General features: G+C 39.2%; 3 protein-coding genes across 4 annotated transcripts; 2 read left to right on the top strand and 1 right to left on the bottom strand.

Annotated features, from left to right (window-relative positions):
- Positions 1 to 25,247: 25,247 nt before the first annotated feature.
- FAM240B (family with sequence similarity 240 member B) lies at positions 25,248 to 97,199 on the bottom strand. Its single transcript, XM_028122233.2, has 3 exons — positions 97,068 to 97,199; positions 36,606 to 36,751; positions 25,248 to 25,341 (listed from the first exon to the last, which is right to left on the bottom strand). Exons 1-3 carry the CDS (start codon positions 97,107 to 97,109, stop codon positions 25,248 to 25,250), a joined length of 282 nt encoding a protein of 93 aa, XP_027978034.2. The 5' UTR covers positions 97,110 to 97,199.
- On the top strand, positions 38,563 to 38,829 carry LOC114223320 (ATP synthase F(0) complex subunit f, mitochondrial-like). 2 transcript variants are annotated; one of them, XM_028122217.1, is made up of 2 exons: positions 38,566 to 38,686; positions 38,801 to 38,829. In XM_028122217.1, the coding sequence occupies exons 1-2, from the start codon at positions 38,566 to 38,568 to the stop codon at positions 38,827 to 38,829; spliced, it is 150 nt and encodes a 49-aa protein (XP_027978018.1). The 2 variants fall into 2 exon arrangements, with proteins under 2 accessions (XP_027978017.1, XP_027978018.1); XM_028122216.2 differs by having other exon boundaries at positions 38,563 to 38,829.
- LOC114223378 (spermatogenesis-associated protein 31A3-like) lies at positions 97,030 to 102,766 on the top strand. Its single transcript, XM_088018935.1, has 5 exons — positions 97,030 to 97,212; positions 97,936 to 97,993; positions 98,575 to 98,635; positions 98,902 to 101,613; positions 101,698 to 102,766. The coding sequence occupies exons 1-5, from the start codon at positions 97,030 to 97,032 to the stop codon at positions 102,764 to 102,766; spliced, it is 4,083 nt and encodes a 1,360-aa protein (XP_087875061.1).
- The last annotated feature ends 41,413 nt before the right edge of the window (positions 102,767 to 144,179 follow it).

Below are 144,179 nucleotides of genomic sequence, written 5' to 3' on the forward strand. Positions count from 1 at the left end.
TAACCCATCCCCCCACCCCCTCCCCTCTAGAAACCTCAGTTTGTTTTTCAGAGTCCATTGTCTCTCATGGTTCATCTCCCCCTCCGACTTACTCCCCTTCATTCTTCCCCTCCTGCTATCTTCTTCTTTTTCTTTTTTCTTAACATATACTGCATTATTTGTTTCAGAGGTACAGATCTGTGATTCAACATTCTTGCACAATTCACAGCACTCACCATAGCACATACCCTCCCCAGTGTCTATCACCCAGCCACCCCATCCCTCCCACCCCCCCCACTCCAGCAACACTCAGTTTGTTTCCTGAGATTAAGAATTTCTCATATCAGTGAGGTCATATGATACATGTCTTTCTCTGATTGACTTATTTCACTCAACATAACACCTTCCAGTTCCATCCACGTCGTTGCAAATGGCGAGATTTCATTCCTTTTGATGGCTGCATAATATTCCATTGTGTATATATACCACATCTTCTTTATCCATTCATGTGTTGATGGACATCTTGGCTCTTTCCACAGTTTGGCTATTGTGGACATTGCTGCTATAAACATTGGGGTGCACGTACCCCTTTGGATCCCTACCTTTGTATCTTTGTGGTAAATACCCAGTAGTGCAATTGCTGGATCGTATGGTAGCTCTATTTTGATAATAATTTCTGATAATTGTTTCTATTTCCTTGGTGTCAGTCGTGATCTCTCCCCTTTCACTCATAATTTTACTAATTTGGGTCCTTTCTCTTTTCTTTTGGATAAATCTGGGCAGTGGTTTATCATCTTATTAATTCTTTCCATGAACCAGCTTCTAGTTTCATTGATCTGATCTACTGTGTTTCTGGTTTCTAATTCATTGGTCACTGCTCTAATCTTATTTCTTTTCTAATGTGTGGCTTAGGCATCATTTGTTGCTTTTTCTCTAGTTCTTTAAGGTGTAGAGTTAGTTGGTGAATTCGGGGTTTTTCTATTTCTTTGAGCGAGTCTTGGATGGCTATGTATTTCCCCCTTAGGACCGCCTTTGCAGTATCCCATAGGTTTTGGACCGATGTGTTTGTCATTGGTTTCCATGAATTGTTTAAGTTCTTCTTTGATTTCCTGGGTGACCCAAACATTCTTGAGGAGAGCAATCTTTAGCTTCCAAGTATTTGAATTTCTTCCAAAGTTTTCTTGTGATTGAGTTCCAGTTTTAAAGCTTTATGGTTTGAGAATATGGAGGGAATTATCTCAATCTTTTGGTATCAGTTGAGACCTGATTTGTGACCTAGTATGTGGAATATTCTGGAAAGTTCCATGTGTGCTCGAGAAGAATGAGTATTCTGTTGTTTTAGGGTGGAATCTTCTGTATATCTATGAGGTCCATCTAGTCCAGTGTGTCAATCAAAGCTCTTGTTTCTTTGTTGATTTTCTGCTTAGATGATCTGTCTATTGCTGAGAGTGGAGTTTTGAGGTCTTCTACAATTAACGTATTATTATCAATATGACTCTTTATTTTGGTTAACAGTTGGCTTATGTAGTTGGCTGCTCCCATGTTGGGGGCATTGATATTTACAATTGTTAGATCTTGTTGGACAGACACTTTAAGAATGATATAGTGTCCTTCTGTGTCTCTAACTACAGTCTTTAGCTTAAAATCTAATTTGTTTGATATAAGAATTGCTACCCCAGCTTTCTTTTGAGGTCTGTTGTCATGGAAGATTGATCTCCATCTCTTCACTTTCAGTCTGGATGTAACTTTAGGTTCAAAATGGGTCTCTAGTAGACAGCATATGGATGGGTACTGTCTTTTTATCCAATATGCAACCCTGTGCTATTTTATGGGAGCATTTAGGCCATTCACGTTAAGAGTGATTATTGAAAGATATGAATTTATTGTTATCATGTTGCCTGTGAAGTCCTTGTTTTTATAGATTGTCTCTGTAAATTTCGTTGTATATCACTCTTGGAGTCTTTTCTTTTTGTAGAACCCCCCTTAATATTTCTTGCAGGGCCAGCTTAGTGGTCTCATATTCTTTCAGTTTCTGCCAGTCTTGGAAGCTCTGCATCTCTCCATCCATTCTAAATGACAGCCTTGCCGGATAAAGTATTCTTGGCTGCATGTTCTTCTCATTTAGTACCCTGAATATGTCTTGCCAGGCCTTTCTGGCTTGCCAGGTCTCTGTGGATCAGTCTGACGTTATTCCGATGTTCCTCCCTCTGTACGTAGGGAATCTCTTCCCCCTAACTGCCCTTAAGATGGTTTCCTTGGTTCTAAGATTTGCGAGTTTTACTATTACATGCTGGGCCTTGGTCTGTTTTCCTTGATCTTGGGAGGGGTCCTCTCTGCCTCTAGGACACAAATGTTTGTTTCATTCCCCAGATTAGGGAAGTTCTCAGCTACGATTTGCTCAAATATGTCTCCTAGTCCTCTCTGTCTCTCCACCCCCTCAGGGATTCCAATAATTCTGACATTGGAACTTTTCATGGCATTACTTATTTCTCTGATTCTGTTTTCATGGATTTTTAAAAAAGTTTTTATTTATTTATTTGACAGAGAGAGACACAGCGAAAGAGGGAACATAAGCAGGGGGAGTGGAAGAGGGAGAAGCAGAATTCCTGCCAAGCAGGGAGCCCAGTGTGGGGCTCAATACCAGGACCCCGGGACCATGACCCAAGCTGAAGGCAGATGCTTAATAACTCAGCCATACAGGAGCCCCCTGTGTTCATGGATTTTAAGCTGTTTTTCCCAGGCCTCCTCTTTTTCCTTCTTTTCTATCAATTTGTCTTCTAGATGACTAATTCATTCTTTTGCCTCATTTACCCTAGCTGTTAGAGTATCTAGATTATATTGGATCTCATTTATAGCATTTTTAAGTTCTGCCAGTTCAGCTTTCATTTCTGCCCTTGGAGACTTTATGTTGCCATTAATCGATTTCTCTTCTAGCTATCATCTTCATAACAGTTACCCTGAAGACCATTTCCAACATCTTGGTTATATCTGTAATCATTTATAAATTTGTGGCAGAAGTCACAGTCTCTGAGTCTTTCCTATTTTGGGGGTTCCTCCTCCTAGTCATTCTGTTGAGGTGTGGTTGAAAGAATGTACAGATTCCTAGTTATTGACTACAACCCAAGCAAGATGCACCTGTTTTGTAGGGACCTTAGGGTTGTTGGCCTCTTGTTCTTTCAGCCTGTCTTTGCGGGAAGGGGCCTACCACGCTGTTACTCAGGCAACCCCTGTGGCAGGGGATGGTCTCAGTGAAAACCGGTTTTGGGGGGCTTTTGTTCTCTGGCAGCTTTCCCTGGAGGCTTTCCACCTCTCTTGCCTCTTCCGTCTCTTGTCTCTTCCAAGAATCAGAGCAGAAGAGACCATTTTCAACCCTCTGCCTCAGAACAGAGAGATAACAGTCTGTTCTTCAGTGAGCTCTCCAGGCCACACTATCTCCGTTTCTGTCTGTGCTGCTAAAAATTGCAGCATCTTGGGTTGTGCCCCCCTCAGCAGTGCTCCCAGTCCTCGCCTCCCGGTCAGGGCACGTCTCTGCCTTTTGTGCTTCCAAAACCACCAGCCACCCCCAGTTCGCACGGGCGGCCCTGCCACTCCAGGTTTCAGCCCAGGGGGCTTCCCTAAAGTCCTTTCCCCACCAGTAGCAGTCTGTGAGTCTGTGTCCAGTCCCCAGTGAGGGAGGCTTTTGTGCACTGGCGGTGCAGGATCACCAAGTATCCCTCCCCCTTCCATTTATCTTCCAATATGTGCCCCCAGAATCACGGCTCCCTGCTTCATACCTCAAAACAAACCGCCTGTGATATTCTGTTTGTAGAGATCCAGATATATCTTCTTACATCTCAGGCTGATTTCATGAGTGTTCAGAGTGGTCTGGTAGATATCCAGCTCAATTCAGGGGACTGGTTAGAATAGGGTCCCCTACTCCTCTGCCATCTTTTTTTGTGTGTATGTGTGCCTGAACAGGGTTTTTAAGGAGCCAGTCCATATTTAGTGCACTGGGCTTCAAGGAGGTATCTGAAGAGATGAGAAATTTCTCCTTGGGAGGAACTGTAACATATTTTGGGACCAGTCAAAAACAAAACAATGTTTAAAATACTGACTCCTTGGCAGAAGTTCACCGGCAGGGGTATCTGATCGGTTAAGCTTACCACTTCAAGAAATACCCTTCTGAAATGCAATGCAGTTATAAACAGCCCACCCTCTTGCCTACCTGCCTCTTCCTCTCTCAGCCCCAAGAAAGCAGGATGTATGGGATCTAGAAAGTTCCATATCTCCATTTACCCCAATTACTCCAGTGTGAACAATTCTAATAAAAAACTTCGTCTTGAATGGCAACTTTTCTAAAAAGACTGTAAATTCCAAAAGCACAAAAAGAGAAAAGAGAAAAATATCCTGAATCAAAGTCCTGAACAAACCTCAATTGAGAAGAGCAGCCCCACTCTGGCAGATGCACTGTGACCACAGTTTACACAGTAAGAACCTCAACAGGCACTAAAGCCAGTGTGGAGGTCAGAAGTCAAGGTGACCTTGGCTCCCAGCTGACTCCTTTGATTTAATGGCTTAAATCATACCCTTCCATGGTCACCTCCTGTCAACAAGCCTCCTGTCTTAGCAGCAAGCAGTAGAGCATGATTTGCTCTCTGCCCTGCTGGGGTTGTACTTGGGGTATAAACACAAGTACAAATAGAATCGGGGGGACTGTACATTTGGTCAAGAAGAGAAGAGTTTTTCATAAAGCAACAATGGGAAAAGTTCATTGTGGACTTTAATGCTAAAATGTTAATAGCTAACATTTATTGTAGACTTTTGATGCTTCAGATGCTGTTCAAACATTTTGCTGTTGTAATCTTCACAGCAGCCCTAAGGAGTAGGTACTTTAGAGATGAGGGAATTGAGGCCCAGAAAGGTTAAATGACTAGCCTAAACTCTTCAGTTTGTAAGATGCAGCCTAGGACTCTCACCTAGCAGCTTCTGGGCTGGCTGGCATCTGCAAGCCAAGACCACATGGAACGATTATAGAGTCTTGATGAATATTAGCATACTAATGAGTCTGAGAAGTTCAGCAGTAAACACTTAAAAACAAAGTTGTTTATAGTCCTTCAGCCCAGATTTTCTCATACTTAGCTGACAATAAGTCCTCTGCCCCTACATTTTAAAATGAGATTATTATTCTGCAGAACAATAAGGAAATAAGCAAAGCCTCTGTGGGCATTTCTGTGCAGGTGTAGGAGGAATGCCTCTTCCCAGGTGAGCTGCTGACCTGCCTGTCTCCAAGTACTCACTCCTGTCTTTGGCCAAGCCAAGCTCCTGGCAATTGTCAGGCGTGGGATTAGCCATGGAGGCCAGACAGCTGGCCAGGATCACTAAGTGCCACCTAGTCAGGGCCCTGGGGCCAGTGCCTGTATACTGGGGGCCAGGCCCAGAGAAGGACTTTTTTGCTTACTCAAGACTTTTTTTAGTTATGAGAGAGAGAGAGACAGACAGAGACAGAGACTGCAGTGATTTAAGGGGAGGAGGGGGAAAGGGATGCATATATATCAGCTTAAGAAGTCAAAGGATCCAGGGAATAAAGTTGGCTCCAGATCCATCAGAGTCCAGGGACCAAAATAAAGTCTCTGTCTCTCTCCACCTTCTCTCAGCTTTGCCTTCCTTTGTATTGACTTCATTCTTGGACAATACTCTCCCTGTGGTGACTGACAGGAGCTCCAGGCTTTATCAGCTTTACTGCTGGCAGACCCTATAGTTCCAGCCCAAGCCCTGACCCTGCCTCTCCCTGGACCCCTCAGGGTCATGGTCCATCCCAGAGCCAATCTCTGGCACTTCTTTGATCAGCCACGCTTGTGTTATGGGCCTAGGTGTGGTGTTAGCCCTCTCTTTGCCACGTGAAAGGTGATTTGGAGATCTGCATCATCCCTGCTCCCATACAGACTGTTTTCTAAGGGAAAGGGGGAATCAACACTAGTCAAGTAAAACCAACAACTCCACTATTGGAGGTGGGGTGGGGTGTTGCTATGAGCCAGGAGTTGTCTATTCTAAAATAGGCTTATCCTCTGTCCAAGCAGTTCCACTTTTTAGAGTTTATCCTAAGCAGATATTTGGACAGACATGCAAAAGCAAATTAAAGAAACAACAACAAAACCCCAAGAAAACCAAAAAACTGCCAAGCTATCTATCTAGATAGATAGATTATACTTATTGAAATGTTGATTATTGTAGTGAAAAAGTAGAAAGTCTATCAGAATAAAATTATATAAATAAATTATTTACATCTGTTGGGGAGAATGCATTTATTATACCCTTTAAGATCCTTCTAAGAATCAAATTGACATGAACCAGATTAACAGGAGAAAATTAAAATAGTATACATGCAGGGATTCCACATAGCAATGGAAATTCCAAAGACAGTCAGGCAACATGATGTTTGTAGGAACTAAGGAGAAAGACAGGGTCTAAGGGTATAAAGGGGAGGAAGACCATTAGCAGGAAGGTGAAAGAAGATATCTGGAAAATGAAGCCTAATTACATACTTAAGTTTCTTAGGTAAAGAAGAATCTCTCTTAATAGCTCTCATCCTGATATAGACAGGCAGCTGAGGGGGGAGGTAAAGAGGTTTTCCCAAATCTGCTGCATTTGATTGCTTTTATTTAATTAATATTTATTTATTTAATTTATTTATTTTAGTTTCAAAGGTAGAATTTAATGATTCATCAGTTGTACAACACCCAGTGCTCATTATATAAAGTGCCCTCCTTAATGCCCATCACCCAATTGTTCCTTGCCCTCACCCACCTCCCCTCCAGCAACCCTCAATTTGTTCCCTAGTTAAGAGTCTCTTATGGTTTGCCTCCCTCTCTGTTTTTATCTTTTATTTTTCCTTCCCTTCTCCTATGTTCATCTGTTTTGTTTCTTAAATTCCACATGTGAGTTAAATCATATGGTATTTGTCTTTCTCTGACTGACTTATTTTGCTTAGCATAATACCCTTTAGTTCCATCCACATTGTTGCAAATGGCAAGGCTTCATTCTTTTTGATGGCTGAGTAATATTCCATTATATGTATATGTGTATGTGTGTATATATATATATAACCTCTTCTTTATCCATTCATCTGTGGATGGACACTTGGACTTTTTCCATATTTTGGTTATTGTGTACATTGCTGCTATAAACATTGGGGTGCAGGTGCCCCTTCAAATCACTATGTTTGTATCCTTTGGATAAATACCTAGTAGTACAGTTTGCTGTGTTGTAAGGTAGTTATATTTTTAACTTTTTGAGGAAACTCCATACTGTTTTCCAGAGTGGCTGCACCAGTTTGCATTACCACAACAGTGTAAGACATTTCCCCTCTGCATCCTTGCCAAGAGCTGTTGTTTCCTGAGTAGTTCATTTTAGCTATTTGGAAGAGTGTGAGGTAGTAACTGATTGTGGTTTTGATTGGTATTTCCCTGATGCTTCGTGATGTTGAGATTTTTTTCATGTGTCTGTTTGCCATTTGTATGTATTCTCTGGAAAAAATGTCTGTTCGTGTCTTCTGCCCATTTCTTGACAAGATTTTTTGGGTTTGGGTGTTGACTTAGATAATTTCTTTATAGATTTTGGATACTAGCCCTTTATCTGATAAGACATTTGCAAATATCTTCTCCCATTCTGTATGTTGCCTATAGTTTTGTTGACTGTTTCCTCTGTTGTGCAAAAGCTTTTTATCCTGATGAAGTCCCAATAGTTAATTTTTGCTTTTGTTTCCCTTGCCTTTGGAGACGTGTCTAGCAAGAAGTTGCTGCAGCTAAGACTAAAGAGGTTTCTGCCTGTGTTCTCCTCTAGGATTTCGATGGATTCCCGTCTCACATTTAGGTCTTTCATCCACTTTGAATTTATTTTTGTGTATGGGGTAAGAAAGTGGTCCAGTATCATTCTTCTACATGTGACTGTCCAGTTTTCCCAACACCATTTGTTGATGACTGTCTTTTTTCCATTGGATATTCTTTCCTGATTTATTGAAAATTAGTTGACCATAGAGCTGAGGGTTCATTTCTGGGCTCTCGATTCTGTTCCATTCATCTATGTGTCTGTTTTTGTGCCAATACAATGCTGCCTTGATGTTCACAGCTTTGTAATATAGCTTAAAGTCAGGCATTGTGATGCCCCCAGCTTTGGTTTTCTTTTTCAACATTCCTTTGGCTATTCAGGGTCTTTTGAGGTTCCATACAAATTTAGGATTGTTTGTTCTAGCTTTATGAAAAATGTCGATGATATTTTGATAGGGATTGTATTGAATGTGTAGATTGCTTTGGGTAACATAGACATTTTAACAATAATTATTTTTCCACCCATAAGCATGGAATGCTTTTCCATTTTTTTGTGTGTGTCATCCTAAATTTCTTTTATAAGTGTTCTATAGTTTTCAGAGTATAGATCTCTTAACTCTTTGGTTAGGATCATTCCTAGGTATCTTATGGTTTTGGGTACAATTCTAAATGGGATCAATTCCTTGATTTCTCTTTCTTCTGGCTCAGTGTATACAAATGCAACTGACTTCTGTGTGTTGATTTTGTATCCTGCCACTTTGCTGAATTCCTGTATCACTTCTGTCAATTTTGGGGTGGAATCTTGTGGATTTTTTACCTAGAGTATCATGTCGTCTGTGAAGAGTGAAAGTTTCACTTCTTTGCCAATTTGAATGACTTTATTTCTTTTTGTTGTCTGACTGCTGAGGCTAGGACTTCTAGTACTAGGTTGAACAATGGTGGTGAGAGTGGACATCTCTGTCATGTTCCTGACCTTAGGGGAAAAGCTCTCAGTTTTTCCCCATTGAGGATGATATTCACTGTGGTTTTTTCATAGATGGCTTTTATGATATTGAGGTATGTTCCCTGTATCCCTACTTTGTTGAGGGTTCTTATCAAGAAAGGATGCTCTATTTTGTCAGATGCTTTTTCTGCATCTATTGAGAGGATCGTATGGTTCTTGTCCTTTCTTTTATTAATGTGGTGTATCACAGTGATTGATTTGTGGATGTTGAACCACAGTTGCAGCCCAGAAATAAATCCCACTAGGTCATGGTAAATAATGAACTTTTGGATCCTATTGGCTAGTATCTGAGTATTTTGGCATCCATGTTCATCAGAGATATTCATCTGTAATTCTCCTTTTTAATGGGGTATTTGTCTGGTTTTGGGATCAAGGTAATATAGGCCCCATAGAATAAGTTTTGAAGTTTTCCTTCCATTTCCATTTTTTGAAACAGTTTCAGAACAGGTATTAGTTCTTCTTTAAATGTTTGGTAGAATTCTGCTTGGAAGCCATCCAGCCCTGGACTCTTGCTTATTGGGAGATTTTTTATTATTGATTCAATTTCTTTGCTGGTTATGGGTCTGTTCAGCTTTTTTTTTTTTCCTATTTCAGTTTTGGTAGTTTATATGTTTCTAGGAATGCATCCATTTCTTCCAGATTGCCTAATTTGTTGGCATATAATTGTTCATAATATTCTCTTATAGTTGTTTGTATTTCTTTGGTGTTGGTTGTGATCTCTCCTCTCTCATTCATGATTTTATTTATTTGGGTTCTTTCTCTTTTCTTTTTGATAAGTCTGGCTAAGGGCTTATTGATCTTATTAATTCTTTCAAAGAACCAACTCCTAGTTTTGTTGATCTGTTCTACTGGTATTTTTGATTTCCATATCATTGATTTCTGCTCTAATCTTTATTATTTCTTTCCTTCTGCTTGGCTTAGACTTTATTTGCTGTTCTTTTTCAGGTCCTTTAGGTGTAAGATTAGGTTGTGTATTTGAGACTTTTCTTGTTTCTTGAGAAAGGCCTGTATTGCTATATATTTCCATTTAGAACCACCTTTGATGCATCCCAAAGGTTATGAACTGTCATGTTTTCATTTTCATTTTCTTCTGTGTATTTTTTAATTCTTCTTTAATTTCCTGGTTGACCCTTTCATTCTTTAGTACTTTTTTTTTAAAGATTTTATTTATTTATTTATTTATTTGACAGAGAGAGACACAGTGAGAGAGGGAACACAAGCAGGGGAGTGGGAGAGGGAGAAGCAGGCTTCCCTCTGAGCAGGGAGCCTGATGCAGGGATTGATCCCAGGACCCTGGGATCATGACCTGAGCCAAAGGCAGACGCTTAATGACTGAGCCACCCAGGCGCCCCAGTAGAGTACTCTTTAACTTCCATGTATTTGTGGTCCTTCCAAATTTCTTCTTGCTGTTGACTTCAAATTTAATGCACTGTGGTCTAAAAATATGCAGGAAATAATATCAATTTTTGGTACCAGTTGAAACCTGATTTTGGACCCAGTGTGATCTATTCTGGAGAATCTGCACTCGAGAAGAATGTGTTTTCTGTTGCTTTAGGATGAAATGCTGTGAATAGATATCTGAAGTCCATTTGGTCCAGTGTGTCATTCAAAGCCCTTGTTGCCCTGTTGATCTTCTGCTTATATGATCTGTTCATTTCTGTGAGTGGGGAGTTAAAGTCCCGTAGTATTATTCTTTCTTTTTTTTTTTTTTACTTTTTTTTATTATGTTATGTTAATCACCATACATTACATCATTAGTTTTTGATGTAGTGTTCCATGATTCATTGTTTGCGTATAACACCCAGTACTCCATTCAATACATGCCCTCTTTGATACCCATCACCAGGCTAACCCATCCCCCACTCCCTCCCCTCTAGAATCCTCAGTTTGTTTCTCAGAGTCCATAGTCTCTCATGGTTCATCTCCCCCTCCGATTTCTCCCTTCATTATTCCTTTCCTACTATCTTTTTTTTTTAAACATATAATGTATTATTTGTTTCAGAGTTACAGGTCTGTGATTCAACAGACTTACACAATTCAGAGCAGTGATCATAGCACATACTCTCTCCAATGTCTATCACCAAGCCACCCCATCCCTCCCACCCCCCACCACTCAAGCAACCCTCAGTTTATTTCCTGAGATTAAGAATTCCTCATACCAGTGACATTATATGATACCTGTCATTCTCTGATTGACTTATTTCACTTAGCATAATACCCTCCAGTTCCATCCATGTCATTGCAAATGGCAAGATTTCATGGCTTTTGATGGCTGCATAATATTCCATTGTATATATATGCCACATCTTCTTTATCCATTCATCTGTCGATGGACATCTTGGCTCTTTCCATAGTTTGGCTCTTGTGGACATTGCTGCTATAAAAATCAGGGTGCAGGTACCCCTTCGGATCACTACATTTGTATCTTTGGGGTAAAATACCCAATAGTGCAATTGCTGGGTCATAGGGTAGCTCTATTTTCAACTTTTTGAGGAACCTCCATACTGTTTTCCAGAGCGGCTGCACCAGCTTGCATTCCCACCAACAGTGTAAGAGGGTTCCCCTTTCTCCACATCCCCGCCAACATCTGTTGTTTCCTGACTTGTTAATGTTAACCATTCTGACTGATGTGAGGTGGTATCTCATTGAGGTTTTGATTTGATTTCCCTGAGACCAAGCATTGCTGAGCACTTTTTCATGTGTCTGTTGGCCATTTGGATGTCTTCTTTGGAAAAATATGTGTTCGTCTCTTCTGCCCATTTCTTGATTGGATTCTTTGTTCTTTGGGTGTTGAGTTTGATAAGTTCTGTATAGATTTTGGATACTAGACCTTTATCTGATATGTCATTTGCAAATATCTTCTCCCATTCTGTCGGTTGTCTTTTGGTTTTGTTGACTGTTTCCTTTGCTGTGCAAAAGCTTTTTATCTTGATGAAGTCTCAATAGTTCATTTTTTCCCTTGCTTCACTTACATTTGGTGATGTTTCTAAGAAGAAGTTGCTGCAGCTGAGGTCAAAGAGGTTGCTGCCTGCAAAAGAAACATACTACACAATCCAGCAATTGCACTACTGGGTATTTACCACAAAGATACAAATGTAGGGATCCAAAGGGGTACGTGCACCCCAATGTTTATAGCAGCAATGTCCACAATAGCCAAACTGTGGAAAGAGCCAAGATGTCCATCGACACATGAATGGATAAAGAAGATGTAGTATATATACACAATGGAATATTATGCAGCCATCAAAAGGAATGAGATCTTGCCATTTGCAATGATGTGGCTAGAACTGGAGAGTATTATGCTGAGTGAAATAAGTCAATCAGAGAAAAACATGTATCATATGTCCTCACTGATATGAGGAATTCTTTAATCTCAGGAAACTGAGTGTTGCTGGAGTGGTGGGGGGTGGGAGGGATGGGATGGCTGGGTGATAGACATTGGGGAGGGTATGTACTATGGTGAGTGCTGTGAATTGTGCAAGACTGTTGAATCACAGATCTGTACCTATGAAACAAATAATGCAATATATGTTAAGAAAAAAAAAGAAGAAGAAGATAGCAGGAGGGGAAGAATGAAGGGGAGTAAATCAGAGGGGGAGATGAACCATGGGAGACGATGGACTCTGAAAAACAAACTGAGGGTTCTAGAGAGGAGGGAGGTGGGGGGATGGGTTAGCCTGGTGATGGGTATTAAAGAGGGCACGTTCTGCGTGGAGCACTGAGTGTTATGCACAAACAATGACTCATGGAACACTACATCAAAAACGAATGATGTAATGTATGGTGATTAACATAACAATAAAAGATTTTAAAGAAAAAAAAAGAATTCCAATGATGATGTTCAAAAAAAAAAAAAGGTTGCTGTCTGTGTTCTCCTTTAGGATTTTGATGCACTCCTGTCTCACTTTTAGGTCTTTCAACCATTTTGAGTCTATTTTTTCTGTGTGGTGTAAGGAAGTGGTCCAGTTTCATTCTTCTGCATGTGGCTGTCCAATTTTCCCAAAAGCATTTGTTGAAGAGACTGTCTTTTTTCCATTGGATATTCTTTCCTGCTTTGTCAAAGATGAGTTGACCATAGAGTTGAGGGTCCATTTCTGGGCTCTCTATTCTGTTCCATTGATCTATGTGTCTGTTTTTGTGCCAGTACCATACTGTCTTGATGATGACAGCTTTGTAATAGAGCTGGAAGTCCGGAATTGTGATGCCGCCGGCTTTGCTTTTCTTTTTCAACATTCTTCTGGCTATTCGGGGTCTTTTCTGGTTCCATACAGATTTTAGGATTATTTGTTCCATTTCTTTGAAAAAAGGTTGATGGTATTTTGATGGAGATTGCATTGAATGTGTAGATTGCTCTAGGTAGCATAGACATTTTCACAATGTTTGTTCTTCCAATCCATGAGCATGGAACCTTTTTTGCATTTCTTTGTGTCTTCCTCAATTTCTTTCATGAGTATTTTATAGTTTTCTGGGTACAGATCCTTTGCCTCTTTGGTTGGATTTATTCCTAGGTATCTTATTGTAAATGGGATCAACTCCTTAATTTCTCTCTCTTCTGTCTTGTTGTTGGTGTATAGGATGATTGCCACTGATTTCTGTGCATTGATTTTATATCCTGCCACTTTACTGAATTCCTATATGAGTTCTAGCAGTTTTGGGGTGCAGTCTTTTGGGTTTTCCACATAAAGTATCATATCATCTGCAAGCAGTGAGAGTTTAACTTCTTCTTTGCTGATTTGGATGCCTTTGATTTCTTTTTGTTGTCTGATTGCTGTGGCTAGGACTTCTAATACTATGTTGAATAGCAGTGGTGATAGTGAACATCCCTGCCACGTTCCTGACCTCAGGGAGAAGATTCTCAGCTATTCCCCATTGAGAATGATATTCACTGTAGGTTTTTCGTAGATGGCTTTTATGATAATGAGGTATGTACCCTCTATCCCTATACTCTGAAGAGCTTTGATCAAGAAACGATGCTGTACTTTGTCAAATGCTTTTTCTGCATCTATTGAGAGGATCATACGATTCTTGTTATTTCTTTTGTTAATGTATTGTATCACGTTGATTTATTTGTGAATGTTGAACCAACCTTGCAGCCCAGGGATAAATCCCTCTTGGTCATGGTGAATAATCTTTTTAATGTACTGTTGAATCCTATTGTCTAGTATTTTGGTGAGAGTTTTTGCATCCATATTCATCAAGGATATTGGTCTGTAATTCTCCTTTTGGATGGGGTCTTTGTCTAGTTTGGGATCAAGGTAATGGTGGCCTCATAAAATGAGTTTGGAAGTTTTCCTTCCGTTTCTATTTTTTGGAACAGTTTCAGGAGAATAGGTATTAATTCTTCTTGAAATGTCTGATAGAATTCCCCTGGGAAGCCATCTGGCCCTGGGCTTTTGGTTGTTGGGAGATTTTTGATTACTGCTTCCATTTCCTTAGTGGTTATAGGTCTGTTCAGGTTTTCTATTTCTTCCTGTTTCAATTTTGGTAGTTGATACATCTCTAGGAATGCTTCCATTTCTTCCAGATTATCTAATTTGCTGGCATAGAGTTGCTCATAATATGTTCTTATAATTGTTTGTATTTCTTTGGTGTTGGTTATGATCTCTCCTCTTTCATTCATGATTTTGTTGATTTGGGTCATTTCTCTTTTCTTTTTGATAAGTCTGGCCAGGGCTTTATCAATCTTCTTAATTCTTTCAAAGAACCAGCTCCTAGTTTCGTTGATCTGTTCTACTGTTCTTTTGGTTTCTATTTCATTGATTTCTGCTCCGAGCTTTATTATTTCTCTTCTCCTGCTGGGTTTAGGCTTTATTTGCTGTTTTTTCTCTAGCTCCTTTCGGTGTAGGGTTAGGTTGTGTATTTGAGACCTTTCTTGTTTCTTGAGAAAGGCTTGTATTGCTATATACTTTCCTCTCAGGACTGCCTTTGCTGCATCCCAAAGATTTTGAACAATTGTGTTTTCATTTTCATTGGTTTCCATGAATTTTTTTAATTCTTCTTTAATTTCCTGTTTTACCCATTCATTCTTTAGTAGGATGCCCTTTAGCCTCCATGTATTTGAGTTCTTTCCAACTTTCCTCTTGTGTTTGAGTTCTAGTTCCAAAGCATTGTGGTCTGAAAATATGCAGGGAATAACCCGTCTTTGGGTACTGGTTGAGACCTGATTTGTGACCTAGGATGTGATCTATTCTGGAGAATGTTCCATGGGCACTAGAGAAGAATGTGTATTCCATTGCTTTGGGATGGAATGTTCTGAATATGTCTGTGGAGTCCATTTGGTCCAGTGTGTCATTTAAAGTCTTCATTTCCTTGTTGATCTTTTGCTTAGATGATCTGTCCATTTCAGTCAGGGGGGTGTTAAAGTCCCCCACTATTATTGTATTGTTGTCAATGTGTTTCTTTGTTTTTGTTATTAATTGCCTTATATGATTGGCTGCTCCCATATTAGGGGCATAGATATTTACAATTGTTAGATCTTGTTGGATAGACCCTTTAGGTAGGATATAGTGTCCTTCCTCATCTCTTATTACAGTCTTTGGTTTAAAATCTAATTTGTCTGATATAAGGATTGCCACCCCAGCTTTCTTTTGGTGTCCATTAGCATGGTAAATTGTTTTCCACCCCCTCACTTTCAATCTGCGGGTGTCTTTGGCTCTAAAATGAGTCTCTTGCAGACAGCATATCAATGGATCTTGTTTTTTAATCCAATCTGATAGTCTGTGTCTTTTGATTGGGGCATTTAGCCCATTTACATTCAGGGTAACTATTGAAAGATATGAATTTAGTGCCTTGGATTGCCCCTAAGGTGACTCTTACCGTATATTGTCTGTGTTCCTTTCTGGTCTATGCTGCTTTTAGGCTCTGTCTTTGCTTAGAGGACCCCTTTCAATTTTTCTTTTTCTTTTAAAGATTTTATTTATTTATTTGACAGAGAGAGATAGTGAGAGCAGGAACCCAAGCAGGGGGAGTGGGAGAGGGAGAAGCAGGCTTCCCGCTGAACAGGGAGCCTGATGTGGGACTCGATCCCAGGACCCTGGGATCATGACCTGAGCCGAAGGCAGATGCTTAATGACTGAGCCACCCAGGTGCCCCCTTTCAAGGTTTCTTGTAGGGCTGGTTTCGTGTTTGCAAATTCCTAATTTTTTGTTTGTCCTGGAAGCTTTTTATCTCTCCTATTTTCAGTGACAGCCTAGCTGGATATAGTATTCTTGGCTGCATATTTTTCTCATACAGTGCTCTGAATATATCATGCCAGTCCTTTCTGTCCTGCCAGGTCTCTGTGGATAGGTCTGTTGCCAATCTAATGTTTCTACCATTATAGATTACATATCTCTTCTCCCAAGCTGCTTTCGGGATATTCTCTTTGTCTCTGAGACTCATAAGTTTTACTATTAGATGTTGGGGTGTTGACCTATTTTTATTGATTTTGAGAGGTGTTCTCTCTCCCTCCTGGAGTTTGATGCCTGTTTCCTTCCCCACATTAGAGAAGTCCTCTGTTATTATTTGCTCCAATATACCTTCTGCCCCTCTCTCTCTTTCTTGTACTTCTGGGATCCCAATTATTCTAATGTTGTTTCATCTTATGGTATCGCTTATCTCTCAAATTCTGCCCTCGTGATCCAGTGGTTGTTTATCTCTCTTTTTCTCAGCTTCTTTATTTTCCATCATTTGGTCTTCTATATCGCTGATTCTCTCTTCTGCCTTATTTATCCTAGCAGTTTGTGCCCCTATTTTTTATTGCACCCCATTAATAGCCTTTTTGATTTTGACTTGGTTAGATTTTATTTCTTTTATTCCTCCAGAAAGGGTTTCTCTAATAACTTCCATGCTTTTTTCAAGCCCTCCTAGTATCTTTTAAAATCATGATTCTGAACTCTAGTTTCGACATTGTACTAATATCCATTTTGTGTAGGTCCCTGGCAGATGGTACTACCTCTTGTTCTTTTTGTTGAGGTGATTTTTTCCATCTTGTCATTTTGTCCAGAGGAGAATAGATGAATGAGAGAACAAAATGTAACAGGGTAGCAATGTCTCCAGAAAATATACATTAAACAAATCAGAAAAGACCTGAAACTGGGGGGAAAGAAAGGGAAAGAAAGAAAAAAAAAAGAAAAAGATAAAAACAAACAAGCAAAAACAAAACAAAACAAAACAAAAACAGAAAATGATCAAATATGATCATGCTGGTGCATAGATCAGTGCCACACACTAGATTTTGGGTGTATTTTGGTCTGTTAGAAGAACGTGCCTCCCAAAATTTTAAAGAAAGAAAAACTTACATATACAACAATAAGGGTTAATACGATGAAGGGATGTAATATGAATGTAAAGATGAAAATTATAAAAGATTTTATAAAAGGAATGGATAAGATAAGAAGTTTGTTGAGAAAAGAAAGAAGAGGAATTAAAAAAAAAAGGGAGAGAATGTGATCAGGCAGGAGACTAGAACAAAGCCATACACTAGAGATTTAGGGTATATTTTGACCTGTTAGAAGAAACTGTATCCCAAAATTCTGAAGAGAGAACAACTTATATATATATATATATATATATATAAAATAAGCATAACTACTATGGAGGGATAGAATATGACCCTAAAAATGAAAAATAAAAAAAGATTTTTTAAAAAGGGATTGATAAGATATTGGTTGAAAAAAGGGAAAAGAAAAATTAAAAAAAAAAATAACAGTTAAAAAAAATTAACTTTGAAAGAGTAAAGGGTCATGGGAAAAAAGCCATGAATTCTATGTGCAGTATTCCCCTAGTGCTGGAGTTCGCCATTCTCATTGGTAAACTAGGTCTTGCAGGGCTGTTCTTGCTGATCTTCTGGGGGAGGGGCCTGTTGCCCTGGTTCTCAAATGTCTTTGCCGGAGGCGGAATTGCCCCGCCCTTGCCTGTCGGGGCTAAGTAATCTGCTCAGGTTTGCTCTCGGGTGCTTTTGTTCCCTGCAAGCTTTCCGTGCAGCTTTGGAGGATGAGAGTGAAAATGGTGGCCTCCCAATCTCTGCCCCGGAGGAGCTGAGAACTCGGGGCCCCACTCCTCAGTGCACCCCCAGAGAAAAGCAGTCAGTAACTCCCGTGTCCCTGGTCTCTGGCCGCACTCCGGGCTCACCCGGCCTGTGACCTAGCGTTTCTATCTCTGGCACCCGACCCTGTGTGGAGTCTCCAAACCCAGCAGATCCCTGCAGTGTGCTCCCATGCCCCTCCTCCTGGGGGAGAAAGGGGAGTCTCCCCAGATCTGCCGCTTGTTGGGTCCCTGCTGAAGGAGCAGGGACTGTGACCCCGCACTGTGACCCCTGCGGATCACAGTTTATGGCAACCCCGAGCTGAGAGCCCACTCCTCAGCTCCGTCTCTGCAGCGAGCTTTCCCACTCCGATACCTGGGAGCTCTGCTGCACTCAGCCACCCCCGGTCCTTCTGTGACCCCAAGGGTCCTGAGACCGCACTGTCCCAGGGAGGATTCCACCCCCGCTTAGCCACTGGAGCGACGTCCCTCAGGGGAACAGACTTCTAAAAAGTTCCGATTTTGTGCTCCGCTGCTCTATCACTTGCCAGCAGCGGCGACGAGGTCCCCTGCCATCCATCCTCCCGAATATCACCTCAGATTCGCTTCTCCGCACGTCCTACCTTCCAGAAAGTGGTCGCTTTTCTCTTCAGAGAGTTGTTGCTATTCTTTTCTTCTATCTCCTGTTGAGTTCGTAGGTGTTCAGAATGGTTTGATCCCTATCCAGCTGAATTCCTGAGACCAGAGGAAATCCAGGTCTCCTACTCCTCTGCCATCATGTTCTTCCCGCCTGTGACCAAGCATTTTTATCTCAGGCATGTACTGAGTTTCAAGTCTTCAAATTTTATGGACTCCTGTTTTGCAGACCAGTGCTGTTCCTTCCTGGGGGGAGGAGGGGTGTCTCTCGTAGCATTTCTGACTTTTGGTGGGCCCCTGCCCAGAGAGTGATCATGGGATTGTTTAGTGGTTTGAAGTTTATGACAACACTGAGCAGAAAGCCAGTGCCTAGACTTGCTGTTTTCAGCTGGCTTCCCTGTTCTGATGCCTGGGAACTCTGCCATACTCAGGCACCCCTGTTTTCTTGAACCTGGGGATCCTGAGACCATGCTGTCCCGTTTGGGATTCTGACCTCCTCTACCACCTGAGCATCTTTAAGCCAGGGACATCCCCCACTGTAGCAGACTTCTAAAGGTTTTGATTTTGTGCTCTGCTGCTTATAATACTTTGTGGTAACCTCCTTAAGCAGGCTCCCTCTCCATAGGGTATCCTTTGATATACTGATATATTGCCTCTGATTCAAGTCTCTGCACCTCCTACCTTCCAAAAAGTGGTTGCTTTTCTATTTATAGAATTGCAGCATTTCTTTTCTCAAATCTCTGATTGATTTCACAGGTGTTTGGAATGATTTGATAGTTATTTAGCTGAATTCCAGGACCAGTTGAATTTAGGGTCCCCTACTCCTCCATCTTAACTCCTCCTGGGTTTGTTTTTAACTCAAAATAATGTTCATGCCAAAGTGGCCCATCTTGGGGCAGCCTGCCTTTGTCCCCTACACATCCAAATACTATGCAACTGAAAAGAAATGATGTAGGTCTGTAATTATTAATTTTTGGATGTCCAAAACATATTGTTGAATGGAAAAACAACTTAACGAAAATTATTTGTGACAAAAGCCTACTTTTGAAAAAAAATTTATCTTTTTTAGTTTACATGAATAGGGAGATGTTTGATAGTTTTCAAAATATTAGCAGTGTTTATTGTAGAGTGGTGGTGGACTTTGGGTAATTTTTATAACCTTTTTGCTTTCCTGAATTTTTACCATAAGCATGTATATTTTTGTAATTGGAGAAATTGCAATTATCCATTATTTTCAAAGAAAACGCATTAGTTTCTAAGCTAATATAAGATTCCTGGTGTGAGAAAATCTTACTGTTTCCCTTCGAATCTGTATGTTCTCAAGGAGCATGTTGGCAAGCAGATGCTGAGGGGATTGGCTGAAGCTCCTCCTTGTTCTTCCGCTCTTGCCTACAGTCATCTGGGGAGGCCTGACTCTGTGCCTCCTTTGCACTTTAGCTGTGTTTCAGTGTTCATGGTGCTGGGGGCAGTGGCCCAGCACTGAAAGTAATCCTCCAATTTACCCAGCAGTCTTTGGGTGTTGCTCATCTCATCTGATGATTAGCACAGTAAATCTTTCTAACCAGTGTCTCTCTCCCTCTCCCTCCTCCTCCCCCATTTAAGATGTTTCTGGCAGCAAAGCCTCCAAGTGCCATTGTGTCTCCTGGCTGGGCACACCCATTTCAGCTTGTCTGTACCATAAAGGGTGCAAGGGCTTGGGCACTGGGCTAGAAGTCAAGAACTTTTCACAATTTCACTTTTGAATTGCTTTGTGAAAAGGAAAACTTCCTGTTCTAATTTCTTCCTTCACTAATACCGAATCATTTGTCCAATAGACAAAACGACTTTTTATTGCTACTTATTGTCAAACAAATAAAGCTGTGGTTTAAAATCAGTAAAGCCTTTTGAGCAGCTGAGCTCACCTCTAAATTGGTACAATTCAATATTTTGCTATTTTTCAGTCTATAACTCAAGCAAGGTAATTAAAGGAAAAGTGCTAAATAATTTTAAAATAAAAGGCTGGAACTTTAAAGGTATTGACCTTAAGACAGGGCATAAGACAAATTTGCTGTGTTTTTCCTAATATTTCCTCACTTAGACCACACTGTTATTTGTATTTCCACTTACCTTGAACAGAGTGGAAGATCACATTGGTATATTTTCCAAATCAGGCTGTTTGGATAATCATAGTTCTAACAAAGACAATCCCTAGCATCTGTAGAGTGCATTCTCCACACAGCTGCCAGGGTTGTTTTATTCAGTTACTAAGACAAATTCTTAGCAAGTTACTTTCCTGCTTAAAAACGTTTGATGAGTCGGGATGCCTGGGTGGCTCAGTCGTTAAGCGTCTGCCTTCGGCTCAGGTCATGATCCCAGGGTCCTGGGATCGAGCCCTGCATTGGGCTCCCTGCTCCGTGGGAAGCGTAATTCTCCCTCTCCCTCTCCCTCTCCCCCTGTTTGTGATCCTGCTCTCACTGTGTCTCTCTCTGTCAAATAAATAAATAAATAAAATCTTTAAAAAAAAGCCCAAACATTTGATGATTCTCCATTGCCTTTGTGCTAAAGTCCAAATTCCCTAGCTAACATTTCAAGAGCTTCCCATTTAACCTCAACCTACCTCTCCTTTCCCTCCCTTGACTCCTCCTGCTTCACAGTACAGTTTATTCCCTCCTTCTAGGCCTGCTCTCACCCCTCTGTGAGACCTTCACACCTCCCTGAAGTCAGACCATTCATAGCACCTCACATGCCCTTAATGGCCTTACCACCTTGATTCAGTTTCTCCCCTCTTTACTGAAGTATAATTGACAAATAAAAATTATATATATTTAAGGTATAACATGATGTTTTGATACATACATACTTTGTGAAATGGTTACTACAGTCAAGCTAATTAACATTTCCATCACCTCACATAAACCTTGTGCGTGTGTGTGTGTGTGTGTGTGTGTGTGTGTGTGAACACTCAAAGTCTACTCTCTTAGCAAATTTCAAGTATATGATACAGTATTACTAACTACAGTGGTTGCTAGGGGCTGGGAGGTGGGCAAAACAGGGAGATGTTGGTCAAAGGGCATAAAATTTCAGTTGTGCAGGATGACTAAATTCTGGAGATTTAATGTACAGCTGGTGACTGGCTCAGTTTAATTGTCTTTTCCACTAGATCCTGTGTCTTTTGGGAAAGCTCTTCCTAAGTCTAGCTAAGTATCAGGATCTCCTGGGCAGCTTGATAAAAATACAAAAATTCCCGAGCCCCACACCAGACCAACAGAATTAGAATCTCTGGGAGTGGAGTCCAGGGATCCATAAATTTAAAAAGTTTTCCAGCTGATTCTGACCAGCAAACAGACTTAGTGACTACTGCCCCATACAAGTCATTCATTTTCTGTGAGCCCAGCCCAGTGAGAGCAAGGGATAGGATGAGGCAGAAAGTTGAGGTACATGATGTCTTGCTTTGTGCCAGGTCCTGATGTACTGGCTTTTACATCTGATCATTTAATCCCAACCACCTTGAGAAACAGAGAATAGTATTCCCATTACTATAGATGAGGAAACCATAGCTTGGGCATTTGGCCCTGTTCCGAGGTTGCCAGTAGTAACAGATCCAGCTTTGCTGTCTCTTTAGGCTCATGTTAATTAAATGTTAGTTAAAATAAATTAACATTTAGGGACACCTGGGTGCCTCAGTGGGCTCAGGTCATGATTTCAGGGTCCTAGGATCGAGCCCCACACTGGGCTCCCTGCTTAGTGGGGAGTCTGCTTCTCCCTCTCCCTCAGTCCCTCCTCCCCACTCCTGCTCTCTCTCTCTGTCTCAAATAAATAAGCAAAATCTTAAACATTTATATATGTTACATTTATATATGTGTGTGTGTATATATAAATACATAACATTTAATATTAACGTTTATATTTTTAGAATCTCCATGCCTTGCTACCTGCATGTATGCTGCATGACCTACCCACTCTATCTGCTCAACCCTGTTCTTTGCCATGTAGACATTGGAAACAACCTCTTAATTCACTTCCTGCCATCGCTTGTTTTCCCAATTGCAGACGAGTGACCATTTAAACTTGCAAATCTGCCAAAGCCACTGCTTATGGTAACTTTCACCACATATAAGCTTTTTATTTTTACATATTTACATATTTTACAAATATGTCTACTTTTTCCTTGATAGCTTCGAGGTTTTCGGACTTGATAATATGTATTTAAGCAAGCCAACTCTGCCCTCCAGACTTCTAATGCAAAGGATAATCGAGGGGTTAGGTTTTGCAATGTATAAATAGTTTATACACATTGATGTAGAAAGGCAAACCTTAGAAAAATGGGTGTCCATTTTGACTAAGTAATTCACAGACAAGAAAATTAAACTAATAAACAAACAAATGAAAAGAAAACCCTAATCGCTAGGGGTCAGAGAAACCATGGGATGTTGTCCCTCAGATTAGAAAAAAGGAAGAGCAGCTATGATGATATGATGCTTATTCCTGGCAGTGATATGGGGAGAAGGGTGAACTCTTATTAACTGCTTGTTCAAATGGGAATTTTGCCAGCCTTTCTGGAAAGCATTCTGGTAGCATTTAAAAAGTAGGAACTGCAATACTGTTTGTTCTCATTTCCAGTTCTTGGGAATCTGTTTTCTAGCACAGAACCAGTAGAATAAATAAATAAGTAAATAAATACTCTTTGAATAAGAGTATTTGCTGCTACATTGTTGAATGACAAAAACCTGAAAATTATGTGGCTGTCCATCTTTAAAAGAATTGTTGGCTTTATTATGTAACAACCACATCAGGGTATAATATGATCCCATTAAAAACAGGAATTGGAGTTAAATTGCCCTGGCATTTATATGAGGAATGGTTGAGTGAGGAAAGCAAGATGTAGAAAAGTGTCATATGATCTTACTTTGTAAAATGTTACCACACAAACATATTCACACAAAGCCCTTTAGATGTAGAATGTGTGTGAGTATGCATGTGTATTTGTGTATGTTTGTGTCAATGTGTAAGTGTGGGAGTGAATGTGTGTGTCCGTACACAGCTATGTGAACACTGGGAAAATACAGGAGGACTCACCCCAGGTTATTAACATGGGTTATGGGATACAGGGATTGCTGATGGTTGGGAATGCCGAAAAAAAGGGGGGGGGAAGCAAGTTAAGACAGGGAAAACAAGGAGAAACCGTTAATAAAAAATGTAATAAAAGCACACCAACCTGTATGATATAATGATTTATGCACTTATATGAAATTGTATGTGTGTATGTGTATCACAAAATTTGAAAAAAATTAAAAATGAACGTCTAATCAGTTCATTCTTCCACCTTAAAACATGTCAATGGCTCCCTGCTCCCCTGTGGATCAGTCCAGAATCTTTAGCCCGGGCCTCTATCTACCCTCCTATAAAACAGTTACCTCCTCATTCCGTGTCACAAACACAGTTTTTCACCTCTTTGTGGATCCCTAGTCCACCTCTGCTCTGAAGTTGACATGCTCCTCTTTGGCTCTTTACACGTGCTATTCCCCTGTGTCCAGGATATTCAACCCCTCTTCTTTTCTTGGATGGACCCTTACTCATTTTTAGGGTCTCAGCTTAAACATCAGTTTCCCAGGGGGCTTTCCCTGACTGCTCTATATTGTTAGGTAACCTGATATGTATTCCCATGGTTCTCTGTCCTTACTAAAATTGTATTTTATTACTAGCCTCTTTTTCCAAACTTTGTTCAGATTTTCCCAGCTGTAGATTACTGTTTATATGTTGTATCCAAATTGGATAAGAACCTACAGCTGTGGGGATGTGGGATCACCTCTCCAACCCTCTGGCCACCTCATGGTTCTCTTAGCTGTGAGAAGCCCTGTTAGTTTTCCAAGGGAAGCAGTTTATGCTACCAAGGGTATTGGTGAGGGACAGATGCCTTCCCAGCACTGTCTCAGGTTACCTTCCCTGGGTCCCGCTGGCCATCTGCATTCTTTGGTGCTCAGGGCTCCCCCCTCTGTCCCTGTCCCCCAGAGAGGATTCTGTGGACAGAGGAACCCTAGTTACTGTGACTGACAGAACCTGCCCAGCCCTGTGGTCATGCTCTGGGACTGAGAAGAGACGACTGTGAGGGGGACTGTAAATTCCAGAATGTGTCTGGGGGCAGCTGCAAGCTGACAATTGCACTAGCACCAGAGAGCTAACCGAGACAGGTGTGAAGGAGTTAACACAGGGCACACTCCAGTGAGGGCACAACAAGTTTATTAAGCATTATCTTGTTTTATGTTTCTAATTAAAGATGCTTATGAGAAAAAAATTCATATGAAGAGACGAGAAAGATACTTAGTTCAGTTCATTTTCAAACTGTATTGTTAATAAATTATTCTTTTTATAATAATAGTCTTATTTTTTTAAAGCAGTTGCATTTCTGTATTCACAAAAAGCAGGACAGGAAGAAAAGATTGACTCTGTTTTTCCAGAAGATCCAGGGAAGCCAAATTCCCATCCAGGTCATTGCCTTTGGTAAGCTTAGATAAAACATTCAGATTTGAAAATGAAAAGAAAATGTGGACATAAATTACACTACATGGATCTTAGAAACCTGGGGACTGTTAATTCTAACAGCTTTTTATATTAAATAACCCAAGCTTCCCTGTCACACAGGCAGTCACTCTGTCCTGTGCAGAGAGGATTGAGTTGGATAATGACTCCCATTAGCACTGGGGGAGGTTTCACATGTAAATCCCTTACAAATGGGAAATCGAATAGTGTCTTGCTTAGTAAATCAACATAGCTTGGTGTTAGATTTTTCTCCTAGAAGAGTGCCCTTGGTGGCTTGTTATCTTTGAAATGGATGAAGCAGGCAGCTCTCAGCCCACTGTGCTTGCCTGCTTTTTCTTCTCATCAGGATTGTCCAGCATCTGCAGCCTTTTCTTCAGTCTCTGTTTCCATTCTTCTCTGAGCCTGAGGAGAGAAAAATGCAAATGGTTAGTGCTTTTGTGTCCATATCTGCTGGTCCAGTTGAGGTTTGTTTGTTTTTTTCCCTTCTAACAAATATTTTTAAGAGAAACAAATGGCTTTTACAAATTAGTGAAGAAAAAAAATCAATAGATAAATGAGCAAAGTCTATGAATATATAGTTTTATAAATTTGTTCCTTCCTAAACTGATGTGTGGATTCAATGTAACATCAAAGAAAATCCCAGCAAGACCTTTTGGTAGATACCGACAAGCTGACTCTAAATTTTATATGGCAAGGCAAAAGAACTAGATTAGGAACAACTTTGAAGAAGAAAGTTGGAAGACTCACATTATTTGATTCTGTGACTTAATATAAAGCTATCATAATCAAGACAGCATGGCACTGGTGAAGGAACTGACAAATAGGCCAATGGAACAGAACAGAGTCCAGAGGGGTGCCTGGGTGGCTCAGTCGTTAAGCGTCTGCCTTCAGCTCAGATCATGATCCCAGGATCCTGGGATCGAGCCCCTCATCAGGGTCCCTGCTCTGCTGGAAACCTGCTTCTCCCTCACCCACTCTCCCTGCTTATGTTCCCTCTCTCTCTGGGTCTCTCTCTGTCAAATAAATAAATAAAATCTTTAAAAATAATAATAATAAAAGAACAGAGTCCAGAAATATATATACCCAAATACAGCTAATTGATTGTTGGCAAGAGACAAAGGCAACTCAATGGAGGAAAGATTTTTTTTTTTTTAAACAAATGGTGCTGGAGCATCATACACTCATATTTAAAAAAATGGACTTTAGGGGCTCCTGGGTGGCTCAGTCGATTAAGTGTCTGCCTTCAACTTGGGTCATAATCTCGGGGTCCTGGGATCGAACCCCACATGGGGCTCTCTGCTCAGTGGGAAGTCTGCTTCTCCCTCTCCCTCTGCCCCTCTCCTCACCTCTCCCCACTTGTGCTCTCTGCTCTCTCTTTCTCAAATAAATGGATGAAGTCTTTAAAAAGGAATGGACTTCAATCCATACTCTACATCTTACACAAAATTAACTCAAAATGGATCATAGACCTAAATATAAAATGTAAGACTAAGACTTCTAGGGAAAAAAAAACACAAAATAATATCTTCATTATTTCCCTTGGGTTAAGGAAAAAAATTCTTAGATTCAACACAAAAAGCATGATTCATAGAAAAAAAATTTCAGTCTTTATCAGATAAAAATTAAAAATTTGTTCTGTGAGACACTGTAAAAGAGAATAAAAGTCAAGCCATAAATGGAGCACATATTTGCAAATCATTTACCTGTTAAGGGACTTGTTTCTAGAATATATAAAGTTCAAACTAAATGTTAAGAAAATAAACAATGTAATGGGCAAAAAATTTGAACATTTTACCAAGGAAGTTGTATGGATGGCAAATAAACACATAAAAGTAATGCTTGACATAACTAGGAAAATGAAAATTAAAACTGCAATGAGGTAACACTAAGCTCATAGAATGACCCAAATAAAAAAAAAAAACAAGAAAAAAAGTCCCCTCTTAATCCCCTCCTCCCCAAAAAAAACCCAACAAAATTTTAAAAACACAACAAAAGTCAAATCAAGTGTTGGTCAGAATTCTGAGTAACTAGAACTCTTTTACATTGTGGTGGAAATACAAAATGGTATAGTCATTTGGGAAAATAGTTTGGCATTTACCATATGGCCCAGCAATCTTAATCCTGGATATTGACTCAAGAGAAATGGAGACTTATGTTCCACAGAAATCTGTATGCAAATGTTTACAGCAGTTTTATTCTTAATCATCAAAAACTAGAAATGACCTAAATGTCCTTCAAGTGAGGAGTGGATCACCAAACTATGATACGTCCACACAACAGAATAATACTCAGCAAATATAAGGAATGGACAACTGATATACACAACAATAATTAATCCCAAATACATTTTGCTGAGTGAAAAAAGCTAAACTCAAAAGACTACATACTATATACTTCATTCATGGAATTCTGGAAAAAGCAGAAGTATAGGGATAAAGAACAGATCAGTGGTTGTCAGGGATTAGAAATTGGTGGAGGAATTGACCACAAAGGAGCAGCATAAGGGGATTTTTCAGAGTGATGGAACTATACTATATCTTGATTGTGGTAATTACATGACTCTAAGCATCTGTCAAAATTCATAGAACTGTATATACACATGAAAAGAAATGCATGGTACTTATAAATCAATTGAGAAAAAGAAAATGTATAGTAAAATGGGCAGAGGTTATAAAATGGCTGTACCAGAAGAAAAAATCCAGCTGTTTCCTGTGCATATAAAAAGGTCTCAACCAATCTTATAATTAATTAAATTCAGTTTAAAACAGTGAGATGCCATTTTTCACCTGTCAGATTAACAATGATTAAGAGTTGGACAACACACAGTGTGAGCAACTATGGAAATAGTCACTCCGGGTGGGAGTTTAAATTAATACAATATCTTTCTTTGCAAGACAAGAAGTCAAGAAGTCAAAATTAAACAACAACAACAAGGAACTCATGTTTTGACTTAACATTTTCATTTTTATGAACTTATTCCATAATTCTTATCCATGTATGCAAAAATGTATGTGTAAGTATTCTTATTACAACATTGTTTGTGAAGCCAGAAAATGAAAAACAACCTAAAGTGATGTGATTGGTTTGATTTCTTTGATGTGATTGGTTAAACCAATTGTTAACATCATCATAATGGAAAACATTAAAGAAAAACTGAATGTGCTTACATAGAAAAACTTCCAGGTAAGTTAAGAAAACAAGGTGCAGTTTAGTGAAGATAGTATAGTCTCATTTTGCATAAAAATATAGCTCACATATTTATTTGCTTATTCAAATTGAAGCTTTGGAGAAAGATATACAAGAAGCTTGGTATCAGCTTTCCCTCAAGAGCCTAAGTAAGAAGGGTACTCACTACTACTTATATGTCCTTTTGTGATACTTGAATTAAACATATATATATATATATATGCACTTGTGTTCATTTCATAAATATAAAAATAACCAAAATGGAAAGATTGGGTAAATGTTATTAGTTCACTAAAACTGCTATAAGAAAATACCACAGATGGGGGTCTTAAACAACAGAAACTTATTTTCTCATAGCTCTGGAGGCTGGAAGTCCTAGGTCAAGGTGTCAGATTTGGTTCTCCCAATGTCTCTCTCCTTTGCTTGCAGATGGCCTTCTTGCTTCATTCTCATGTGGCCTTTCCTCTGGGTGTGCGTGCTTTCCTGGTGTCCCTTTGTGCATCCTAATCTCCTCTGCTTATAAGGACATCAATCAAATTGGATTATGCCCACACCAAAGGTCTCATTTTAACCAATCACCTCCTTTAAAGGCCCTACAACCAAATATAGTCACACTCTGAGGTACTGGGGGTTAGGACTTTAACATGAATTTGAGGGGATACAATTCAGTTTATAACATTGCTAAAGCAAAGTAATGCATGCTTACGGCAAGAAAATCAGAATATACGAAGAAGGATTTTTAAAAAGTTGGCTTCAACCTTAATTTTTCACTCTTATAAATAACCCTTTAATACTTAATACTCTTTTCATATACCCATCTATTTTCCTTGGAGAGATTCCTAGAGGCAAGTAAGTTAGAGGGTATAAATATTTTGAAGGCTTTAGGCACCTATTACTATTCCGCTCCTGGCAGCTTCTCACTTAAAACTCTGCTCAATTACAGGCCCAGGAAAGAATGTAAAGAATCTGGAGTGTCGGCCTGTTGTTAGGTATAGTTGTTGCTTAAGCACATTAGCAACCAAGGATTGAAAGTTGAAGTATTGAGAGAAGAATTAGGGATATGGGGAATAATGTTAAAACATTGGTTATATCCTCATTCTACCTCAAATTAAATTAAAGTGATGGACATAAAAATAACAGTTTGCTTGTTTGAAAGGTAAGATAAAACATGGAATGGCTGCTCTCTCATAAGCAGGCAGCTGTCTCAGCTCTTTGCACACTTTACTTAGGAAGTGATGATTTATTGAGCTTATATGACCTGTTGATATCCACCTATTAGTAATTTTCATAAGTTGTATTCCTTCATTATGCTTATAAAATATGCATCTTGTATTTTAACTTGTAACCAACCTCCAGACTCACAAGCTCCCCTCATTAAGGATCTCTGAAAGGTTCTTTAACTAAATCTGCCTCCAAATGCACATGACTTTTGTCACTGAGATCTTTTAAAGCTCACTAATGGCTATTTATTTTTAAATAAATTGCTATCTGTGTATTTCATGGAACTTGATGAACTTTTTTTTTATTATGTTATGTTAATCACCATACATTACATTATTAGTTTTGATGTAGTGTTCCATGATTCATTGTTTGCGCATAACACCCAGTGCTCCATTCAATACATGCCCTCTTTAATACCCATCACAGGGCTAACCCATTTCCCTACCCCCCTCCCCTCTAAAACTCTGTTTGTTTCTCAGAGTCCATAGTCTCTCATGGTTCATCTCCCCCTCCAATTTCCCCCCCTTCATTTTTCCCTTCCTACTATCCTCTTCCTTTTTTTTTTTTAACATATAATGTATTATTTGTTTCAGAGATACAGGTCTGTGCTATGGTGAACGCTATGAATTGTGCAAGACTGTTGAATCACAGACCTGAACTTCTTAATATAATGTGAACTCATTCACATTATATTCACATTCACATTATAATGTGAACTCATTCACATTCACATTCACTGCTTAAAGGGGTTTTAGGTTTTCCTGGATATTGTGGGCATGAAAAAGCTCCACTCAGAGATGCTGCTGTGGGGAGCATAGCTGACTTCCCATCTGCAACTAGTTCCCATCTACATCTGCCCCAAGCGTTTGCACCAAGGCCAGACTTTTCTTGGGCTCCTCTGACTGAGCACAGCAGAGGTACTAAAGCAGGCCTCTCTCTGCAAGATGCGGACCTTCTTTGAACAGTTGCCTTTGGCTCAAGGATGTCCCATTAGTCTGGCCAAAACTTTATTAGGCTTGCCCTGCTGCCTAACCCAGTTCCACATTCTTCCCTTTCTCTTTCATGGAGGTCAAATCTGTATCACAATTTGATGATGACTCTCCTTAACTTCTCTGGCTCTTCCTAGTGGTGTGCTATTTGTTTGTGAGGACAGTTATTAATTTTTTAGGGATTTTTAAGCTAGTTATTAAATATAAACATTATTAAGAGTAAATTATAAAATTACAATTAAATTATATTAATTTCAATCTATTAAATTTATTAAGATTATTAATTTAATGTTATATTAATTATATTAATTTTTAATTATATTAAAAACAGTCATAACTATGTGAAATTCATCACTTTTTAGTTATTTTACTGCATTTTACAATAATCTATGATCTTTAGGTTATTTAGTCCTATTAAATTTATATGGTGAAATTACTATATGATGGGGAGCTGTTGCCTTCTCAACTCACCTTCACTGATGTCACATCAGTAGCTTGAAATAAACCATTTACAACATGGATGTTGGCAAACACTATAAATCTGGCCAGCTGCCTGTGTTTGTAAATAAATAAAGTTTCATTGAAATACAGTCCTGACCCTTTGTTTACATACTGTTATTACAAAGTTGAGTAGTTGCAACAAAGACCACATGCCCCTCCCCTCAATATTTATGACCTTGTCCGTATAAAAAATGTTTGTTGACTCTTCATCTAGATTTTTAAAGTGATGGAGACAATGTTAATAATGCAGATTAAATTTAGAAGTGTACTGTGTCTATAGCTATTACATTGCAAATATCAAACAAATAAATACGTACATATAAATTGTGTAAATATTCTTTCAGTACTAGAAAACTATCCTTGATGATCTGACTTATTTGTTAAATTAATAATAAAGTATCTGTTGTCCAATTTTGTCAAATTGTGGCTGAATTGCAACTATAGATTGGCTGTAGATGAAAGAGGTTGGCATAAACCAATAAAAGCATACTATGAAAATCAGTTAGCTATATGGACTTTATAATAAAGATCATTGTATATTTTCTTAATATTTGTAAATTGTGTGCTACACATCCTTTATACCTGTGAAATTTATGATAAACTTATGTATGTATACACACATGTACATTTTTTTTCCACAGAGAGCCAGTTTTTAAACATTTATTAGCACATCACAACTTCCTCCCCATTTTTCTCTCACAGGTGTTTCCCCCAATAAATCTCATACCCTTCAAATCTTGCCCTCTGCTTTTCACCAAATTAATGCATTTGGAATGATGAATTTATTCTAGGAACAGAGCTTAGGAATCTGGGGTTCATGACACATTTATCCACTTTTTATAACAACTATAACACTATTTATTGCCAGATGGTAAAGGATTCAGGACTCTATCTACCCAAGTTCTCTTTTAATCTTGTTTTCTGAATATTTAGATTGTTTGCTGCCCCTTTCTGATCGACATTATTTATCACTGTGTTGCTTTCATTTATCTTGGGTTCTCAGTAAACTGGTGAATATTAGTGCATATACAGACCTTTTATTTTGTAGTAAGGAAGGTCAATATGGGAAAGGTAATGCTTAAACACTGGTGTACAGACAGATACAGTGGAGGAGAAATACAACTGGTATTTGAAGCTTGAAGATAATATTTTCCCTTAAGCCTACAAATACTGACCTCATTTTTCTAATGGAGACCAAACAATATTTACTATTTATTATTCTAGATTCATCTGATTTGTGGAGGAGTTGTAGTTAATATATAGGAACACAGATTCTCCCTGATAAGTATGGGGTTTGACTAGGAAGCATGATTTTTTTTTCTGAGATTCTTAAACTAGAATTGTGATGTCCTTACTGGGAACCAATGAAGAGCAATTGGGCACAAAATTAGATTTTTTCTCTCATGTGCGAAGCACTAAATTTATGTGTCAATTTGGATCCTCCGAGAAGCAGACTCGGAGGAATCACCCATGAAAAATAAAGGTGGAGAGTGAACTGGAGTGGTCAGGACAGCCTTCAGACTTCCATGCTGGCCTGATTCCTGTGGAAGGAGAGGGAGGGAAAAAAACATGGGTAGAAAGAACTCCACCCCACAGCACAGTACTAAAAAAGCTTGGGCTGGGTTGATGGGGAGGCCCTGGACAAGTTGTCCAGGAGAGGAGCCCTGTCATGCAGGAACTCCCCAGAACTAGTTTCCTCTGCCATGTTCAGTCATGGCTAGGAATAGTCAGGGTTAAGTTTGGCCTCAGCTCAAGCTCAGTGATGAATCCAGAAGGTGGCAGCTGGAGTTCTCAGTCAGCTATGTGCCCCATTGCAAGCTATCTTGAAGGAGCTCTGAATAGAACACTTCTGTGGTTACTACAATATGTAAAGAAGAGTAGTAAAATAATCCCTGTCATCAAAGAGTTTATAGTTTATTGAGTTCTTGATCTCCCATTTCAGATCCCATTACAATCTCTGTACTTTTGTTTGAATATGAAAGTTCAGATAGTGATTTTGCCACTTCTCTTCCAGTAGAATTACAGACATGCCTTTATAGTAGTTTTTCCTAATTAAGGAGAAATGGGCCTCATCCTGGTTTCTTTGTGACCTGCAACTCACTGGCCTGATTGTGGGACAGAGCTGCAACAATTCAACACAGGCTGACAACCTTGGCCTAATGATCAGACCAAGTCAGCTTACCCACCCTCAGTTTGAATGAAAAATCTAAATTTTTTCTCACTGGTGTTCTTTCTAGACTAAATCTTATTTTATAACAAGTTTGAAATAATGATTTCATCTGGCTAGGAGATTGAGTTGGATATTTTGTTACCTGCAGCTGAAAGCATCCTGACTGACACAACTGATGAGCCGGAATCAAGCAGAGGGAGGTGAGTGGTCTTGAAGTGAGGTTTGATAAACCCCTTTCCCCACTCAAGTCCACCAGATTTTATGTCTACCTAATGCTGTGAATTCTGTTTAATTCCAAAGAGGTATTTTGAAGACCATACTTCTTATACTAAACCACTATTTTTTTTAATATAAAGCACTGCACAGTTTCTCAGTTATAGTTACATGCTGATCATTTAGACTTACATGTCCACATAATTTATCATCTAAACTGAAATACTTTTAAAATAAAAGGGAAAAGTATAATCTGTAATTGTAACAAAATGATAGGTGTATACCTGGGCTGTGGCCAAAACCAGGAGGTTTGGTCATCATACCTACAATGCATTTGATTATTCTCAAATTGTCTCCATCAGTTATTTGCAAACATTTTTCAACTTCTTTATGGACCAATCCTATTCCTGTTGTCTTGCTTCTTTCTGGCTCAGAGAAAATAAGGGGTTTCTAGTTCTGGGGTCACTCACTTTCCTTCATGATCTCACCTCCAAGGCCTCTGCCAGGTATATCAGTTACCAGGGTAAATAGAGGCTCTGCAGCTCTGGCTGAATTCCTCTGTCAGTGAATCTGCAGGAAGTGTGCTAACAAGCATGTCCATGGCAAACACCTGTTTCCACTCTACCCAGCTTTGGCACAAGTCTTGCTGGTCAGATCAGCAGAGAAGAACATAAAGCAATATTGATTTTGTTCTATCAGCAAAGGGGTTGGTGGAAAAATTTAGGGTTTTTGTCTTCTAGTTCACTTAGAACATTTCTGTATTGCATGGTGGCTTGAATTTACCTTTTATAAGTGGAGAGCAGAATAAAAAAGTGTGAGTATTATGTATGTATGTTGGGAGTGTGTACTTATGCATAGTGGAGTATGGGGAGGTATAGGCCGCTGGTCTGCAAGTGTATGTTGGAAGGTATACTATTATTCTGTTTCAAACTGTTTGCTCAGATCAGCAGGATTTAAACAAGTATTCCAACATTCTGGTTTTGGTGTGAAAATAAATCTGGGATATCTAGCAAAAACAATGACAAAACCACTAGGTTTTCATTCACTGTTTACCAAAATAAGAAAGCTTTTGGGTTTTTTATTCATAGTTGATAAGGGAAATAGTTCTGGTAAGTGAGACTCCAGAACAGAGTGGGGAACCACAGGAAGCTGCCTCTACTCCCCTGCTCTTTAAGATTTTCAATGCAGAGGCTCTGGTCACATCTTTAAACATTTATTTGTGGGACACAATGATGAAATATTTTATGATGAGCACATTTTGAAGATTTTTTTCTCTTGGTTACAGAAGCGAGAGAAAACTGCCCCAACTTGGAAGGGGTCATTGGGAATCTGGAGAATTATTTGTTTAATCTATTTTAAAATTTAAAAAAAAATTATTCAATTATTTGTAATGCATTTGTTCTATGGACCATTTGCAATTGGTTGTCTTTTTCATAACTTTATTTTGCCTAATTACAAAATGGCAGAGCATTCTTGTAGAAACTTGGGAAAAAACTAGGAGGGTTTATACACATAAAATCTGCCATTCCACCGGTCAAAAATAATTGCTCTTAGTATCTTAGTGTATTTTAATCTTTTTCTTGTATATACAGATAGGCTGTGTATATATTTTGATAAAAATAGAATGATGTTACAAATTATGCTTTTAATTCCCTATCTTAAGAGTTCGGGGAAGGGAAGATGTACAGAGTTCATGCTGGGATTTGGCTCTCAGTGGGTTTGTGGGCCAAGGTTTGGAGGGCGGAAGAAGGCAGGAACCACACAACTGACTTTCCTCACTCCCCTGGAATCACCAGGCCTGGATGCCCTAATAGTGACTCTTCTGCATGTCGAAATGCCTGATTTTGCTTGCTGCATAAACAGGAATGTAGCTGGAATGGTGGCAGAGCTCTTCTTTGGCTATGGAGAGAAACTATTTCCCCTCCAGAGCTAATAAAGGTTTTTAGAAGTTAATGTTGGTTCAACACATGTGAGTTACACATGTTTTCAGCTCAGCATGATCAGAAACATGGAGGCATGTGCCTTGTGACTAGCAGAATACTCAACTGCCACTTCACTGTAAGTAGGCATCTTAGCAAAACAGACAGCCTGGCTGGGCTGTTCCCATTTTAGGGAGAGAGAACCCAGGTAGCTTCTGAAAAGGTGAGTTGATCTGTCTGTTCCAAAGCTCTGCATGTGTGAGGGCAGGTGCTGGCTCTTTTATTCAGAGTGATGTTGACACATGTGACCTCACATAAGTATATGCTCCCCTTCAGCAGATTCCTTTTGCAAGAATATGTTTACTTGCCAAAGGGAGGAAGACACATTTTCCTTCTTCCAAGAATATTAATAAATATCATCCCAGATGTGAGATCTTTTATACTTACATATATCTGTTGACCTAACCTTGGAGTTTAGTGTACCTCATATGCTGGGGATTGCAATAGAGGAGAGGTGAGGAAAAAAATTTTTCGGTTTATCAAGATGTAAGTAATAGAACCTCATTTTTATTTATATATAAAAAGGCTCATCCCTATCTATAAGTCACTGGTTCTCAATAAGGGGTGACTTTGCCCTCTAGGGGATATTTGGTAATGTCAGCAGATATTTTTGTTGTCATAATGGGTAGGGGAGTCCTACTGGACTGCAACATTTTGAGGGATGCCACTAAACATCTTACAAAGCGCAGGACAGCCCCCCCCCCCTAAAGAATTATCTGGCCCTAAATGTCAATAATGTTAGGCTGAAAACCCCTGGTATAGGTGGTGGTAAGACTGCATGAGTAGATGAATTAATCATGTATTGAATTTGCTATACTTATGATGTTTTGACATCTTAAGAAGCTTGCCGGTCATGGAAAGGACTAGCATTTTCTTAGAGATATTAAAAGGCTTGCTGTGAGCATATCAACCAATTCTGAGTCTGGGACCCCAACCACCTCTAACTCCCACACATGAAGCCATATTTCCCCTTCCCCAGATCATCCCAGGGCCAGGTACCAGACAACTAGGAACCACATTTATAGCCCAAAGCCCTCCAGGATTATTCAAATTATCGAATACTAAACTGTTTACTCTGCCTTGCATTTTGTTCAGAAGCTCCAATAAAAGTTCTGACTTAGATGTTCACCATGCTTCTGTCTTTTGACACCTGGGCAAGACCTGGTCATTCCTCTGTGGCCCTGCATGGTATGTGGTGACCCTTTCTCTGAGACCTGTGAATATAATAAACTTCTTCCAGGTCTTGTGTTCCTTTCTTCTCATGGTGTCACTGACTTTACCATACCATATTGAATATCTGCATTCTTAGAACAGTGATAATGACAATAATTCTGTCTCTCATCTTCACATCTGGTGTATTTCTACAGAAATTTAACTTAAAAAATAGTAGAGAAATAATCCATATACTTTCTCAGGGCGCTCTTTCCCTGACGATCTTCCTCCAGTTCCCTGTAACAAGTCTGTTTGCTAATTTCATTTTCCCAGAAGCTTTTGAGCTCATGACAAGTTTCACAGCAGAAGACTTCCCGACGGATATATTGATTGTTCATCCCCTGAAAGACAAAAATAAAAAATAAAAAAATCCCAGTTCTTCAAATAAAGCCACTCTAATTTTGGAGTGATGAAAGGTGAGTTAGAATCTAGCCCCTGCCATTTACACTTTCTGTGACTGTAGACAAATTGCACAGTCACCATGATTTTGTTTCCTCAACTGCAAATGGGAATAATAATGGTTCTGTCAGAAAATATAGTAAAAAAATTGAAATGAACAAAAATAAAAAGGATGTCTAATAACCCTTATAGATTATCTGATTCTACAGGGGGCCTGCCCCTTTTATTGTATTTGAGCTACTTTACAACTCTGAAATTATGGAAAAAATATAGCAATGCAAATGATTCTTGAACATAGAGATTCAAATAAATTTTGTTTAGGGGAATGCAACTGATAGCCATGTGGATACCAAGCAATTTTAATCTACTTTTAAATTCACTTTAGTATTTGTGATAGCCTACATATGTGTTTTTTTATTCTTTTTGAATTAATTGTAATAGCTTACTAGTTTTCTCATTAATAAATTAAATAAAATATTTGACTCATGTTCATTTTATATTTGTATGATAGTTAAGATTTTAGCTTAAAGAAATGATCCTTAACAGTTACTTCACTGTTGTGTGTGTATGTATACAAAATGAAATATATGTGCAGAAGCTCTAAACACAATATATGGCAAATAGGTAACCAACAGATGTTACGCTCTTTCATCTTTCCTCACAGAATAACAATAACCTCTACCATTTATTGAACACATAATATGTGACAGGCCTTGTATATACACTTGCATTTGATCCTTCCTACAACTCTGGGAGCTGGGTGATTCTACATTCATTGTTCAGATGAGGAAACTGAGAAATAGAATTTGCCTGTATCCTTATAACTGAACATGGAATGGTGGGAATTTGAACCTAGGTCTGTCCATTTTCAAAGTGGATACTCTTGGCTCTGAGATTCTCATCACAAGAAATGATCACCATATCTGGAAATGGCCATGTCCAGAGCAAGCTTGTGTGGCATGTGTGTGTGTCCCATGAAAGTGCACATGTTTAATACTCAAAAATGTTCACTTCTTATGTGAACATTGCCCATTTTCTAGATCCTAGTGGCTGTGGCAGGCAATGGATGCAAAGGACAGCAAAAAAGATCCTTTTCTGACTGCTGGTGAGCACCTGCTCAGAGAAGAGTTTGGCCCTGACTGGAGATTAGAAAGGACCTGGACCTTACTGTTTTGCTATTGTTTTTGAAACATATAATAGGTTCTTAGTTATTCTTCATTAAATTAAATTAAATGACCCCTGTCAAGTTAATTTTTTTCTAAAAAGAGCTGGCCTGGAATTGCCAATAGCCTGTCTGAAATATCCCAGATGCTGAGGGAAGGTCTGGAGGGTGACTTTTGCACTTTCTGAGTTGGGGACGTGCTCCAGCCTTTTGGCCTTCTGCAGTCTCAGGAGGCTGGTGTTGTGCCCTAGAGAGCCTCTCCAGGTTTTCTCTAAGCTGAGTTCTGAAGCTCCAACCCGGAGATAGCACATGCTTCATCTTTTAAGAGCATATTTCCCACTTATTTTATTCCTCAGGCTAATGGATTCAGTGCACAGAATTCTAATAAATTCTCAGTCACTCAATATTAAAAGAGTGGTTAAAAATATATACCAGCATTCATAGAACTAGAGTGTAGGTGTGTGTTCCTCTATAGCAATTAGGTTTCTTATGGATTCAGTTCAAGCTGCAGAGGTGTCTTAAGTTTTCTCATTTTCCTCATGTGACTCTAACCGTATAAATGTTAGATAAGAAAATAGTGCTTGCGACTCCAAGATGGCATCAGTCGTACCAGTGAAGGAGAAGAAGCTCATGGATGTGAAACTAGGAGAGCCGTCCAGCTGGATACTGATGCAGGATTTCACCCCTAAGGGCATTGCTGGAGCATTTCAAAGAGGTTACTACTGGTATTACAAGTATGTCAATGTGAAGAAAGGGGGCGTTGCTGGGATTTCTATGGTGCTGGTAGTTTATGTGCTTTTCAACTACTGTGGATGCTACAAGGAACTCAAACATGAGCGGCTACGCAAGTACCACTGAAGAGGGCCCAGTGTGGAGGCACATTTGGCATTCCTGATCATGACCTTTGCCTGGCACCCTTGAATCCTTTCATATTCTAATTCAAAATTAACATGCAATAAAAGATGACTGGTAAAAAAAAAGAAAAGAGTGCTTGCTTAGAACAGGAAAACTTGCAAACTTGAAACTTAAGTAGACCAAAAGTAATGCGTGACTTATTCACACATTCCTTTATTATAAAATGCTCCTAAACATTTTAAGTTCATATTAGATATTCAGTATTCAGAGAAAGGACAGTTTGGCTAAATAGGTACTCACTGGAATTTTTTTCTTGAAATTTAGAATTAACATTTGTTTATAAATAATTTTTTATTAAAAAAAAAAGCCTATGCAGACACAAAGATTACTCACATCATTGTGTCATGTCACATTCACCTCATTTGGGGTGAAGATATGGAAGGAAGATTTATTCTAGTGGACACTATGTTGCATAATTATGAGCTAGGTTAAGAGAAACAGATGAAAACAGTGTGGTGTCCATACACTAAAGGAATAAATTAAATCAGGGTGAGCCCAAAGGAAATCAGGCAGCAGGCCCTGAAGAATCTGATATATGCTGGTTCTTCTTCCTATTCCTTTGGGTTAGGAAGCACTTTTGGGGCTGTGACCTTTGGAAGGACTTCAGGAAGAGTCATGAATTTAGATACTCTCAGTGACCAGGCGGGTGTCATATAGGAGTGAAGCTACGGGACTGGAGTGATAGAGTGTGGTGGGCCCTGGGTTATCTGTAGAGACACCTCATTCAAGAAGGAGTTGAAAACTGTGCTGGCCAAAGGAAAGATGACTTTTGGATGGATGAAGTCTGAGGGCTCCCTCATTGCCCTTCTTAAGGGATGCATTCTCTATCTGCAGCTTTGGCCCTATGTTGTTGTTTTTCTTCTTTAGCTTTTCTCAAAACCTCTTCATTGTGCTTTCCCTGCAGGGCATCCTGAACTATTTCACTTTCTCTTTGTCTGCTTCCTTCTACTGAGTTTCTTTGTGTAGCCCCTTCCCTGCCTCTGTACCTGAGCATGGGATACCACCCTTGTTGGTTAGTCTCTCTGTTGCTATTATCTCTGAAGCAACTATATTGGAACACTTCACCAAGTCTCACCTCACCCACCAGGGGATGTGTGGAGACAGCTGTCCCACCTCTGCCAAACACAACTGCAGTCCCACCTCACTCACCAGGCCTGGAGGCTATGCCTTGACAGACAGGATGGCCAGGGAACTAAGAATGAAGACGGAGGACTGTTGTCACTATTGTGACTTTGGGCAATAAGCCCTTTATGTGTTCTGACCCCCCAGTTTTATTATGCATGAAGTGGAGATGAAATGTGGTAATATAGATGAAAGTTCCAAATACACTGCCATTCATTCCCTAAATGTTCATCTACCAACCCAGTACATGCTTGCCCTTGGGGAACTCACAATCTCTTGTCCCATCCCTGGTGAGAGATCAGAAGTGTTAACTGAATTTGAACCACCACCCAAATAAGTTCTTGTCTTTAGTTTATGCATGATATGAAATACGAAGTCCTTATTGACTCAGCATGTATTTAAGGTTTATTTATTTCTGTTGCTGGGCTGTCAGAATTAGACAGCCTTAGATCTTAGGGATAAGATGCTTCCCTTCTTGTCCAAGGTCCACTGTTGGACTGCATACAAAGAAGCCTTTAGCAAAAGCTCTCAGTGATGAGTTTCACTCTTACATTATTTAGGATGTTATATTTGGGGATCTTTGTGGTCAGATCCTATAATAACACTGAGTGATGCACAACATGTTTAAGAATATCAAAATAAGGCAGGGAACAAAAAATAAAAAGAGTCCAGTTTTCCCTGGGGGTATTGATGGGAAACCTAAGCACTGACAGTTACTCTCTCTGCACCTGCAGCTGGCTAGGCAGAGAAAACCACTAACTATATGCTCTATGTATATGGTGCTGCCCCAATAGATGCTCCAATGAGAGTGAAAAGGCATTACTTTCCCAAGTTGTTCTGAGTGGGATCAGGAAGAAGGGAAAGCTGCTGTGATCTCCTGTGGGACAGATCAGTGGTGCTTTATAGTCACAAAATAGAAATACCAAGGAATGTGCAGACACATAAACCCACCAGGTACCTGAAATCTCCTGAGTCACATTTAAAGATTTTGAGATTAAGTTCCTATTTTTTACTGAGGAACTTTTCAAACTCAAGTGTCTTCATTCTGTTCTTATGCAAGTGAATTTTTTATAAACCCAAGTTTAGATCTTTACATTCATTCTTTCTACATTTCAGTTTGCTGCTTTCTTCTCATGGTACATGCAGATTGGAGAGGAATAGACTTCTTAAGTGAGTGAGTGTGCTTCTGATTATTTTTGGTTCCCTCTAATCCTGAGATTCTCTAAGAATATAGGATTAATTTATTTTTCTTGATATACAGATAGCTGTGTTGTCCTTCACCCCCAATGGCTCAAAATAGCTCTAGTGGCCAGAAGTTCACATAAATGAATTATCTTGGTTATTTTCATAATCAACACTTAGGAATTAGTATCTGCTTCCCCTCCTTTAAAAATATATATCAGAATCACTGTTCTTATCTTTTTTGTATCCCTAATTTGGATTAAAAAAACATGAGTACAGATAATTATTTCTCTTCTTTAAGATAGACAATAGGGTATTGGCAACGGATACTCAGCCCTGGTGGGACAACAAAGAGTAGAAGTGAGTTTAGGATGGAGCAGGCCTCCCCCCACCAACGGGCCAGTAAACTTGCTGCCACACATTCACCTACTGGCTGGTGGGCTGCTACTCTATGATCCGTGGCTTAGTTTTATACCCTTTATTGAGTACTTACTGAATACCCTTCATTCTTCAAAGTGCTTTACAACTTGCATTTAATTCTTACAAACTTATTCTTAAAAAAAAGATTTTATTTATTTATTTGACAGAGAGAGACACAGCGAGAGAGGGAACACAAGTAGGGGGAGTGGGAGAGGGAGAAGCAGGCTTCCCAAGGAGGAGGGAGCCCAATGCAGGGCTCGATCCCAGGACCCCAGAACCATGACCTGAGCCAAAGGCAGATGCTTAACAACTGAACCACTCAGGTGCCCCTTTACAACCTTATTCTTATCCACATTTGACAGAGGAGGTGCAAAGAGGCAAACCATTGCCCAAAGTCATTGATGCCCGTAAATGGTGATGGAGCTGGGATTGAAAGGTTTGCCTAAAATCAAAGCCTGTGCTTGTCACTGACTCTTCTCCTTTCCAATCTCTTTGTCAGAGGTGCCCACTATTATCAGTTGTATTGTGTGGCATGATAAGGACTAAAACAAACACACACATGGTACACTGATCTCTCCAGCACTTAGTAAACTATAACCTTCTCACCGTTCTGCCAAATGCTGATTCTATCACCTGGAGATTCTGCCTCTACAGCTGCTGGGGGACATGGACATCACCCCATTTCCTTTCAGGTGGTCTTTTTCACCTTTAGTGAAAATATCTTTAGGAATGATGTTTCTAGGTCCAGTTGCTAAGATGACAGCAACTGATTATGGGCCTGAGATGTTTTGATGGGTTTCTCCTCCCATCCCACCTTCAGGCCTCACTGGACAAAGAGTAGAGTGAGTTTTTTCTCCTCTCCTCCTTCACAGATGGAATTTGGAGCATTATGTGAAAGTGGTTCTCCTCAGTGTAGCACCTTTTCAGAAAAAACACTTTATTTTTAACCTGCTTTCCAAAATCCAGTTGGGTTATTTTAATTTAAGTCTTGAGTCTCTCTCTACAGTTTTCCCTCCAATTAATAACCTTCAAAGCCAGCTCAGATTTTGCCTACAATGTGGTACTTGGGTCTTAAGGCACAGGTGAAATAAAAGTCCACCTGGGACAGTATGAGTGTGTTCTTGAGTAGTTGGAGAGTCTAACTAAAAGAAGATGTATATGGAAAATAAATGTTTGCATTGAATGTGTCTGTAATAACTCAGCCCTGTTATTTTCTGTGGGGTTTATCTGAATTAATTGGGATGATACTAAGTCATCATAGAGGGACACCAACAATTATTATGCAAGTAACTAATAATTATATGAGTAAAGAAGGGACTTTGAGTCCATGTGACCTTGGGAAACATAACCTTCCTAAAGCTTAAGTTTCTCATATAAAAAATGGGTTGTTCTAAGAATTAAATGAGATTACTATCCAAGACATTTAACATAATAGCTGGTCCAAGGAAAAACGCTCATCATGATCACCATCATTTATAATCATATTAGCAACCTGCACTGGGTACAGTACCAAATGTTATCTCATTTAATTCTCAACATACTGTGGTAGGTTTTATTATACCCTTATTTGAGGATGAGGAAGTGAATGTGAGAGTTTAAATGACTTTCCCCCAGTCCCAGAGCTAACAAGGGGGAGAGCCAGGACCGTAGCCCAGACCTGCTGATTTCACAGTCCCTCATCTGTTTACTCATCGAGTGCTGACATCACGCATTAGTAACAATGAGCAATGAATCATGCTTTGGAGTTGCTAATGAGATCTTGAAAATTATTTCACTTAATGATACCAATAGCTCTGGGAAGTAGGTGTTACTTCCCCCAGATAACAGACAAGAAGCCAGGCTTAGAAGGTTTAAGTTCTTGTCAAAATCTCAAAACCAGTAAATGCTAGAGCTGAGCTCTAAACCTATGCTGTCTGTTTCCAAAGGTCCTATCATTACTTCCCACAATTTGAACCACCTTTTCCACTCATTTAGGGGAAAGTTTATCTTCTCTAAAAAAAAATAAGAACTAATTAGTGTCTATCACTAGAGAATATAATTACCCCAAGTTGTTCTGCAAGGGCATTTCTTGGACCTACCCAGGTCCAACCTGCACTCTCAATCCTGAGAGTCCCTGTGGGCTTGGTTGGGACCCTTGGTAACTAGATCAGACAGCAGCTTGTAGAGGAGAGGAGGTCTAGGCACCCAGCCAGGAATGAGGACCACTAAGATCAGGAACATCAATCTAGTCAGTTAATCTGTTCAAAAATCAAATTTCAAAATGCTATAAAGGTCAATATTGGATCAATGGACAAGATTGGAATATGGACAATAACAGGATCATATCAGTGTTAAATTTCTTGAAGTTGACACTTGTGCTATGATCATGGAAGAGAATAACTTGTTCTTAGGAAGTACACACTGAATTAGCTAGAGGTGAATCCTCATTATAAGTCAACTAATTCTCAAATGGTTCAGAAAAAATATGTAGATAGATAAAGCAAATAGTAGAGCAAACAGGATGGTTATAGGTGTAACTGAGTTAATGGTATATGGAAATTCTGTGAACTGTTCTTGTAATGTTTTATAACCTTGAAATTATTTCCAAATAGTTTAAAAAATAATAAATTTTCTCTCTTTTCAAGAGAAAAATTGTTATTTACCTTGCTTCTCTCACATTTACCCCCAACCTCTTATTCACATCACCAACTTAGGCAATAATCCTTAGACACAATTTATACTTTAAGGTTTTTTATGTACTGAGCGTTTTGTAATGCCAAAAAGTAAGAAAGTAAAAAATAGATGGGGATCATTGCAAAAAGACAGAGGAGCCAACTTGAAAGAGCTCCCACTCACAAAAAACAAAATACATAACCTGATTATTAGTTACAACCCAAAGAATGAATCCAAACTGATATAAATTATTGAAAAAAATAAATAAGGGAGAAGAGACAACTATTCCTTTCAGAAGAATTCTGATGAATAAATGTAGAAAGATAGAGGGGAATAGAAAATCACCATGAAAACAACACAGCTATAATTGCAATAGGCAGGATCCATTGATGAATAATAAAATTAGTGGATGAAACTTTAAGGACAAACAGGATATTTGCATAGCCTCAAAAATATCCCTCCCCAAATTTACTAACTATTGTGGTTTTAACATATGATCACAGGTAGAGCTGAATTCCCCTCCCTTTGCCTCTGGGATGACTTGGTGACTGAGGTGAAAATAATAACTTTACAGGGGAGAAAAAAGCACCACTCTACCCATGTGATGAAGGTTCATATCACTGGTGATGAACAATGTTGATATTATATGCCCCCCATATAGTTTGACAGCGGGGCACATTGCCTCTGTAGTATACCTCCCCTAACACCAGAAAATTGTCCATTTATGAGAAAACTGTAGATAAATTCAAATTTGAAAACATTTTACGAAATATTCATTAAAAGTGTCAAGGTCACAAAAGTCAAGGAAACTGAAAAATTATCACATATTGGAGACAAAGGAGGCATGATAAATATATGATATATATATATATATATATATACACACACTACATAATGTCATGTAGTATCTTGGATTGGATCCTGGAACAGAAAAAAAAAGGATGCTAGTGGAAAAACTGGATCCAAATAAAATCTGCAGTTAATTCTATTATATGAATGTTAATTTCAGAGTTTTGTTAAGTGTATCTGTCTAAATCCAAAATGACTTCAAAATAAAAAGTTAGAAAATAATCTTTATACAAAAGCATACATCTGACACTATGGACAGTTATGAATTATGGGCTATTCTCTTAGGAATGTTTTCAATGCACACAAAGATATCCTGTCCCTGGAGCCAAGAGTGTCATGGAGCAGACCCCTGCCTATGTCAAGGAAAGAACCCTGGACTAGGAGTTAGGAGACCTCTACATCCCATATGGGCAAGTTACTTGCCCAACAAGTCTCTGTTTTCCTGAGTATAAAATGAAATTATATGTAATTTCACAGGTTAAAGAGTTTTCAACTGAAAATCTACTGTATTGAATATTTAGCACCTGACACAGTAAATGCTTAAAATCCTGGGTTGTCTACTTTATATACATAAGGTTGATTAAGGCCACAGATTCAGAAGCCTGTGTGGTCTAGGTGTGTTTATTTATTATTATCATTAATTAGTGGTCTGGGTGTGTTTAGAAGGCTCTGTGGCAAATTCTAGAACATATGGTCCATTTGAAGGAGACACAGCCAGTCAGCTCCAACTGACTGTTGCCAGTGGAGCACTGTTCCAGTGTTACTAGATATTCGTTTTCCAAGAGAAGCTGGAAATCCTGATTTTTAAAAACGTATATAATCTCCTTATTTTAAAATGTTAATAATTAATTTAAGATGTTTTAAAGTATTGTATGAAACATCAGAAGGTGTTTGTTGGTGGATTTGGTCTTTTGGTCACCAGTCTTTGAACCCTATAGGTACTAGTGGGGAAAACCTGAGTTCTTCACGAGCCATGTAGCTATGCCTTACATTCCAGGACAAACATACACTGGGCACATGCAGAGTTAAAATAAAACATTGCAAAACAAAAGCAAACAGAATTGAGCCTCCTCCACTTCCCGGGTCCCTGCTAACCACTACAGGTTTATATTGGTTACCTCCTGGTGGTTCCATTTGATCTCCACCTAATTGGGGCTGGGAGGGAACCGAGAGGCCATTAAGACCATCCTGCCATGCACAGAGAAGCACCCAGGTCGCATCTTCCCAACTCCTTTGGAGCATGAAGAGCTTCCACACCTGGCTGAGATAGGAGTAGGAGTCAGGTTTCCATACTCTTGTCTCATTAACTGGACTCCACTTTGGAGCAAGGACGCTGCTTGATTTGGTGCCCTTCACACAGTGCATTTTGGACTTGCTTGTCCAATAGACAAAACACCTATGATTCTCTTGTGCTGACCCCATTCCTCTGGTCAATTAAAAATCTCCAAAGAGGGGCACCTGGGTGACTCAGTCAGTTAAGTGTCCTTTGGCTCAGGTCCTGATCCCCGGGTCCTGGGATTGAGCCCCCTGTCAGGCTCCTCACTGAGCAGGAAGTCTGCTTCTCCCTCTGCCCCTTCCCCTCCTTGTGCATGCACTCATGCACATGCTCTCTGTCTCCCTCTCTCTCTTAAATAAATAAATAAATAAATTTATTTAAAAAAATCTCCAAAGAATTTTGAGCTAAAAATGGTAACTTCTTTAGCAAATTTTATATTCCATTCCTATTAAAAACTTTGAAAGGTAAGTTGGCTAAAATACAAAATTTTACTAAAATATTGTTTCTCTCCTCCACACCTTTACCAAAATCCCAGCCCAGTGCCTGACTGTCACTACTAATCACTGTTATGTTTTTTCTGAACAGAAAATAGGCTGTGTATCTTTTTAAAAGAGTAGGCTCTAACCAGATTCCAACTTCCCCAAATCATTGTTTCCAGAAATGATTTTTTTTTCCTTTTAGCAAATGGGATATCTGGAACAAATCCTCTTTTTTCATCTTTATTGCCCTGTTGAGTGAGAATAAAGTCATGATGGTGTTCTTCCTAATTTCTGTCTCACACAATGTGCTTTCTTTTTTTTTTCAATTTTTATTGTTATGTTAATCACCATATATTACATCATTTGTTTTGGTGTACTGTTCCATGATTCATTGTTTGTTCATAACACCCAGTGTTCCATGCAGAATGTGCCCTCCTTAATACCCATCACCAGGCTAACCCATGCCCCTACCCTCCTCCCCTCTAGAACCCTCAGTTCGTTTTTCAGAGTCCATCATCTCTCATGGTTCGTCTCCCCCTCTGACTTACTCCCCTTCATTCTTCCTCTCCTGCTATCTTCTTCTTTTTCATTTTTCTTAAAATATGTTGCGTTATTTGTTTCAGAAGTACAGATCTGTGATTCAACAGTCTTGCACAATTCACAGCGCTCACCGTAGCACATACCCTCCCCAATGTCTATCACCCAGCCACCCCATCCCTCCCACCCCCAACCACTCCAGTAACACTCAGTTTGTTCCTGAGATTAAGAATTCCTCATATCAGTGAGGTCATATGATACATGTCTTTCTCTGATTGACTTATTTCACTAAGCATAACACCCTCCAGTTCCATCCACGTCATTGCAAATGGCAAGATCTCATTCCTTTTGATGGCTGCATAATACTTCATTGTGTATATATACCACATCTTCTTTATCCATTCATCTGTCGATGGACATCTTGGCTCTTTCCACAGTTTGGCTATTGTGGACATTGCTGCTATAAACATTGGGGTGCACGTACCCCTTCGGGTCCCTACATTTGTATCTTTGGGGTAAATACCCAGTAGTCACACAATGTGCTTTCTAAATAAGCTGGATCACTGTGATCAAGAAAGCATAATTCCTTAGAAACTCAAGAGTTGTGAGAGGCAGCTGTGTTGAAATGCACAAATTCAGCAGGAAGGTTGGACTAGGAGGAAGGAACAGTGAATAGGGCTGACAAGGACAGCAAACAACTGGCACACTTGGTGGTGGTACTGAAGAAAATAAGAAACTTGAGAGGAGAAATATGGAGACTTAGAGGAGCATTCACTTTCCTTTTTCTCCCTGAATATTAAGGACAACCACTTTTTGTTGTGATGGTCCATATATTTGGATAATCATTCATGTCATAATTTATTAAATCTTTCTCAACAGAAAATCTCCCAAATAATTTGGCCAATGGGTTACAAAGTTTTACATTATTAGCAAAGATGGTCTTTTAAAACTGCATTAAAAAATGTAAATATATTATGTACACAGCAGAACACTTTAAAAAAATACTGAAGGATACAAAACTACAAGTCTTTCTCTTCCTTCCCCACTGTGGCTGGGTTTGTTTCCTGAAGATATCTGCTATTAATGATGATATTTCCATTTTTATGAAAGCCTATGTACACACATATATATATGTGTATATAACATTTTCTTTTTTGCAAGCGAAACAATACTATATATGTTGTTCTGCATTTTGCTTTTTTCATGTAAGAAAATATTTCCTTACCAGCCCAAATTGTTTTTTATGGTCCCCATTTTTTAGGGATATGTCATCATTTATTTAATCATTCTCGTATTGATGGACATTTAAATTAATTCTTGTCTGGATCTATTAACAAATAATTTCAGCTAATCATATATTTTGCTAATATATATTCAAGTATATCTGGAACATAAAGTCCTAGAAGTATAATTGCATTAAATGTTGAGTGTATAATATTGCCATCTGCAGTTAACACGCGTATTGGAATGTTTATGGACTTAGAGACCCTCTGCTAAAGAAGTACTTCCAGTCTCCACTAGGGCAAAAAAGACCAATGTATTCAGCTCTTAGCGAAAAGGCACAAGCACAGCCTCTGGTCTTGTACTCAGGAGAACATACTTGAATGTGCCACCTCAAGATAGACCATGGAAAGTAGTTGGCACTTATTTGCAATGATATGGATGGAACTAGAGGGTATTATGCTAAATGAAATAAGTCAATCAGAGAAAGACAATTATCATATAATCTCACTGATATGTGGAATTTAAGAAACAAAACAGAGGATCATAGGGGAAGAGAGGAAAAAAAATAAAACAAGACGAAACCATAGAGGGAGACAAACCATAAAAGACTCTTAATCATAGGAAACTAACTGAGGGTTGCTGCAGGGGAGACAGTGGAGGGATGGGGTAATTGGGTGATGGACATTAAGGAGGGCATGTGATGTAAAAAGCACTGGGTGTTATATAAGACTGATGAATCACTGAACTCTACCTCTGAAACTAATAATACACTATATGTTAATTAATTGAATTTAAATAAAAATGTTAAAAAAAGAAAGTAGTTGGCACTTAAATTTGTTGAATTAATGGATAAACAGATCATGGTATGCTGATTTACAGTCAGTATGTCCTTTAATTAAATTATGAGCACTGGGTGTTGTATGAAAACAATAAATCGTGAATCACTGCATCGAAACCTGGTGATGTATGGTGACTAACACAACATAATAAAATAAAATTTAAAAAATAAATTATGTTTCACATGTAAAAAGAACTCATCATTTAAACAAATAAATATAAACTTTAACCAATTTTATTGCGTGCTTTCCTATTAGCATAGGAAAGATACATAGTTTGAGATAAGTAAAAAGAAATTCTCAAAGTTTTAACAGTGGATGTTCTGAAAGGGCCAGTTATAATTTCTATTTCTCCTAATTTATTTGGATGATATTTGCAAAGTTTATAGCTATTTCAACCATATTATTTTAACATATAGTTATTTCTTATATATATATATTCAAATGTTTTTTTTTAATTTTATGAGTGTCATTTCCTGTTTAATATGTTTCTTTTTTAGATTTTGACAAAGATTGGCACTGTCCTACAATCTCATTGTGGCAGCCTTTTATATATGGAATGGAAGAAATTACAGAAATCCCTGAGCCTTTCAAGGTCATTTGAGACTAATTAATAGCAGAATCAGACAGTATCTTTTCAGGGACATTGCAGCCTCACTTGTGGTGAGAGACATCTCTAAATAAATTCCACTTCATTCTCCTCATCTGTGAATTGAGGTTCACTGAGGTTCCCTCCAGTTCTAATAGGGAAATCCATCAGCATCAAATTCAAGGGAATAATCTGTGTTTTCAACATTACAGGGGCTTTGTATTTTAGTTTCTTCACCCCAAATGAGACTATCTGGCTGCCTTGCACACAAGGAATGGGTAAATATCAATAATTAGGCCTTTAGCAAAAGGGGGCTATTCTCTGATAAATGAACAGCTCTATTTTTCTGCATCCCCCATAGCAAAAGTTTTTTTTTTAACTAGAGTTTATATCTATTGAGAGGATTAGTTTTATTTGTAGTAACTCATTTCCAACTTGAAAAGTCATAATTCCAACAGCAATTCTTAAATTTGCTTTGCAGATTAACTTACACTTTAAGAGTAACTCCATTTTAATAAAAATTACTTTAATCAAATAACATTTATTAAGCCTTGACTTTGTGTGAAGCTCATGTACTTATGTCTGTATAACAAAGGACTACATAAAGGCCAATCATAGAAATTAAAACAAAAGAAAATGCTACAGTTTAATTTTTTAAGTCCCAGTTTGCTCAGTCAAGTAACAACCCCAAATTAAAGATTAATCCTCCTGACAGTAGTTTGGGGAGCTATAGTGAATGTTTCCTTGGGACTAAGTTATCCATCAATCAATATGAGATATATTCTGTATTTTATTTAATCTTAAGAGAGACTTGATCAGTGAGATCAACACTAATTCCTGTTTTTTTTTTATACTCTTTAACTTGAAATCCATGCATTGTTGACATGCAGAAGTCAGAGATGGAAAGCCTCTATCTAAATCTATTCTCAAACCCATGCAAAGTGGGGAGAAAATGAGCCCAAGTGTCCAACACAGGACAAAAATATAAGGAGTGTATCTCAATTCCAGGCTCCAAATGTGAGCTGTTCCCACATCTGACAACACAAGTTCAACACACTGTACCTTAAAGATGAATTTGCAGGTGAGCTGATATCCTGCTGTGGTGCAAAGGAGGTCAAGTTTCACAGCTCTGCTCTTGACTCCTCAGCTCTGATTTGTGAAGGCCACAGGCAATGTCCTACAATCTCATTGTTGCAGCCTTTTATATATGGAGTGGAGGAATTACAGAAATCCCTGAACCTTTCAAGGTCATTTGAGCCTAATTAGTAGCAGAATCAGACATCTTTTCAGGGACATTGCAGCCTTCACTTGTGGTGAAAGACAGTTCTAAATAAATTCCATCTCTTGTTATGCAACCAGCTCCAAGGCAGGTGAGCTTCTGTTTTGGCTAGTCCCATGAGTGCTATGACTTCGCCTGAACCAAGAGTGATGATTTAGAACATGTATTGGATTATCCATGTGCCTGTTCTTCTGAGACTTGTGAAAAGCCATCCTCTGACCCTTAGTGTGCAAAGGGGACTGGAATGGTCAGAAAAGTCCCTCTTGGGTGTAATATTACAGGAAGACTTAGAGAGGCATCTTGTACTTTGGAGCCATTAATCCTTGAATGGAATCTGGTGATGACATATCACGGTCTGCTTAGTTCTCTAACCAGTTGGAGCAGGAATTGACCCCTGGTGAGTGTTTTCCAATAAAATGCATCCAAGTGAGATCGACTTCTCATTTTAGAGTGGCTCTTATCCTGCTATGGAGGAGCACATTTTGTCCTTAGAAAACATTTAGAATACTCACTCATCTGATAACAAAAATAACTCTGGTTTTCATCAAATCCTTCTACCAGGCTATGCATTGCATACCTATTACTTGGTTCAGTGGGTTGGAAATTTATAATTTACATGACACGTGACAACCTTGACTAATATTGGTATTCAAATTTTATCTTGCTGAGGTGGCAATATTTAATGTTGAGTCTATGAGAGTGCTTTAATAAGCCAGTTTACTTTCAACTGGATGCCTACTTTAATAGCAGAACCAACTTTTACAGATGAGATTTTTTTTTTCATTAGGAGAGAGAAGGGTTAATTCTGAAACGATTTTACAAGATACCACCTACACAAAAGCAATCTTATAAGAGAGAAAAACTCAATACAAAATATTTCCAAGGAGCACATTGAAATCACAGGCATAAAGTTTATATATACCATTTAAGAAAGTACAGTGAAATTGAATAACTAGCAGATGACAGATTATAGATGACAGTCTTTCTTTTCCTTCTTTCCTTCCTTCCTTCCTTCCCTCCTTCCTCTCATTCTCTCTCTCTTTCTCTCCCATCTCCCCACTCCCTCTCTTCTCTCCCTTCCTTCTCTTTATCACTAATATTCCTAAAGCCATGACAATCATTTTGTTTATATGAGATTCCTCGGTCTTTATTTAAGCCATTAGCAAGATTTCAAGAGAAAGGTTATCAAAATAATTTTACATGGTATTATTTCACCTGGTTTATGGCAATTCTGTAAATTCCTAATCCACTAACATGGAATTTTGTACAATGAATAATTTGTTTTATTTCAAAGAATGAGATTTATGTTCTTCCTAGTTCAATTGACACTTTAACCTGTAAGTATCTGAATGTCCAGATTTTGATCTTGCTTTTATGTTTTATTAGATTGAGAGAAGAGGGGCACAGAGAGGTTAGGTCATACAACTAGGAAGTGGCAGAATTGGAATCTGAACCCAGGCTGTTCAACCCTGAAGTTCTTACTCAAATGAGATGTTCACTTACAAGGAAGCATGTCTCTGCCCCAAGCCCCGAGTGCTTCCACTATTCATTCCCCTACATAAAAAAGGGGGAAGAAAGAAGAAGAAGACATGACAGAGCATGTGCTCAGGTCAGAGCCCCTGCAGGACCCCTCTTCCTGGAAGGTGCATCAGGGCTTGGAAGAAATATCTGTGGCCAAGCCAGGGTCCATATAGGGGCAGGAACAAAGTAGGGGGACCCAGTTAGGCAAAGCTTCTTCAAATACCCACCTGGGAGCATTTTAAGAATTAATGAAGGATGTCCCAGCACAGCTTCCGGCACAGACATCCACTCAAGGATTATTGTTATGATTACTATTATTAATTCTGTCAGGGACCTGACAGATTAGATGCAAGGGAAGCGGAAAAGAAAAAGTACAGAAGGAGAAATTTCTGTAGAAGAGAATCACACCCATATTTACTTAAAAAAAATCTGCCACCAACTGGGCCAAAGGGGGCCTGCCAGTGAGAGGGGACTGCTGAAACTAGAACCCTAATTCTCTTCTCTTGAGCATATATCTCTGGGAAGTTTTAGTTCCAACTTAGAAGATTCCCTGATGAACCCTTGAATGACTCCCTCTGGGACTAGCTGTGTTGGAGAGTGATTATCCAAGAATCAAATGCAGATGAGAGGTGAGGAGACACCTGTTATTCATTAACAAGTGGAGACTTAGAAATCTCTCATCTGATGTTTTATTTCAAACTGCCTGGTTTAAAAACTTGCATTGCAAGGCACTGATGTCTTAATCTGACCATGGCCTGGACCTGTGTTTTAGTTAACTAGCACTTGATCTTCCCCAGCCCTTTGTTCCCATCACCATGTATCTAGTCTGAGTTCCAATCCTTTTGTTTATGTGATAACCAGTTCCAGTTTAGCTGTCAGGTATGTGGGTTAAAATTTGTACCTGGGACTTGTTTTTATCAGGTATGGTAAGGCACACAGACATGGAAATGACTGTCATGAAGGAAGAGGTTGATACAGACCTCTAGAATTAGGAGGCATGGCACATAATGGCACCCAGAACCACATGAGAAAGGACCAGAATCATTCAGGGATGGAGAGGTGCAAGAGGGGAGAGCATGACCTGGAGCCTTTATTTCTGTTTTTTTAGTGAAGAAACAGGTGAGGTAAGGTAGGTATTCTGAGTAAATTTAGAATTGGCTAGTTTGAATAATTTTGGGAGACTAAGGGTAGTCCCTAGTTGTTGGGTACCTGGCTCTGGGGTGATTTAGGGCAGGGGAAATATTGGCTTAAGATGTAACAGTTTTTTAGAGGAGCTAGTTGGGGATATGGACTCTGTATTGTTTGATTTCATCAAAGGTGCACTTGAAGGGAGTAATTTGCTACCTCTAGAAATTTGCTAGCCCTGGGAAGCGCAGCCTCCCCAGGATCAAAGCCCCAAAGTTCAGAGCATCACGAATACAAAAATACAAAAATATAGTTAATGCAGTATGGATAACAGCGAGTAGACCCTCCTGGATAACATCGTCATATTCTCTGTTGCTTCCAACGTCATGCTAGCTGAGATCAAAGCATGGGGTGTTGGCCCTGCACCCACACTGACTGTGGCCTAGACACAGCTGCTCACAGTTAATAGTCCCAGAAACCTGGCCACTTCTAGATAAATGGTTACTTGGGCAGAGTTTAACTCTGGGACTCTCTTGTCTTCTCATAAGGGCCCTACCCCTTATTTCCTATTCGTCCAGGCTTCTCTTGATAGTTGTATCTTTCCAACCTGAGACCCCCTGAGGCCTCTTTCATTCTTAGCCACTAAACCCTGTTAAGGGTGTCAGCAAAAGGCAGCTGGGGAGGCAGAGAAGTCTAGGGACTCTTGTTAAGTCCCAGCTTTTGTCTGGGCTTGTGACCTTGGGAAACGTTCATATGTGTACATCTGTATATTGTTCTTTTCTAAAGAGAAGTTCTTAGCTTTCTTCAAATTCTCAAAGGGCATCATGATTTTATGTCAACTAATCTTCAACAAAGCAGGAAAGAATATCCAATGGAAAAAAGTCTCTTCAATAAATGGTGCTTGGAAAACTGGACAGCCACATTCAGAAGAATGAAACTGGACCATTCTCTTACACCATACACAAAGATAAACTCAAAATGGATGAAAGACCTAAGTGTGAGACAGGAATCCATCAAAATCCTAGAGGAGAACATAGGCAGTAGCCTCTTTGACATTTGCCACAGCAATTTCTTTCAAGACACATCTCTAAAGGGAAGGGAAACAAAAGCAAAAATGAATTTTTGGGACTTCATCAAGATAAAAAGCTTCTGCACAGAAAAGGAAACAGTCAACAAAACTAAGAGGCAACCCACGGAATGGAAGAAGGTATTTGCAAATGACTTACAGATAAAGGGCTGGTATCCAAGATCTATAAAGAACTTCTCAAACTCAACACCCAAAAAACAAATAATCAAGTCAAAAAATGGGCAGAAGACATGAACAGACACTTCTCCAAAGAAGACATACAAATGGCCAACAGACACCTGAAAAAATGCTCCACATCACTTGGCATCGGGGAAATACAAATCAAAACCACAATGAGATACCACCTTACACCAGTGAGAATGGCTAAAATTAACAAGACAGGGAACAACAAATGTTGGCAAGAATGTGGAGAAATGGGAACCCTCTTACACTGTTGGTGGGAATGCAAGCTGGTACAGCCACTCTGGAAAACAGTATGGAAGTTCCTCAAGAAGTTAAAAATAGAGCTACCCTATGACCCAGCAATTGCACTACTAGGTATTTATCCCAAAGATACAGATGTAGTGAAAAGAAGGGGCACCTGCACCCCAATGTTCATAGCAGCAATGTCCACAGCCAAATTGCAGAAGGAGCCAAGATGTCCTTCAACAGATGACTGGATGAAGAAGATGTGGTTCATATATACAATGGAATATTTCTCAGCCATTAGAAAGGATGAATACCTCCCATTTGCTTCGACATGGATGGAACTGGAGGGGATTATGCTAAGTGAAATAAGTCAATTGGAGAAACACAACTATCATATGGTTTCACTTATATGTGGAAGATAAGAAATAACACAGAGGATCATAGGGTAAGGGAGAGAAAACTGAATGGGAAGAAATCAGAGAGGTAGACAAACCATGAGAGACTCTGGACTCTGGGAAACAAACTGAAGGTTACAGAAGGGAGGGGGGTAGGAGAGCAGGGTAACTGGGTGATGGGTATTAAGAAGAGCACATGTGGTGAGCACTGGGTGTTATATTCAACCAATGAATCATTGAACACTACATCCAAAACTAATGATGTACTATCTGTTGGATAATATAATAAATAAAAAAAATACAAGAACTAAAAAAAAAAATAGAAGATGTTCATCTTGTCCTTGGTACTGCATGCTGAGCCATGTGATTAACATTTGTATGCTCCCCAAAAGTTTGACAGTGCTTAAGCAGCCAAGATAGACATAGTTAAAAGTGTGGATGGTCCCCTTTTCATTCCTTAATGTGAAGCATGGATGAAACTGGGTTTAAACTACATGTTTATTTGTAGTACAGTATTTGCTAAGACAGCAAATAATACAGTGAAGTCAAGAATACTTCTGACTGCCTTTACATTAACAGATTGTTTTGTAGAAAACAGAAAAAGCCTCAAAGCATGCTGTTCAGGTCAAAGTATGCTTTGTTAAGGTCAGTAAGATTTGTTTTGTGGGAAAATCATAATGACCAGAAAGTCCCAAAGTGAGCCAGAATCCTTGTCACCAGACATGTTTTAGCATCATTATGCTTTCTTTCTTATCTACTTTTGTGCAATAAAACAATTCCTCTGAAAATACTTGTGCAAATATTCTAAGATGAGCTGACTCTGTGCAGCATGCTAAGGTGTGGAGTGTTTTTGAATAAATGAAAAGAGCATGGGCATGGTCGTGGGAGCCAGGGACTTCCCAAATATCTGCTCCCAACTGGGTTCCTGATGGAGGTCATACAGACATTTGAACTCTCAATCTCAGTTATCTATAAATTGAGTGAATGGGAAAATGTCTCCTAAGATTCCTAAGGACTTAAAAGTCCATGAATCTAAGTTCCCACTTTTATACCCACAAAGCCTGGCATGTTGCCTGGTATGTAGAGGTTATTTAAAATATTTGCTAATTAAACAAAAAGAAAATAAACAGAAGTTGAGATTTCAAATTTGAGGAAAATATCACAAGTGAAGGAAAATCTTATTTTTATTTTTATTATGTCTTGATGGTTTGCTATCTAAGACTATAATTATAAATGAAGTATGATTACATTTCTTTTAATGGGGTCTCTTTTGCTGTTGAAACCTTTCTCTATATGGCCCCATAAGGACAGATGAAAGGTTAATGTCAATCAGCAAAAGATAAATAATCTAAGAACAGTGAGCAACAACAAATGGGCAAAAGAAAGAATAGGCAGCTCTGAGAAAAAATTCAGAGAGTAAATAAATATTTAAGTACCCAACCAACCTCACTATTAAAGAAATACAAGGTAAAATAATACTAAAATATTTTCAGTTATTTGATGATAAATAGATTGATGACACCAAGTGCTAGGATGTGGAGAAACAGAAACTCTTACACTCTGTTGGTGGGAACCTAACTTAAAAAGCATATACTGGAGGGGGGGAGGAGCAAGATGGTGGAGGAGTAGGAGACCTAAATTTCATCTGCTCCCAGGAATTCAGCTAGATAGGGATCAAACCATTCTGAACACCTATGAACTCAACAGAAGATGGAAGAAAAGAACAGCAACAACTCTCTGAACAGAAAAGCGACCACTTTCTGGAAAGTAGGACGTGCGGAGAAGTGAATCTGAAGTGATATTCAGGAAGATCAATGGCAGGGGAGGGGGCCTCCATCAGCCGCTACTGGCAAGTGATAGAGCAGCGGAGCATAAAATTGGAAATTTTAGAAGTCTGCTCTGCTGAGGAATGTTGCTCCAGTGGCTAAGTGGGGGGGGGGGGGGAGGTGGAACCCTCACTGGGACAGTGTGGTCTCAGGACCCTCAGGGTCACAGGAAGATCAGGGGTGCCTGAGTGTGGCAGAGCTCCCAGGTATCAGAGCAGGGAAGCTGGCTGCGGAGACAGAGCTGAACAGAGGGCTCTCAGCTCGGGGTGGCCATAAACTGTGATACGTGGCACAGTTGGGCCACTGCTCTTCCAGCAGGGACCCAAGAAGCAGCAAATCCGGGGAGACTCCCCTTCCTCCCCCAGGAGGAGTGGCGCAGTAGCATCACAGGGATCTGCTGGGTTTGGAGAGTCCAAATGGGGTTGTGTGCCAGAGATAGAAATGCTCGGTCACAGGCCAGGTGACAATGGAGTGTGGCCGGAGAGCGCGGAGACGGGAGTAATTGACTGCTTTTCTCTGGGGGCTCACTGAGGAGTAAAACCCCAAGTTCTCGACTCCTCTGGGGTGGAGATTGGGAGGCCGCCATTTTCACTCTCGTCCTCCAAAGCTGTATGGAAAGCTTGCAGGGAACAAAAGCTCCCGAGAGCAAACCTGAGCAGATTACTTAGCCCGGACAGGCAAGGGCAGGGCAATTCCACCTCTGGCAAAGACATTTGGGAACCATGGCAACAGTCCCCTCCCCCAGAAGATCAGCAAGAATAGCCAGCGAAGACCAAGTTTACCAATCAACGCGAATGTCAGAACTCCAGCGCTAGGGGAATACTGCACAGAAAATACATGGCTTTTTCCCCATGACCTTTTACTCTTTCAAAGTTAATTTTTTTAATTTCTTTTTTTGAATTTCGCTTTTTCCCTTTCAACCAACATTTTATCAATCCCTCTTTAAAAAATCTTTTTTATTTTTCATTTTTAGAGTCATATTCTATCCCTTCATAGTAGTTAACCTTATTTTTGATATATATATATGTATATATATATATATATATATATATATATATATATATATATATAAGTTGTTCTCTCTTTAAAATTTTGGGATACAGTTTCTTCTAACAGACCAAAATATACCCTAAATCTCTAGTGTATGGCTTTGTTCTAGTCTCCCACCTGATCACATTCTCTCCCCTTTTTTTTAATTCCTCTTCTTTCTTTGTTCAACCAACTTCTTATCAATTCCTTTTTTTTTTTTTACATTGTTCCATTTTCTCCCCATGCCTTACTGGTTTTTTATTTTTTTTTAATTTTTTTATTGTTATGTTAATCACTGTACATTACATCATTAGTTTTTGATGTAGTGTTCCATGATTATCAATTCCTTTTATAAAATCTTTTAAAATTTTCATCTTTACAGTCATATTCCATCCCTTCATCGTATTTACCCTTATTTTTGTACATATATAAGTTTTTCTTTCTTTAAAATTTTGGGAGGCACTTTCTTCTAACAGACCAAAATACACCCAAAATCTAGTGTGTGGCACTGATCTATGCACCAGCCTGATCATCCTTGATCATATTCTCTTTTTTTATCTTTTTCTTTTTCTTTTTTTTTCTTTTTTCTTTCTTTCCCTTTCTTTTTCCCTGGTTTCCGGTCTCTTCTGATTTGTTTAGTGTATATTTATCTGGGGTCATTGTTACCTGTTAGCATTTTGTTCTCATTCATCTATTCTCCTCTGGACAAAATGACAAGATGGAAAAAAAATCACTTCAAAAAAAAGAACAAGAGGCCGTACTGAGTGCCAGGGACCTAATTAATAAGGACATTAGTAAGATGTCGGAACTCGAGTTTAGAATGACGATTTTATTTTTATTTTTTATTTTTTTAAAGATTTTATTTATTTGACAGAGAGAGACACAGTGAGAGAGGGAACACAAGCAGGGGGAGTGGGAGAGGGAGAAGCAGGCTTCCTGCGGAGCAGGGAGCCCAAGGCAGGGCTCGATCCCAGGACACTGGGATCATGACCTGAGCCAAAGGCAGATGCTTAATGACTGAGTCACCCAGGCTCCCCCAGAATGATGATTTTTAAAGATACTACCTGGGCATGAAAAAAGCATAGAAGGTATTAGAGAAACCCTCTCTGGAGAAATAAAAGAACTAAAATCTAACCAAGTCGAATTCAAAAAGGCTATTAATGAGGTGCAATAAAAAATGGAGGCTCTAACTGCTATGATAAACGAGGCAGAAGAGAGAATTAGTGATATAGAAGACCAACTGATGGAAAATAAAGAAGCTGAGAAAAAGGGAGATAAACAACCACTGGATCACAAGGGCAGAATTTGAGAGATAAGTGATATCATAAGATGAAACAATATTAGAATAATTTGGATCCCAGAAGAAGAAGAAAGAGAGAGAGGGATAGAAGGTATATTGGAGGAAATTATAGCAGAGAACTTCCCTAATTTGGAGAAGGAAACAGGCATCAAAATCCAGGAGGCACAGAGAACCCCTCTCAAAATCAATAAAAATAGGTCAACACACCAACATCTAATAGTAAAACTCACGAGTCTCAGAGACAAAGAGAAAATCCTGAAAGAAGCTCAGGACAAAAGATCTGTAACCTACAATGTTAGAAACATTAGACTGGCAACAGACCTATCCAGAGAGACCTGGCAGGCCAGAAAGGACTGGCATGATATCTTGAGAGCACTAAACGAGAAAAATATGCAGCCATGAATACTAAATCCAGCTAGGCTGTCACTGAAAATTGAAGGAGAGATAAAAAGCTTCCAAGAAAAATAAAAACTAAAGGAATTTGCAAAAACGAAACCAGCCCTACAAGAAATATTGAAAGGGGTCCTCTAAGCAAATAGAGAGCCTAAAAGTAACATAGACCAGAAAGGAACAGAGACAATATACAGTAACAGTCACCTTATAGACAATACAATGGCACTAAATTAATATCTTTCAATAGTTACCCTGAATGTAAATGGGCTAACCCCAATCAAAAGACACAGGGTATCAGATTGAATAAAAAAATAAGACCCATCGATAGGTTCTCTGCAAGAGACTCATTTTAGACCCAAAGTCAACTCCAGATTGAAAGTGAGGGGGTGGAAAACCATTTACCATGCTAATGGACATCAAAAGAAAGCTGGGGTGGTAGTCCTTATATCAGACAAATTAGTTTTTAAATCAAAACTATAATAAAGTATGAGGAAGGACACTATATCCTATCTAAAGGGTCTATCCAACAAGATCTAACAATTGTAAATATCTATGCCCCTAACATGGGAGCAGCCAATTATATAAGCCAATTAATAACAAAAGCAAAGAAACACATTGACAACAATACAATAATAGTGGGGGACTTTAACAGCCCCCTGACTGAAATGGACAGATCATCTAAGCAAAAGATCAACAAGGAAATAAAGACTTTAAATGACACACTGGACCAGATGGACTCCACAGATATATTCAGAACATTCCATCCCAAAGCAACAGAATACACATTCTTCTCTAGTGCCCATGGAACATTCTCCAGAATAGATCACATCCTAGGTCACAAATCAGGACTCAGCAGGTACCAAAAGATTGGGATCATTCCCTGCTTATTTTCAGACCACAGTGCTTTGAAACTAGAACTCAATCACAAGACTCAGAAAGAACTCAAATACATAGAGGCTAAAGAGCATCCTACTAAAGAATGAATGGGTCAACCAGGAAATTAAGGAAGAATTTTAAAAATTCATGGAAACAAATAAAAATGAAAACACAGCTGTTCAAAATCTTTGGGATGCAGCAAAGGCAGTCCTAAGAGGAAAGTATATAGCAATACAAGCCTTTCTCAAGAAACAAGAAAGGTCTCAAATACACAACGTAACCCTACACCTAATGGAGCTGGAGAAAGAACAGCAAATAAAGCCTAACCCAGCAGGAGAAGAGAAATAATAAAGATTGGAGCAGAAATCGATGAAATAGAAACCAAAAGAACAGTAGAACAGATCAACGAAACTAGGAGCTGCTTCTTTGAAAGAATTAACAAGATTGATAAACCCCTGGCCAGACTTATCAAAAAGAAAAGAGAAATGACCCAAATAAACAAAATCATGAATGACAGAGGAGAGATCACAACCAACACCAAAGAAATACAAACAATTATAAGAACATATTATGAGCAACTATATACCAGCAAATTAGATAACCTGGAAGAAATAGATGCATTCCTAGAGATGTATCAATGACCAAACTGAACCAGGAAGAATTAGAAAACCTGAACAGACCTATAACCACGAAGGAAATTGAAGCAGTCATCAAAAATCTCCCAACAAAAAAAGCCCATGGCCAGATGGCTTCACAAGGGAATTCGACAAACATTTAAAGAAGAATTAATACCTATTCTTCTGAAACTGTTCCAAAAAATAGAAATGGAAGGAAAACTTCCAAACTCATTTTATGAGGCCACCATTACCTTGAACCCAAAACCAGACAAAGACCCCAATGAAAAGGAGAACTACAGACCAATATCCTTGATGAACATGGATGCAAAAAATCTCACCAATATACTAGACAATAGGATCCAACAGTACATTAAAAGGATTATTCACCACGACCAAGTGGGATTTATCCCTGGGCTGCAAGGTTGGCTCAACATCTGCAAATCAATCAATGTGATACAACACATTAATAAAAGAAAGAACAAGAACCATATGATCCTCTCAATGGATGCAGAAAAAGCATTTGACAAAGTACAGCATCCTTTCTTGATCAAAACTCTTCAGAGTATAGGGATAGAGGGTACATACCTCAATAGCATAAAAGCCATCTATGAAAAATGCACAGTGAATATCATTCTCAATGGGGAAAAACTGAGAGCTTTCCCCCTAAGGTCAGGAACGCGGCAGGGATGTCGACTATCACCAGTGCTATTCAACATAGTACTAGAAGTCCTAGCCACAGCAATCAGACAACAAAAAGAAATCTAAGGCATCTGAATTGGCAAAGAAGAAGTCAAACTCTCACTCTTTGCAGATGATATGATACTTTATGTGGAAAACCCAAAAGGCTCCACCCAAAACTGCTAGAACTTATACAGGAATTCAGTAAAGTGACAGGATATAAAATCAATGCACAGAAATCAGTGGCATTCCTATACACCAACAACAAGACAGAAGAAAGAGAAATTAAGGAGTCGATCCCATTTACAATTGGGCATTCCTATACACCAACAACAAGACAGAAGAAAGAGAAATTAAGGAGTCGATCCCATTTACAATTGCACCCAAAACCATAAGATACCTAGGAATAAATCTAACCAAAGAGGCAAAGAATCTGTACCCAGAAAACTATAAAATACTCAGGAAAGAAATTGAGGAAGACACAAAGAAATGCAAAAATGTTCCATGCTCATGGATTGGAAGAACAAATATTGTGAAGATGTCAATGCTACCTAGAGCAATCTACACATTCAATGCAATCCCCATCAAAATACCATCCACTTTTTTCAAAGAAATGGAACTAATAATTCTAAAATTTGTATGGAACCAGAAAAGACCCCGAATAGCCAGGGGAAAGTTGAAAAAGCAAAGCAAAGCTGGTGACATCACAATTCCGGACTTCCAGCTCTATTACAAAGCTGTCATCATCAAGACAGTATGGTACTGGCACAAAAACAGACACATAGATCAATGGAACAGAATAGAGAGCCCAGAAATGGACCCTCAACCCGACCAATCTTCGACAAAGCAGGAAAGAACGTCCAATGGAAAAGACAGTCTCTTCAACAAATGGTGTTGGGAAAATTAGACAGCCACATGCAGAAGAATGAAACTGGACCATTTCCTTAAACCACACACAAAAATAGACTCAAAATGGTTAAAGACCTAAATGTGAGACAGAAGTCCATCAAAATCCTAAAGGCGAACACAGGCAGCAACCTCTTCAACCTCAGCCGCAGCAACTTCTTCCTAGAAACATCGCCAAAGGCCAGCAACGGCAAAAATGAACTATTGGGACTTCAAGATAAAAAGCATTTACACAGCAAAAGAAACAGTCAACAAAACCAAAAGACAACTGACAGAATGGGAGAAGACATTTGCAAATGACATATCAGATAAAGGGCTAGTATCCAAAATCTATAAAGAACTTATCAAACTCAACACCCAAAGAACAAATGATCCAATCAAGAAATGGGCAGAAGACACGAACAGACATTTTTCCAAAGAAGACATCCAAATAGCCAACAGATATATGAAAAAGTGCTCAACATCGCTCTGCATCAGGGAAATCGAAATCAAAACCTCAATGAGATACCACCTCACACCAGTCAGAATGGCTAAAATTAAAAATCAGGAAGGGACAGATGTTGGTGGGGATACGGAGAAAGGGGAACCCTCCTACAGTCTTGGTGGGAGTGCAAGCTGGTGCAGCCACTCTGGAAAACAGGATGGAGGTTCTTCAAAAAGTTGAAAATAGAGCTGCCCTATGACCCAGCAATTGCACTACTGTGTATTTACTCCCAAGATACAAATGTAGTGATCCAAAGGGGTACGTGCACCCCAATTTTAATAGCAGCAATGTCCACAGTAGCCAAAGTATGGAAAGAGCCAAGATGTCCATTGACAGAGGAATGGATAAAGAAAATGTGTTATATATATACAAAAGAATATTATGCAGCCATCAAAAGGAATGAAATCTTGCCATTTGCAATGACGTGGATGGAACTGGAGGGTATTATTCTGAACGAAATAAGTCAATCAGAGAAAGACATGTATCATATAATCTCACTGATATGAGGAATTCTTAATCTCAGGAAACAAACTGAGGGTTGCTGGAGTGGTGGGGGGTGGGAGGGTTGGGGTGGCTGGGTGATAGACATCGGGGAAGGTATGTGCTATGGTGAGCGCTGTGAATTGTGTAAGACTGTTGAATCACAGACCTGTACCTCTAAAACAAATAATACATTATATGTTAAAAAAAAAAAAGAAGATAGTAGGAAGGGAGAAATGAAGGGGGAATCAGAGGGGGAGATGAACCATGAGAGACTATGGACTCTGAGAAACAAACTGAGGGTTCTAGAGGGTAAGGTGGTGGGTGATATGTTAGCTTGGTGTTGGGTATTAAAGAGGGCATGTACTGAATGGAGTACTGGGTGTTATACACAAACAATGAATCATGGAACACTACATCAAAAACTAATGATGTAATGTATGGTGATTAACATAACATAATAAAATTTTTAAAAAAGACAAAATGCAAAACGAAAAAAATCATATACTCTAATTTTCAGTCATTTTCAGGAAATAAGTTGCTTTAATTTTTTTTTAAGATTTATTTATTTATTTATTTATTTATTTATTTAATTTGACAGAACAAGGCACAGCAAGAGAAGGAACACAAGCAGGGGGAGTGGGAGAGGGAGAAGCAGACGCCCTGCTGAGTAAGGAGCCCGATGCAGTGCTCGATCCCAGGATCCTGGGATCATGACCTGAGCCAAAGGCAGATGCTTAATGGCTGAGCCACCCAGGTGCCCCAGTTGCTTTAATTTTCTAATGAGTAAAAGATTGGCGTAATAATTTCCTGGTGTAAAACATTTAACAACAGGATGTGTTTAAAGATGTGTTTACAGATGAAAGTTTCTCTTCACTACCATTTCTTCCCACCTTGCTCCCATCTCACTCCTCCCTAGATGCAACCCCTGCTAACAATTTGTTGTGTATCCTTCTAACGGTTTTCTATCCTATGCATGCAAATGTATGTGCATATACCCATAGAAGATATACTTCTTGCTGAGTGGACTCACACTACTTTTACAGATCTTCAACTTGATTTTGTAACTTAAACTGATATGTTTACGTTTTTCTCCACATCCACTTACACAATGATGGCATTCCTTTTAATAGTTGCATAGTTTGCCTTGGTATGGTTATACTGATTCTCAGTGGGAGGGGGCCATCTTGCCTTATAGGGTATATATGACAATGTCTAGAGATATTTTTGGTTACAACTGGAGGGGGGATGCTTCTGGCATCTAGTGGGTAGAGATCAGGGACTCTGCTAAATATTTTACAATTATAAGACAGGCTGTTGTTGCATAGAATATTGAGGTCAAAAGTTAATAGTGCTGAGGTCAGAAAATCCAGGGCTATAACATAAAATTTTCCTTATTTCTAGTTATTTAGATTTCACTAATCACTTATATATATACTTACATCTTTATGCACTCTGTGCAAGCCAGTGATAGATCCAGATTTTGTGGGTATTTCAGCTTATACAATATTGGTCCTTAGGAACATGGTTATGGAATTAAAAATATAAAGCTGTGATCTGTGCAAGTGAGTGGCCCTGAAACTTCCCAGTAAATAGTTTCTGGTTCAATTATTTCTGTAAGACAGATTCCTAGAGGTGGAACTGCTAGGTCAATGAGCATGGCCCCTATCATAAAATGAATGCTTGTGTCCCCCCACAAAATTCATATATTGAAACTTAATGTCCAATGTGATAATATTTGGAGGTGGGGCTTTTGGTAGGTGAGTAGGTCATGATGTCATTTGGGAGGTGATTAGGTCATGAAGGTCATTCATTAATCTCCTAAATAGAATTAATGCCTTTGTAAAGGAAACCCCAGAAAATTCCCTTACCCCCTCTGGCATGTGAAGAAATATGTGAAGGAGAAAGTTATCTATGAACCATGAAGTGGTGTCTCACCAGACAGAATATGACCATGTTGGCACCCTGAATTTGGACTTCCAGCCTCCAGAACAGTGAGAAATAAATTCCTGTTGTTTATAAGCAACCCAGTCTATGGTATTTTTGTTATAGCAGCCATGGTGATGAAGATAGCCCTTTATATTTTGGGCAATGACATTAGATTGCTTTCCAAAAAGGCTCTCACAACTTACTCTTTTACTCTTGTAATGAAAAAATATTTTTTTCCAGAGGGCATTTTGGCAATATGTATCAACATTTTACCTAGCAAGTTAAAATAGGAATCTCATCTCTCAAAATTAATCCAAAAGAAATGATCCTTAAGTGGATATGGGGGAAATATGTATATGATATGTAGGCAGAATGGCATTATAATCATAGCAAAGAATTGAAAACCAGTTCAAGTCTAATACCAGGACATTGGTTAAAAGAATTATGACATAATTTATAATATGCTGATATAGAAAGGTTAGATATGCAAGCAGGCTTTTAGCTTATGGGGTATGCTTAAAGCCCATAACTTCAGAACTTAACCCTGTGTCTTCACAACTCCCAGTGCTTCTGTGTTTCTTTATTGCAGGCTTCCAGCATTCCCTAACAGATAAGAGCTAGGAAGGTGATGATAGAAGACAGATTTCATGATAACAGTTTGGTGTTCTAATTGCTACCCAGATCCTTCTTGGTGAGAGACAAATTCAGGCCAGTGGTTTGGCCCACCTCTAGGGGTTGAGAGCCACAGGATCAGGACCTTTCTGTAAGAGTAATTGGACTTATTTCTACTACTCTTAGCTGGATTTTAGAGCAGCAACATTTGAGGCAAGGGCAGCTTTGACAAGTGCCAGCAAACCCCAAATCCACTGGAGGAGAAAGTTGGTCTGGGAGTCCTTCATAACAGATTTTCCTATGCAGCCATTAAAAAGTGGTAAAGTAATGTCTATGTTTCATAATATATTGTGAGTGGAAAAAAGAGTTATATAAACCTGGCTTTGTAAAATAAATATATTCATGTGCTTATCAATATGGACTATATAAGTTAAATTTCATATATGCATATATGACATATGTGTATATACATGTTGAAAAAAATGAAAAGATACACACCAAGTTTGTTAATGGTGGTTATCTCAGCAATGTGGGCAAATAGGAGAAATTTTTAGTTTGTTTCAAGTTTTGATTTATATTCTAGTTAGTTAACATATAGTGTAATATTTGTTTCAGGAGTAGAATTTAGTTATTCATCACTTACATATAACACCCAGTGCTCATCAAAATAAGTGTCCTCCTTAATATCCATTACCCATTTAGCCCATTCCCCACTCGCCTCCCCTCCATCAACCCTCACTTTGTTCTCTCTACTTGAGTCTCTTAGTTTGCCACCATCTCTTTTTTTTCCCCTTCCTTCCCCAGTGTTCACCTCCTTTATTTCTTAAATTCCACATATGAGTGAAATCATATGGTATTCGTCTTTCTTGGACTGACTTATTGCTCTTAGTATAATACACTCTTTCTCCATCGACATCATTGAAAGTGGAAAGATATTCTATTTGATGCCTCATATTCTATTGTATGTATATACCACATCTTCTTTAACCAATCAACAGTCAATGGACATTAAGGTTCTTTCCATAATTTGGCTATTGTTGATAATACTGCTATAAACATTGGGATATGTGTGCCCCTTTGATTCACTATTTTTGTATCCTTTGGGTAAATATTTGGTAGTGCAAATGCTGGGTCATAGGGTAGTTCTATTTTTAACTTTTGGAGGAAACGCCCTACTGTTTTCCAGAGTGACTGCACCAGTTTTCATTCCCACGAACACTGTAAGAGGGTTCCCCTTTCTCCACATCATCACCAATGTCTGTTGTTTCCTGTGTTGTTAATTTTAGCTATCCTGACAGGTTGAGGTGATATCTCATCATGGTTTTGATTTGTATTTCCCTAATGATGAGAGATGTTGAACATCTTTTCAGGTGTCCATTAGCCATTTGGATGTCTTCTTTAGAGAAATGTCTATTCAGTCTTCTGCTGATTTCTTAACTGGATTATTTGTTTTTTCTGTAATGAGTTTGACAAATTATTTATAGATTTTGGATATTAACCCTTTATTAGATATGCCATTTACATATATCTTTTCCCATTCCATAGGCTTCCTTTCAGTTTTGTTGACTGTTTCCCTGGCTGTGCAGAAGCTTTTATCTTAATGAAGTGTCAATAGTTCATTTTTGGCATTTGTTTCCTTGCTCCTGAGGATATGTCTAGTAATAAGTTACTATGGCTGAGGTCACAGAGGTTGCTGTCTGTGTTCTCCTCTAGGATTTTATAGTCTGCTGTCTCACATTTAGGTCTTTCATCCATTTTGAGTTTATCTTTGTGTATAGTGTAAGGAAGCAGTCCAGTTTCATTCTTCTGTATGTGGTGTCTGATTTTCCCAACACCATTTGTTGAAGAGACTGTCTTTTATCCATTGGATATTCTTTCCTTGTTTGTCGAAGATTATTTAACCATATAGTTGGGGGTCTATTTCTGGGATTTCTATTCCATTCCATGATCTATGTGATTGTTTTTGCCAGGACCACAGCTTGAAGTCTGGGATTGTGATGCCCCCACCTTTGGTTTTCTTCTTCAACATTCCTTTGGCTATTAGGGGTCTTTTCTGGTTCCATACAATTTTTAGGATTGTTTGCTCCAGCTCTGTGAAAAATATTGATGGTATTTTGATAGGAATTGCATTGAATATGTAGATTGCTCTGGGCAGCATAGACATTTTAACAATTCTTCCAATCCATGAGCATGGAATGTTTTTCATCTCTTTGTGTCTTCCTCAATTTCTTTCATAAGTGTTCTGTAGTTTTCAGAGTACAGATCCTTGACCTCTTTGGTTAGGTTTATTCCTAGGTATCTTATGGTTTTTGGTGCAATTGTAAATGGGATTGATTCCTTGATTTCTTTTTCTTCGGCCTCATTGTTAGTGTGTAGAAATGCAAGTGATTTCTGAGTGTTGATTTCATATGCTGCAACTTTGCTGAATTCCTGTATCAGTTCTAGCAATTTTTTTGCTGGAGTCTTTTGGGTTTTCTGCATAGTGTATCATGCTATCTGCAAATAGTGAAAATTTGACTTCTTTGCCAATTTGGATGCCTTTTATTTCTTTTTGCTGTCTGATTGCTGAGGCTAGGACTTCCAGTATTATGTTGAACAACAATGGTGAGAGTGGACATCCCTGTTGTATTCCCAACCTTAGGGGAAGAGATCTCAGGTTTTCCCCATTGAGAATGATATTTGCTGTGGATATTTCGTATATGGCTTTTATGATATTGGGATATATTCTCTCTATCCCTATACTTTGAAGAATTTTTTTTGAAGATTTTATTTATTTGACAGAGAGAGACATAGTGAGAGAGGGAACAAAAGCAGAGGGAGTGGGAGAGGGAGAAGCAGGCTTCCCGCCGAGCAGGGAGCCCAATGCAGGGCTTGATCCCAGGACCCTGGGATCATGACCTGAGCCAAAGGCAGACGCCCGAAAAATTTTACTCAAGAAAGGATGCTCTATTTTGTCTATTTTCTGCATCTATTGAGAGAATCATATGGTTCTTGTCCTTTTATTAATATGGTTTATCACGTTGATTTGTAGATGTTGAACCACCCTTGCAGCCCAGGAATAACTCCCATTTGGTTGTGGTGAATAATCCTGTTAATATACTGTTGGCTCCTATTGGCTAGTATCTTGGTGAGAATTTTGGCATCCATGTTCATTAGGGATATTGGTCTGTAATTCTCCTTTTTGATTAGGTCTTTGGTTTGGGGATCAAGGTAATGCTGGCCACATAGAACGAGTTTAGAAGCTTTCCTTCCCTTTCTATTTTTTGAAACAGCTTCAGAAGACTAGGTATTATTTCTTCTTTAGATGTTTGGTAAAATTTCCTTGGGAAACCATCTGGTCCTGGACTCTTGTTTTTTGTGATGTTTTGATTATTGCTTCAATTTCCTTGCTGGTTTATGGGTCTGTTCAGGTTTTCTATTCCTTCCTGTTTCAGTTTTAGTAATTTGTGAGTTTCTAGGAAAGCATCTTCTTCCAGATTGCCTAATTTGTTGGTATAAATTGCTCATAATATATTCTTACAATTGCTTTCTATTTCCTTGATGTTGGTTGTGATCTCTCCTCTTTCATTCATGATTTTATTTCTTTTGGTCCTTTCTCTTTTCTTTTTGATAAGTCTGGCTAGGGATTTATCAAACTTGTTAATTCTTTCAAAGAATCAGCTCCTATTTCATTGTTCTGCTCTACTGGTTTTTTTTTTTTTATTTCTATATGACTGATTTCTGCTCTAATCATTACTATTGCTCTTCTCCTACTGGATTTAGGCTTCACTTGCTATTTGTTTTCCAGCTCCTTTAGGTGTAAGGTTAGCTTGTGTATTTGAGACTTTTCTTGTTTCTTGAGAAAGGCCTGTATTGTTTTGTACTTCCCTCTTAGGATTGCCTTAGCTATGATTTGCTCATATATACCTTCTGTCTTCCTCTCTCTTTCTTCTTGCTCTGGGACCCCAATAATTCTAATATTCTTTTGCTTTATTGTATCACTGATTTCTCAAACCCTCCCCTCATGTTCCCTTAGTTCTTTTTCTCTCTTTTCCTCAGCTTCATTCCTTTCCATCGTCTTGTCTTCTTTGTTACTGACTCTCTGCATCATTTACCCTAGCTGTTACAGCATCTGGTTTAGATTGAATCTCAGTTAAACATTTTTAATTTTGGCCTGATTAGATTTTATTTATGCACTGAGAGATTCTCTAATGTCTTTTATGCTTTTTCAAGCCCAGCTAGTAACTTTATAATTGTTATCCTGAATTCCAGCTCTGACATTCTACTTGTATCCATATCAATTAGATCTGTGGCAGAGAATATTACCTCTGGTTCTTTCTTTTGTTGTGAATTCCTCCTTCTAGTCATTTTGTCCAGTGAAGAATGGATGAAGGAGAAAATAAAGTTAAAAATATCAACCATGACCCAAGAAAAATATGCACTAGACAAATCTGAAGAGGTCAGAAACCAAAAAAGAAAAGGAAAAGGAAAAAAAGAAAAAGAGGGAATATAATCTCCCAGGTTGACAAAACAGGGTGAGCCACTTGGTCCTGGATATATTTTGGTCTGTTTGTTAGAAGACACTAAATCCCAAAATTGTAAAGAAAACAAAATTTATACATGTAGAAAAATAAAATTGAATACAGTGAAAGGAAGCCAAAAATGAAGAATATATCTATAAATTGTCAATATAAAAATGAAAGTTAAAACGAGTTCAAAACAAAAGTTGATAAAATAAGAAATTATTTGAAAAGGAAAAAAAGAAAAGGAAAATTTTAAACTAACTGATAAAAGAATCATGAGAACAAACCTAGAATTCTATATACTGTATTCCCCTAGCCCTGGAATTTTGCAGTTCTGTGTATGGAGTTGCCATACACATGGGGCCATTGTAAACCTCTTGGGGTTGCTCTATGTGGGCCATTGTAAACCTCTTGGGGTTGCTCTATGTGGCTTTTTTTCCCCAATGGCTTTAGAGGATGAAAATAAAAATGGCTGCACCCTGATCTCCAGCCCTGGTGGTGAAAGAACGCAGTCCCCTCTCTTCAGTTAACCCTCAGGGAAAAGTAGTATTCACTTTTGTGTGTGCCAAACTCTGTAGACTCCTGGGGTGCACACCCCAGTGGATCCTCCCAGGGGTTAGGAGGGTTACCATGGGCCTGCCGCTTGCAGGTCCTTGCAGAGAGAGTGGTGGCCTCATTGTGGCCATGGGCACGCCCTCACTGCCCCTCACAAGGGAAGGCAAAGGGTTGCTGTTCTTGCCTTTTGCATCGCCCTTGCACAGAGACTGGTTGCCCAATCTTGCTGTGATTTGTGGTTTATGGTGAACCAAGCTGAGAGCCAACTCCCAGGCTCACTGACCCTCAACAGTTTCCCCACTCCAATGTTTGGGAACTCTGCTGGCTCAGGCACCCCTGTTTTTCTGTAACCCCAGGGATCCTGGGACCACACTGTCCCACCTAAGATTCTTCCCTGCTTTGCCACCTGCACACCTTTCAGGCAGGGATGTCTCTCAGTGGAGCAGACCTCTAAAAGTTCCAACTTTGTGCTCTGGGGCTCTATCACTTTCCAGTAGCCAGCTTTCGAAGGCTCCTTCCACCCACCGATTATCTTCTAATATATCCCCTCAGATTCACTTCTCTGTACCTCCTACCTTGCAGAAAGTGGTCACTTTTCTATTAGAATTTTAGCAAGTCTTCTCTTACATCTCAGATTAAATTCATAGGTGTTCAGAATGGTTTGATAGTTATCTAGCTAAGGGAACCAGATGAAACAAGGTCCCCTACTCTTCTGTCGTCTTGCCTCCCTCTCCTTCCTATGTCTTTTGACTAGAGCATTTAGTCCATTTACATTCAGAATAATTATTGAAAGATATGAAGTTAGTGCCATTGTATCACCTGTAAATTTGCTGTTCTTGTAGATTATCTTTGTTCCTTTCTGATCTTTGTTACTTTTGGCCTCTCTCTTCGCTGAAAGGATCCCCTTTAATATTTCTTGCAGGGCTGGTTTAGTGTTCACAAATTCCTTTAGTTTTTGTCCTGGAAACTCATTATCTCTCTTATTCTCAAAGACAGCCTTGCTGGATAAGGTATTTTTGGCTGTATATTTTTCCCATTTAGCACACTGAATATATCATGCCAGTCCTTTCTGGCCTACCAGGTCTCTGTGGACAGGTCTGTGGCAGGCTTATGTTTCTACCCTTGTAGGTTAAGACCTCTTGTCCCAAGCTGCTTTCAGGACTTTTCTTTATCTTGAAATTTGCAAGTTTCACTATTATATGTCTGTTACCTATTTTTATTGATTTTGAATGGTGCTCTCTGCCTCCTGGACTTGAATGCCTTTTCCTTCCCAAGGTTAGGGAAGTTCTCAGCTATAATTTGTTCAAACTTTCTGTCTCTCTCTCTCTCTCTTCATCTTCTGGGACCTCTATTATCCAGATATTATTTTACTTTATGGAATCGCTGAGTTCTCAATATCTCTTTTTGTGATCCAGTAGTTGTCTTTCTCCTTTCTTTTCCGCTTCCTTATTCCTCATCATTTTGTCTTCCATATCACTGACTCTATCGTCTGTCTCATTTACCCTTGCTGTTAAAGCCTCCATTTGTGACTGCATCTTAGTAATAGCATTTTTAATTTCAGCCTGATTAGATTTTAGTTCTTTTATTTCTATAGTAAAGGATTCTGTCTTGTCTTCTATGCTTTTTTCAGCCCATCTAGTATCATTGTAATCATTGTTTTAAATTCTAGTTCAGACATTTTACTTATATCCATATTGATTAAATCCCTGGTGGTGAGTACTACCTCATGTTCTTTCTTTGAGGATGAAACTCTCTATCTAGTCATTGTGTCCAGAAAAGAAAGGAGGAAAAGAACAGGAAATTAAAAAACCCGTTAACAACAAAACAACAACAAAAACCTTGGGAAGTGTTTCTGGGGTATGGTGTGTACACTCTGCTGCTGTGTTTGGCTGTTCTTTAACAATGGTCCTTCCTCTACAGAGTTCCTCTTTGCTTGTAGTGGGGAGTGTTTGGACCATTAAGTAGGTGTGATTTTATTTGTTTGTCAAGATAAGCCTGTAAAGGAAAAAAGAAAAGAAAAGAAGAAAAAAGAAAAAGAAACAAAAGCCAAATAGCAAAAATAAAAAAAAGACCTCATCCAAGACAAAAGGAAATGGAGCAAAAATGCAAATAAACAACGAAACTATAAGCCTGATTCTAAAAACAAGAAAGAGGGAAGGAAAAAAGAGCAGGGAAAGCAGAAAGAGAGAGAAAAAAAGAAAGAAACCTGTCTGAAAAATAAGAGAAGGAAACAAACAAACCAATAAATGAACAAAAGATTATAAGCCTGATACAAAAAAAAAAGAGAAAGAGAAAAGAAAACCAAGAACATATATATAATACAAGATAAAGAATAAATGGTAAGAAATAGGAAATTTTATTTAATTTAAAAATTTAAGAAAATTGGGGCGGAGCAAGATGGCAGAGGAATAGGAGACCTGGATTTCGTCTGGTGTCAGGAATTCAGCTGAATAGGGATCAAACCATTCTGAACACCTACGACTCAACAGGAGATCGAAGAGAAGAATAGCAGCATCTCTCTGAACAGAAAAGCGACCAATTACTGGAAGGTAGGATGTGCGGAGAAGTGAATCCGAGGCGATATTCGGGAGGATAGATGGTGGGGGAGGGGGGCCTCCATTGGCCTCTTCTGGCAAGTGATAGAGCTGCAGAGCACAAAATCGGAACTTTTAGAAGTCGGCTCCGCTGAGGGACATTGCTCCAGTGGCTAAGCGGGGGGCGGAAACCTCGTGGGACAGTGCGGTCTCAGGACCCCCGGGGTCACAGAAAGAGTGGGGGTGCCTGAGTGCAGCAGAGCTTCCAGGTATCGGAGCGGGGAAGCCGGCTGCAGAGACGGAGCCGAGGTGCGGGCTCTCAGCTCGGGGTTGCCATAAACTGTGATTGGCGACACAGTCAGGCCACTGCTCCTCCAGCAGGGACCCAACAAGTGGCAGATCTGGGGAAACTCCCCTTCCTCCCCCAGAAGGAGTGGTGTGGGACCGCACCGCAGGGATCTGCTGGGTTTGGAGACTCCACACCGAGTCAGGTGCCAGAGATAGAAACGCTTGGTCACAGGCTGGATGAGCACGGAGTGTAGCTGGAGACCGGGGACATGGGAGTGACTGCTTTTCTCTGGGGGCACACTGAGGAGCAGGGCCCCAAGTTCTCATCTCCTCTGGGGCGGAGATTGGGAGGCCACCATTTTCACTCTCCTCCAAAGCTGTATGGAAAGCTTGCAGGGAACAAAAGCTCCCGAGAGCAAACCCGAGCAGATTCCTTAGCCCTGGAGGAGAAGGGTGGGGCAATTGGCCTCCTGCAAAGACATTTGGGAACCACGGCAACAGGCCCCTCTCCCAGAAGATCAGCAAGAACAGCCAACCAAGACCAAGTTTACTGATCAAGGAGAACGGGAGAACTCCAGTGCTAGGGGAATACTGCACACAGAATTCATGGCTTTTTTACCATGATTCTTTAGTTTTTCAAAGTTAATTTTTTTAACTGTTTTTTTTTGAATTTTTCTTTTTCCCTTTTAAACCAACATCTTATCAATCCCTTTTTGAAACAAAAAAAACATTTTTATTTTTCATTTTTAGAGTCATATTCTATCCCTTCATAGTAGATACCCTTATTTTTGACATATATATATAAATTGTTCTCTCCTTAAATTTTGAGATACAGTTTCTTCTAACAGATCAAAATATACCCTAAAACAGTAGTGTATGTCTGTTCTAGTCTCCTGCCTGATCACATTCTCTCCCTTTTTTTCTTTTTTTTTAAATTTTCTTCTTTCTTTTTTCAAACAACTTCTTAACTTATCAATTTCTTTTACAAAATCTTTTATAATTTTCATCTTTACAGTCATCTTCCATCGCTTCATTTTATCAACCCTTATTTTGTACATATATAAGTCTTTCTTTCTTTAAAATTTTAGGAGGCACTTTCTTCTAACAGACCAAAATACACCCAAAATCTAGTATGTGGCACTGATCTATGCACTAGCCTGATCATATTTGGTCATATTCTGTTTCTTTTTGTTTTGTCCTGTTTTTGATTGTTTTTATCTTTTTCTTTTTCTTTTTTTTTTCTCTTTCTTTTTTCTTTCTTTCCCTTTCTTTTCCCCTGGTTTCAGGTCTTTTCTGATTTGTGTACAGTATATTTGCTGGGGATGTTGTTAACCTGTTAGCATTTTGTTCTCTCATTCATCTATTCTCCTCTGGACAAAATAACAAGATGAAAAAAATCACCTCAGCAAAAAGAACAAGAGGTAGTACCGTCTACCAGGGACCTACTCAATAAGGACATTAGTACAATATGAGACCTAGAGTTCAGAATCATGATTTTAAAGATCCTAGCTGGGCTTGAAAAAAGCATGGAAGTTATTAGAGAAACCCTTCCTGGAGAAATAAAAGAACTAAAATCTAACCAAATCGAAATCAAAAAGGCTGTTAATAAAGTGCAATAAAAAATGGGGGCACTAACTGCTAGGATAAATGAGGCAGAAGAGAGAATCAGCGATATAAAAGACCAAAAGATGGAAAATAAAGAAGCAGACAAAAAGAGAGATAAACAACTACTGGGTCATGAGGGCAGAATTCGAGAGATAAGCGATTCGAGAAGATGAAACAACATTAGAATAATTGGGATCCCAGAAGAAGAAGAAAGAGAGAGAGGGGCAGAAGGTATATTGCAGCAAATTATAGCAGAGAACTTCCCTAATTTGGGGAAGGAAACAGGCATCAAAATCCAGGAGGCACAGAGAACCCCTCTCAAAATCAATAAAAATAGGTCAACACACCAACATCTAATAGTAAAACTTAAGAGTCTCAGAAACAAAGAGAAAATCTTGAAAGCAGCTCATGAGAAGAGATATGTAACCTATAATGGTAGAAACATTAGACTGGCAACAGACCTATCCACAGAGACCTGGACTGGTATGATATCTTCAGAGCACTAAACGAGAAAAATATGCAGCCAAGAATACTATATCCAGCTAGGCTCTCACTGAAAATTGAAGGAGAGATAAAAAGCTTCCAGGACAAACAAAAACTAAAGGAATTGGCAAACATGAAACCAGCCCTCCAAGAAATATTGAAAGGGGTCCCCTAGGCAAAAAGAGAGCCTAAAAGCAGCATAGACCAGAAAGGAATACAGACACCCTACAGGCAATATAATGGCACTAAATTCATATCTTTCAAAAGTTACCCTGAATGTAAATGGGCTAAATGCTCCAATCAAAAGACACAGGCTATCAGATTGGATTAAAAAACAAGATCCATCGATATGCTGTCTGCAAGAGACTCATTTTAGACCCAATGACACCCCCACATTGAAAGTGAGGGGGTGGAAAACCATTTACCATGCTAATGGACACCAAAAGAAAGCTGGGGTGGCGATCCTTATATCAGACAAATTCGATTTTAAACCAAAGACTGTAATAAGAGAAGAGGAAGGACACTATATCCTACTTAAAGGGTCTATCCAACAAGAAGATCTAACAATTGTAAATATCTATGCCCCTAACATGGGAGCAGCCAATTATATAAGGCAATTAATAACAAAAGCAAAGAAACACATTAACAACAATACAATAATAGTGGGGGACTTTAACACCCCCCTGACTGAAATGGACAGATCATCTAAGCAAAAGATCAACAAGGAAATAAAGACTTTAAACAACACACTGGACCAAATGGACTTCACAGACATATTCAGAACATTCCACCCCAAAGCAACAGAATACACATTCTTCTCTAGTGCCCATGGAACATTCTCCAGAATACATCACATCCTAGGTTACAAATCAGGTCTCAACTGGTACCAAAAGATTGGGATTATTCCCTGCTTATTTTCAGACCACAGTGCTTTGAAACTAGAACTCAATCACAAGAGGAAAGTCGGAAAGAACTCAAATACATGGAGGCTAAAGAGCATCCTACTAAAGAATGAATGGGTCAACCAGGAAATTAAAGAAGAATTAAAAAAATTCATGGAAACCAATGAAAATGAAAACACAACTGTTCAAAATCTTTGGGATACAGCAAAGGCAGTCCTAAGAGGAAAGTATATAGCAATACAAGCCTTTCTCAAGAAACAAGAAAGGTCTCAAATACACACCTAACCCTACACCTAAAGGAGCTAGAGAAAAAACAGCAAATAAAGCCTAAACCCAGCAGGAGAAGAGAAATAATAAAGATTGGAGCAGAAATTGATGAAATAGAAACCAAAAGAACAGTAGAACAGATCAACGAAACTAGGAGGTGGTTCTTTGAAAGAATTAACAAGATTGATAAAGCCCTGGCCAGACTTACCAAAACAAAAGAGAAATGACCCAAATCAACAAAATCATGAATGAAAGAGGAGAGATCATAACCAGCACCAAAGACATACAAACAATTATAAGAACATATTATGAGCAACTCTATGCCAGCAAATTAGATAATCTGGAGTAAATGGATGCATTCCTAGAGATGAATCAACTACCAAAATTGAACCAGGAAGAAAGAGAAAACCTAAACAGACCTATAACCACTAAGGAAATTGAAGCAGTCATCAAAAATCTCCCAACAAACAAGATCCCAGGGCCAGATGGCTTCCCAGGGGAATTCTACCAAACATTTCAAGAAGAATTAATACCTATTCTCCTGAAACTGTTCCAAAAAATAGAAATGGAAGGAAAACTTCCAAATTCATTTTATGAGGCCACCATTACCTTGATCCCCAAACCAGACAAAGACCCCATCCAAAAGGAGAATTACAGACCAATATCCTTGATGAACATGGATGCAAAAATTCTCACCAAAATACTAGCCAATAGGATCCAACAGTACATTAAAAGGATTATTCACCATGACCAAGTGGGATTTATCCCTGGGCTGCAAGGCTGGTTCAACATCTACAAATCAATCAACGTGATACAATATATTAACAAACGAAAGAAAAAGAATCATATGATCCTCTCAATAGATGCAGAAAAAGCATTTGACAAAGTACAGCATCCTTTCTTGATCAAAACTCTTCAGAGTATAGGGATAGAGGGTACATACCTCAATAGCATAAAAGCCATCTATGAAAAACCTACAGCGAATATCATTCTCAATGGGGAAAAGCTGACAGCTTTCCCTCTAAGGTCAGGAATGTGGCAGGGATGTCCACTATCACCACTGCTATTCAACATAGTATTAGAAGTCCTAGCCACAGCAATCAGACAACAAAAAGAAATCAAAGGCATCCAAATCGGCAAAGAGGAAGTCAAACTCTCTCTCTTTGCAGATGATATGATGCTTTATGTGGAAAACCCAAAAGACTCCACCCCAAAACTGCTAGAACTCATTCAGGAATTCAGTAAAGTGGCAGGATATAAAATCAATGCACAGAAATCAGTGGCATTCCTATACACCAACAACAAGACAGAAGAGAGACAAATTAAGGAGTCAATCCCATTTACAATTTCACCCAAAACCATAAGATACCTAGGAATAAATCCAACCAAAGAGGCAAAGAATCTGTACTCAGAAAACTATAAAATACTCCTGAAAGAAATTGAGGAAGACACAAAGAAATGCAAAAACGTTCCATGCTCATGGATTGGAAGAACAAATATTGTGAAGATGTCAATGCTACCTAGAGCAATCTACACATTCAATGCAATCCCCATCAAAATACCATCCACTTTTTTCAAAGGAATGGAACAAATAATCCTAAAATTTGTATGGAACCAGAAGAGACCCCGAATATCCAGAGGAATATTGAAAAAGAAAAGCAAAGCCGGCGGCATCACAATTCCGGACTTCCAGCTCTATTACAAAGCTGTCATCATCAAGACAGTATGGTAGTGGCAGAAAAACAGACACATAGATCAATGGAACAGAATAGAGAGCCCAGAAATGGACCCTCAACTCTATGGTCAACTCATCTTTGACAAAGCAGGAAAGAATATCCAATGGAAAAAAGACAGTCTTTTCAACAAATGGTGTTGGGAAAATTGGACAGCCACATGCAGAAGAATGAAACTGGACCATTTCCTAACACCACACACAAAAATAGACTCCAAATGATTGAAAGACCTAAACGTGAGACAGGAGTCCATCAAAATCCTAAAGAAGAACACAGGCAGCAACCTCTTCGACCTCAGTCGCAGCAACTTCTTCCTAGAAACATCACCAAAGGCAAGGGAAGCAAGGGCAAAAATGAACTATTGAGATTTCAACAAGATAAAAAGCTTTTGCACAGCAAAAGAAACAGTCAACAAAACCAAAAGACAACCCACAGAATGGGAGAAAATATTTGCAAATGACATCAGATAAAGGGCTAGTATCCAAAATCTATAAAGAACTTATCAAACTCAACACCCAAAGAACAAATAATCCAATCAAGAAATGGGCAGAAGACATGAACAGACATTTTTCCAAAGAAGACATCCAAATGGCCAATAGACACATGAAAAAGTGCTCAATATCGCTCTGCATCAGGGAAATCGAAATCAAAACCTCAATGAGATACCACCTCACACCAGTCAGAATGGCTAAAATTAATAAATCAGGAAATGACAGATATTGGCGGGGATGCGGAGAAAGGGGAACCCTCCTACACTGTTGGTGGGAATGCAAGTTAGTGCAAACACTCTGGAAAACAGTATGAAGTTTCCTCAAACAGTTGAAAATAGAGCTACCATACGACCCAGCAATTGCACTACTGGGTATTTACCACAAAGATACAAATATAGGGATCTGAAGGGGTACATGCACCCCTTTGTTTATAGCAGCAGTGTCCACAATAGCCAAACTGTGGAAAGAGCCAAGATGTCCATTGACAGATGAATGGATAAAGAAGAGGTGGTATATATATACAATGGGATATTATGCAGCCATCAAAAGGAATGAGATCTTGCCATTTGCAATGACATAGATGGAACTGGAGGGTGTTATGCTGAGTGAAATAAGTCAATCAGAGAAAGACATGTATCATATGACCTCACTGTTATGAGGAATTCTCAATCTCAGGAAACAAACTGAGGGTTGTTGGAGTGGTGTGGGGGTGGGAGGGATGGGGTGGTTGGGTGATAGACATTGGGGAGGGTATGTGCTATGGCGAGTGCTGTGAATTGTGCAAGACTGTTGAATCACAGATCTGTACCTCTGAAACAAATAATGCAATATATGTTAAGAAAAAAAAAAGAAGAAGAAGATAGCAGGAGGGGAAGAATGAAGGGGGGGAATCGGAGGGGGAAACGAACCATGAGAGACGATGGACTCTGAAAAACAAACTGAGGGTTCTAGAGGGGAGGGGGGTAGGGGGATGGGTTAGCCTGGTGATGGGTATTAAGGAGGGCACGTTCTGTGTGGAGCACTGGGTGTTATGCACAAACAATCATGGAACACTACATCCAAAACCAATGATGTATGGTGATTAACATAACAATAAAAAAGTAAAAAAAATAAAAATTTAAGAAAATTAAGAAAAGAGGAGAGAGAGAGAGAGAAAAGAAACAATCATGGTCCTATTTCCACTGGATACTGATGTTTTGGAGCTTTCTTTAATCAGTAGACTTGGTGGATGCAAGGGCCTATGTTGGTCTGAGGGAGAGGCCTGCTGGGCTGGCTCACAGACTGACTCATGCTTGTAAAGATGCTTTTGCCAAGTGCAAGGGCGCAGGGGTTAATGTAGCGGACTCCAGCCTCCAGTGGGCACTTTCTTTCTCTCTGAAGTCCGACTGTGTTGGTGGGCAGAGGAGTTAGAATATGGCCTCCACCCTTCCCTCTTGTCCCTGGGGAGAAGTCCTGGCCACCGCTATTCAGGAGGCCCTCTCAGAAAAACAATCTCTTGTGTCCTAGGTTTTCATCAGTTCCCTGCCCTTAACCTGTCTGTCCTTGGGCCATTGGTGTGTCCGGAGCCGTAGAATTCCTGTATTTTATTTCTGACCAGTGGCTGGGATTCAAAATTCCACATTTTAAAGTGCCTGGTAAGGTGTGTCCCCACTCCAGTCCCCTAGAGGAGAGGCTCAGGGCATGCCCAGCACTGTCCCATTCCCAAAAAGATGTTTTCCAGGGTGCGTGCAGAGGCTAGAGTTTATTGTAATGCTCAGAAAAAAGCTGGAACCAGGTTATTGGCAGTCTGCACTCGACTCAGTCCCCTACTCCCTCTTGTCCCAGAAGAGCTATGGCAGATGCTTAAATCTATTGTGGCAAACAGTGAAAAGCAGCAGCCAGGTTGTTTACAATCTGCTCCAGTTTCTGCTTTCTGCTCAGTTCTGCTGCAGAAAAGCAGCCAATCTGCATGCACACAGAAATTTAAGCCTTTTGTGGCTCACAGTGAAAAGTTGTTAAGAGGTTTTCTGCCTTCTGCATGCACCTCTGACTCTGTTGTTGAGCACCACTCAATGACTCCTGGCTGGCCTTTTGTTCTTGTAGAGGCAAAATATCCTCTTGCACATGCCCTCCAGGAAGGGGAGCGATCTTTCCCTGCGCAACCCAGGGCATCTCCTCACTGTGGCTTATTGTGCAGTCCTTACACACTGGGCTGTCTTCCACTTTCTCCCTCTTCCTGACTTTGCTCTGCAAAAGGAGTTCCCTCCCCTTCATGGCTGTGCAGTTTTCCTCTCCCCCAATTCACAGCTCTGAACCTCACATCTGCCATGTTCTCTTGCTCCAACTGTGCAGATTTTTTCTTTAATCTTCCAATCTTCCTCCTAGTTGTTCAAAATAGTTGAATGTTGATCTAGCTATATTCAAAGGATAAGTTCTGGGTCCCCCTACTACTCCACCATCTTAACTACATAATCTAGTCAACAGATCTTTGACAAAAAAACAAAGGCAATTGAATGGAGAAACAATAGTCTCTTCAACAAATGATATTGGGATAACTAGACATCCACATGTGAAAGAAAAAAAAAAGGAATCTAATACACTGGCTTTAAATGTAAAAAGCTATACTATAGAACTTCTAAAAGACAAATATAAAAAAAAGTGATCTTGGATTTGACAATGAGTTTTTTGATCTTTTTTATCAACATTTCCCTCTTCTGTATGTGCATCTATTCTTCTCAATATCAAATAAATTTATGAAGATACATTTTAGGATGATGAGATCCATATGTATGGAGTATAATAGGAAGTGATTCTATTAAAATAAAATTGTTTGTGTCAGCTTCTCAATCAGAGACCAAGCACTGAAAAAGCATGTGTCTTGAGTGTCTCACAGAAGCATTCCTGGGTATTCCTGCTGTTAATCTTGGCTATCTGAATGTCTGCTGACACAATTTCTGGTGTCTAATAAATTTCTGTCACTTTAATTACATATATTTGTTTGAATGAAATTAAAACAATAACAACAACCTCCACAATCTCGTAAGAGTAGAAACACCTTTGAGTTCTTCAGTGTTCCCACAATGTGCCTATATCTGGCAACATAAAGCAAGCATGTGTAGTGATTCAGGATGTAAGAAGCTGATTTGAAGTCACTCTTATTCTACTACAATTCTATATTTGTGGTGTCTGGTCTTTTGAACTTCCAAAAATATATTTAGTGCAACAGACATTTTACAGAGAACTTTTCCAAATTGGAGAGACTAGAAGACATTCACATGGAGATTTTTGAAAAATTAAAAATCAAACCCTTGTAATAGGTTTACACTGAGAAGTCACTCTCCCAACCCATCAAATCTCAGGATTTTTAATGACTTGGCATCAGAATGTACACAAAACAAATTTAACTGTCTTATTGCTGATCACATACTGCTAACAAATCAAAATAACAGTGATAATGACAACAGCATCAACAACAATAACAACAACAGAGATCTAGGAGAAGAGGGAGAAGAAAGCAACCAGTGCTGTTTGAATAACTCTAGACACTGTTTCCATGGAGAACAACAGCATATCACCCACAAATGGAGAGCAAATAGAGAAAGCATCTGTGGTTGAAATAACTAATGCAATTTTAAATTAAATGATCACTGAGAGGAGGAGGAGCTAAATGGCAGCATAGTAGGAGGACCCTAGGCTTGTTTCATCCCTTGAACACAGCTAGATAACTATTAAATCATTCTGAATACCCAAGAAATCTATCTGTGGACTGACAGAACAAATTGCATGAATAGAGGGAGAGAGGAGGCTACATCATGGAAGGTAGGAGGTGCAGAGATGTAGTTTGGGGAGAAAAGATTTGGGGGTGTTGCAGAGGGGATGGAGCCCTGGTCACAGAGAAAGGTGAGAGAGAAAAGAGCGCACAGGGGGCCACACAAGTAAAACACTTCCCCAAAGCCATTGACTGGGAAAATTAGAGGGAATGATTTTTGTGAGTTTTTACAACCAGTGGAGCCCAAACCTGGAGTCTTAGAAGTCCATTCATGGTGTGGCTGGTATAGAGCCATGAGGACGCTACAGTGCTCCTGTAGAGAAGGCAGGCAGGTAACCTGGGGGTCAGACAGCATGATCACAGGATCTCCTGAGACACACTGGTAGAGAAGGTTCCCCCTTTTTGGAGCACATCTGAGAGAGATGGCATTGCTTCTCCAGGGATAAAGGAGCTCGTGGGTGATATTTCCCTTCCCCACCCCTCAGCATAGGCACAGAGACACCTGCTGAGGGTTGATAACCCAGACACTGGCTGCTTAGGGTACTTTGTTCTAAATTCCATGCTCCTGAGCTCCGCTGTGACTGCCCTTCTGCATCAAATTTACATTAATCCCAGTCAGCAAGACCCTCCCCCAGAACACCAGGACAAGTCCCTGCCACACCAGGTCCTTAAAGTTTGGAGTCTTAAAACCCTTCAGGTCACTACATTTATATCCTTTGGGGAAATACCTAGTAGTGCAATTGTTGGGTCATAGGGTAGCTCTATTTTTAACTTTTTGGGGAACCTTCCCACACTGTTTTCCAGAGTGGCTGTACCAGCTTGCATTCCCACCAACAGTGTAAGAGGGTTCCCCTTTCCCTGCATCCTTGTTGTTTCCTGACTTGTTAATTTTAACCATTCTGACTGGTGTGAGGTGGTATATCATTGTGCTTTTGATGTGTATTTTTCTGATCCTGAGTGATGTTGTCTGTTGGCCATTTGTATGTCTTCTTTGGAAAAGTGTCTGTTCATGTCTTCTGCCCATTTCTTGACTGGATTATTTGTTTTTTGGCTGTTGCAGACCTTTCCATTCACCTCTTTGAATATATCATACCTTTGCAAGCCCTTCCAGCTTGCAAAGTTTCTGCTGAAAAAAACAGCTGATAGCCTTATGAGATTTCCCTTGTATATTACTATCCTCTTTGGTCTTAAGATTTTTCCTTTATCACTATATTTTGCCAATTTAATTACAATATGTCTTGTTGTGGATCTGCTTTTGTTGATTTTGTTGGGGTTTCTTTGTGTCTCTTGGATCTGGATGTCTGTTTCCTTCCCAAGATTAGGGAAATTTTCAGCTATTATTTCTTCAAATAAAATTTTTGCCCCCCTTTCTCTCTCTTCATCTGGGACTCCTATGGTATGAATGTTATTACATTTGATGCAGTCACTGAGTTCCCTAAGTCTATTATTGATTTGCATAATTTTTTTTCTGTTTTGTTCAGCTTGATTATTTTCCATTACTCTATCTTCTGCATCATTAATCATTCCTCTGCTTCTTCCATCCAGTGTGTTTCTCATTTCATTTATTGAGCTCCTTATCTCTTCTATGTTATTCCTTATCTCTGTGTTAAGGGTCTCACTCATGTCTTCTACTCTTTTCTCAAGTCCAATGAGTATCTTTATTTTTATTATGTTAAATTCTCTATCAGGCATTTGTTAACTTTATCTGTTTCACATATGTCTTTGTCCTGTTCTTACATTTGGGACGAATTCTTCTGTCTTCTCATTTTGTCTAAGTCTCTGTACCTGCTTCTGTGTGTTAGGAAAGACAGCTATGTCTGCCATTCTTGAGGGTAATGGCATTATTAAGAAGAGGCCCTGTAGTTTCCTGCCATGTAGTGTCCCCTGTTCTTCAGGGCCAGGCAGTTTAGGGAATGTCTCCAATGCATGCTGTGTGTGCTCTGCTGTTATGTCTTGGCCACTTTATTCTTCAGGCTAGTTGTCTGCAGAGGCTCTCTTTGCCTGTTGTGGGCAGTATTTCATTCCTGGACTGATTGTGGCAAATTCTAATTAGGTGTGGTCTGGTCTTCTTATGAAATGAGATCTTTTGGCCCTGTTGTGGGAACTGAGGCCCCACAAAACTTCTGGGTCAGGAAGGTGTTGGCTGGGGTTTGGGCTGTTCTTTTCAGGGTTGGTGCCTGCCTTTCTGTGACTGAGGCAAGCCTGAATGGGAAGGGCAGTTCCACTGGAATGGGGGGTGTGGGGTTTGGTGTAAGCAAGTTAGTAGCAAGGGTCAGTGCTGTGCTGCTTCCCGTAGGTGGTCCTGTGCTTATACTAAAGGGCACCGACCCACCCAGAGGGGTATTCCTGAATGCTGCCTCTGGGACAGGCTCAGAGATGAGCAAATAAACTTCCCACTGTGTGCCCCAGGTGCTCATCAGATCACTGTTTCCATGCTGTGTGTCTGTGGGATGTTTTCCCTGCCTTTTCTCCAAGAGCAGCCCCAATGCCTTCCAGACTCTATCCTAGTCAAGTCTGCTGACCTTTGACACTCCAGACTTTAAGCCCTGCTGGTTGCAAGAACTCATGAAATTCAGCCCCTCTCTTTCCAAGCCAATTGCTGTGGGGATTCATCTTCTTGTGTGGGTTCCCCTGTGTACTAGTCTGTTTTTTGACCTCTGTGACCACAGCTCCCTACCTACTTTGGCAGCCATGAACAGTTTCTCTCCCAAACCACATCTCTACACTTCCTACCTTCTTTGATGTGGCCTCTTCTCTACCTTTTGTTATGGAGTTTGTTTTGCCAGTCTTCAGATCGATTTCTGCGGTATTTAAGATGACTTGATAGTTATCTAGTTGGATTCATGGGACAAGGCATACCTAGAGTCATCTTACCCCACTGCCATCTTCACCTTCCCAATAATTCCCTTATTTTGTCTCAGCCAAACTGAGATGCTTTTAAATATTTTATTGTGCCTGTTTTTAGGAAAGGGCTTCTTGGAATATTTAGTCTTTCATCTTTCCTTTGTTTCTTTTGCACTATCCTAAATACCTAAATCTAATGACTGTCTTATTTGTTAATTTTATTTTTCACTTTTTATTTATTTTTAAGATTTTATTTATTTTTGCAAGCGCAAGAAAGAAAAAGAGAGAGAGAGAGAGAGAGATCACAGTGGGGGGAGGGGCAGAGGGAGAAGCAGGCTTCCCTGCTCTGTGGGGAGGGACTCGATCTCAGGTCCCTGGGATCATGACCTGAGCTGAAGGCAGACACTTAAGCTGAGCCACCCAGTCGCCCTATTTTTCACTTTTTGAAATTAAATGAGGAAGGCAGAGTTAAGATGGCAGAGAAGTTGGGGGACCTGGGGCTTTCTTCATCTTGCGAACACAGCTGTATCAGATCACCTAGAACACCCAGGAAATCAATCTGAGGATTTGAAGAAGGATTTTCACTGTCGGGGGGAGACAATGTGGCAGGTGCAAGGTACATGGAAATGAATTGGGGGAGAGAAAAGCTGCTGTGCTCTGGAGGGGTGGGAAGAATTTCTGTGGAGAGAGAAAAAGGAGAGAGGGAAAGAGGGGTTGAGAGAGTGCAGTGGTGGGTTCACACAAGAAGAAAACTTCTCGGGCCAACTGAGTGGTGCAGGTATTTTGCAAATAGTGAGTGAAGCTCAAACTCTGGGATTTTGGAAGTACGTGACTTTTGCTGGAGCAGAGCTGTTGAGTGTGCTCCTGGAGAGGATGCCATTGGCCTGGGAGTGCAGACAGAGTGCTGTAGGGATCTCCGAGGTTTCCCGGGGAAGATCGATCACCTTCCTGGAGTACATTTGGAAGACAGTGTATTACCTCTCCAGGGACAAAAGACCCTGCACAGACCAGCAAACAGCTTTTCATCAGCAAGGGGTGAAGACTCCTGCAAAGGGTGGATAACCTGGTTGCTCATTTTTGTGTTGTTATAACATAGAATTCACACATCTCACAGGCAGGGGACCATTTTTCTGTGACCAAGAGCACTAGTCAGAGGGAGGTGAGCCTCTAATCTGGAAAAGGGAGCAGATCGGAGTTGTTCCCAGTCCTTTAGAATTTGGAGTTTTGATTCTAGCTGTGCACCAAAGATAAATCACACAAGATTTGGAGTTTTGAATCTGAGCCATGCTAGAGATAAATGCAGGAGAGGTGGGTGCTGGGCATGCTTTTGGCCCTCACTTTTCTGTGACCTGGAAGGGGGAGTGTGTGAAATCCCCTTTCTGGGGTGGGAGAGTGGGTGTTACCATTTTATCCCCACTACCAACACAGTTGTACAACAGAGAGCAAAAGAGCAGCCCCTACTGGAGGTGGAAACCACTTACATCAAACTCAGTTCCCCTGTGCTTGGCAAGTGCTTTTTTACTGGGGCAGGATTGACTCTGAGCCTGCACAGCAGGCCTCTCCCCCAGAGAATAACACAGGCAGCGCATCACATGCACCAGGTCTACTGATCATACAGTGCTTCACAGTGTCCCCTTCAGGTCTGGTGCAAATAGGGTCAGGCTGTATTTTTTCTTTTCTCCTATCACTTTTTTTTCTTTTTCTTTGGAATTAGGCTTATAGTTTTTTGTTTGTTTATTTGTTCTTTTCATTTCCTTTTCTCTCTTTTTTTTCTTTTTTAGTTCAGGCTTGCTTTATTTTTTTTCCCCTTTCTTTTTCTTTGGAATCAGGCTTACAGTTTTTTTGTTTGTTTGTTTTGATTGTCTGGTGGTTGTTTTTTGTTTTTGTTTTTGTTTTTTTAATTGTTCCTTTTCCTTTTCTTTTATTTTTGGATCAGGATTTCTTTTTCTTCTTTTTCTTTTTTTCTCTTTCTTTCTTTTTCAGGTTTTTTTTCAACAAACAAATCAAAACACACCTTATAAAGGTACAAACACTCCCCACTGCATGTGAGGAATTCTGCAGAGAACTGACCAGTGGGAAAGAGCAGCCAAAATGCAACAACAGACTGCACACAGCATACACCACTCCCTGAAGTGCCGGGCCCTGGACAGTGTATGACCTCTTTTAATATAACATTACTCTGAGTTGCAAGAAACATAACAAACTTTTGTAACAAGCAAAAGAAAAAAACTTAGCCAAAATTACAAGATGGAGGAATTCTCCCCAAAAGAAAGGTCAGGAAGATATCACAGCCAGGGACTTGCTCAAGGCAGATAAAAGCAATATATCTGAATAAGAACTTAGATCAACAGTTATAAGACTACTAGCTAGTCTTGAAAAAAAAAACTTAGAAGACATCAAAGAAAGCCTTCCTGCAGAAATAAAACACCTAAGAACTAGTCAGGTTGAAATAAAAAAAATGCAATAATGGAGATGCAAAACAGACTGGATATAATCACTTTGAGGATTGAAGAAGCAGAGAAGAAAATAGGTGATATAGAAGATAAAACTGTGGAAAATATGGGGTGCCTGGGTGGCTCAGTCATTAAGTGTCTGCCTTCAGCTCAGGTCATGATCCCAGGGTCCTGGGATCGAACCTCACATTGGGCTCCCTGCTCCATGGGAAGCCTGCTTCTCCCTCTCCCACTCCCCCTGCTTGTGTTCCCTCTCTTGCTGTCTCTCTCTCTGTGTCAAATAAATAAAATCTTTAAAAAAACTGTGGAAAATAATGAAAGTGAAAAGAGGGAAGGAAAACTATTAGATCGTGAGGGTAGACCTAGGGATTTTAGCAATTCCATAAAGTGAAATAATAGCCATATCATGGGAGTCCCAGAAGAAGGCAGGAAAAGGGGGCAGAAGGTTTATTTGAACAAATCATAGCTGATAAGTTCCCTAATTTGGGGAAGGAAACAGGCATTCAATGTCCAAGAGGCAAAGAGAAGTCCCCTCAAAATCAGCAAAAACAGGTCAATACCATGACATATCAGTGAAACTTGCAAAATACAGAGAGAATTCTGAAGGCAGCTCGGAATGAAAGGTCCTTAGCCTACAAAGGCAAACACATAAGGTTAGCAGCAGACCTATCGATAAGACCTGGCAGGACAGAAAGAAGTCGATGGAAATAGCCAATGTGCTAAATGGGGGGAGAAAACAGCCAAGAATACTTTATTCAGCAAGGCTGTCATTCAGAATAGAAGAAGAGTTAAAGAGTTTCCAAGATAAACACTAAAAGTTCACTAAACCAGCCCTGGAAGAAATATTAAGGGGACCCTTTGAGTGGAAAGAGAGACTAAAAGTAACAAAGACTAGAAGAGAACAGAGACAATCTACAGGAGTGACTTTACAGGTAATAAAATGGCACTAAATTCATATCTTTCAATAACTACTCTGACTGTAAATGGACTACATGCTCCAATCAAAAGACATAGGGTATCAGAATGGATAAAAACAAAAACAAAAACAAGACCCATCAATATGTTGCTAAAAGAGATTCATTTTATTTTTTTATTTTTTATTTTACTTATTTATTTTTTATTTGAATTCAATTAGCTAACATATAGTACATCAATAGTTTCTGATGTGTTCAATGATTCATTAGTTATGTATAACACCAAGTGCTATCACATCATGTGCCATCCTTAATGCCCATCACCTGGTTACCCCATCCCCCACCCACCTACCCTTTCACAACCCTCAGTTCATTTCCCAGAGTCAAGAGTCTGTCATGGTTTGTTTCCCTGTCTGATTTCTTCCTATTCAGTTTTCCCTCCCTTACCCTATGATCCTCTGTGTTATTTCTTATCTTACACATATAACTGAAACCATATGATAGTTGTGTTTCTCCAATTGACTTATTTCACTTAGCATAATCCCCTCCAGTTCCATCCATGTCGAAGCAAATGGGAGGTATTCATCCTTTCTAATGGCTGAGAAATATTCCATTGTATATATGAACCACATCTTCTTCATCCAGTCATCTGTTGAAGGACATCTTGGCTCCTTCTGCAATTTGGCTGTGGACATTGCTGCTATGAACATTGGGGTGCAGGTGCCCCTTCTTTTCACTACATCTGTATCTTTGGGATAAATACCTAGTAGTGCAATTGCTGGGTCATAGGGTAGCTCTATTTTTAACTTCTTGAGGAACCTCCATACTGTTTTCCAGAGTGGCTGTACCAGCTTGCATTCCCACCAACAGTGTAAGAGGGTTCCCATTTCTCCACATTCTTGCCAACATTTGTTGTTCCCTGTCTTGTTAATTTTAGCCATTCTCACTGGTGTAAGGTGGTATCTCATTGTGGTTTTGATTTGTATTTCCCCGATGCCAAGTGATGTGGAGCATTTTTTCAGGTGTCTGTTGGCCATTTGTATGTCTTCTTTGGAGAAGTGTCTGTTCATGTCTTCTGCCCATTTCTTGACTTGATCATTTGTTTTTTGGGTGTTGAGTTTGAGAAGTTCTTTATAGATCTTGGATACCAGCTTTTTATCTGATATGTCATTTGCAAATACAAGAGACTCATTTTTTACCCAAAGACACCTCCAGATTGAAAGTGAGGGAGTGGAGAACCATTTATCATGATAATGGACATCAAAAGAAAGCTGGAGTATCCATTCTTTTTTTTTAAGATTTTATTTATTTATTTGACAGAGAGAGACAATGCGAGAGAAGGAACACAGGGGGAGTGGGAGAGGGAGAAGCAGGCCTTCTGCTGAGCAGGGAGCCTGATATGGGGCTTGATCCCAGAACCCTGGGATCATGACCTGAGCTGAAGGCAGACACACTTAATAACTGAGCCACCCAGGCACCCCTGGAGTATCCATTCTTATATCAGACAAACTAGATTTTAAAACAAAGACTATAATAAAAGATGAAGAAGGACATTATATCATAATAAAGGGGTTTATCCAAAAATAACAATCATAAATATTTATGCCACTAACTTGGGAGCAGCCAAATATCAATTAATAACAAACTTAAACTTAAACTCATTGGTAATAATACAGTAATAGGAGGAGACACCCTACTCACAGCAGGGACACATCTAAGCAGAAGATCAACAAGGAAATAAACAGCTTTGAATGACAAACTGGACCAGATATATACAGAATATTTCATCCTAAAGTAGAAGAATACATTCTTCTCGAGTGCACATGGAACATTCTCCAGAATAGATCACATTCTGGGTTGCAAATCAGCCCTCAAACAGTACAAAAAGATTGAGATTATACCATGCATATTTTAAGATCATAATGTTATAAAACTTGAAATCAAACACAAGAAAAAATTTGGAAGGACCAGAAATACATGGAGGTTAAAGAACATTCTACTAAAGAATGAACGGGTCAACCAGGAAATTAAAGATGAATTTAAAAAATACATGGAAGTAAATGAAAATGAAAACATAACAGTTCAGAACCTTTGGGGTGGTCCTAAGAGGAAAGTATATAGTAATACAGGCCTTCCTTAAGAAGCAAAAACGTCTCAAATACACAACCTAACCTTACACTTAAAGGAGCTGGAAAAAGAACAGTAAATAAAGCTTAAATCTAGCAAGAGAAGGAGAGTAATTAAGATTACAGCAGAAATAAATGATATAGAAATAAAAAAAAACAGTGAACAGATCAATGAAACTAAGAGCTGGTTTTTTAAAAGAATTAGCAAAATTGATAAGCCCCTACCCAGACTTATCAAAAAAAAAAAGAGAGAGAGAGAGAGAGAGAAAGGATGCAAAGAAATAAAATCATGAATGAAAGAGGAGAGATCATAACCAAAACTGCAACAATACAAATAATTATAAGAGAATATTATGAGCAATTATATGCCAACAAATTAGGCAATCTGAAAGAAATGGATAAATTCCCAGAAACATATAAACTACCAAAACTGAAATAGGAAGAAATAGAAAATATAAATAGACCCATAACCAGCAAAGAAATTGAAGCAATAATAAAAAATCTCCCAACAAACAAGAGTCCAGGACAGAAAGGTTTCTCAGAGGAATTCTCCCAACCATTTAAAGAAGAATTAATATCTATTCTTCTGTTCCAAAAAATAGAAATGGAAGGCAAACTTCCAAACTTATTCTATGAGGCTAACATTACCTTGATTCCAGAACCAGACAAAGACCCCACTAAAAAGAATTACAGACCAATATCCCTGATGAACATGGATGCCAAAATTCTCAACAAGATACTAGCTAATCAGATCCAACGGTACATTAAAAGGATTATTTACTTACAACCAAGTGGAATTTATTCCTGGGCTGCAGGGGTGGTTCATCATCTGCAAATCAATCAACATGATACACCACATTAATAAAAAAAGGGGGATAAAAACGATATGATCCTCTCAATAAATGCAGAAAAGACATTTGACAAAATACAGCATGCTTTCTTGATAAAAACGCTCAACAAAGTACAGATAGAGGGAACATACTTCAACATCATAAAGGCCATATACAAAAGACCCACAGCTAATGTCATCCTTATGGGGAAAAACTGAGAACTTTTCCCTTAAGATCAGGAGCCAGACAGGGATGTCTACTCTCACCACTATTGTTCAACATAGTACTAGAAGTCCTAGCCTCAGCAATCAGACGAGAAAAAGAAATAAAAGATATTCATATCTTCAAAGAAGAAGTCAAACGTTTTCTCTGTGTAGACAACATGATACTGTGTGTAGAAAACCCAAAAGAGGGTGGGGGGATGGGTTAGCCTGGTGATGGGTATTAAAGAGGGCACATTCTGCGTGGAGCACTGGGTGTTACGCACAAACAATGAATCATGGAACGTTACATCAAAAACTAATGATGTGATGTATGGTGATTAACATAACAATAAAAATTTAAAGAGAAAAAAAAGAAAACCCAAAAGATTTCACAAAAAAATTGCTAGAACTGATGAAGGAATTTAGTAAGGTCACATGATAAAAAATCAACCCACAGAAGTCTGTTGCATTTCTATACAACAATAATGAAGTGGCAGAGAAATCAAGGAACCAATCCCATTTATAATTGCATCAAAAGCAATAAGATACCTAGGAATAAATCTAAACAAGAGGAAAAAGATTTGTACTGTGAAAACTACAGAACACTTATGAGAGAAATTGGGGAAGACCAAAGGAAATGGAAAAACTTTCCTTGCTCATGAATTAGAAGAACAAATATTGTTAGAATGTCTATACTTCCCAAAGCAATCTACACATTCAATGCAATCCTTATCAAAATACTGCCAGCATTTATTTACAGAGCTGGAACAAATAATTCTGAAATCCGTATGGAATGAGAAAAGACCCCAAATAGCCAGAGGGATGTTGAAAAAGAAAACCAAAGCTGGAGGCATTACAATTCTGAATTTCAAGTTCTATTACAAAGCTATAATCATCAAAACAGACACACAGATCAATGGAACAGAATAGAGAACCCATAAATGGACCTTCAACTAATTGTTGATAAAGCAGAAAAAAATATCCAAAGGAAAAAAGACAGTCTCTTCAACAAATGGTGTTGGGAAAACTGGGCAGCCACATTCAGAAGAAATGAAACTGGACCACTTTCTTACACCATACACAAAAATAAACTCCAAATGGATGAAAGACCTAAATGTGAGACAGGAATTCATCAACATCCTAGAGGAGATCACAGGCAGCAACCCCTTTTACTTTGGCTGCAGCAACTTCTTGCAAAGTCAAGGGAAACAAAAGCAAAATGAACTATTGAGACTTCATCAGGATGAAAAGCTTATGCACAGCAAAATGCACCTTACAGAATGGGAAAAGATATTTGCAAATGACATATCAGATAAAGGGCTAGTATCCACAATCTTTAAAGACTTTATCAAACTCAACACCCAACAAATAATCCAGTCAAGAAATGGGTAGAAGACATGAACAGACATTTCTCCATAGAAGACATCCAGATGGCCAACAGACACATAAAAAAATGCTCAATATCACTCATCATCAGGGAAATACAAATCAAAACCACAACAAGATACTACCTCATACTAATCAGAATAGCTAAAATTAACAACTCAGGAAGCAACAGATGTTGGTGAGGATGAAGAAAAAGGGGTACCCTCTTACACTGTTGGTGGGAATGCAAATTGAAACAGCCACTCTGGAAAACAGTATAGATGTTCCTCAAAAAGTTCAAAATGGAACTACACTACAACCCAGCAATTGTACTACTAGGTATTTATCCAAGGATACAAACATAGTGATTTGAAGGAGCACATACACCCCAATGATTATAGTAGCAATGTCCACAATAGGCAAAATATGGAAAGAGCTCAGATGTCCATCAACAGATGAATGGATAAAGAAGTGATATATATATATGGAATATATGGAATAGTACTGTCATCAAAAAGAATGAAATCTTGCCATTTTCAAGAACATGGACAGAACCAGAGGGTATTATGCTAAGTGAAATAAGTCAGAGAAAGACAAATACCATATGATTTCACTCATATGTGGAATTTAAGAAAGAAATCAAATGAACATTGGGAAAGAGAAGGAAAAATAAAATAAGATAATAACAGAGAGAGAAGGAAACTATAAGAAACTCTTAACTATAGGGAAGAAACTGAGGGTTGCTGGAGGGGAGGTGGGTTGGGGGATGGTTTAATTGGGTGGTGGGCATTAAGGAGGGCAGTTGGTGTAATGAGCACTGGATTTTAAATGCAACTGATGAATCACTAAATTTACCCCAGAACTAATAATACATTCTATGTTAACTAAATTGAATTTAAATAAAAATTAAATGAATATATGATCATTAATTTTCCTATGTATTTGAATATCTTTCCAAGAAAGTTTTAATTCCTTTCATATTAAAAGGAAGGAATTACTTAAGTTTAAACTAGTCTCTTTCACAAATGGTGTTGGGAAAATTGGACAGCCACATGCAGAAGAATGAAATTGGGCAACTTTCTTACACCACACACAAAAATATAAGTATAAAAGAGTCTCCTTATAGATTCCTAGTCCCTGTCAAACATGTGAGGACACAGTGAGAAGTTTCTGTCTATGAACCAGGAAGAGAGACTTCACCAGAAGTTGATCATGTTGGCACCTTGATCTTGGACTTCCCAGACTCCAGAACTGTGAGAAATAAATTTGTTATATAATCCACCCTGTCTGTGGTATTTTGTTATAGAAACCCTAATGGACTAAGACAACATGTTTCAAAACTTACTTGGAAAAAAAATTAAAACTAAGACAAAAATAAAATAAAAAGTCAGGTCAAGAAAACACATGAAAAATGTTACCAGTAGAAAATTGTGGATTCTTGGATTTGGAAATACTGATTGGTTTGTGAAAGGATAAGTGTGTGTATGTGTGTGTGTTTGTGTGTGTACCCAGCATGTGCCAAAAGTCTTTGTCCAGTTTAAAGCTTTACTAACTTCAGAATTATAAATGCTACAAACTTAAAAAAATATATCATTTGGTTTTAACTCTTTATAACTTTCATACTTTTATGAATTTTGAATAATAAATTATTTTATTTTGTGTATGTCTTCCTGACAAAACCCTAAAATTCATAAAACTAAATAAGTGCAAAAGAAATTTAAATTATGTACCTGGGTTTATATAAGACAAAAACATATGGGAAGCTGGAGTTGAAGAAAGAGAAAATCCTAAAAGTAAAATTTTCTGGAAAGTAGCCAAAATTCTAGGGTCAACTTCAGATTTTCAAGGGTTATGAAATTGGTGGTCTTTAAGTCAAGATAGCTAATGGACAAAGGGGACCAGGTAATATCTGAGTTCCAGATGGAACAAATGGAAAATTGGCTAAGGTCTCTCTGACAAACGAGTAGAGTTGGGAGGAGGAATCTAGAAGGCCCAGGAAGGTGCAGGGTTCTGTGGGACTGAATGGTGGGAGAGGAGTGGTGGTCCAGCCTGCTCCTCTGACTGCTCCCTCCCCCATTCTCAGGAACCCTTTGTGACAAAGCCACAGCTCTGTGATGCAAGCCTGAGGCTCTGCCCCCAAGTAAACTCCCAGTGCTCAGTTGCCTGAGGGCAACAGCATGATTCCAAAGATGGAAAATTTCTCTTCTCTGAGAAGCACTGGTACCACCTGGTTGAGCTCCAGTCCCACCTCCTGTGTGATTGATACCATCTTTGCTTTCCTATGTGGACTTGGGCTCTTTCTTCTGTTACTCCTCTGCTTTCAGAGTAATCCATCCTTACCACCACCTAGAAAATATAGAAACACCGGGAAGGTAAGTAAACTTTGGCTAAACCCCAACAGAGATTATCTCATATCCATTTTTCTAAATCACCTGAGAGACTTCTGAGATAGGAAGTCTCAGAATAGAACGTCATGCCTCTAGGGACAAGTGAGGCCAGGCAAGGGTTAGAGAGGGCACAAGGATTTCTAATCCAAGATCTCAGATCCAGAGTCCAGGTGTGATAGAGGGTCCCAGGGCAAAGTCCCAAACATGGTGACCAGTGAGTGAGGTCTGTATACTAAGAGTTCATTTTCTGCAGGGATACAGACTCCTAAGCATTGTTTCACCAGCCACTTTCCCCTTTCTGTGGCAGGTGTCTCAGGTAAGCTCTTCCTCTGTGTCAGGGCCTCTAAAGGGCTAGAATGGGGCTCTGAGCTTGGGAAACAGAGTCTTATTTGATGGAGCAGAGAAGGACCTGTAGTTCTGAGAATTATGTATTTTTTGAGTAGAGGAATAACAATGAAAGAAATCCATAGTGATCTGACATAGAAAATCCAGCTTTGCATTCTTCAAAGAAGAAAAATTTAAAATATTTTTATCCACTTTAAAAATGAGTAAATGGAAATAAATGAGTAAAGGAAAGAAAACCACAGACCCCCATTATATGTATAAATGTAGAATGTAGATGTTCATATTGTTCATGAATAGTGAGCATTTGCGGACCATCTAGAGAGAAGAGAGAATTGAGTCCCAGCCCCTTGTCTTTTCTCTTAGCATCAAGTGGAGCTGAGGAAGAGGAGCAGGAGTAAGAAGAAAAGTGGAGCTTTGAAAGGTAAGCTTATGTGATTTAGCCCTGCATGCCCCAAGTTATCCTCCATTTTTCTTAACCCCTGAGGGTCCAGCTCCATGGTCTCTGAGGATGCCAGGGGCAGAGACCATCCCTCAGGAAACAGAGCCCTCAGAGAGGCTCCTGGGAAGGAGATCAGATACTGTATATTTCCCAGATTCCATGCTTGGAAGGAAGCTGATAGGGGCTGAAATGGGTTTTGGCTGGCAAGGTTGTGTGGGCTGTAGTGGACCAAAAACTCAGAGGTGGAACCTCCAGGTCCAGCTGTAGATAAGTGGTTTAACTTTGCTCAGATTCCTTTGTGACCCCTATCCTTTCTCCCCAACTAGGCAGTTGTGAGGGCTCCAGGGAGTGATGGATAGGAGAGTGCTTTGTCATTTACAAAGCACTCCCCCATCATAGGCCTTGCCGTTTCTATGAGGGATCATGTGGCTTTGAGCACTGATTCTTGGGCTCCATAGTCTAATCACCCAATAGTCTCCTCTAAAGGGACATTGCACTTAGCCTTCTGTAAGACCCTTAGGCCCCCTACTTTCACCACTGTAACCCAGTTTCCTGATTTCCAGCTTGCAGAAATTGCCTGAAAGAACTGGAGGGAGCTTGCAGCCTGATTTCACTTTTGCAAAGGTAGAGAATCTTTCCTTTTCTCCTTGACCCTCCTTTGTCCCAGAGCCTATGATGTGACCTTGGGGCCACAGCGAGCCCTGGGAGGGGGAGCCATGGGAAGAAGATGTGGTTAAAGCTCTGGGGTTAGGAATAGCAGGAGTAGTGTGAAGTCAGCATGGAGGCTGGGGAGGGCTGTGGGTCGCAGGTGTTTACCTCTGCCCAACCTGCCCTGCCCTCCTTGCCCTGGTCAGCTTCTAGCTGCAGCTTGTGCCTCCTGTCTCCTGCAGCTGCCTGGTGAGGCTCCCTGACAAGGGTGGCTTTCATCAGCACTTATGTCAAGATCCCCCTGGTGAGGTGTACAAAGCAGTGCCTGCTGGAGCCCACCAGCCATGCGGGGAGCCTGTGGATGTTGCTGCTCCTGCTGTGTCCTTGCTGGCTACCCCAGTTCCTCTGACCCAACGCCCTCTACTTCTTGGCCCAAAGACCTCTTCAGTTTCTGTTCATTCCCACTCATCTCTGAGTGCCTCTTGGACACCAGAGCCTTTTCTTCCCCTAGGCAGCCTTTTACCCCAGCCACTTGCTCTTTCCCCTCCCCCTCCACATCCCCTTAATTCAGAGGCCTGCCATCCACCTCTGACAGCCTCTTCTGCCCCACAACTTCCAGACACCATTCTGACTCTTCCTCAGTGTGACTCAATGGCACTCCCACTGGGCACCATTACACAGAGGTCATCTCATACCCCATGGTCAGCTTCTCTTATCCCAGGCACCTCAGGCCTTGGCCACTCAAGCTGTCCCATTTCAGCCCTGTCTTGGTGGCACACCACTGGCAAAGCCTTGTGCCTCTCAACCTCATCAAATTATGAGTCTCAGCGAGAACACCTTTCCCACCACTCACCAGAGGCCTCATTCTGGGGAAACCCCACCAACAGAGAAGTAGGAGTTGCTAACCCCTCTTTGCTCAGGTCTGATGACCAGAAGTTCCTGGAGATACAAGTCACAAAGGGAGTCAAGATCAACATTTGGAAAGAAAAAGAAAAAGATGGATCATATCTAAAACAAATGAGCCCAAACTACCACCTGAATTCTTTGGGGAATATGTTGAAATCACTGGGTGCTGAGCAGAAAACCACAAGCCCCCAACACTTCTGGAGCACAAAAGGCAAACCAGAGCAGTTGCCTGGTCTTCAGCAGCTCTCATATCCTAAGGTTTGGGGGCACCATTTACAGCAGAAATATAACCAGCTTTTCTGGGGTCTCCCCTCTCTACACAGTGAATCTCTGGTGGCTACTGCCTGGATCTCTGAGAGCTCTTCAGCACTGCAGTCTCCTTCTTTCTTATTCAATGGAATCTCAAGTGACTGCCCAGTTCAAATGCAGGCTAAACTATCTCCACTGCTTTCCCAGTCCAAACCCCTGTCCCAACTGGAGTTCCAATCTCAACCCTTGATTTCAGCCATACCTCAATTCCAACCCCCACCTCTGGCTCAGATCCTGACCCAAGATCATCTCCAATCCTCCCTTCCAATTCTATCACCTTCTTCCTCACCCCAGATCAGGGCCTGTCAAATATCTTGCCCTACGGCCCAGGATAAGTCACAATCTCTCATCCCAACTGAGATTCAACATCCAGAATGGCCTTTGCATGAGCAACTAGGAAGTGGGGGTTTGTCCTCTGTAATCAAAAGATCTCAAGAGGACTTTAGTGTCTTCACTTCTAACCCTCCTGAAGACAGCTGGGTGGTCTCCATCCTTCCTGAGAATTTTCCAATCAGTCCTGAGCTCCGTAAGCAACTGGAGCAACACCTACAAAAGTGGCTCATTCAACACCATTGGGAGCTGCCCTGTAAGATCCAAGAGTTTCTGGAACTAAGGCAGCTTCAGGGTGAATTATCAGGGACATGTCAGGCAAAGGGCAAGCAAAGACCCTCACAGCTCTCTGCATTTGCAGGAAGCAGCAAGGAGACACAGAAAGTTGGGTTCCAACTAAGCCAGGGCATGGGCAAGGGCCTGGGGTATATTTTGGGGAAGGTCCCAAAAGATCTCTCCCAGGCCTCAGAGAACTCCCTAATGAAGTTTCAGGGAGTGGGCTCTGGGGAATCAGAAAGTGACTTGGGGCTGTCACAGAATGAATCAGGAAGTAATTTACTAAGGAGCTTAGATACGAATCTAGAAAACATCTTGAAAAGAGGTCATTTGGGCAGGAAGTTGGGGCAGATCAGTGAGTGTGGGCCTGTGAGTATGTGCCAATCCTGTCTTGCTGTCAACCATGCTTTTCCCAAGTCCAACACTGACATGGAAATCAGAAATCTAGGAATCTTGAAGCGTTGGGGACCATATGTGAACACCTCCCACAGGGTTTCCTTCCTCCATCCAGACATTCAAGAAGTTCTGGAAGCACATATTATAAGGTTTTGGGTGAGGCACAGGTGGGGTCTACCTCTCAAGGTCCTCAAACCCATAAATCTCTTGATGAAAAAGGTTCAACCCTTGCCCATTCTTCAGTTTGCCTCTACCCCCTCAGCCACCCATGTGTCTGGGGCCCCCTCAATAGTCAAGTTTGCTGAATTCCTGGGAAAACCTCCTCAGGCATGTCTGGGAAAGAAGGCAATAACAGAAGAGTCAGTTTCCACCCTGGAAAGGCTTCCCCTTGCTCCTTCACCTGCGTATGAGGAAATCCAGAGGGCGCTGGGAAGGGCCCCATCTAGTGACAACCAGGGGCCCTTAAAAGCCTCTCTGATTGGACAGGAGGACAGGCCACCTTCTCAGTCCCTCACACTCAACTTCATGGGCAGAACTTGGCAGAGTGGTTCTGCAGAATGCATTGAGAGGAGCAGCCTAGAGTTGAGTCCCAGTTCAGCAATGACCAGGAATGAGCCAAGAGAGAAGAGTGTGGATTGGACCTCACAAGACCCCTGTCATAGGGTAGCAATGCTGGAGATGAACTTAGGATCCCAATGTTTTAGTGCTGAAAAGGACAGGGAGGCAGTGGAACCAATGTGCTTGGAAACCAACGTGCTCACAAAATCCCAAACCATAAATGTGCATACGGGGAGTTTAAATACCAGTAAAAAACTTTCTAGAATGTCTGTTTTCCAAGATCCTGGAGAGTCATGCCTTAATGAAGAGGAAAGTGAATTTAATTCCAAAGTGAATACAAAGTCAGAGAACCAACCTCAAGACTGTTCTACACACATGCTCCTTGCTGCAGACAACTTGGCTTCTCAGGTGCCACAGTGTCATTCCCAGAGAGTGCCTACTGGGGGCAAGGTAGCTTCCCAGATGCTATATGGCTTCACAGCAGACCAAAGGAGCTGCCTAAGGCAGCAAGAGCCCATGATCTCTAAACTTCAGGACTCATGGAAGAACCAGTGCAAGATGACTGTCCCTACTTGTAAGAGAGAGGACTATAGGAGGCTCAACTCAGGAAATGAAGAACGGTTTGAGGAATTGAGGACCTCTCAAGCAGAGTATATGAGTCACCCTGCCCCAGTCAGGGGAATAGTAGATTCTTTTAGGAGAAGATACTTCCAGCTCCTGCCAGAGAAGAAACAGGGTCCTCCTGAAAGCCTCTTCAGAAAAAGGATGAGGCGCTTTTCTCAATGGATTTTCCCCAATGAAAAAGACAAAGGTCAGAATGCTCTACAGAAATATAAGCCAATAACTACCCAGAACCAAGGACCAGTCAAAAGCAAATCAATTATGTCCAGTGAGACTCATGAGTCTCAGGCACTCATGACAGCTGTTGGACAGATTATAGAGGAGAAAATGGCAATTCACCATGGACTTCATGCCACAAAGTTAAATGAGCACAACCAGGAACTCCAAGCACCAGTATGTGGGTGTTTCCACTACCACAGACTTCCCTTCTACCCAGAGCAAGGGAGAATAATGAATTATACAGCCCACAGTCACCAAGCCACCTCCAAGGACCAGAGTAGCTCTATCAGGGAAAGGCAGGTCAGACATCGGCTGTCCTTGAAAAGTGTAAGATTCAAGGATGAGCAGCTGGGCCTGAAGCACCTCCCATCCTCGCCTCCCAAGAAGACTTTGTCTCCAGTCAGTCCCTGCCGGTATGGGCCAAGGATGCCGGGTGTCCCAAGCCACCATCATCACTGCCCACGGCACTGTCTTCTTCAGGAAGGGATCTAGACTAGTCAACCATAAAATGCTCCTTTAGTCTTTCTTAGTAGGAAAACATGTCTCCAAGAAAAAAAATTAGTCCATGTGGAGAAAACTTTTTCTCTTTAGCACATCCAAATACTTAATATTCCCCAATATATATGTTTTCCCCCCATAAGAGCGTAGTATGGCTGCTTTTGTTTGTGCTATGCTTGGTATATGCTTTGGGTTCTAGAAGGGAGGGGCATGGAGGGTGTTTGGCAGTGGGCAATGTAGGCTTGCTCCTTATCCTGAATCTTTTCATTGTTTTCATGATACTGTCATTATACAAACAAAAGCTACTCTAAAAAGATGAGAAATACCTATGAAGACCTTACTCCAAGATCTGGTTTGACTTGTCTTTCTGCTGCTTCCATTCTACTTTGAACTTTATACAGCTATAGGGGATAAGTTTACAGAGGCATCACAGGGCTGGACATTCCCATTCAGGCTCCAGGAAGTGTCAGAACCAAGTGGGTCGAAGTTTGGAAGAGAGTACTGGGCCCTAAATTCAAAAGCAAAAGAAATCTTGTCCCTGGATCTCTTGGTGAAGAATAGATACTTGCCCTTGAGAACCCCTTCTTTCTCTGATGAAGAACTGAAGGCCCTATGAAACCCTCTTAGCTTAGCTTTAATGAAATGTACAGTGTCATCCTCTTCCACCTCTGCCTTTCCTGCACTTCCAGTGATAAGGATGGCACTTCCAGCTCTGTGTGTGTGTAAGTGGGGAACAACAGGGAGGTTGCTGAGGGTTGTGTTCACCTCTACCTAAATGAATATTCAAGGGTCACATACTTTCCCTTTATGTTAACCCCAGAGAAGGAGTTCTGAATTAATGGAACAGGAGTGTACCTGTGTGTAGTAACTATCTGTTGGTTGAACACTTGAACTTAGAATGGGATGTGGGAGAAAAATTGAAAGGATGGATCCAAAGAAGAAGGCAAATTGACACATGGTGCCCATAAATGCGCAGTGAGTGAAGAGCCCCCTGATATCCTATCTACAGGCCTGGAGGAAAAAAAAAGTTAAGGGCCCAGTGGTTCATCATACCCCATCAGGGTCTCTACCCTTCTCTGCTCTAAGATCACAGACCTAGGAAAGCCATCTTTATGTCCAAAACAGATGGCCCAACTTGTAGAAGTAAAGCAAATCAGGGAAGGTTAATCTCTTAATAATATATTTCATAAGCTTACACATCATCACCTCTTGAATTCTAGAATGGATGACAATAATAGGTGGGAAGGCTAGGTAACTAGGGAAACTTGGGATGTGCCTCCCAGTCTATTGACCTTTGCTTAAACACATGGCTCAAGGACTGCTCCTCAAGGAGTGGTGGGGACTTAAAAGGCCCAGAAACTGGCCTGAAATTATGTCTGGCTCCCAGTTCTTGCTTACTCCAGAGCCCAGCAGATGAAGCCATCAGGCAGGATTTATCAAAAGAGGTTGGGGAGAGCATGGAAATGAACTGTTCAAAATGGGAGGTGCAGTCCAGGAGTTTTCTACTGTTCTCTCCACTTCTAGCATAGTCTTCATCCTCCTCTGGCCTCTAACCACATGGGAAAGCAGGGAGCTGAGCAACTTCTCTAGAGTTATTCTGTGCTTTGTGCCACACATGGTACACTGCAGAGGGCATCATTCCCAGGATAGAGAGTCTTGCTCCAGGAGATGTCCCTGATCCAGAGGATAATAGGAATGGGCCCTATCTCCCATGCCTGTCGGGATGCCCAACATTTGGGACTGGGACCTGGGGTGGAGGATCAGATTGGGTATAGGCCTGCTTGTGTCACTGATTTCTCCCTGGAACCAGGTCTTGCCTTTGGGTCCCAATTCCTAAGGCAGTCTCCCAGAGTGGGTCCAGCAGTGAAAATGGAACCAAGACCTGTGGGAAGGGATTGGGACCCAACACAGAGAGTATCCTAGGCCCTTGGGAGCTCAGGAGAGGGTGGCATGGAGTGGGGACCTTGAGTCTGGCTGCTGCTAGGTCCTCTAGGGGCACTGAGGTGAGTTCTGGGACTGGAGTATGAGCTAGATGTGAACCCTGTGGTCCCTGCCAGAAGAAGTGCCACAGAGAGGGATGCTGATGGAACAGCAAAAAACCAAGTGCCTTTGCCCTTCTGCGGCTCAGATTACCATAAGGTGCAGTAAAGCCAGAAATAAAGACACACACGAGACCCTTCACACAGAGACAACACGCAGAGACATCTCCCAACAGAGACAACACATAGACCTTACAGAGATAACTCTCAACAGAGATCTCTCACACAGACACCTTCCACAGTGCCTACCTACTACATTGCCCCACAGAGACCTCACACTGAGACCTCACATATGGACCTCATGTTGCCCCACAGATCCTCAGAGAGAAAGCTAGCACAGATTTCAGAGCTTTTCCAGAGACCTGACAGCAAACCTTTCAGAGACTTCCCAAAGGTACTTTCCATACAAACCTCTCAAGGAAAACCAACATTCAGAGATCTCATGTAGCCTTAGAGAGACCTCACATAGAAACCTCACAGAGAGGCTTCATCTACAGACGGTACACAGAGATCTTCCACTGACTCACAGAGATTTCACATTGAGACCTTACCCAGATACCCCACAGAGACTGACACAAAGACCTCACATCCATTTTTTAGGATCCCAAGCAAGCACCCATTGACAAGTCCTTCTTGGTGAATATGAAACCACTTAGCAAACTGGCAACACAAGAGGGATGATCAGTTGTGCCCTCTTTTTTTTTTAATAATTTTTATTGTTATGTTAATCACCATACATTACATCAGTTGTGCCCTCTTGAGAGCCTTAAAACACTCAGACATTGTCAGCATTGCACTACATTTAGTTCTATGCTTGGAGAAATGCTTGGGAAATTTTGTTCTTTTGTCATATTATTGCATCTGAATAAAAAATTACCCATTCTACATGTAGATTTGCAAAATTAATTTCTACAGGTGTTCATTAATTTGAGAATCACAAATTTTGAACACAACTAAAACAGCTAGTCTCCAATGAGAAAAAATATCTTATTTGTCTAGTTTTAGTTATTATCCAACTAAATGGTGTCACTGTCTTTTTTTTTTTTTCTCTTGGGGACAAGGCCTGAAGTCGAAATGGCTTACTTATTTACTTTGGAAACATAATAAAGGCCTGCAACAAATGAACTCTAGAAATGAAATAAACCAGAAAAGAGGCATCTGGACACACACTTGCCTCCCAGAAGTCTAACTTGCACATTATTTTCAACTTAACAGTTTGTGGGGTTTTATTTTTTAACAAGCTAACAATTGTGAGGATTTTTCACAAATAAGTCAAATTCCTGGTAATATTCCTATTATATCAGATGGCAAAATTATATTTCTGAATATTATTTTATTCCTTCAAATGTAATACCCTTACATGATATTATTATACATGTCTTTCGGAGATGACACAATCCTAATGTTCAGTTAACATAGTTAAAAGGACAAGCTATTAAGGATTTATTTTTAATCCTATGAAACTCACATTTTCTAAGATAGGCAGTCAAGATCCACTTTATGTTATTACAGGGCTAAAAAAGAACACATTGCTTAAAATGAATTTGAAATATTATAAAATATATGTATTTTTGAGATATACAGATGGCCTAATGAAATCACTGAGAAAGGGATATATTAACATCTGAATTGATTTAGTCATTTAATCAAATTTTGTATTACAATTAATAATGAAAAGTGTCACTTATTATATATCCAGCACTTTCTAAAGGGTGCATTACAATGAGATTGCCTATTTCTCACTGCTCATATGCAACCTATTGTCCTTGCCTTGATAAAGTTTCAATGACCACTGTCAAACCTGTATCACTGGTTAAGTCTGTCAGACTTCACATTGGGATGATGACATCATAGTTCTTTAAGAGGAGCAGTGCTGACACAAGAGCTCTTTGACTTATTTCACCAAGAAATTCACTTTTTCTTTATAATTAAACAATTTATAACAATTAAATTTTCAACTTTATTCCTTTATGATATCATTGTATCATAAAATGATGGAATATGGTCATGGATGTCATCTAATATTCCATCAGATAATTTTTTATAGTACAAATTATGAAGATAAATTTATTGATCAGAACAAAAATGAGTTCAATTAGGAAAAGTTTATACAGGAAAATATCTTTTTCAAATTGACTATTTTAACAATGTTAAAATAAGTGATTATTCTTTAGTCTTTTGAATTAAAGTTGCTCAGGGTGGCCAGAAAGTCTGGAAACATAGGAATTGTCCATAATAAGTAGTTTATTGCTATAACATGTTGAATGTGTTGTTCTTCACTAGTAATTTGTGCTAAATTACAATGAACAATATACATTAAAAAAACATTTGCATCAATCATTACACATTCATCTGTCATAGGTTGTTTTAGATTTGTGAATTTTCATGGAATAAACTTGCACATTTTCCTAAGAATAAGAAATCATGGGGGATCAATCTATTTAAAATATATTGGTTTTTCCAAACTCTATGGCCATCTTTTTAGTAAGATTCACCTATCTTAAAATTTTTAAAAAGTTTTACCATTTACATATTACCAGAAGAAGTGGATATCAAAAATTAGAGAAAACAAAAACAGATCCCTTTTGTATTCAAAAAGTTTTACATCAAAACATTTTGCTGAAAATGATGTGATTCTTAATCTACAGATGAAATACTTTTTACATGATACTTAAGATATATTATAAATTTGGATTTAAAATAAAGTTTTATTTAAAACTGGCCTCATGCCGATTTCAATAAATCAGGCACAATGTACAAGGGCAGCAATTAGGTAATGACTTCTTAATACTTCAAGGAATAAAATCTTTTCCAAAGTAGTCGTTCTACAATGTTAACCCCTAACAGCAATTCCTCTTGATAGATTATATTTTTTAGTTTCATACATTTTATAATGAACTACCATAGAGATACATTTCTGGAAGTGTTCCCAAATATATACAGCTACTATGTTGTGCTCACGCCACAAGCACAATAGGGAACTTCCAGATCTGGATGATCCAGGGGTTTCATAACTGCCGCCTTTTATTTGAGGCCGATTCATAATCATTTCTGGCACAAGACTGGTCTTTCATTGGGTCCCTGGCCACGTGGACTGCTGCATTTCCCAAACAGCTGCAAGTAGCCTTCCCTTTCTCAGTTTGCTGCTGCGCCCCCTCTCGGCCTGCGCGGGTCAGGCATCACCGGCTATGGTAACCTGAAGAGCCCATGTTCCCAGGTACTTGCACTCTGTGCTCTGCACAGACACGTTGTACCACAGATGTGCAAGTGGCGCTGATGAAACTTCCAGAAAACTGTCAAATGCATGCAAGCACAGTAGAGGAGGATTTAGAAAATGCTAATATCTTTTTGAGGAAATGTGTATTACGCAGCTCTTTGGTTCTAAGCATTTTTGTGTGTTAGCTGGCCGCCTGGATCTGGGGAAATACAGCTGGTTTTAGAGTTTCTCATCCTCATTCACTGTAGAGACATCTGCAGCTCTTCCTTCTCTGAGTCCGAAACCTGGAATAGAAGGCCTCTGCTGGGGCGCCTGGGTGGCTCAGGTCATGATCCGGGAGTCCCCGGATCGAGTCCCGCATCGGGCTCCCTGCTCGGCAGGGAGTCTGCTTCTCCCTCTGACCCTACCCCCTCTCATGTGCTCTCTCTCTCTCTCTCTCTCATTCTCTCTGTCTCAAATAAATAAATAAAATATTTAAAAAAAAAAAAAGAAAGCATCTGCTCCCTGTGACTTCACAATCTTTACTATCTGTTTACAATGGTAAACTAAAACTCAGGCATCCTCAGCTCAGGTATTTCTGATGCTTCAGGACAAAGATCACTGAACTTTTTATTTCCACCACAATTTTATACTAGTAACACTTTACATAGCTATTTATTGTCTCAATATACTTATTTTCTAGAGTCCATGAATTTATTTTTTAGAATGTGGCCCCTGGACTCCACCTAACAGGTCCGTTACTTGGGCAAGTTATTTATTGTCTAGATTGACAAATTTTATAAAATTGTATTTATTTCATAAAATTTTAATTTATAAAATGTTAATTTTTTAATGAAATTAGTAAATCTAGGAATTTAGTCTCAGTTTTTTTTAATATTGGTACTTAACCTAAAATATTTGCCAATTTTCCTTTTTAATATATATCAGACAATGTTAAGAATTTAGCTGCGAAGATACCAATATATTTGTTGGCTTTTTTCACTTTGTGTAGTTATTTTTGTATCAAACCCCTATTATTCCACAATGTAAAAGAAAGTTTGCTCCTTGGAAACCATTAGCTTTAAGGACTTACCATGTTAAAGCTTAGCATGTTAAATCTGAGGGTCACCTTACCTTCTTTTAAAGATGTTTTTCATGGGTTGGTAAAAAGTCTTAAAATGTTGGTAAGGATGTGAAACAACTAGAACTCTCATATGCTGCTGATGAAAATGTAAAATGTACTGCCATATGATTTCACTCATCTGTGGAATTTAAGAAACAGACAGAAAAAAAGAGAAAATGGACTCAAATATAGAGAACAAACTGGTGGTTACCACAGGGGAGTTGGGCAGGGGTATGGGTGAAATAGGTGAAGGGGATTAAGAGTACACATATCATGATAATCACTAAGTAATGTAGAAAATTGTCAAATCACTATTTGGTACACCTGAAACTAACATAACATTGTACGTTAATTATACTGAAATTAAAAAAATAATAATTTTCAAAAAGTGATGTACTACTTTGGAAAACAGTTTGGCATTGATTTACCATACAACCCAAATATTTTATTCCTAGGAATCTACACAAGAGAAGTAAAAACATATGTCCACACAAAATTTGTATGTAACAAATGTCCATAACAACAACTTTATTCATAGTTGTCCCAAAATGGCAACAACTCAAATATCTATTAACAAGTGAATGAATAAATACATTTTGGTATATCCATACCACTACTCAACAACCAAAGGGAATGAAATACTTAATATACACAACAACATGGGTGAATCTCAAAAGATGCTGAGTGAAAGAAAACAGGCACTGAGTACACACTATAAGATTTTATTTACATAAAATTTGAGAATAGCTAAATTGTAATCACTGAAAGTAAATCATTGGTTTGGAGGTGAGGATTGACCATAAAGGGGCTTGAGGGAACATTCTGAGTAATGAAAATTTTCTATATCATGACTATGGTAGTGTGTACACAACCGTATACATTTGTCAAAATTAATCTAACTATACTATGCATGAGTGTTAAGACATGAGTGCTTTTAACTTTGTTATACCCCAATAAAATTAATTTAAAAATAAACATATATTATATATGACATATGTGTCTATATATATTACATATATATTATGACAATGGAATGGAATAATGTTCTTTGTGGTTAAATTGCCTCTTAGCCAACATGCAGAATGCTAAATATCCACACCTTTTTTCTTATTTTTTCTTTCTCTAAACTTTTATAGAAGGATCAATTTTAATAGAGCTACATCAACAATATTGATTAAATTTGCAATAATTTGAAAACAGAGAACATTTCCTTTAAAAATATAAGCAAAAGCTTCTTCTATCTGGTCTCTAGCTCTTTTTATTCTTATGCCAAGTTCTTTATACTAATTGATCAACTGAGTTATGCATTCATTTACTTTTTCACAAGTGCTTCTGCTAGTTCTATGTTAGGGACATGACCTTGAACAAGATAAACATGGCCGCTACTTTCACAGAGTTCACAATCTATGTGGTGACGGTCAGAACACACATATACAAACACAAGTAAGAAATAATTTTAAAGTCTTATAGATTCGAAGTCAATAGAAAAGACTGAAAAAGAAACTGACCTCCTTTTGATGAAGTCAGAGAAGGTTTCTCTGTAGCCTCTTGAGGGTAAAAGCTTTGTCTTTTCTTTCTACCTGCTGACCACAACAAAATGCTGACAACAGAATTTGCAATCAAGTTACTTTAAAAATTGATTTAAAAATATAAAGCAAATATATATGCATTAAAGTATGGAAGGGCATACATTTGAAGCATGAAAACTAGTACCTGATGGAAGTAGAAAAAGAAATTTCAGGCTGGATAGAAAATAAACTAAGAAAACAATAGCATGTAAAGTAGTTGAATATTTTGGCATTTGATTTTGAGATTAAAAGAAAAATAGATGAAAAGAGGAAGGAACAGGAAACATAATCAAGAACTGAAGGACAGATGGGAAAGGTAGGCTACTTAGCTCAAGATCTGCCGTTTGTATTTGCAGCAAGTATCAGTTTGGGAACCAGATATTGTTGCACTGTATTAGTTCTGTTTAAAGTACTAGGATGAGTACCCCCCGCCTTAGTTTGGGGGTAATGTTTTACTCATAACCTGTCTTTTATGTATTTGCCTAAACTCCTCTAGAATACACTTGGACTTGCTCCTCATATGATCTTCTGATGTGTTTTAAACAGCATAGGACTCCATTTTAATTTTACATCTAAAGCCTGTGGGCTTTAATTGCTTTACTATTTCAGTATTTAATATGCATGTATTCTATGAAAAATGATATGATTCACTGTTAATCTAGAATTTCCTTTTGTTTGCATAATTTAGAGAATCCAAGTTGTATTTGTATTTGTCTTTGGAAAACAGAGCTACTCTCAGAGGTCATTTCCTTGAGCTCCAGACCCCTCACCTCACAGCCTAGAGTGGTGCTAGGCCCTGGAATATGGAGACAGCAGGACCTGCCTGTCTGTGTGTGTGCAGCCGATTTGAAGGTGCCATCTTGGATGGGAGACTGGGTTTGGAGAGTCCTGTGTTACTTCCTGGAGTTCTTGAGATGCAGTCTCTTAAGTGTGAGTGGAGAGGCCTGGAGAGCTTAGGTACTCAGTGTCTGGTTTATCATGGAGATCAGCCATGTCCCAAATTATAGTGTGTTCTTATGAAGCTCAGCTGTTCTAGACTGACATCCTGCCACCTACAAGTGGTCCTCCTGTCCTCATTCCCTCTTTCTCAGATCTGGGTCCTTGAAAGTTGCTGGGATCATCCTTTCTTGTCTGTGTTCAGGGAACCTGGAGCAGAGCCCACATCCTCCCAAAAGGCCCCTGGCTTCTGGTACCAGGGGAGTCTGCTTAGCAGATGGCAGCTACTGCACAGCGTGGCTCCTGATGGCCAGAGCAGCAAAGGTACATGCGGCACTGCAGTGGGCTAGGGCAGGGTGGGGGGAGCAGGGAGTCTTGGTGAGGCCAGAAGTGCAGCAGAGAACCAACCTCCACAGAGCCCAGGCCATCACATCTCCAGCTGCGGTTTCAGTCCAGCACAGAAACCACACATGAAGCCTGGTGAGCACAAGGTCTCTGTAGCCCTCAGGCTGGGGCTCTGCAAGTCGAGGCAGGGTCATACCCAAGAACCAACCCAGACCTGGCTTCCCTCTGTGTGCCCCTGTACCTGCTCCATTAGGTTGTCTGGGAACCAGAAAATAGACCCTCAGGATCCCAGTGAAGCCTTTCCCCCTTTGGCATAAAGAGCAGCTCTGTCCTAAGGCTAAGCCCATATATGTGTGGATCTGTTTCTAGCCATACTGTTCTCCTCCACGGGTTCTAGGATCACTTTATTATTTAGCTGACAGCCACACAAGGAGTGCAAATGCAGGCCCAGCCTCAGGAGAGGGTGCTCATCTGTTGCATCATCCTCAGCCACCAAAACCAAGACAGTCAAAAGTTCTCAGGCTCATTCTGAGGGATTGGGTTTTGTTTTATTATATTTTTCCTAGTTCACCCTCCAGAGGTGCAGGGAGGAAGTCTAATGCATGCTCTCCACTCTATGAACAGCTGGGCACTGTGCCCTGCATTTCACTCCATGCTCAGGGAGGAATCTGCTTGAGATCCTCTCCCTCTGCTCCTCCCCCTGACTCTCTCTCTCTCTCTCTCAAATAAAATAAATCTTAAAAACAAAATACAAAACAACAACAACAACAAGCCAAACAGGGGTGCTGGGTGGCTCAGTTTGTTAAGTGTCCAACTCTTGATTTCAGCTCAGATCACAATCTCAGGGTTGTGAGATTGAGCCCTGGGTCAGGCTCTGCACTGGGCATGGAGCCTGTTGAAGACTTTTTCTCTCCCTCTCACTCTGCCCCTTCCCTCCCCATTCTCTCTCTCTCTCAAAAAAAAAAGAAAGAAAGAAAGAAAGGAAGAAAAGAAAACAACACAATAGAAGAAAAATAAAATATCTCTCTTGTCTAGAATATAGAAGAATATTTATGGCTATATATGGTATATGAACTCTGGATAAATTTTGCCTTAATTTTTCATATTAAAGATACAAATTACAAAGAACTCCTTACACCATCTCTCTCAAGTTTGCCCAGAGGTTGAAATGAGAGTTATATAACAATCTAAAAATATATTTATTAGCAAATTAAAAATTCACTCAAACTTTAATGGTAAAAAATGTTGTGCGGCTCTCAGTGTAAGAAAGGGGAAGATGAGAAAGAGCAGAAGGAAATGTAATAGAATTAAAGCTTAAGATAACCTACTTAAAATACTTGAAAACTTCATAAAATGCAAAGAGAGAGAAGATAATTCTCAATATCAGAACAGTGTAAAGTCAGCAAATATAACAACTAGTGCACCCCTCACAGGTATTGGTCTTGACAAGTTGCAGTTTTGAAGAAAATACATTTGAGAAAAGTTTACTCTGCACTTTAAAAAAATGGAGTAAGAGATTTTAGGTTTTTTGAATCCTTTAAAAGTGTTCACTGTTCCTTTCCAAGAAGGGACTTTCAAACTCCCCCACAGTGAAACAGCAGTTGCTGCCTGCGCATTTTTTTCTACCATTGAGCATACCTAAGAACAAGTGCATGATGTTAGTTCCTATCTGATAAGTGCTCAGGGTTCTCCCTGAGGCACTGCATGGCTCTCATGTGAGAGCTTTTCTTATTAATATCATTAACAATCAATCAGTTTATGAAGGAATGTTCTTGGTGTCTGAAAATGCTCTTTCGTATCTTGACTTTTGGAATTTAATCTCTATTTCTCTTTTTAAAATTAATATATTTTAGAACACAATTGGTAATCTTCTCTTGAAAAGAAAATTGATCATCTTTCAGCTTTGGGGCTTAAGTGTTCCCACAAAAACAGGAGGAGCAGCACTTCCACAGAAAGCTAATTTATATGTGCAGTGACAGTGCACCCTGATGCAGATAATTGAGAATTATCAATAGAAATCTGTTCACCCCAGTCAGTGCCTGCAGTAATGGTCTTGACAACCCCAGTGGGTGACAGCTACAGCTCAGCTGGGGCTGGAGCAGGAAATGGCTCTTTGTATGAACAAAACAGGCTTAACTGTACGCAGCATTAAAAAAAAGTCTGCTGGAAAAATACTCATATTCACTGACAGGAGCTGGTGGGCATGTTTGCAGGATTACTAAGGTTTTTCCACACTCCCCAACAGTCCACACATCAAGAGAGTGTCCGGAGAAGAGGTTGGAGTATAGATTCTGGAGCCTCACAGGTCACATGGTCTTGCCACTCCCCAGTTGGGTGACTCAGGACAAGTCACTTACCCAACAATTCTGGCAGTTTCCACACCTGTATTATGGGGAAATTAGTTCATGTTAAAAGGATACTGGTCTGGCTATTTAGTAAAGTTGATCCTTCATTATTACCTCAGTCCCTGGCTCACTGTCAGTAAATGACTGTTACTGATGGTGTGAATCAGAGCCCCCAGGTGTGTTACAGTGAAAAAGAGTTTAGTGTCACTGCCTGCAATAGTGCCTCTATCATTTCAGAACTCAGTCTCTATGAATGCCTTGAGGAACAATGATGGAGTGCTCCCAAACTTGATGTGCAGAGATCTTTATGCCACAGTAAAGGCACATGAAAAGGGGAGGGTCCCCATTTGCATAAATTCAGATTACCCCGAAAGGAGACAGTGTGCTTTGAACTCTAATGCTTTTAGCAGTTAAGAGCTTTTCCAGAACCAAAGGATTCAGTAGGTCTGTAGGCCACTCTCTCCAGAAAGGATCTCCAAAGCTGTGATTGATTGCTCACCTTATCAGAAACAAAAGACACACAGATAGATGATAGATGATGATAGGTAATTATATATACAATATACATAATGTATGTATACAATATACATAATACGATAATATATTATCGTATCGTGAGGTTTATTAAACATGTATAAAAATAAATACTAAAATAATAGATAAAAACAGAAAGCATTGTTTACTATTTCACTAATCATTCTGGCTGGATAACATCTCAGTGTACAATAGACACTTAGGATAAGACTAATTGTTCTTAATCTATATTTTAGGTCTTCCTGACTAATTTGGGTGGCTGAATTTTGTTATGTCGGATTAATTTGTCCTTGGTTATTACCAGAAACTTGACAAATAGAGTTTACAAGTAATTAGAATCTGCCAACTAAATATTTTCTATGTTGTTCCCTATGCTTGTATTAATAGGACCTTCAATCTGCAGGTTCTTTGAAGGAATCTTTTTAAGCTATTTGCCCATTTTATGAGAGTTATTTGGTCAAAACTAGATGATGTAATCAGTAAATCCACATAGAGGAGCACCTATAGTCTATACTATGTTACCATATACTGAGAGTGAACCAGCAAGAAACCACACCATCAGCTTTTCTGTATTGGGGTCAGCCCTCTATCAAGAACTATGCAAGGCCTAGGAATTTATTGAACTTGCAAACTAGTAGATAAGCTTATTACTGTTCCATGGATGCTGCAGAAGACACCACTTGGGTGAGAGACAACAGACTTCATTATTCATGACAAAAGCAATAGCAAGGGTTTCATGTCTCCAGCAGTTCCCCAAGTCCCTCAACTACCACAGGAGTGATGCAGAGGGTCTATAATGGATGTCTGCACATGCAATAGGTTGCAATATAGTAGAGATATAGAGGAGCTGGGAAGATTCACGTTTTTACAGTGAACAGTAGTAAATCTCTTTTTCTGTGGGAAAATAATATTTCACCTCTCAAGGTTGCTTGCTGTACGTACAGCCCTGAGAAATCCTTGCATAAAGAATAGTCAAAGCCTTGTATTCTTGTTACATCTAGACAGAATGTGCAGGGATGCTCAGAGTTCTTGGCAGATTGATTCTCCCAATACTTTTCTCTCAGGAGACTTCCTTAATCCCATGTAACAGAAAGCATCTGATAAGGACCATGGGAGGGAACCTGGCTGTTCTGCCTGTTAAAGATGAGTAAAGCATGTGTTCTTCTACTGAAATAAAAATGAATATTTAAAGGTAGGTTCTGATAGTTTCTTCCCACACCCAAATTGAGTTTTTGTGTAATTCCTGGGGCGTATATTTATCCCATTGGAGACCACTGTCTTGGAGGAATGATCTCAAGGTTTCTATTTATTTGACCAGTATATGAACAGAGCTCTTAGTGCACCAGAATTAAGACTTAATATTTTCCTTTCTTTCTTTTTTTTCAAATGAAAAATAAAAAATATCTAACATGATTTACATTTCTTCAAGAAAGACAACTTTAATATTATTCAAAGAAAGAACACTTAAAGCATGCATAATTTCAGAATTATATGCAGTTCTTTCTTCTTTTTTTAATATTTTATTTATTTGACAGAGAGAGAGATAGCGAGAACAGGAACACAAGCAGGGGGAGTGGGAGAAGGAGAGGCAGGCTTCCCGCCAAGCAGGGAGCCTGATGCGGGGCTCGATCCCAGGACCCTGGGATCATGACCTGAGCCAAAGGCAGACGCTCAACCACTGAGCCACCCAGGCGCCCCTATATGCAGTTCTTTCTAATTGAACAAGTTAGTTTTAAGAGAAATTTATCATATTATCCTTACTGTTTTAACTATCCTATGAACCTGGATGTCTGCTCGTTCTTGAACTGACATCTTGGAATTATTGTGTACATCTTGGAATAATTGTGTACAAGTCCAGGAGACAGCTGCAAGTGTGTCCTGTGTCATGTTACTCATTCATTCTCTTCACTAATGAATTTTAAGGTCTTCAAAAGGTGCTTGCAAACTGATTGAGGAATGGGAGATCCTGAGGGGATAAAACCTACCGGTGTGAGAAGTGAGGCAGAGCTACTGCCTTTGGCAACTTCAGAAAGGAATGACCCAGAATCATTAATGGACACCACGTGCCGTATATTGGTTTGGAAGGACCTAGTGACTTAGACTTGAGGGTGGAGATCCCGACTGCAAATATCAAAGTAGATTTCAGAGAAAAGAATATTATAGAGGATATAGGGAGTCAATTATAATGATAAAAGGGTCAATTTACCAAGCAGACACAAACTGCTAAATTGTGTACATGCCTAATATCGTAGTTTCAAAATACCTCAAGAGAAAACTGATAGAATTTCAGGGAAAAATAGAAAAATCAACAATTATAGGGGTGCCTGGGTGGCTCAATTTGTTGAGGGTGTGACTCTTGATTTCTGCTTAGGTCATGAACTTAGGGTCATGGGATCAAGCCCTACATTGGGCTCTGTGCTCAGTGGGGAGTCTGCTTGAAATTTTCTCCCTCTCCCTCTCACCTCGCCCCTCCCCCTGTTCATGCTCTCTCTCTCTCTCAAATAAATAAATAATCTTAAAAAAAAAAACCAAAGTATGCAGAGTAGAGTAAGTTAAAAGTATCAGTGTGGAGGGCCCCTGGGTGGCTCAGTCATTTAAGTGTCTGCCTTCTGCTCAGGTCATGATCCCAGAGTCCCAGGATCAAGCCCTGCATCGGGCCTCCTGCTCAGTGGGGAATCTGCTTCTCCCTCTGCCCGCTTCACTCCGCTCATGCTCTCTTGCTCTCTCTTCCTCTCTCTCAAATAAATAAAACCTTAAAAAAATCAATGTGGAAATCAACAAAATAGGAAACACCAAAAAATTACAAAACTTTAATAAAACCAACTCAACACCAGTAAAGCAAGTAATCTGATTGAAAAATGAGTAGAAGACCCAAATAGACATTTTTCCAAAAAGGATATACAGGTAACTAACAAATACATGAGAAGATGCTAGAATACTCATCACCGGGGAAATGCAAGTCAAAAACCACAGTAAGATGAGAAATAACAAGTGTTGGCAAGGATGTGGAGAAAGGGCACCCTCATGCACTATTGGTGGGAATATAAATTGGTGCAGCAATTATGGAAAATAGTATGGAGGTTCCTCAAAAAGTTCAAAATAGAAATACAATAGAATTCAGTAATTCCATTGCTGGTTATTTCTCCAAAGAAAACAAAATCATTAACTCAAGAAGATATATACACCCTTATGTTTATTGCAACATTATTTACAATAGCCAATAAATGGAGGCAACCTAAGTGCCCATTAGTAGGTGAATGGATAAAGATGTGGTATATATACACAATGAAATATTATTCAGCCATAAAAAAGAATGAAATCTTGCCATTTTCGACAACATGGATGCACTGGGAGGGTATTATGTTAAGTGAAATAAGTCAGACAGAGATATAAATATCTTATGATTTCACTTATATGTGGAATATAAAAAGCAAAATAAGCAACTTACAAACAAAAACAGTAACAGATTTATAAATACAGAGAACAAACTGATGTTTTGTCAGAGTGAAGGGGGCTTGGAGGAATGGGAAAAAAGGTAAAGGAAATTAAAAAGTACAAACTTCCAGTTGTAAAATGAATAAGTCACTGGGATGAAAAGTACAGCATAAGGAATATAATCAATAGTATGGTGACAGATGGTAACTACACTTATTGTGGTGGACATTGCATAATGTATAGATTGTCAAATCACTATGTAGTACACCTGAAAATAATATAACATTTTATGTCAACTACAGTTCAATAAAAAATAATTATTATGAAACTAAAATCTTATTCTTTGAGAAATTCTATGTAATCACAACAATCTATTCAGGCTGATCAGGAATTTAATAAATGTGGAATAAGTGATATAAACAAAACATCTTGGTCTCTATGTGTATATACATGTAGTTTTCTTCATGTAACTTGAAGAACTTAAAAATAGTAAAGTGGACAATGTCTGAATGATAGACCAGTGTTTTCTTGGGAACTGGTGTTTATAATGGACAGCTCTGGGATAATTCACAACAGCTGCCTTTCTAAGAGTTCATAAAAAAAACAAGAACTTAAATTTTATATCAATACAGTATCATTCTAGAAATAGATGGCCCATACAAAGTGGTTTTCTGAAGGACATGTAATAAAGGGGATGCTTAGAGAGCTGTGGGAGGGGTGAAGGGTCTAGCAAGAGATGGCAGCCAGAGACTAGTAACAGTAGGAAGAACATTCCACCTCCAGATCTGAAGGGGCAGAAAAGAAAACATGTTAGTGAAGCTTAGCTAGAGCAAAGTTGTGGAACAGGGTAAATATAAAATATTTTTTAAATAATTACTTAAATCTCTTTAAAAGATCGTTGGCTGATATGGTATAATAACACGTCAAATGTGTGAGAACAGCACAAAAGCCAAGAAGGGAGAAATGGAAATATACAAATGTAAATATTCTATATTGTACAGTAAGTGACATAATGTCTCTTTTTTTTTAAAGATTTGTTATTTATTTATTTGACAGAGAGAGACACAGTGAGAGAGGGAACACAAGCAGGGGGAGTGGGAGAGGGAGAAGCAGGCTTCCAGCCGAGCAGAGAGTCCAATGCGGGGCTCAATCCCAGGACCCTGGGATCATGACCTGAGCCGAAGGCAGACGCTTAACGACTGAGCCACCCAGGCGCCCCGATATAATGTCTCTTGAAAGTAAACTGTGATAAGTTAAAGATGTATACTATAAACCTGAAACAAACAATCAACACAGCTAATAATCCAACAAAGGAGATTGAATGGAATAACAAACAAAACAAAACAAAAAAAACCTCAATCTAACAGAAGGCAGAAAAAGATGAAACAATTGAAAACACATAATAAGGTGATATATTTAAATCCAGTTACATAAATAATAAAACTAAATGTGAAACCACGTGATTGAATAATTATCTATACTCAAAAAATTTAACTTCAATCCATACCTCCTATCAAAAAATAATTAAAGCATTTCATTGAAAAAGGGGAAATCCTATCTTTTGTGACAACATGGATAAATCTGGGAGACATTGTGCTAAATGAAATAATCCAGACAGAGAAAGACAAATACTGCATGGTATCAGTTATATGTGGAGTCCAAGGGAAAAAAAAAAGTCAAACTCAGAAGCAGAGTAGGAACATGGTTGCCAAGGTCTGGGGGGTGAAGGGAAAAGAAGAGGTTGGTAAAAGGGCATAAACTTTCAGGATTTAGTGTATGACATGGTGACTATAGTTGATAACATTGTATTGTACAAATTAAATTTACTAAGATAGAATTTAAATATTCACACACACACATACACACACAAAGGTAAATATGTGAAGTGATGAATGTGTTAATTAACTGAAATCCCTCCACAATGTATACATATATCAAATCATGTTGTACCCTTTAAATATATTACAATTTCATTTGTTAATTAAACCTCAAAAAAGCTGGAAAAAATTAAAACACACTGTTGGTAAGAATTTCCCCTGGAATGGGGAAAAAGAAAGACTGAACACACCAAGTGCTGGCAAAAATGTGGAGCAACTGTAACACTGGAGGGAAAGTAAAAATGATTTTGTAGTTCCATAACAAGACAAACATACCATATGGCCCAGCCATTCCAATCTTTGATACTTATGTAGAGAAATAAAGCATATGTCTGTACAAAGACTTGTCCAGGATATTTATGGAAGCTTTATATTTAATAACCAAAAACTAGAAACAACCCAAATGTCAAGTTGACAAAATAGTATACCCTATTTAAATCTACTTATATAAAACTCTAGAAAATAAAAACTAAAGTCTAGTAACAAGAGCAAATCAGGCATTGCCTGAGAGTTAGAGGGAAATGGAGTGGGATAGCAAAGAGGGATTCCAAAGGAGTATGAGGAAATTTTTAGGGTGATTGATATGTTCATTATCTTGGTAGTGATGATGATTTCATGGGTGTGATCATATGTCAACACTTACCAAACCTACACTTAATTGATGTATAATTTATTGTATGTCAATTATACCTCAATAATATTGTTTAAATAAGGAATTTGTAAATGTCTTCCTTAGTGCAGTCGGCTAAAATTAATGGGCACAAAGGCACAGAAATATTCTCCAAACCACACACTTACTCCTTGTCAACATTTCATAACTCAAGCCAAATGCTCTTCTTGTAATTCCAAACAATGTATTTGAGAGAATAACTTCACTGATAATTCAGTTGATACATATCCCTAGCTTTTATTCAGCTTTCCAGTATCACCAGAGCAAGGAAAAATATTATTATGTCATAACTTCAATAGGCAAATGTAAAAACAACAGGCTATACAGGTTAAGTCACTTTATTTTTTAAGTGAAATATTTCAGAGTACAGAAAATATTCTTGATAACAATTTATTTATAAGGTATATAATGTCACATGAGGGAAACTTGACTTTATTAACTTTCATGAAATAGTAATGCAGTATGATGTGTTTTACTTCTGGTGTTAGTTTTCTATTCCTCTATAACAAATTATTATAATTTTGTGGCTTAGAAAAATCCCCCATAATTTATGATCTCAGTTTCCATGAGTCAGGAGTCAAGGCACAAGTTAACTGGTTCCTTATCTTAGGGTTTGACTGGGCTAAAATCAAGGTGTCAGCCAGAGGCACTATCTTATCTTAGTTTCAGGTACTCAGCTCACTGTAGAATTCAGTTCCTTGGGGTTGTAGGACTGCCTGCTGTTCCTTGCCACAGGCTTTCTCCATAGCTTTACAGTTTGTTTTTTAAAGGCTAACAGAAAATTGTGGCTGCTGCTTCAAATTTTTCTTCAGGAAGGACCCAGTCCCTTTTAAGAGCTCACGGAATCAGATCAGGCCCGCCCAGGATAATCTCCCTTTTTATTAACTAAGTCAACTCATTTCAGATTTTAATTACATCTTTAAATTCCTTCACCTTTATAATCTAATCACAGCTGTGAAATCCATCATATTCACAGTCCTACCCATTCTTTAATATAAAATATGTACCCTAGTGGGTAGGAATCTTGGGAATTACCTCAAAATTCAGAGTTCTGTCCATCTCTTTAGATAAACTTCATTATAAAAAGTGTATATTTTTCTCAATGTTGCTACTAAAATTCAGGGTAATCATTACAGATTCTGAGAGAAGGGAGCACTTAAACATCAAAATTATACCAAATCCAGTTCTGGGAAATGCCTTCCCTCCTTTGTTCCCTTCCATCACAAGCTTGCCTCATATGTAGGTAAGCTTCACCGACGGTGGTGGCCCCAATGTAGTATTCAGATCAAGGTGAGTGAACACGACAGAATGCTGGAATATAGAAAGAAAATATCAAAACTTCAATTTGTTATTTATTTATTATTTATTATTTTTTATTTTTTTATTTTATTATGTTATGTTAATCACCATACATTGCATCATTAGTTTTTGATGTAGTGTTCCATGATTCATTGTTTGTGTATAACACCCAGTGCTCCATTCGGTATGTGCCTTCTTTAATACCCATCACCAGGCTAACCCATCTAGAATCCTCCCCTCTAGAACCCTCAGTTTGTTTCTCAGAGTCCATAGTCTCTCATGGTTCGTCTCCCCCTCCGATTCCCTAAAAAAAAGCTGAATATCCTAAAGGTTAGAGCCTCCATTTTTTATTGCACCTCATTAATAGCATTTTTAATTGTGACTTGGTTAGATTTTATTTCTCCAGAGAGGGATTTTCTGGTATCTTCTATGCTTTTTTCAAGCTCAGCTAGTACCTTTATAACCAACATTCTGAACTCTAATTCTGACAATTTACTAATGTCCATGTTGATTAGATCCCCAGCAGTCGACACTACCTCTTGTTCTTTTTTTTGAGGTGAGATTTTCCGTTTTGTCATTTTGTCCAGAGAAGAATAGATGAATGAGAGAACAAAATACTAAAAGGGTAACAACGACCCCAGAAAAATATACACTAAGCAAATCAGAAGAGACCCAAAACCAGGGTGGGGGGGGAGAAAAAAAGAAAAATAATATGATCAGGCTGATGAATAGAACAGAGCCACACACTAGATTTTGGATGTATTTTGGTCTGTTAGAAGAAACTGCCTTCCAAAATTTTAAAGAAAGAAAAACTTATATAAATACAAAAATAAAGGTAAATACAATGAAGGGATGAAATATGACTGTAAAAATGAAAATTAAAAAAAGATTTTAAAAAAGGAATTGATAAGTTGCTTGAAAAAAGGAAGAAGTAAAATTAAAAAAAGAGAGAGAGAGAGAATGTGATCAGGTGGTGAATAGAACAAAGCCATACACTGGATTTAGGGTGTATTTTGGTCTGTTAGAAGAAATTGCATGCCAAATTTTAAAGAAAGAAAAACCTACATATATACGTACAAAAATAAAGTTAAACATTGTGTTTAAGGATAGGAAGTGACTGTAAAAATGAAAATTAAAAAAGATTTTAATAAAGGAATTGATAAGTTGGTTGAAAAAGGAAAGAAGAAAATTTTAAAAATATGAGAAAAAATAGAAAAAGAAAAAATAAAGAAAATTTAAAAAATTAACTTTGAAAGATTAAAGAATCATGGGGAAAAAAGACATGAATTCTATGTGCTATATTCCCCTAGTGCTGGAATTTTGCAGTTCTCATTGATCAGTAAACTTGGTCTTGGCTGGATGTTCTTGCTGATCTTCTGGGGAAGGGGCCTGTTGCAGTGATTCTCAAATGTCTTTGCCTGAGGCAGAATTGCACTGCCCTTGCCAGGGCCCAGGCTAAGTAATCTGCTCGGGTTTGCTCTCAGTAATTTTTCTTCCCTGAAGGCTTTCCATACAGCTTTAGAGGACAAGAATGAAAATGGTGGCCTCCTAATCTCTGGCCCCAGAAGAGCTGAGAGCTCAGGGCCCCACTCCTCAGAATGCCTTCAGAGAAAAGCAATCAATCACTCCTGTCTCCCTGGTCTTTGGCCACACTGTGCTCACCTGGCCTGTGACCAGGTGTTTCTATCTCTGGCATACGACCCCATTTGGAGTCTCCAAACCCAGTAGATTCCTGTGGCACACTTCTGTGCTGCTCCTCCTGGGGGACGAAGGGGGTTGTCCCGGATCTGCCCCTTGTTGGGTCCCTGCTCAAAGAGCAGTGGCCTGACTGTGCAGTGGATCATGGTTTATGACAACCCTGAGCTGAGAGCCCACTCCTTGGCTCACTCTTTGCAGCCGGCTTCCCTGCTGCAATACCTGGGAGCTCTGCCACACTCAGGCACCCTCAGTCTTTCTGTGACCCCAAGGGTCCTGAGACCACACTGTTCCAGAGAGGTTTCCATGCTCCACTGCTCTATCACTTGCTTGTAGTCTGCTGATGGTATTGCCTCAGATACACTTCTGCACACATCCTACCTTCCAGAAAGTGGTCCCTTTTCTGTTCATAGAGTTGCTGCTATTCTTTTCTTTGATCTCTTGAGTTCATAGATGTTCCGAATGGTTTGATAACTATCTAGCTGAATTCCTGGGGCCAGACAAAATTTAGGTCTCCTACTCTGCCATCTTGCTAGCCCTTTTTATCTCTTCCTTTTAAAGCATTTATATTTGTGTAATATTTATAACATAAAATTATAGAAAAGTATTGTAGCCATGCAAATTACAAATAAATGAATACACATAATTGGAGATGTATGCTCAAAAACCATCTTCTTATGGGAAGAGTAATGCAAATGATGGAGTACACTGATGGATCCAGATTCCACATCTTATTGATTGATTGATTGATTGATTGGCTGATTTATAAATTCAATTAGTTAACATATAGTGCAATATTGGTTTCTGAAGAGAATTCAGTGATTCATCACTTATATACAACACAGGTCTTTTTAAAGGAATACACCCAGAATCCACCATAGCCATGGATCCTGGATTCCTTTACCAGGAAAATCACATGTGGGACTTTTATCAAGAGAGAGTTAGGTCACAAATAAAACCTGAAAGAGCTGTTTCATCAAACTCTGAAATTCAGGAGCTCCCTCAGCCCACTTCTTTTTTTTTTTAAGATTTTATTTATTTATTTGACAGAGAGAGACACATCGAGCAAGGGAACACAAGCGGGGGAGTGGGAGAGGAAGAAGCAGGCTTCCCGCGGAGCAGGGAGCCTGATGTGGGGCTTGATTCCAGGACCCTGGGATCATAACCTGAGCCAAAGGCAGATGCTTAATGACTAAGCCACCCAGGCGCCCCTCCCTCAGCCCACTTTTGCATTACATTCCAGTTTGTGAATCATTTTCCTTCACTCTGCTGCAGAGACCACACAGATTTTCAAAGGGACCTTAAATCAATTGCAGTGGTTGTGTCAGATAAGACAGAAAGATCAGCTTCAGAAAGGAGATAGAATGGAGCAATCACAAAGCCTGTCATGGCTGCAGAGCTATAAGGGTAAAAAATCCTCAACAGGACTACAGGGCAGCCTCCTGTTTGAGATGCTGAGCACCAACATGCATTAGACCTCTTGGAGCAGGTGCAGGGAGCAGCAATATAGGCAGAACAGGTTGGATAGTGTGCAAAATTTGTAGGGAAAGCCAACCTACAGTTGTACATGTGGTAGTTATCAATAAAGCTTAATATTACAGTGACTAATATGTTCACATGAATTAATATTCAGGTTATAAATATCAGGGCTTGACTTCAGAAGCCATCAGTGGTAAGGAGCACTAATACCTTTTTGTGTTCTTTTCAGCCTTACAAGTATACCACTGGGATGACCAATTAGTAGGAATGCTTTTATATTCTTCATAGGTGGCTTAGACACAACCACATACAAATTTCACTTTCTTTTCAAATTGCTTCATAGAAATATCTGAGGAAAAATGAGAAAGTGCTCCTGAAATGTAAACACTTTCTAGGCATAAAAAATTGATGTTGACAAGATATGATTTTGACAATAGCTTCATATAAAAAATGAATGGAGAACATCAATGCAATGGTTTGCATTTTTAGAAATTTTTAACTTTTAAATTATTTTTGAAATAAAGGAAACATTCTGAAGATAGTAGTTTTATTTGCCAATTTTTAATTTTTTTCTTTTTTAAATTTTTATTTAATCCCAGTTAGTTAACATACAGTGTAATATTAGTTTCAGGTGTAGAATTTAATGATTCAATATTTCCATAAAATACCTGGTGTTCATCACAAGTGCACTCCTTAATCCCCATCACCTATTTAATCTAACCCTCCATTCATCTCCCCTCTTATAACCATTAGTTTGTTCTCTGTGGTTGAGTCAGTTTCTTGGTTTTCCTCTCCCCCACCATATTCGTTGTTTTGTTTCTTAAATTCCACACATAAACAATTTTTTAAAACTTTATTTTTATATATGAGGAAAATCCATGGGAAGATATTCTTTGTTTGGGATAATGTAAAAGAGTTCTGGGAGAGACAGTAAGAATACACTCTCAAAGGGAGCAAGATGGTGGAAGAGTAGGATACGTCATTTCATTTGGTCCCCTGAATTTAGATAGATAACTATCAAATCATTCTGAACACCTATGAATTCAACCTGAGATGTAAGAAAAGAGTTGCTGGAATTCTACAAATAAAAAAGTGACCACTTTTTGCAAGGTAGGATGTTCAGAGAAGACATATCTGAGGAGATATGTCAGAAGATAATCAGTGGGGGAGAGAGCCTCTATAAGCTAGCTACTGGAAAGTGATATAGCCCCAGAGTGCAAATCAGAACCTTTAGAAATCTGCTCCAGTGAGAGATGTCCCAGTCTGAAAGGTGCTCAGGTGGTGAAAAGGGCCAGAATCCTAGGTGGGACAGTGTGGTCTCAGGATCTCTGGAGTCACAGAAAGAATGGGGGTGCCTGAGCTGGCAGAGTTCCCAAGCATTGGAGTGGGGAAACTAGAGAGGGTCAGAGAGCCCAGGAGGAGGCTCTCAGCTCAGTTCACCATAAATCATGAACCACAGCACAATCAGGTGACAGCCCCCTTGTGGGGGCCCTATAAAGGACAGAAAAGCAGCAGCCTTCTGCCTTCTACCCTTGGGGGGGAGGGTGGCGCTGGAGCGCACACAATGGGGCAACTGCTCGCATTGTGGGGATACTGCAAAGGACAAAAAGAGGTGGCCCTCTGCCTTCTCTTAGGAGGAGCTGTGCAGGAGCATGCCCTACTGTGTGACCACTCTCTGTGCAGGGGCCCTGCAACGCGCAGAAACACAGGGACCCTATGTTTCCCCCAGAAGGATCAATGCAGGCCCCCATGGCAAGATCTGCAGAGTTTGGCACACACAAAAGTGAAGTCTGCTTATCCCTGAGGGTTTAGTGAAGAGAGGGGACCACAGTTTGTCAGCTCTGGGGCTCAGCCCCAGATATAAAATATAAATGGCACAGCCATTTATATTTTTATTTTTTTATTTTTTAATTAATTTATTTCTTAAAAGATTTTATTTATTTATTTGACAGAGAGAGACACAGCAAGAGAGGGAATACAAGCAGGGGGGTGGGAGAGGGAGAAGTAGGCTTCCCGTGGAGCAGGGAGCCCAATGCAGGGTTCAATCCTAGGACCCAGGGATCATGACCTGAGCCAAAGGCAGACACTTAACGACTCAAAAACCCAGGTCCCCAGGGCACAGCCATTTTTAGAGAGGCAGGGAGGGCCTGCAGTTAACAGAAGCCATATGGAGCAGCCAGTAACAGTTCATACTGAGCCCGGCACCCTGGCAAGGGGTAGTGCAACTCCACCCAAGCAAAGGCACTTGAGAAAAAGCACAGCAGGCCCCTCCCTGAGAAGACCAGCTGAAACAACAGAGGAACACCAAGTTAGAGCACACAGGACTGCAAAATTCCAGGGTGAGGGTAAAATAGTATATAGATTTCGAGTTTTTTCCTCACGATCCATTTATCTTTCAGTTTAATTTTTTTTCCTTCTCAACTAGTTTCTAATTTTGTCAATTTTTTGTTTTTAAGTCTTTTTTAACTTTCATTTTTTACATTTACATTTCATAGATATATTCTTCATTTTTGGCTTCTTTTCATTGTATTCAATTTTACTTTTGTACATATATAAGGTTTGCTTTCTTTAAATTTTGGGATTTAGTGTCTTCTAACACACAGACCAAAATACACCCAGGACCAAGTGGATCACCCTGTTTTGTCCACCTGGGAGATTATATTCTCTCCCCCCCGCCCACTTTTCTTTCTTCTTGCTTTCTTTCTTTCTTTCTTCTTTCTTTCGTTCTTTCTTTCTTTCTTTCTTTCTCTCTCTCTTTCTTTCTTTCTTTCTTTTTCTTTCTTTCTTTCTTTCTTTTTCTTTTCTTTTCAATTTTTGGTTTCTGACCTACTCAGATTTGTCTAGTGTGTATTTTTCTCAGGTCATGGTTGACATTTTTTTATTTTGTTCACTCATTCATCCATTCTTCTCTAGGAAAAATGACTAGAAGGAAGAATTCACAACAAAAGAAAGAACCAGAGGTAATACTCTCTGCCACAAATCTAATCAATATAGATATAAATAAAATGTCAGAGCTAGAATTCAGGATAACAATTATAAAGTTACCAGCTGGACTTGAAAAAAGCATAAAAGACTAGAGCATCTCTTAGTGCAGAAATGAGATGTAATCAGGCCAAAATTAAAAATGCTCTAAATAAATGCAGTCTAAATTGGGTGCTCTAACAGCTAGGGTGAATGAGGCAGAAGAGAGAGTAAGTGACATGGAAAATAAGTCGATGAAAAGTAAAGAAGCTGAGGAAAAGAGAGAAAAACAACTAATGGACCATGAGGGGAGGCTTTGAGAATTCAGTGATACAATAAAGTGAAACAATATTAGAATTATTGGTGTCTCAAAGCAAGAAGAAAGAAAAAGGGAGACGGATGGTATATATGAGCAAATCATAGCTAAGAACTTCCCCAATCTGGGGAAGGAAACAGGCATTCAAGTCCAAGAGGTAGAAAGAACGTCTCCCAAAATCAACAAAAATAGATCAACATGCCAACATATAATAGTGAAGCTTGCAAATCTCAGAGACAAAGAGAAAATCCTGAAAGCAGCTTGAGACAAGAGGCTGCTAACCCACAGAGGGAGGAACGTCAGACTAACATCAGACCTATCCACATAGACCTGGCAGGCCAGGAAAGGCTGGCATGATATATTCAGGGTACTAAATGAGAAGAACATGTAGCCAAGAATACTTTATCCAGCAAGGCTGTCATTCATAATGGAAGGAGAGATAAAGAACTTCCAGGACAGAGAGAAACTGAAAGAGTTTGTGACCACCAAGCCAGCCCTGCAAGAAATATTAAGGGGGATCCCGTAAGTGAAGAGAGAGCCCAAGAGTAACATAGACCAGAAAGAAAGAGAGACAATCTAAGGAAACAGGGACTTTACAGGTAAGGCAATAGCATTAAATTAATATCTTTCAATAGTTACTATACTTAAAGTAGTTAAATAGGCTAAGCACTCCCATCAAAAGACACAGGGTATCAGATTGGATAAAAAAGCAATACCCATCCATATGCTGTCTACAAGACACTCATTTTAGACCTAAAATCACCCCCAGACTGAAAGTGAGAGGGTGCAGAACAATTTATCACACTAATGGACCTCTAAAGAAAGCTGGCATAGTAATCCTCATATCAGACAAATTCTATTTTAAGCCAAAGACTGTAGTGAGAGATGAAGAGGGACACTACATCATACTTAAAGGGTCTATCCAACAAGAAGATATAACAATTGTAAATATTTATGCCCCCAACATGCCAATTATATGAGCCAATTAATAACCAAAGTAAAGAAATACATGGATAAAAATACATTAATAGTAGGGGACTTCAACACCCCACTAACAGCAATGTACAGATCATCTAAGCAGAAGATCAACAAGGAAACAAGGGCTTTGAATGACACACTGGACCAGATGGAACTTCACAGATATATACAGAACATTCCATCCTAAAACAACAGAATACTCATTCTTCTCAAGTACACATGGAACATTCTCCAGAATAGATAACATACTGGGTCACAAATCAGGTCTCAACCAATACTAAAAGATTGGGATTATTCCTTGAATATTTTTAGACCACAATGCTTTGAAACTTGGACTCAAACACAACAGGAAATTTGGAAGGAACTCAAACACTGGGAGGTTAAAGAGCATCCTACTAAAGAAAGAATGGGTCAACCAGGAAACTAAAGAAGAATTTTAAAAATTCATGGAAACTAATGGGAATGAAAACATATCTGTTCAAAACCTTTGGGATACAGCAAAGGTGGTACTAAGAGGGAAGTACATTGCAAAACAAATCTCTCTCAAAAAATTAGAAAAATCCCAAATATACAAGCTAACCTTACACCTAAAGGACCTGTTGGAAGAAGAGCAAATAAGGCCTAAACCAAGTTGGAAGAAGAGCAAATAAGGCCAAACTGAGAAATAATAAAGATTAGACCAGAAATCACTGAAATAGAAACCAGAACAGTAGAACAGATCAATGAAATTAGAAGCTGGTTCTTTGAAAGAATTAATAAGATCAATAAATCTCTGGCCACACTTCTCCAAAGGAAAAGAGAAAGGACCCAAATTAATAAAATCATGAATGAAAGGGGAGAGATCATAACCAACCACAAGGAAATACAAAGAATTTTAAGAACATATTATGAGTAACTATATGCCAACAAATTAGGCAATCTGGAAGAAATGGATGCATTCCTAGAAATTTATAAACTACCAAAACTAAACAGGAAGAAATAGAAAATCTGAACACACCCATAACCACCAAGGAAATTGAAGCAGTAGTCAAAAATCTCTCTACGAACAAGATTCCAGGGCCAGATGACTTCCCAGGGGATTTCTACAAACACTGAAAGAAGAACAAATACCTATTCTTCTAAAGCTGTTCCAAAAAATAGAAATGGAAGGAAACTTCCAAACTTGCTCCATGAGGCCAGCATTACCTTGATCCCTAAATCAGACAAAGACCCCATCAAACAGGAGAATTACAGACCAATATCCCTGATGAACATGGATGCCAAAATTCTCCCCAAGATACTAGCCAATAGGATCCAACAGTACCTTAGAAAGACTATTCACCAAAACTAGGTGGGATTTATTCCTGGGCTGCAAGGATGGTTCACCAGTTGCAAATCAATCAATGTGATACATCACATTAATAAAAGAAAGGACAAGACCATATGATTCTCTCAATTGATGCAGAAAAAGCTTTTGACAAAGTACAGCAATCTTTTCTTGATTAAAACTTTTCACAGTGTAGGGATAGAGGGAACATACCTTAATATCATAAAAACCACCTATGAAAAGCCCACAGCGAATATCATTCTCAATGGGGAAAAACTGAGAGCTTTTCTCCTAAGGTAGGAACATGACAGGGTTGCCCACTCTCACCACTGTTGTTTGACATAGTACTAGAAGTCCTAGCCTCAGCAATCAGACAACAAAAAGAAATAAAAGACATTCAAATTGGCAAAGAAGAAGTCAAACTCTCTCTTCACAGATGACATGATACTTTATGTGGAAAACCCAACAGACCCACCCCAAAATTGCTAGAACTAATATAGGAATCCAAAAAGTGGCAGGACATAAAATAAATACACAGAAATCAGTTACATTTTTATACACTTCAATGAGACTAAAAAGAGAACTTAAGGAATGCCTCCATTTACAGTTGCACCAAAACCCTAGGAATAAACCTAACCAAAGAGGTAAAGGATCTGTACTCTAGAAACTACAGGAGACTTGTGAAAGAAATGGAGGAAGACACAAAGAGATGGAAAAGGAATTTTTGCTCATGGATTGGAAGAATAAACATTGTGAAAATGTCTATGCTTCCCAGAGCAATCTACACATTCAATGCAATTCCTATCAAAATACCACAGACATTTTTCACAGAGCTGGAACAAACAATCCTAAAATTTGTATGGAACCAGAAAAGATCCTGAATAGCCAAAGGAATGTTGAAAAAGAAAACCAAAGCTGCAGCATCACAATTCTGTACTTCAAACGTTATTACAAAGCTGTAACCATCAATGGAGTATAGTAAAGGCACAAAAACTGACACATAGATCAATGGAACAGAATAGAGAACCCAGAGATGTACCCTCAATGCTATAGTCAACTAATCTTTGAAAAATCAGTAAAGAATATCCAATGGAAAAAAAGGCAGTCATCAACAAATGGTGCTGGGAAAACTAGACAGCCCCATGTAGAAGAATGAAACTGGACCATTTTCTTACACCATATACAAAAATAAATTCAAAATGGATGAACAACCTAAATGTGAGACAGGAATCCATCAAAATCGTAGAGGAGAACATCCTCTTCTACCTCAGCCATAGCAATTTCTTGCTAGACACAAGGTAAGGGAAACAAAAGCAAAAATGAACTATTGGGACTCATCAAGATAAAAAAGCTTCTGCATAGCAATGAGGAGCACTGGGTGTTATACTCAACTAGGGAATCATTGAACATAATATCAGAAAACTAATGATTTACTATACCTTGGCTAATTGAATTTAAATAAATTTTAAAAAAGGACAGAGTCAACAAAACTAAAAGCAACCTACAGAATGGGAGAAGATATTTGGAAATGTTTAAAAGATAAAGGGCTAATATTCAAAATCTATAAAGACCTTATCAAATTCAACACCCAAAAAACAAATAATCTAGTCAAGAAATGGGCAGAAGACATGAACAGACATTTCTCCAAAGAAGAAGTACAAATGGCTAATAGACACATGAAAAACTGCTTAACATCACTTGGTATCAGGGAAATACAAATCAAAACCAGGATGAGATATCACCTCACACCAGTCAGAATGGCTAAAATTAACATGTCAGGAAACAACAGATGTGGAAGATGCAGAGAAAGTGGAAACCTCTTACACCGCTGGTGGGAATGCAAGCTGGTACAGCCACTCTGGAAAACAGTTTGAAGTTTCCTCAAAAAGAAAAAGTGGAGCTACCCTGTGACCCAGCAATTGCACTAGTAGATATTTATCCAAAGAATACAAACATAGTGATCCCAAGGGGCATCTGAACCCCAATATTTATAGCAGCAATGTCCACAATAGCCAAACTATGGAAAGAGCCCAGATGTCCATCAACAGATGAATGGATAAAGAAGATGTGAGATATATATATATAATGGAATATTACTCAGCCATCAAAAAATGAAATCTTAACATTTGCAACAACATGGATGGAACTGTAGGGTATTATGCTAAGTGAAATAAGTCAAGCAAAGAAAGACAATTATCATATGATTTCACTCATATGTGGAATTTAAGAAACAAAAGAGAGGATCATAGGGGAAGGGGGGAATAAATAAAAGATGATCTTAGTGAGGCAGACAAACAGTAAGAGACTCTCAAGTATAAGAAATAAACAGAGTTGTTGGAGGGGAGGTGGGTGGTGGGATGGGGTAACTGGGTGATGGGCATTAAGGAGGGCACTTGATGTAATGAGCACTGGATGTTATATGCAACTGATGAAGCACTAAACTCTGTCTCTAAAACTAATAATACACTATATGTTAATAATTGAATTTTAAAAATCTAGTCAATGTAAAAGCTTAACCCAAGTTTGAGAAAAAGATTTCATTAACTGAATATCACTATTATATATAAGTCCAATTTATCAGATTGAACTGGTGAATCTGAGTATGTAATCCTTACATGATTGAGGAGCGCATGAGCAAGCACAGGTAGAGTTTTTTTTTTTTATTAAGATTTTTATTTAACAGAGAGAGGACAAGTAGGCAGAGCAGCAGACAGAGGGAGAGGGAGAAGCAGGCTCTCCGCTGAGCAGGGAGCCCAATGCAGGGCTCGATCCCAGGACCCTGGTATCATGACCTGAGCCGAAGGCAGCCGCTTAACTAACTGAGCCACCCAGGTACCCCACACAGGTAGATCTTGGTTTTCAAACCCAATCTAGCTCTTGAGCAAAAGAAACACAAGTTTATAAATGTTCAATTTATTTTAACTCATTGTTTCTTACATACTACAGAAATTACATTTAGGGTATATAGTCCTTTAAGTTTGGGAAAACCTTACAATCATGTGTCTACCACCACAAGACTCAAGACAGAACACAACAGGAAGTTGGCTCAGGATTATTAATGAAATAGCTTAAGCAAATAAAACACCATTCAAAGAGCACTGAGATACAAATTGCAAATGCCTGCCATCAAGGACTGTGAATATTAACTGTGCCATTACTTAGATTTGGTATCTAGGGGTGCCTGGGTGGCTCCGTTGGTTAAGCAGCCAACTCTTGATTTTGGCTCAGGTCATGATATCAGGGTCCTGGGATTGAGCCCCAAGTGGGGCTCTGTGCTTAGCTGGGAGTCTGCTTGAGGATTCTCTTTCTTCCTCTCTTTCTGCCCCTCCCTCTGCCCCTCTCTCTGCTCATTCTCTCTCTTTATCTCTCTCTCTCCATCTCTCTAAAATATAAATAAATCTTGAAAAAAAGATTTGGTATCTAGTTCACTACTAAAATGACAGAAAGGCAAAGTGAAAGAGGGAAATGGAAACTCAGAGGTTTGAATCAGATGGAAGTTAGAACGGCCATCACATCATTTTTGTGCAAGAAGACAGCCAGTGACAGCTTAATTGCCATTGTCTAAAAGAGAGTACATGTGCAGTGTTAAAATTAGCCCCTTGTTGGGAGATATGTTTGAGGTTGCAGCTGAGTTCAACAAATCATGGGCTCTTACATATAATACAGACAGGAATCCTGCCAAGGCTAAAGCCATATCCCTCCTCCACATAAGATGCACTGACTCCCTGAAATAATCTTCAGCAATACTTCATAATGGGTTCAGGAAACAAATTTTTGCTTGGTTTAATTCTTCTAGGTGCAGGCAATTGGGTTGTTTCCAAAATTTTGGGTATGAAGCCAGAGCAATTGTGATCTCATTTGTCCTGTTAACTTCAGACTCCTTAAAATCAGGCTTTTAAGAGACACATCTTTAAATTAATATAACATCTAAAGCCTAAAGTGTCTCAAACCATTCCAGGAAGACATGGCTCAGGCTGCCCCTGCCAAAAGTGCATCATCCTGCCATCCAGGAATCAGGAGCTGACATAGCTGAGACTCAAATAAGAAAGGCAAGATAAATTTTGTTCCTGAATTTCTTTTTTAATTTTAACACAAGGAAGCAAGATACTTTATTTATTGACTTTAATTCTTTTGCACTCTAACATATTTGGACTATAACTCGCAGGAGGATATATTTTAGACTTTAGTTCTCTCTAGAATTTCCTAACAGGTGGGGCAAGTATTCCACTAAGTTGAGCTGTCCTAACAAGATCATATTTTATATTTTGGCCACCATTCTATCCTTTTAAAATTGCACTTCACATTTACCAAAGAGTCAAGTAATGATTGGCCTATCTTCCATTTGAAAGACTAGACCAATTGTAATACTTGTGATCACCTTCTTAGGCTATGTGTTTGAGCAGTGAATAGGCTGGGCCTGTCCTACCTTGGTGAGGGTAACTGGGCCTGTTGGAGTGGAGGATGAAGAAGTCAGGCAAAGGGAAATCTGAATTGAACTTCTCTGTTAGACATCTCTGCAGGATATAAACTTCTGGAACAAAATCACCTGGAGAGATTTTGTTTAATGTGACACTATACTGGGCAGAGGAAAAGTATGATCTCTACAGGATAAAGCAAGAACTGAGCCAGAATCCAGAAGGCTCCCACAAAAAATATTAATTGTATTCCTCTAATTCTGTCACAGTCCCTAGCAATTTTAACAGATCCTTTGTGACTATAGCAAAATATATAGAAAAAAATACTCATTAAAAATATGTCTCAAAACAAGTATTTGTATTTAATTGCTTTATTCCATATCATACAAGATGCTCCAAATACAGTTTCATATATATTATTCAAATAAATAATCTAAATGTAAAGTAAAATAAGACAAAGATACTATTTTTCTTTAAAAATCAGCCTAATTGATAATTATATGAATGGGAAAAATGATTTTTTACTTTTTAAAAGAAAGTGTTCCTGAACCCAAGTTTGGCTGCCTGTCACTTGAAAGGCCATTACTCAAGAAATGAGAATTTGAGCTTTATTCAGGAGGCTGGCAACCTGGGGAAAAGCCAGACTGTTGTCCTCCCAACTTCAAGGTTTCTGTGTGTCCCAGGGGCTTTTAAAGAGGTTTAGAGTAGTTAATTAGCAAAAGGAGTGCAGTGGCCTGCAACATTTCTTGATTTTGTGCAGACTCAATGATGCCAGCTACATTTTCTCACTGCTGAGGGGGATGTGTGTTGTGCTGGGAGGAGGGTCCAGTTTCCCTTTTGCGATGTGCAGGAGTACTCTGTTCTTTCTCCAAAGGAGGGCAAGGTCCACAGATGCATAAAGGGAGGTTAGTAAAATCATTTGTGTGACCTAAAAAAGAAGAAAAAAACATTTTGCTAAAAAATTTCTGGCCTAATCAAAAACCTGAGGTGGCTTCAAACAGATTGCTGGCTTCTATGGCCTGGGAATGTTCTGGTTCTTCACTTCTCAAGGACAGTGGTCTGTAACTCTCAAAGAAAGTAAATTAGTTCTGTTATGGGTCAAAGGCCTGAGGTCAGCAAATAAGGAATGTGTTATTTGGGAGCAAGTTAACCCTTAAGACTAGCTGGAGTACTATTAAAAACATTTAAGCTAATACTGCTCCAATTTTTCCTAGACCATAATTTTTCCCATTTCTAAGAGTTGAAATTTGATATTAAAAGCACAAAATATTTTTATTTGTAATTAGAAATAAAGTGTAATTTTTATCCACTAGACAAATCTACATTTTAGAGGCTTAAGATTAAGCAATTTAATAATTAATATGCAATTTCATTTGGAACATATATGACTCTGATTCCTATTTTAAAATTTTTAACAAAGCACCCAAAGTCCACTCACCCTGATTGAGCCTAACCATCTTTAATATTGAGTGGAAGTATAACCTCAAGTGTTTCACCCGCTCTTTATACAGTATCATGATTATCCTCCAAACACTTCTATTCAGTTCATGTCCATTCAGCCCTGTACTAAGAATCACTATCAGATTTGCCAACTGTTGGCAAAAGGGGATGCTACTGTAATATACTCATGATTGCAATACAATTTAGAATTACCAAATATTCTTTTTTTAAAGATTTTATTTATTTATTTGAGAGGGAGAGAATGAGAGATAGAGAGCACGAGAAGGAAGAGGGTCAGAGGGAGAAGCAGACTCCCCGCTGAGCAGGGAGCCCGATGCGGGACTCGATCCCGGGACTCCAGGATCATGACCTGAGCCGAAGGCAGTAGTCCAACCAACTAAGCCACCCAGGCGCCAAATATTCTTAATAATCTGAAATGCAATTAGGAAATAAATACAAGGGTAAGTGGAAAATAAATACCAGAGGAAAGGAACCAATTAAAAAATACTCATGTATGTAACCTTTGCAGGCTGGCTTCTTTCATTTAGCAATATGTATTTAAGTTTTTCCCATCTCTTTTTATGACATTATAGTTTATTTATTTTTATTTCTAAATAATATTTCATTGTATGGTTGCACCAGAATTTATGTATTCATTCACTTATTGAAGGACATCTTATTTGCTTACAGATGTTGGAACCAATGGAATGTTATAAGGAGAAATGTTTTTCTATAATTTTAAATTTTTATAATAAGCATCTTCACTCTTATAATTTTAAGCCTAAAATAATTTTTAGATTTTCTTATGCCAGTGGAAAGAGCCTCATCAACATTGCTTGCTTCATTAGTCTCAACTCCAGCTCTTTAACATAGCCAGCAGTAAAAACACTATTAAAATTGTCATTTATTAGTATGTTTCTGAACTGTGTTAAATTGATATGTGGATAAGACTTTTCCAAAGCACAAATCTGATTGCATATCTCCTCTGCTTGAAGTCTTCTTATGCTCCCCCAACCCTTGCCAAAAGTATAGAGCCCAAGCTTTCAAAAATCCAATCCCCGATCACCTCTGCAACTTCACCCTCCTATTCTTGCTCCTGGTGCCCCAGCCTAGCCCAGCTGTTTCTTACCTATAAGCTTTAACTTCTGCCCTTTCATCTCCTGGTATGTCCTCAACTTTGTTCCCTTAATCTTCTACTGCTGCTTCACTTTCCCTAAAGTCCATTCTTTAATGTCATCCCTTGCTATTGTTTCTTTGTTTATCTTCTGCTTAGATGATCTGTCTAAACATTGTGAGTGAAGTGTTGAAGTGTCCTACTATCATTGGACCAGATGGACTTTGTAGATATATACAGAACATTCCATCCTAAAACAACAGAATACTCATTATTCTCCAGTGCACATGGAACTTTCTCCAGAATAGATCACATTCTGGGTCACAAATCAGGTCTCAACCAATACCAAAAGATTGAAATTATTCCCTGCATACTTTCAGACCACAATGCTTTGAAACTGGAACTCAGCCACAGGGAAAAATTTGGAAGGAATGCAAACACTTGGAGGTTAAAAAGTATCCTGCTAAAGAATGAATGGGTCAACCAGGAAATTAAAGAGGAACTTAAACAATTCATGCAAATCGATGAAAATGAAAACACATCAGTTCAGAACCTATGGGATACTGCAAAGGTGGCCCCCAAAGGGAAGTACATAGCCATTCAAGCCTCTCTCAAAAAATTAGAAAAATCCCAAATGTACAAGCTAACCTTGCAGAAAAGCATTTGACAAAATACAGCTTCCTTTCCTCATTAAAACTCTTCAAAATATAGGGATAGAGGGAACATACCTCAATATCACAAAAGCCATCTATGAAAAGCCCACAGTGAATATCATTCTCAATGGAGAAAAATTGAGAGCTTTTCCTTTAAGATCAGGGAACACTACAGGGATGTCCACTCTCACCACTGTTGTTCAACATAGTACTAGAAGTCCTAGCAACAAAAATCAGACAATAAAGAGAAGTAAAAGACATTCAAATTCTATACACTAACAATGTGACTGAAGAAAGAGAAATTAAGGAATCAATTCCATTTACAATAGCACCCAAAACCATAAGATAATTAGGAATAAACCTAACCAAAGTAAAGGATCTATACTTTAGAAACTACAGAACACTTATTAAAGAAATTGAGGAAGACACAAAAAAATTCCATGCTCATGGATTGGAAGAATAAACATTGTGAAAATATGTTACCCAGAGCAATCTACACTTTCAGTGCAATCCCTATCAAAATACCATTGACATTTTTTCACAGAGCTGGAACAAACAATCCTAAAATTTTTATGGAACCAGAAAAGACCCCAAATTGCCAGGGAATTGCTGAAAAAGAAAACCAAAGCTGGGGGCATCACAAAGCCTGACTTCAAGCTATATTACAAAGCTGAGATCACCAAGACAGGATGATACTGGCACAAAAACAGACACATAGATCAATGGAACAGAGTAGAGACCCCAGAAATGGACCCTCAACTCTATGGTCAACTAATCTCCAACAAAGCAGGAAACAATACTCAGTGGGAAAAGGACAGTCTGTTCAACAAATGGTGTTGGAAAAATTGGACAGCCACATTCAGAAGAATGAAACTGGATCATTCTCTTACACCATACACAAAGATAAACTCAAAATGGATGAAAGAACTCAATGTGAGACAGGAATTCATCAAAATCCTAGAGAACACTGGTAGTAATCTCTTTGACATTGGCCACAGCAACTTCTTTCAAGACACATCTGTAAAGGCAAGGGAAACAAAAGCAAAAATGAACTTTTGGGACTTCATCAAGATAAAAAGCTTTTTTTTTTAACCTTTTTTCTTTCTTTTTCTTTTCTTTTTCTTCCTTCCTTCCTTCCTTCCTTCCTTCCTTCCTTCCTTCCTTCCTTCCTTTTTCTTTCTTTCTTCCTTCTTTCCTTTCTTTCTTTCTTAAGTAGGCTCCACACCCAGGAAGACATGAAGTCCAACAGACCAGAGCCAGAATCAAGACACAGACGCTTAACCGAATGAGCCACCCTGGTACCCCTTTCTTCTTCCTTTTTAATCTGTATCAATTTTATTCTTTCTTTTCTTTCATTGAACTGGCTGAGATGACCAATATTGAATGCAAGTGGTGTGACAGAACATCTAAAATATTTGTATCATTTTATAGTTCCATTTTATAGTTCGACAAGCAGTGCAAGAGTGTTCTATTGCTCCACATCCTCATCAGTATGTTTGTTAAGGATCTTTATAACTGGGGTTTAAAGGGATATTTATCTATATATTCCTTTTCTTGTAATATCCTCTGATTCTTGCTTAATGGTAAAACTTGCCACAGAAAATGAGTTGGAAAATGTTACCATCTCTACTATTTTCTAAGTGGCTGTGCAGAATTGACATTTTAAAAAAAATTGGTAAAATTTGCTATAAAAGCCATTTTGGTCTGGAGCGTTTTTGTGTGTGGAAAGGATGAAATAGTGGTCTTGGTACATGACTTACATTATTATTAAATGTGTTTAATAGACAGTGCTATTCATGTTATCTATTTCTTCTTTAGTAAATTTTGTTGATTGTGTTGTTCAAAGAACTTGTCTGTTTCATCCAGATAAATTATTAGCATAAAATTGTTTATAATATACTATTATCCATTTATTTATTGTCTATAGACACTATAGTGACGTTCCCCCATTTTATTCCTATTTTGAGTAATTTATGACTTTCTTCTTCTTTTTTTACTGATCAGTCTGGCTAGAAGTTTATCAATTATGTTGCTCTTCTCAAAGAACCAGGTTTTGGTTTCATTGATTTTTCTCTATTGTTTTCCTTTCTTTTACTTCATAGTTTTGAGTGTTTGTCTTTATCATTTCACATCCTTTATTTGCATTTAATTTATTATTGTTTTTAAGATGGAGGCTGGTCAGTTATTTATATCTTTATTCTTTGTTAATATACGTAGTAGAACTGATAAATTTTCCTCCAGGCACTCCTTTAGCCGAATCTCACAAATTTTGGTATGCTGTTTTCATTTTCATTTAGGTCAAGATATTTATCTTTTCCTTCTGGTTTCTTCTTTAATGCATTGCTTATATAGAAGCATGCAGTTTATTTTCCAAATATTTGATGGTGTTATTTCTGTTATTGATTGCTAAAGACAAACCATAAATCTCTTTTGGAACCCCTTAATTTACTAGCCCGTTCCACATGGTAATTGCTTTCATTTGGTTTATTTCCAAGCTCAAAAAATATTTACCTTTGCCTGTGTCCAAGCTTCTATTCTGGGGAACTTGTTATCCAGTAGACAAATAGTTTTTTGGAGGCTATGTCTGGAGCTGTTAGGAAGTAGAAGAGCATTGGTAATGTATCCTCCAGAGTAAGAAATCACTTTCATACTGAAACACAAAGCAAACTACCCCATACCATTTACAGAGTTTTATTCAAGGTAACTTACTGACAGGGGCAACTGGGCAGGTAAGTGGGTAGATAGACGATCCAGAGCACTACACAGCTATTCTCCGCAGCTATTCTCTGTGGATATTCTCTTCAGCTCTTCTCTGAAACTATCCGGACCTTAATCACAGCTTTTATGAAATGAGGGGCATGGTGGTAAGGTCACAAGGTAGTTATCTAAAGTGGTGTCATCTGTGTGCCAGAGGGGAGAACAAGATGGAGGATCAAAGACAGAGTCAGTGTTGTCAGCACTCCTACACTCCACCTCTGACATCTTTGGCCCATACAATTTTTGCTTGGTGTTCTTCCTCAATGACCCTAGAGCCAGATATCAGGAGGTGACTTATATCCCTATGCCACAGTAGCAATATAAACAGCAGCATGATATTCCTCAGTAAAGAGGTCCTTTCCTCAGACCCAACAGTCAGAGTGATTGTGAACTTCCACATAAGTGGTGGGCCATGACAGGAAGTAAAGAGGTCTTTTCCTCAGACGCAATAATCAGAGTGATTGTGAACTTCAACATAAGTGGTGGGCCATGACAGGAAGACATTTACTGATGCAACTAGAAGGAACATTAGCAATGCAAGGCTAGGAACATAAGCCAAATGTTTTACAGGCAACAGACATGGCAAATCTTACTTTAACAAAAACATGGTAGCTATTTGGTTCCCACGAGCCAATACATCCCAGATTCTTACAATTTCTCATTCTGTTTTTTTCTTTAAATTTTTATTGTTATGTTAATCACCATACATTACATAATTAGTTTGTGATGAAGTGTTTCATGATTCATTGTTTGTGCATGACACCCAGTGCTCCATGCAGAACGTGCCCTCTTTAATACCCATCACCAGGCTAACCCATCCCCCCACCCTCCTCCCCCCCGAGAGCCCTCAGTTTGTTTTTCAGAGTCGATCGTCTCTCATGGTTCGTCTCTCCCTCTGATCCCCCCCTTCATTCTTCCCCTTCTGCTATCTTCTTCTTCTTTTTTTTTTTTTTTAATATATTGCATTATTTGTTTCAGAGGTACAGGTCTGTGATTAAACAGTCTTGCACAATTCACAGTGCTCACCATAGCACATACCTTCCCCAATGTCTATCACCCAGCCAACCCATCCCTCCCATCCCAGACCCACACCAGCAACCCTGTTTGTTTCCTGAGATTAAGAATTCCTCATATCAGTGAGGTCATATTATACATGTCTTTCTGATTGACTTATTTCACTCAGCTTAACACCCTCCAGTTCCATCCACGTCATTGCAAATGACAAGATCTCATTCCTTTTGATGGCTGCATAATATTGCCTTGTGTATACCACATATTCTTTATCCATTCATCTGTCGGTGGACATCTTGGTTCTTTCCACAGTTTGGCTATTGTAGACATTGCTGCTATAAACATCGGGGTGCACGTACCCCTTTGGATCCCTACATTTGTATCTTTGGGGTAAATATCCAGTAGTGCAATTGCTGGATCGTATGGTAGCTCTATTTTCAACTTTTTGAGGAACCTCCATACTGTTTTCCAGAGTCGCTGCACCAGCTTGCATTCCCACCAATAGTGTAGGAGGGTTCCCCTTTCTCCACATCCCCACCAACATCTGTCGTTTCCTGACTTGTTAATTTTAGCCATTCCGACCTGTGAGGTGGTATCTCATAGAGTTTTTGATTTGGATTTCTCTGATGCCGAGTGATGTTGAGCACTTTTTCATGTGTCTGTTGGCCACTTGGATGTCTTCTTTGGAAAAATGTCTGTTCATGTCTTCTGCCCATTTCTTGATTGGATCATTTGATCTTTGAGTGTTGAGTTGGATAAGTTTTTATAGATTCTGGATACTAGCCCTTTATCTGATCTGTCATTTGCAAATATCTTCTCCCATTCTGTCGGTTGTCTTTTGGTTTTGTGGACTGTTTCTTTTGCTGTGCAAAAGCTTTTTATCTTGATGAAGTCCCAATAGTTCATTTTTGCCCTTGCTTCCCTTGCCTTTAGCGATGTTTCTAGGAATAAGTTGCTGCGGCTGAGGTCAAAGAGGTTTCTGTCTGTGTTCTCCTTTAGGATTCTGAGGGTCTCCTGTCTCACATTTAGCTCTTTCAACCATTTTGAGTCTATTTTTGTGTGTGGCGTAAGGAAATGGTCCATTTCATTCTTCTGCATGTGGCTGTCCAATTTTCCCAACACCATTTGTTGAAGAGACTGTCTTTTTTCCACTGGATATTCTTTCCTGCTTTGTCAAAGATGAGTTGACCATAGAGTTGAGGGTCCATTTCTGGGCTCTCTATTCTGTTCCATTGATTTATGTGTCTGTTTTTGTGCCAGTACCATACTGTCTTGATGATGACAGCTTTGTAATAGAGCTGGAAGTCCGGAATTGTGATGCCGCCAGCTTTGCTTTTCTTTTTCAACATTCCTCTGGCTATTCGGGGTCTTTTCTGGTTCCATACAAATTTTAGAATTATTAGTTCCATTTCTTTGAAAAAAGTGGATGGTATTTTGATGGGGATTGCACTGAATGTGTAGATTGCTCTAGGTAGCATTGACATCTTCACAATATTTGTTCTTCCAATCCATGAGCATGGAACGTTTTTGCATTTCTTTGTGTCTTCCTCAATTTCTTTCCTGAGTATTTTATGGTTTTCTGAGTACAGATTCTTTGCCTCTTTGGTTAGATTTATTCCTAGGTATCTTATGGTTTTGGGTGCAATTGTAAATGGGATCAACTCCTTAATTTGTCTCTCTTCTGTCTTGGTGGTGGTATATAGGAATGCCACTGATTTCTGTGCATTGATTTTAAATCGTGCCACTTTACTGAATTCCTGAATGAGTTCTAGCAGTTTTTTGGGTTTTCCACGTAAAGTATCATATCATCTGCAAACAGTGATAGTTTGACTTCTTCTTTGCCTATTTGGATGCCTTTGATTTCTTTTAGTTGTCTGATTGCTGTGGCTAGGACTTCTAATATTATGTTGAATAG

The sequence above is a fragment of the Eumetopias jubatus genome, unplaced genomic scaffold, assembly GCF_037043125.1.
Source record: "Eumetopias jubatus isolate StellerSeaLion01/CBP00866 unplaced genomic scaffold, mEumJub1_p1.0 scaffold_15, whole genome shotgun sequence".
Classification (NCBI taxonomy): Eukaryota; Metazoa; Chordata; class Mammalia; order Carnivora; family Otariidae; genus Eumetopias; species Eumetopias jubatus.

Coding starts and splice junctions, on each gene's coding strand:
- LOC114223320 (XM_028122216.2), top strand. CDS start 38,566: ATGGCATCAGTCGTACCAGTGAAGGAGAAGAAGCTCATGGATGTGAAA.
- LOC114223378 (XM_088018935.1), top strand. CDS start 97,030: ATGGAAAATTTCTCTTCTCTGAGAAGCACTGGTACCACCTGGTTGAGC. Junction 97,213..97,935: donor AATATAGAAACACCGGGAAG/GTAAGTAAACTT, acceptor CTTTTCTCTTAG/CATCAAGTGGAGCTGAGGAA. Junction 97,994..98,574: donor GAAAAGTGGAGCTTTGAAAG/GTAAGCTTATGT, acceptor CCTGATTTCCAG/CTTGCAGAAATTGCCTGAAA.
- FAM240B (XM_028122233.2), bottom strand. CDS start 97,109: ATGGTATCAATCACACAGGAGGTGGGACTGGAGCTCAACCAG. Junction 36,752..97,067: donor TGGGACTGGAGCTCAACCAG/GTGGTACCAGTG, acceptor TTTGTCTTTCAG/GGGATGAACAATCAATATAT. Junction 25,342..36,605: donor GGAAAGAGCGCCCTGAGAAA/GTATATGGATTA, acceptor TTCTCTCCTCAG/GCTCAGAGAAGAATGGAAAC.